The sequence below is a fragment of the Acomys minous genome, assembly GCF_964271855.1.
Source record: "Acomys minous genome assembly, chromosome: 16".
NCBI classification, from domain to species: domain Eukaryota; kingdom Metazoa; phylum Chordata; class Mammalia; order Rodentia; family Muridae; genus Acomys; species Acomys minous.
The window spans coordinates 16,053,336-16,196,762 of NC_140498.1; the positions used below are offsets into that span (position 1 = coordinate 16,053,336).

At 47.3% G+C, this 143,427-nt stretch overlaps 4 protein-coding genes across 7 annotated transcripts in view; 3 read left to right on the top strand and 1 right to left on the bottom strand.

Moving 5' to 3' along the window:
• The window catches only part of GLRA1 (glycine receptor alpha 1), a 90,466-nt gene extending 42,872 nt beyond the window's left edge, over positions 1-47,594 (top strand). Inside the window, exons 3-9 of one of the 2 annotated variants that reach the window (XM_084761187.1) lie at positions 1,692-1,759; positions 25,743-25,966; positions 28,360-28,442; positions 30,139-30,276; positions 34,463-34,677; positions 40,689-40,835; positions 47,242-47,594. In XM_084761187.1, the coding sequence (XP_084617313.1) occupies positions 1,692-1,759; positions 25,743-25,966; positions 28,360-28,442; positions 30,139-30,276; positions 34,463-34,677; positions 40,689-40,835; positions 47,242-47,556 (1,190 nt within the window). In that variant the 3' untranslated portion in view covers positions 47,557-47,594. The remainder of the gene's footprint in view (positions 1-1,691; positions 1,760-25,742; positions 25,967-28,359; positions 28,443-30,138; positions 30,277-34,462; positions 34,678-40,688; positions 40,836-47,241) is intronic. The other variant, XM_084761188.1, reaches the window with a different exon arrangement.
• A 14,160-nt stretch (positions 47,595-61,754) lies between these two features.
• Positions 61,755-93,899, bottom strand: G3BP1 (G3BP stress granule assembly factor 1). The gene is made up of 12 exons (XM_084763270.1): positions 93,749-93,899; positions 78,812-78,924; positions 77,240-77,321; positions 75,544-75,717; positions 72,574-72,667; positions 70,950-71,043; positions 68,310-68,508; positions 67,350-67,451; positions 65,736-65,847; positions 65,461-65,589; positions 64,758-64,867; positions 61,755-63,246 (listed from the first exon to the last, which is right to left on the bottom strand). Exons 2-12 carry the CDS (start codon positions 78,904-78,906, stop codon positions 63,037-63,039), a joined length of 1,401 nt encoding a protein of 466 aa, XP_084619396.1. The 5' UTR covers positions 78,907-78,924; positions 93,749-93,899; the 3' UTR covers positions 61,755-63,036.
• Positions 93,900-101,140: 7,241 nt separating this feature from the next.
• ATOX1 (antioxidant 1 copper chaperone) lies at positions 101,141-115,682 on the top strand. 2 transcript variants are annotated; one of them, XM_084763799.1, is made up of 4 exons: positions 101,141-101,298; positions 108,733-108,808; positions 112,172-112,338; positions 115,544-115,682. In XM_084763799.1, exons 1-3 carry the CDS (start codon positions 101,293-101,295, stop codon positions 112,294-112,296), a joined length of 207 nt encoding a protein of 68 aa, XP_084619925.1. In that variant the 5' UTR covers positions 101,141-101,292; the 3' UTR covers positions 112,297-112,338; positions 115,544-115,682. The 2 variants fall into 2 exon arrangements, with proteins under 2 accessions (XP_084619925.1, XP_084619924.1); XM_084763798.1 differs by having other exon boundaries at positions 112,172-112,334.
• Positions 115,683-139,272: 23,590 nt separating this feature from the next.
• Positions 139,273-143,427, top strand: part of SPARC (secreted protein acidic and cysteine rich) — a 23,061-nt gene continuing 18,906 nt past the window's right edge. For both annotated transcript variants that reach the window (XM_084761568.1, XM_084761569.1), the window contains exon 1: positions 139,273-139,429. The gene's annotated coding sequence lies outside the window, so the exon portion shown is untranslated. The remainder of the gene's footprint in view (positions 139,430-143,427) is intronic.

Below are 143,427 nucleotides of genomic sequence, written 5' to 3' on the forward strand. Positions count from 1 at the left end.
GCATACTTCTGGAAATCCCAGCCTCAGAAGGCTGAGGGGGAGAATCACTATAGTGAGTTCCATACCAACCAGTCTCATAAAATGGGGGTGGGGAAAGCAAGGTAGATAGATAACTCAATTGGTAAAGTAACAGCCTTACAAGCATAAGGACCTGAGTTCAATCCCCAGCGCCCAAGTAAAAAACAGTTGTATAATTCTAGTGCTAGGAGATAAAGATTGGTGATCCTTGCAACTTCCTGGCCAGCTAGCCTAGCCTACTGTAGTGGTTTGAATGACAAATGCCCCAATAGGCTTTGGCATGGTTGGTGGCGCTGCTTGGGGGGATATAGGAGGCGGAGCCTTGCTAGAGGGGGCTGGGGCTGTCTTTGAGAATATATAGCCGCGCCCTACTTCTAGTGCTCTCTCTCTCTCTCTCTCTCTCTCTCTCTCTCTCTCTCTCTCTCTCTCTCTCTCGTGTGTGTGTGTGTGTGTGTGTGTGTGTCTATTTCTGCTTCATGCCTGAGGCTAAAGATGTGATTTCTTGGCTTCCTGCTCCTGCCTTGATGCCACGCCCATCTGCCATAATCTACTTATCCGTCTGGAACCATAAGCCTAAATAAACTCTTTCATCCAAAAGTTGGTTTTTGGTTATGGTGTTTCATCAAAGCAACAGAGAAGTAACTAATACAGTGAGGAAGCCTGTCTGAGAAAAGCAAGGTGGGTGGTACCTAAGAAATAACGACAATGCGCTCACAGGCATGTGCATACTCGCGCGTACACGCACACACGCACACACTGATTCTGGGTTCTGCCCCTGGCTGCATAGGCCTGCTTCTTCCTTCCTCTCAACCTGTCTCCGATGGTACAGCCATCAAGACTCAGGCCAGTCAGAACTGGAACCCTGGCTCCACCATTCTCCAGCAGTGAGGCCAGAGATGAGTAATTTGGCATCTCTGACCCTCAGCTTCCTAACTCTGCACAGTGCTGCGGGTGACAGGCAGCCTTCTCACAGAGCTGTTGGGAGGTTACGGTGAGATCCGTGCTATTCAAGGTCTCACTGGGGCGGCTCCGAGGCGGGCAACTGCTGCGCTCACAGTGTGAGACGAAGGTTCCCAGCTTCAGAAACCTTCCAAAACAAGTACCAAGGCAGTTGCATTCCTTTCCTTTCTTCTAGGGCATAACAGGGCTTGGGGGGGAGGGGGGGCGGGGTGGAAACTTGTTCACAAAGTATTTAACAAAGGCATGTGGACTGTCCATCAGGCTTCCCCCCCTCCCCCCCCCCTCCCCCACCTGGTAATTCCCACCATCACCCCTTCATTTTCAGTTCATAAGTTCAAGGCAAAGAACTTGCTGTTCCTTGCAATTCCCGAGATGGCCTCCAAATGTTGTAGCCATAAATATATCTCAGACACAAATTAGAAGGCACCAATGGGGCTTGGGGAAGGGATTTCAGCCAGATGGCAGGATGATGCATCACCCTGTGTTAATGAAGGTACAGCTTGGCTCAGCCTCCGGTGAGGTGTACCTGCCCCTTCCCTGGGATCTGGGGAGCCAAGCCTGGCAGAGATGCTAAATGCAAGCTGGGGATCCCAGGCACTTAGGGGTGGGGTGGATAACAAGCAGGGGGCTCCTTGGCCCTCTGGGGAGCTCTGTCCTTGACCTTAGTATCTCTCCAGCCTGAGACTCAGTGGGGACTCTCTCTTGATTGACAGGTCCTCCTGTGAACGTGAGTTGCAACATCTTTATCAACAGCTTCGGATCCATCGCTGAGACAACCATGGTGAGTCCCTTACAGCAACCTCTGTTTCTGCAGTGGATGTCTCTGCCCTGGGACTGTGTCTCCCCTGCCCCATGTTTCCTCCCAAGGAGCCACAGAATCAGGTGTTTTTTGTTGGGTCTCCTGGAGGCTCTCATTTTGTTTTGTTTTGTTTTGTTTCCTGTCGAATTCAATGCTTCAGGTAAAAGTTTAACATCTGAAGAGGGTTAAGCTGCTAGCAAGGTGAGTACAGGACAAACCTTCAGAATTATAGAGTACAATAAGGGTAATTACAATTAAAAGTCCATTATATCTGTGTGTGTGAAAATGTCACAATAGAGGCTGTGTGTGGCGGCTCATGCCTTTCATCCTAGGCTCAGGAGACAGAAGCAGGAGGATCTCTGTGAGTTTGAGGCTAGCCTGGCCTACACAGTGAGTTCCAGCTAGACCTTGTCTCAAAACAGAAGCAAAAACAAAGTCACCAAAAAAAGTTTTAAAAATTAAACAGCAAGACTGAGGAGATGAATCAGTCAGTAAAGTGTCACTCAAGGATGAAGACCTGAGTCTAACCCCAGAATCCATATTAAAAAAAATATTTTAAAAAATTTAAAAATTTTAATATGTTGTGGTGGCATAAGCTTCTAATCCCAGCACTGGCAGGTGGATCACTGTAAGTTCAAGGCCAACCTGGTCTCCAAAGTGAGTCCAGGACAACAAAGACTACACAGAGAAATCCCGTCTTGAGAAACAAACCAAATAAGATGGATGGCTCCTAAGGGACAACACCAGGGTTGACTTCCGGTCTCCGCACATGCATACATGTACACCTACCTGAATACACACACACATACACACACACACACACACACACACACACACACACACACACACACATACACACACATATACACAGCCATACACACACACATATACACACATGCACACACATACATACACACACACACACACACACCAAACAGGGTAAGCATTTAGATTAAAAGAAAATGTGGCGTGCCAGGCTGTGGAGGTGCACACCTGTAATGACAGCAGGCTGTAATTCTCAGGAAACAGAAGCAGGGAATAATGGCTTAAAGGCCGTGTAGGTGTCTTAGTTAGCGCTTCTGTTGCTATGAAGAGACACTGTGACCATGGTAACTCTTCGGTTATTTTTAGATTTATTTATTTTATGTATACGAGTGCTCTATCTACATGTACATCCCCATGCCAGAAGAGGGCATCAGATCATATTACAGATAGTTGTGAGCCACCGTGTGGTTGCTGGGAATTGAACTCTGGACCTCTGGAAGAGCAGCCAGTGCTTTTAACTGCTGAGCCATCTCTCCAGCCGGGACCACGGGGACTCTTATAAAGAAAACATTTAACTGGGGCTGACTCACAGTTTCAGAGGTTTAGTTCATTATCGTCATGGCCGGAGCCATAGCAACATGCAGGCCAACAGGAGGAGCCGAGAGTTCTCCATGCAGATGGGCAGGCAGGAGGAAGAGAATGGTACGCTGGGCCTGGCTTGAGCTTCTGAGACCCCAGAGCTCACCCCAGTGACACACTTCCTCCAACAATGCCACATCTACCCCAACAAGACAACCCCCTTTAGTAGTGCCACTCCCTCTGAGCCTATGGGGACCATACTCTTTCAAAACCACCACACTGGGCTACACAGGATGACCTGGTCTCAAAAATAAATCCATAAAAGTGAAAAGCTACTAATGACTTTCAAATTGATGGAGAAGATGCTGGGTATAGGTGCTGAAGTGATGTACGGGGCCAGTTGTGTTATTTGCCCTCTGTTTAATGTTTTTAAAGTTCTATAGGATAGGGTTTTAAATAAATCAATTGTTCTGGGCTGGGGAAACACAAGACAAAGATTAGCAAATGTTAATAGTAATCATCTCTGACTCACAGACTTAGGGATAATCTTATTCTGCCAGCATTATTTCATTTTTTTCCCCATTTCTGTGAGGAGTAGATATAATATTAGCAGTCCCAAATGTGTGAAATGACAGTTTAAAAGTTTTTCTCAGTCACACGAAACAAAACGTAAATCAGCTCTACTCATATGGAGGGAGTGATCCAGCCTGTGAGAAAAATAAATAAATAAAACAGCCTGAGGTCAAGTTGTAGTAGAGTGAGATTCAGGGAGCCCCTCCCCCAACATACACTGCCACCTCATATCCCCAACACACTGTCACCCACCTCTGCATCTTTTCTATCAAAGCTTCCTACATTTTTCTCTACTCAGAATCCTTTTGTGTCCAATAAATTTTTACATCATCTCAAGTATATAAATATATAAAATAGGGCTGGAGAGATGGCTTAGAGGTTAAGAGCACTGACTGCTCTTCCAGAGATCCTGAGTTCAATTCCCAGCAGCCACGTGGTGGCTCACAACCATCTATAATGAGATCTGTTGCACTCTTCTGGCAGGCAGGCACACATGCAGGCAGAACATTGCATACATAATAAATAAATAAATCTTCTTTAAAATACATAAAATAAATACACAAATATTTATTGAAAATCAAGGAAATTTATTTTAAGACAATTCTTTAATATATATATATAATTTTACTATTTATTAACTAAAGCAATAGATATGCTTAGTTTGCTTTTACATAAGTAAATTAAAATGCCTGTGTGTGTGTGTGTGTGCACACACACACGAGCGCATGTGTGCCATGTGTGCCTGTGCCTGTGTCTGCATGTGTATGTGTGTGTGTGTATATATGTGTGTGCCTCTGTGTATTTGTGTGTGTGTGTATGTGTGTGTGTGTGTGTGTGTGTGTGCACGTGTGTGTGCCTGTGAGTGCCTGTATGTGTTTAGGTATGTGCCTGTGTGTGTTTGTGTATATGTGTGTGCCTCTGTGTGTAGGGGTGAGCACCATCATGAGACCAAAAAAGGACATTGAGAATATCTCTCTCATCTCTCTCTCTGCTTTACTGCCTTGAGATGGGGTCTTTAGCTTGCCATTTGGGCAGGCTGCCTGGCCATCAAATTCCTGGCATTTTCATGTCTCTGGCCCACTGATGCTAAGGGTTCAATTGTTCATAGCCTTGCTCAGCTTAAAAAAACAAAAAACAGGGTCTTACTGTGCATCTCTAGCTGGCCTGGAATGTCTTATGCTGGGCCTTCCTATGTAGTCCAGGCTGGCCTTGAACCCATCAATAGCTGTCTGCTTCTGCCTTTGTGTGCACGGATTAAAGGTGTATACTACCACACCAGCCTTTCACAATTTTTTTTAATGTAAATGCTGGGCAGTTCTAACTTAGTTCCTCACGTTCACAAAGAAATCACTCTCTCCCAGACCCATGAATGTAATCCTGACCAGATACTTCTTGACACAGAGTCGGTCAATATTTTGATTCAGAATCATCAGTGCCAAAAGCATCTACACACATCACATCGATACAGTCAAAACTGGCAGGTGTGTGTTTAAAGACATTTTCAGAAATTGCTGGAAATTCTGTCCAAATCCCAAGCCAAAACACATTCAATTATTTTTTTTTTTTTATGAAACTCAGCTCAGCAGTCTAAACAGCAATTTGCAAAATCAAACATTCCAACAGAGTGCAACACAAAGATACCGAGTTGAAATATGCCGGCTCAGAAATGATAGTAGGAAATACTGTTTCTCCTTTCTACAGTTACATCGTGACTGTCTATGGAGCAGAAAGCTTTGTATGTGGGGCTGGAGATATGATGTAATTGGCACAGTGCCCATGTAGCATGCAGAAGGCCCTGGATTTTACCCCCCTTTACCACATAAACTGTGTGCTAGAGCATGCCTCTAATGTCAACACTCAGGAGATGGAGGCAGGAAGATTATTAAATTCAAGGTCATCCTTGGCTACATAGCAAGTTCAAAGCCAGCTGAGCACCTCCAGGAGGCCCCCCTCCCTGGAGTCAAGTCTCTACTCTGCTACAGTTCCCACAGCCACACTTAGGGCTACACCACTCTGTTTGCTTGTCCCTCCCCGGACTGTAATGGAAGTTCACAGCTGGCTGAAGTCCGGTCTTGTTTCCTGAAGTGACCAACCTCCGGAGCCAACACAGCAACGCAGCTGCAGAAACTCAGTCATTCTGTTAAATGAATAAGCCAAAGCAGATGCACTGTCCACCAAGCCCAGCTGTTGCTGCATCCTCAACATTCACAAATCCTGATCTGTCCCTCCCACTGTAGACTTGGAAAACCCCTGAGCTCTTCATGGGGCAAAAGGACCTGAATCTGTTCCTTTGCAAAGAAACTTGTCCTTACGGGGTCAAGGAGGTATGGCATACATTCAAAAGACTACTGGGCTAGGGAGAATCTGGCTCAGTTGATAAAAAGTGTTTGCCACACCACATGAGGACCTGAAATCAGTCCCCAAAGCCCACTTTAAAGTCTGGCCATGTTAGTAGCACACACTTGTAATGGCAATGCAGTGGAGGTGGAGACAGGCAGGTCCCTGGAGCTTGTTGACAGCCAGCAAGACCTAATCAGTGGGCCCTGAGCCATTAGACAAAAAAAAAAAAAAAATGTAGATTGAGTCTGGGGAACAACACCTGAGGTTAACAGCCTCTACGTTTACATATTAATTGATTAATTGATTGATTAATTAAATCAGGGGCTGGACCACCAGTTTATGGAAATGAGCCAGCTCTGTAAGAAAGGGCATAATTACACACACACACATATATACATACATAAATGTGTAAATAGATGGATGCAAAGTGGAAACCCAGCCGCAGCACACCAAGCCCAGCGTACCTAAGGGAAAAACAGATGATGACTCTGGGGACAACCCACTGAAGAAGCCCAAGGAAATATTCTGTTCAGAGCAGAACCAAGGGCAGGCTGATGCACTTCTCTCAGGGTGACCCACAGGACACAGACCATGTTTGTCAAGGAGGGCAGAGGCAACCCCCTTCCAGCCCACACACTCCAGAATACTATGACATTTTTACTTTCAGTTCTTGGCAAGTGTGAGGCTCATTATGTATATTGATTGGGCGTTTTGAATACTACACAGGTGTGTGTGTGTGTGTGTGTGTGTGTGTGTGTGTGTGTGTGTGTGTTCATGCATACATTCCCAAAGACCAGAGGGTGACATTGGGTGCCCTCATCTCTCACTCTCTATCTTATACTTTTGAGATAAGGTCTCTCACTGAACTGGAGCTCACCATTTTTTCAACAAGGCTGGCCAGTAAGCCCCAGGGAGTTTCTTGATTCCACCGGCAAGAGGACCAGGGTCACAGAAGTACATGGCCACACCTGGCTTCTGATGCAGGTGTTGGGGACTCAAAATCAGGTCCTCACGCTTGCGCAGTATTGAATGCTGTTACTAACAAGAGCCTTAGAGTCCTTTCTTGGATTTTTTGTTTTGGTTTGTTTTGTTTTGGTTAGGTTTGAGTTTTTGGTTTTTGGGGATTTTTTGTTTTTTGTTTTTGTTTTTGTTTTGTTTTGTTTTGTTTTTGACATCTGCAACTCTCTAATCCACTTTGTCTATTTTTCTGTGAAGTTTTTTGTTTTTTGTTGTTGTTGTTTTTTTTTTTTTTTTGGTTGTTTAACTCTTGTCTTTCTATGGTTGAGTAGCAAGTACTTCTACACCTCAGGTGTTTGTTTTGTGCTGTGGTTCTTTTTTTTTTTTTTTTTTTTTTTTTTTTTTTTTTTGAAACAGGAAACAGGGTCTCGGGTATCTTTGGCTGCTCTCTAACTCCTTACGTAACTGGGATGGCCTTAAGCCCCTGTTCTCCCCCCACCGCCACCTCAGGATTACAGGTGTGGGCTACAACTTGTTCTAACTCCATTTTTAAAGTAGCCACTGGTTTGCTTTGGTTTGGTTTTAGTTTTCATTTGGACCCAGGGTCTCACTATGCAGCCATGACTGGCCTGGAACTCACTACGTAAGCCCAGCCTGGCTTTGAACTCAGATAGACCCGCCCCTCCCTCTACCTTCCCCGCTGCTGAGATCAAAGCTGTGTGCTACCACACCCGGCACCGTTTCTTCTCACTATTTCGAAATACTGTCTTTCTCCTAAATTGAATTCTATCTACACAATTTCTAGCCTCACATCTCTGTCCATTTCCTTCTCCTGTCCTGTCCCCTACACCAATGCCACACCTCGGTCACCGTAAAACCCTTTGTCATGTCTGGCAGGGTCCCTCTGTTGTTCTCTTACAAGGTTTTCTTGATTCTGCCAGCCATTTTCGCTTCCATATGCACTGTATTGTTTTGTTTTGTTTTTTTAAGCAGTCCATTCATTATGGCAATACAAATGACCCAGATACAAATATCTAGGAAAAGGAATTAAAGTAAGAGGAAGGGCGGTCAAAGCTCACAAAGTGACAAAATAGGGTAAAGCATAAAGTCAGGCGCAAAATGCAAGTTGGAGGCAAGACCTCTAGAGTGCTTTAGAGGCTCTACAGAGAGGATGTAACTATGGTCCCTAGGGCACTTACTTACTCAGTCAGTGAGAGACAGTGGAAAGGAAGGGCTATGCGATTCTAAGGCGTTCAACCTCTTTACTGTTGGGGAAGGGGTTGGAAGAGGCGGTCAACAGGTAGATGTTCTGGGAAATCCTGCAGGCCTTGTAGTTCTGCAAGTACCTCTGGCATATGGGAGATATGGGCCGTGGTAGTCATGGAGTCCTTAGTGAGGCTGTCACTGAGCTCTTTTAGTCAATGAACTTGAGACCTTCACCCAGTGCCAACTCCAGGGGGAAGAAAACCATATCCCAGGGCCACGTAGATGCACAAAGTATCTCGGACCACTGGGTCAATGGAGAAGTTACAACACAAATCCACCTGTATGTGTAACTCCAAGTGATTCGCTTCCCGGAGTCACTCAATGACACTTCTCAGTTAAAGGTATAAAGACATCCGCTCGAGCCAGGTGTGGTGGCGCACGCCTGTAATCCCAGCACTTGGGAAACAGAGGCAGGTGGATCACTGTGAGTTCGAGGCCAGCCTGGTCTACAAGTGAGTCCAGGACAGCCAAGACTACACAAAGAAACCTTGTCTCAAAAACAAAACAAAACAAAACAAAAAGACATCTGCTCACGTACCTTGTCTCAATGGTCCAGAACCTTTTGAAAGTCTTGCTACAACACATCACTGATAAAGGCCTTATACCACTGCAATTTCTCCTTCAAAGTATCCAAGGCCCATCATCTGGGGTGCATTGCCATGGTGGAGTCCAACACACAAGCATGGTGCTTTGCACTGTGTTGTCTTGCTCTATAGTGAAAGTTATTGCTACATGTTGATTGTATATATATTGGATTTCGCTGTGATATCCTTCAACACTCCCATAACACATTTTGATGGAGTCCATCCTTCCTCCCAATGAACCTCAATCCACATTTGAAGCCTATAAAAATCCCTTCCACTTCTAACTAGGATGACATGGAGTTTGTGAAAACTCACATGGAAACAAGTAACATCTTTCCAATGTTTTCCAAATACAGTGCATCCTTTGCATTTACAGAGGCTCTCAACACTCCAGCGATGACTAAGAGAAGGCAGAGCAAATTAGATTCTGCAACAGGGGGCAAAAATGAGTCTGTGGGCAGTCTTGGGAGCATTTCCTCATAGTTGTCCTTCCATTCACCACTGAGGAGGATGCCACAGCCAGGAGTTTGTGACAGCCCAGAGTACAATCCTCTCTGTCTGACTAGATTCAGATAGCATTGGATCAACCATAATTTAAAATAGAAGTGGAGAGACTATATTGCCAAGCCATTCCAGTTTACAATGGAGGTTGCTTGTATTCTCACAAAGGCAGTGGGCTTGCTCACATGCTCACGCAGGAACTCTCTTGCCACTGCCTGCACACTAATGCTTAAGCAACTGTTACTTCTGGCAATCACAAAACCAGGATAAAGAGAAATAAACTGTCTTAGAAATCCTATCCAGCCAGGCGTGGTGGAGCACTCAGGAGGCAGAGGCAGGCTGATCTCTGTGAGTTCTAGACCAGCCTGGTCTACAAAGTAGTAAGTCCAGGGCAGCCAGGGTGACACAGAGAAATGCGTCTCAAAAAAGAAGAAGAAAGAAAGAAAGGAAGAAAGGAAGGAAGAAAGGAAGGAAGAAAAGCTGGGCATGGTGGTGCACGCCTTTAATCCCAGCACTCAGGAGGCAGAGGTAGACAGATCCCTGTGAGTTCCAGGCCACCCTGGTCTACAAAGCAAGTCTAGGACAGCCAAGGCTGTTACATAGAGAAACCTTGTCTCAAAAAAAAGAAACAAAGAAAGAAACAAAGAGGAATCCCATCCAAGCTAGAAAGAGATCTAAAATACATCTTCCCTGACCACCTAGTAGCCCTTTTCCAGTGACAAGGAGAGTTGACTAAATGGTTAACGACACAGACTACTCTTCCAAAGGACTCATGTTCAATTCCCAATGCCCACATGGCATCTCACAGCTGCCCGCAACTCCAGTTCCAGGGGATCCTATGCCCTTTTCTGGGCTCAGTGAACACGAGGGTACACATGTGATGCACATGAACTTATGCAAAGCACACACACATACACATGGAAATAAGTAAATAGATTCTTAAAACTAAAGACAGTAGGTAAGATGCTCGTGGTGCTGACTTGAATTCCAATCCCCAGCACCCACATAAAAAGATGAGCAGGCCTCACCTATTATCCCAGTGCTGTGTGGGTGGAGACAGGAGGATCCCTGGGCTTTCTTAGCCAGCTAGTTGGGAAGTTCTGAGTCCCAGTAAGAGACCTTGTCTCAAAATAAATAAATAAATAAAAATAAGGTGAAGAGCAACCAAAGAAGACACAAGATGCCAACCTCAGGCACAGGCACATATGTGTATATGTACATGCATCCACACACATGAACATGTACACACTCACTGTGAACATTCAAAAGTCAGTACCCATCGGGGCATGGAGATCCTGACGCTCAGATGACACCACATCACTAACTGCCAAATCCCTGCTCCATGACCTTCCTTTTCTTGTACTACAGAATTATTCCAACATATCTACAAAAGCATCCTGTAAATGAGGTGCTCTACAATACAACCGGGTTCTACTTATTAAATTAAAACACATGCCTAAGGGGCTGAGGGAGCAGCTCCCTTGGTAAAGTGCTCGTCTAGTGTGCACGAAGCCTTGGATTCAATCCCCTGCCCCACATAAAATCAGATGCAGCAGCTGATTGCACATAAGGCCTGCACTCTGGGAGTGGAGGCAGGAGCATCAATAGCTCAAGGTCATCATCAGCTACACAGTGAGCTTGAGGCCAGTCTGGGCTACATGAGACCCTTTCTAGAGAAAAAAAATTATGTATACAATCATTAAGAGTACCCACGATGGCTATGGATGGCTGAGGCTGGGTCTCACCAAGTCTGCTCAGTTATTATTCTGACTCGAAGAGAGTGGCTTTCTTTTCTATTCTGAACACATCATCCCATTCTCTTCCAACTTTCAAAGAAATGTATGTTTAGTCTAATGGGGATTTCCTGACACTTGATGCTGCTCTTTTACTACTTATAGAATTCTTTATCTGAATTTTTGAGACAGAGCCTCACCAGGTAGGCAACAGAACTGTAAAATATGTAGACCAGATTGGTCTGCCTCCCGAGGGTTGGGACTATAGGTGTGTGCCGCCACATCCGGCTTTGTCTGACATGTTGACAGTCTTTGCTAGAGTAGCCCAGAAAGAGCATTTGGTCGGGGGGGGGGGCAGGGGGGGGGGGTTGTGTCTAGTTTCATTCGTTTGTTTGTTGTTTGTGGGAAAGGGCAGAGCCCCACCACATTCCTGTGATGGTCAGATGACAACTTGCAGCAGTCAATTTTTCCTTCCACTGTGTGGCTCCTAGAATCAAACTCTGGTGTCAGGCTTGGCTTTAAGTACCTTTATTCTCAGTGCCATCTCATCTGGAGACTTTTAAAGCTTCTTTTTCACTTTATCTTCTGTGCATTGTGTTTTGCCTGCGGGTACATCTGTGCACAATGCGCATGCCTGACTCTCACAGAGCAGGGGTTCTCAACCTGTGCCTTGTGACCCCCTTTTGATACTGAATGACCTTTTCACAAGGGTCATCCAAGACCATTGGGAAACACAGGCATTTACATTATGATTTATAATAGTAGCAATATCACAGTTAATAAGTAGGAACCAAAATAATTTTATGGTTGGGAGTAACCACAACATGAGGAACAGTGTTAAAGGACTGGAGCATTAGGAAGGTTGAGAACCACTGTGGTAGAAACTAGAAAAAATTGTAAGATCCCCTCTGACTGGAGTTACTAAAGATGGTGAGCTGCCATTTTGGTGCTGGGAATTAAGCCCAAGTCCTCTGGAGGAACAGCCAATGCTCTCAGCCTCTTATCCGTCTCCCTACATATTCCCCCCAAGTTTTTTTTATTATTTTAATTACATGTATGTGTGCCTGTCCTTGTGTGGGTCTGTGCATATGAGCACAAATAACCTTCAGAGGCCAGAGGCATTGGAGCCCCTGGAACTTGAGTTACAGTCAGTAGCAAGCCAACTGACATTGGGGCTATGAACTGTACTCTGGTCCTCTGGGAGAACAGCATGCACTCAACCTTTAACCCGTATCTCCAGCCCCTTATATATAGACTTTCGAGCTTCGTGGATCTAGAAGTCCACCCACCCGTCTCCCAAGATCTGGCCAGCTTCAGCCGGTCTTGCATTAAACAGCCTTCTTATGCCGGAATGTCCATGATGCAAATTTCTGTTTGCTAATTTTTGTCTCATAAGTCCTGTCTTTTCTTTTTTTTTTTTCTCTTTTCTTGGTTCTGATATGTTGGGTCTGCTGTGTGTTCAGTCACATTTTCATCTTACTGATGGAATCTCTCAGAGCGCAGATTGCGCCCAGTTCTTTTCTTCACAATCACTTCCTCTTTGCTGGCTTTCTCTTACCGTCTCCCAGACGCTGAATTAGCTTCCTGGGTTGGTCACATCACCTATCTCTGTTCCCTCTCACACCACTGCATTTCCCTGAGATCGTCATTTTGAATCCCATTCCGGGCATTCCAGTGACGCCCTTTCCTTTCACGGCACTAACTAGATCCTGTGTTTGGCGGCGGTCACTAGATCTTCCTTGCGTTCGGGTAGTACCTCCCTGTTTCCAGGCTCAGCGTGTTTTTTCAGTCTTTGCATCAATAGCTGAGCATTTGTGGGACAGCCATACCTCCTAGCTCTATGAAGAAGCTTCTCTAGAGATTCTGTCCTAGGGAGGGTACTGCGGTACTCAGGCTTTGGTTGTGGGTCACCTCACTAATGAGATTCCCCCAAGAGTAACTCAGCTAGAGCTCAGTTGATGAAGTGTCTGAAGGCCCAGCTTCCATCTCCAGCACCACATAAGCCAGCGATGGTGGTGCATAACTGCAGTCCCAGGGCTCAGGGGCAGAGGCAGAAGGACAGAAGCCCACGGTTATCCTCAACTACACAGCCAGTTAGAGACAAGCCTGAGCTACATTATTTTGTCTCGTAACAATACAAAGAATTACTGAGATCGGCGAGTTCTACAAGGGCCTGGGCTCCAAGTGACTGAGAGCATCGTTTTTTGCAACTCTGCTGGGGATGACGGTGGCTAGCTGAGTCAGATGTCAAAGCCTGGATACGCATGCGCTCTACCGTCTCGGGCTGGTGTTAGTGCTGGGCTCCACCACCTGTCCATGGGAACGCACAGCAGCATGTAAGCTTAGCTTCAGGGTTACAATTAGCCTCTTGAGCCTGGCTGGCATGGTCTGTGAGCATGGTGGGATGCTGGTGGAGCCGTGGGAATGGAGTGATGCTACCACAGTGGAGTGCGCACTGAAGTAGTGACTCCACTTTTAAAGATGAACATAGCAGATTAAGCCCAAGGGAGAGAGGCGAGACACTATAGGAGCCCATGCCCTGAGGCTATGCTGCTGCGTGGTCTCCAGAAGCTCGCTAAACCTGCCTCAATGCTGAAGACTGTGGGACTCCCCCCTATGGCTAGGAGCCGCTTCCGGAGACCTTCTGACTTCTGCCCTGAGCCGTGGCTTCCTCCTGATTCCAAGTTCCTTGCTGGGAAGCCACGGGTCACAGATCAGGGTGTTGCTGCCTCTCTACACTGCCATCCTCTCCCTGGCTAAATTTAAGTGTCAGCCCTTACAAAAGCAAATATGGTTTTGGTCTTGGTCCTTCTTCCTGAAAGAGAAGAATGCTGAGTACCTCCATTCTGCCATTGGGGAGTGGGCAGCGTCCATCCATGGGCGCACATGCGGATGGGTGTGTGCTCACAGGTGTGAGTGTCTGTGCAATCCAGAAGTCAAGAACCAGGTGTCCTCCTCCAGTCCTCTCCTACTTTTTTTTTTTTTTTAAATCTGAGACAGGGTCTCTCCCTGACTCCAGGCTTGCTGTCTCAAATAGACTTGCTGGCCAGTGAGTCCCCAGAATCCTCCTGTTTCCACTCCGCCAGCCTTGGGGTTGTAGATGTATAACTCAATGCCAGGCTTTTACATGGATGTTGGGGACCCAAGTCTCCATTTGTGTGAAGCACCCTACCTACTGCACAACCTCCTCGGCCTCCATTCAGCCTCCTTAGGGATTTCCTTTCCAAGTACACCAGTGGCACCTCTCGACACTGTGGGTCACAGATTGTCTTTCAAGGTTAATACCCACCTTTTGGCTTGCACCCTTCAACAGCCAGGTACAAATCCACCAACATTTTCTTTTTCTTTTCTTTCTTTCTTTTTCTTTTTCTTTTTTTTTTTTTGCTTTTGTTTTATTTTGTTGTTTTTGTTTGTTTGTTTGTTTGTTTGTTTGTTTCAAGACATGGTTTCTCTGTAGCCCTGTCTGTCCTGGATCTAGCTTTGTAGACTAGGCAGGCCTAAAACTCAGCGATTCACCTACCTCTGCCTCCCTAGTGCTGGGATTAAAGGCGTGCACCACCACACCTGGCATTCTGCACATATTTTCAATCTCCTAAACCAGAGTCCTCCTGACAAGGATGACCACACACTGTGACACAGCTCAGCAGGGTCCTGATGGACTCTATTTACTCCACTCCTTCCTTCATTTCTGACATAGAATTTTTTTAATTTACACCCATTTTATATTGAGTAACATTCTAAAATATTGAACAGAGCATTTAATATTTAAACAGCAAACATTTAATTTTAAAACACTTTAAATGTTTTACTATAATAATCAATATTGAAAATAGATTTAATATAAAGTAGATGGAGGTTGGCTTTTTTTTTTTAAAAAATGCTTTGGAGAGAAGGTCTTACTGTGTAGCCCAAATGCTGGGTTTAAAGGTGTGTGCCACCACACCTGGCATTTTTTTCTTTTATGAAAAAGAGATCAAAGTATATTATACAATTATCAGAATAGTGTGAAACTGAAATCCAAACATCCTGGGCTTCATATATACAGCCTAGTGCTTACCACTTGTGTGGCTTCGGATGAGAGCCTGACCTGGAGACGGTGAGCTGGCTCAGTAGGTCAAGGCACCCACAGATAAGCCTGATGACCTGAGTTCAATCCCCTGGGCCCAAGTGGTAGAGAGATTCAACTCCCAAGTGGTCCTCTTCCATCTGCATGTGTGCTCTGGCACACATATGCTCACACACATGTAAACACATACACACAGACAAGTATGTTTTTAAAAGAAAATTGATCTCTTCTTTAAGCCAGCGAATTTGTGTCCTTCCTGTGAAATGGGTATCATGGGGTCCCATATGCTTGGATGATAAAATATTTGGAGACCCGACTCACACAAAGTTCTAAAGGTTCAACATCAATCAAAGTAGATGCTGTCAGGCATTACTGTATGATTTTTGGAGTCATGCTGGGGGGTTTTCTTCCATCCACAAAGACAAGTGAGGACCCTATCCAAACCACCCTGTTGGCTCCTGTCAGCAAAGCTAACTCGGAGCGTGTGATACCCAACTGGGGAAGTGTCCAGCAGTGAGTGTGATGTCCTAGGGGAGGTTAAGGTTCAGATAGGGCATCTGGAAAAGGGTCAGCACAGGGTGCAACAGTGAGATGGGCCTCTAACACTCTTGAATGGAAGCTAGGAAGAACAATGAAGGGATCTCAGGAAAGGGTAGGGGCACCACAAGCTCTGGACTTGAGGAAGGGCACACAGTGGGCGAGGTCCTGCAGCCAAATCAGAGAGTGGGCACTGAGAGAGCTGGGACAGAAGCTTCCTGTCCTTTGCCCTCCATGACACTTCCTTGCCATACCCGACAGCACTGAGGGGTCATGACCTCAGAGAAAGCTTGGTTAAATGCTCGGGTGGCACCAATTTACTGAGTTCAAATCCCAGCTTTGCCAAGTTCTCCTGACCATGAGACAACTTCCAAAGTTACACGAAACAAAGTAGGAAAAGAAGTGAGGTGAAAGTGAAAATGACCATGTGTCTTAGTTACTTTCTCGTTGCTATGATAAAAAAAATACTCTGACAGAAACAACTTAAGGAAGAAAGGGTCTATTCTGGCTCCCAATTGCAAAATGCACTCTGCCACAGTGGGAGGATAAAGACATTCAGAGCCTGAAGTAGCTAGTTACAAATACAGCCACAGTCAAGAAACAGAAAGGGGGCTGCAGAAATGGCTCAGTGGCTAAGAGAACTTAACTGGTCTTACGGAGACCCCAGGATTAGTTCTCAGCACCCACGTGGCAGCTCACAACTACCTGTAACTCCAGTACCATGTGATCTGGCGCCCTCTCCTGGCCTCCATGGGAACTGCACATACACGGTACAGATACAGATACACAGGCACACACATTTACACATAATTAAAAATAACTTTAAACAGAGGAAGAAGTAGAGAGCAGTGAATGCATGCTGTTGTCCAACTCCTTTTCTTCATCTATATGGTCCAGGATCCCCTTCCCAGAAAATGGTGTCACCCACAGTGGGCAGGCCTTCCCAACTCAACACAATCAGGATGATGCCCCCACAGGCACATCCAAAGGCCCATCTCTCAAATGATGCTAGACGCTATCCAGCTGACAGCCACCACTAACCGTCACATCATGTAAGCCTTGCCCCAGTCTGGAATTGCTAGGCATCCTGAGAAATCCATTTAGCTTCCCTAGACCGTGTGTAATATGTAGTTGAGACTGAAGTCTCCACAGCTCTTTCTAGCAGTAACATGTGTGCAAATGATGGGATGGTTTTTTTTTAATTAATTAATGTATTTATTTACTTAACCTCCAACGGAAGTTTCCCCCTCCTTCCTCTCCTCTGAGTCTCCCCTCCCTGCCACCTCCCCCTGCCTATCCATTCTTCTTCTGTTTCTCTTCAGAAAGGGGTAGGCCTCCCGTGGATACCAGCCAGCCTTGGCATATAAAGTTGCAATAAGACTAGGCACAGCCTTTCCTATCGAGTCTAGATGAGGCAGCCCGGTAGGAGGAAAGGGTCTGAAAAGCAGGCAACAGAGACAGAGACAGCCTTGCTCCTGTTGTTAGGAGTAATGGTGATGATTTTTAAAGATCTTGGGGGCTGGAGAGATTTCTCAGTGGTTAAGAGCACTTCCCAGACTCTGGCTGTCTCCTCATTCTGTTGACAGTTTTTCTTGGCTGTGCAGAAGCTTTTTAATTTAAATTTGCCGATTCTTGCTCTTAATTCCTGTGCTTTTGGAGTTGTCCAGAAAACCAAAGCCCGTGCCACCATCTCAACATATTTTTCCAACGTTTTCCTCAAGTAGTTTCAAAAGCTTTATGGTTTACATTAAGGTCTCTTGTCTACTTTGAGATGATTTTTTTAAGAGAATGAGCAACAGACAGTGAGATTTCAGTTTTCTACAGCAGGATGTCCAGTTCTTCCCTGCACTATTTGTCAGCGAAGTTGTCTTTTCTTCAGTGTATGTTTTTGGCACCTTCATTAAAAAGCAGTTGTCTGAAGATGCTGAGTTTATTTCAGGTACTCTATTCTACCTCCTGGATCTAAGCATCTGCTCTTGTGCCAATATCACACCATTTTTAACTATCGCTCGGCAGGATGTCTGAAATCAGGCTCCGTTCCTTTCCAGCTTTCTCCTTTCCACTCAAGATTGTTTGGGCTTTTGTGCTTCCGTATAAATTTTAGGATTTTTTTTTTAAAGCTCTGTGAAGCATGTCTCTGTTGTTCCAGTGGAGGTTGCATTTCATGTGTGAACGCTCGGTGTGTTAGGAGTCTTTTAACAATGGTTCCTTCAATCTGTGAACGTGGAATGGCCTTCCTCCGCCTTTCAGTGTCCTCAGATTGGTTTAAGTTGGGTAATTTTCACTGAAGAGTTCTTTCACTTTAGCTAAGTTTATTCCTGGAACTGGAATAGGGGCAGGTGTTATATTTAAGACAAAGTCTCATGTAGCCTAGACAGTCCTCACACTCCATACATAGCCAAAAATGACCTTGGCATTCTTTGGGGTTTTATTTATTTATTTATTTTATGTGTATGAGCATTTGTACAGGTGTGTCTATGTACTGCATGCATGCAGTGCCCTAGGAAGTCAGAAGAGGGCATCAGTTCCCCTGTAACTGGAGTCACAGTCGCACCCACCATGCAGGCTTGGGGAAGCCTCTACATGGGCAGCCAGTGGTCTGAACTGCTGAGCCATTTCTCCAACCCTAAGCTTGATCTGTCTCCAGCTCCTCAGTGTTGGAGTTACAGGTGTGCCCCACCACAGCTGGTTTATATGGTACTGAAAATGGAACCCAGAGCTGGGTGTGTGCTAGGCAAGCTATCTGCTGAGTTATTTCCCCAGCTCCCAAGGGGGGTTGTTTTTTATTCATTTTGTAGCTATTTTGAATAGGATGCTGTCCTGATTTTTTTTTCTTAGCAAATTCATTATTAGCGCATAGAGAAGCTACTGACTTTGGTATGTTGATTTTGTGTCATGGTACTTGACTGAACTAATTTATCACTTCCAATAGCCTTTGTTGGAGTCTTGGGTTTTTCATGTATAGAGTCATATCAACTGCAAACAGGAACAATCGAACTTCCTACTTCATATACCTTGCACTTTTTCTCTTGTCTAATAAAAGAGCGACTTTTATATCATCAGACAAGTTAGGTTCAAACTCCAGCCACTTCCTCCCCTCAACCTTTCTTCATCAACCCTCTGATCTGAGCATCCTTATCCTTGAAAGTGCTTTGTCTTTGAAATCAGGTTGAGGGCTGGGGAGATGGCTAAGTCAACACAGTGCTTGCCTTGCAAGCCTGGTCCTGAGTGCAGTCCCTAGAACACACATTTTAAAAGCCAGAGCCAGTGCCAGAGCCAGGTGGATCCCTAGGACTCACTGGTAAGCCAGCCTAGCCTACTTGGTAAGTTCCAGACCAATGAGGGACCCCGACTCAAAGACTGAAAGAAAGACAGAGGGACAGAGGAGAGAGAGAAAAACAGACAGGCAGACAGACAGAGGGAGAGAATACAAAAGGTGAATAACACCTGAGGATCCTCACAGTATTGCCCTCTGACTTCCACACCCAGTTGCTGGACACACACACTATATTGTTTCCACACATAGTTGCACTGGCACATACACTTTATTACTCCCACGCACAGCTGCACTTTCACACACACAGTGTTATTCCACACACAATTGCACTTTCACACACACTGTTATTTCCACACACAACTGTACTTGCACACACACTGTATTACTTTCTTTTCTGTCACTGTGATAAAATAGCCTGACAAGAAGCAGCTTATGGGAGAAAATGTTATCTTGGCTCACAGCTCTAGAGCTAAAGGACTCTGTCACAGTGGGGAAGGCATGGTGGCAAGAGCAGGAAGCTGGCTGGTAACATGACATCCACATTCAGCATAGAAATTAGGAAGTGAAGCCAGGCTATAAACCCTCAAAGCCCAGTGACGCACTTCCTCCAGAAGAGCCCCACTTCCTAAAGGTCCCATAATCTTCCCAGAAAGCACCAAGCGCTGGGGAGCAGGTGTTCAAACACTTGAGCCTGTGGGGGATGTTTGCCATTCAAACCACCACGCATATGCAGCCATAAACACATACACCATTACATACACACACTTTTCTTTAAATCATGTTGAAAATACTTATCCCACAGGGTTCTTCTCGGGATTTAAAAAAAAAGTCAAGTTGTGCAGCATGCTGACACAATGCCTGTAACACAGGAGGTCCTCGGTAGGGGGCGCTGTTCTTATGCTGGCTTGAGTAAGCACAAATGCCCCTGCCTACAGGCCTCTGTGCTGGGTTGTTTCTATGTGAGATTCCTTTTACCCCTGACTCTCCCGCATTCTAATCTTAAACACCCTGAAGCTGTGGCCCCATTCTCATGGCTGCTCTATGCGTTCACACCTCTTTTCCTCACGCACCGTTGGCTCCTTTCCCAGCTAAGCAGATACCATGCGCAGTTACTATCCTTATCTGGGTACAAGAGCTGCTTCAGGAGGAAAGACAAGCGGAAATGGACGTCTCAGGTGCCACCTTCTCATCTCACCTTGCCGGAAGCAAGCCTTACTGTTTGGGAGAATGCGGCTGAAAATAGTTTGTTAGGACATCCTAAGAGCCATCATACCCTGAGCTCCCTATAGTCAATATTTGTGACCATGTTTTGCCTTGTGCACTGGATGATCTGAGTTATCCAAGTGCAGAAAGCAAAATGCTTCTGCTTCTGCTTCCGCTTCTCCTTCCGCTTCTGCTTCAGCTTCTCCTTCTGCTTCCGCTTCTCCTGCTGTCTGCCTGCCTGCCTGTATCCAACTCAGCCCAATCCATAATAAAAGTCAATTTGAGTTTAGCAAAGGAAAACTCAGCTCTGTCCTTGAGAGCTAAAAGCTGACTTTAAAATGTGCCCAAGGGCCTGGAAGATGGCTCCGCTAGTAAAGGCAAATGCCACGAAGCCTCACAAACTGAGTTAGAGTCCCAGAACTTATGTAAGAGGAGAGGTCCAACTCTCAAAAGTTGATGTCTGACCTCCACACCTATGCCGTAGGATATAAACACATAAACACATACATACCCCCCAAAAGTAACAACATATTGTTTTTCAAAAGGTGCATGTGTCAAGTACAGTGGCATACACTTACAATCCAGCATTCAAGAGGCTGGAGCAAGAGAATGGAAAGTTTGAGGACAACCTGACCTACACATAAAAAATGAAAATAAAAAGGAACATGAGGGCTGGAGAGATGGCTCAGCGGTTAAGAGCACTGACTGTTCTTCCAAAGGACCCGGGTTCAATTCCCAGCACCCACATGGCAGCTCACAACTGTCTGTAACTCCAAAGTCTGACACCCTTACACAGACATACATGCAGGCAAAACACCAATGCACATACAATAAAAATAAATATTTTTTAAAGGACCATGAGTTTGCTTCTTCCATCCATCCTTACTGCTATGTCTCTTGCTTCTGATAACACTGAGCAAGTCCCTTGCCTTCCACATTTCTTTTCCAATAACATACTCTCTTGAGCTCTGAGATCATTCCTGTTCAAACATTTTGAACTTCATATTTCACCACAATTCTGAATTTATAGGAGCTTATTAGATGCTAGAAGGTTAAATTAGACATCATAAAGGAAAGGGGGGAATCCAACTATAAAGGACACATAGGAAACCTTCAAATGTTCAGAGTATATTGAATGAATGCAAGCATGGATGGATGGATGGATGGATGGAGGGATGGACGGATGGATGAAGGATAAATTGGTGAGTTAGTGTCTTTCCATGACCTTATAAACAAAGCAACTGGTTGCCCAGTCATCAGAGATCAGAACGTCAGAGAATCTCAAGTCTTGCAAGACGAGTGAGCTGATGCTGAAGGTAGTTGGACTACACCTCCGAATGCCCCCGCCTCGGAGATTGGAAACTAGTCCTGGGTTGGAGAATTCCACTGCCGCCTCTCTGACCACCGACCTTGAACACGGACTCCACATGTGTCAGACACAAAGCGAGCAAAGTGCAGCCCTTGGCTTTCAGCCCATCACACCATTATTTTGATCTCTTCTGAGCTGCACTCCCCCACAGCTGTTTACCAGCCCCAGGAGGAAAACCCCAGGTTGAGAAAGTGTCTGGGAACCTGTCTGCCAGAGAAGCTAGGCATCGGGGACCCTACATTATGCTGTCCACGTCTCTTTTTCTGACTCTCGATAGTCATTTTATAATGAGATCCTATGGGGCCTGTTTCCTCCTTTCAAATGATGCACCTTTCTATTTGTTTACATGCACTATTTCTGCAGAAGGAAAACAATACGACATGAAAGTAAGAGAGGACTAATAGGGGTAGCAGAGATGATGTAGGAAAAACTCGAGTTTACCGTCATCCTTTCCAATTGCTGCCAGTCATCCTTGGGAGAGGAGTCACTCTCAGGAAGGAAGCACTCAGATGGGTGTTTCTGAGGATTTCATTCTTCTGGGAACTTAACAAGAAAGCCAGGGGTACCTAGAGCACCCAGTTCCTAAAGGAGGCAGGGCTTTAGTTATGTTCACAGAATTTGCCAGGCAACAAGGGCCAGAGCATCCAAAGCAAGAACGGACTTCCTCCGTCTAAGTCAGCTGTTTGCTAGAAGGCTGGGTCAATGTGATGCCAGCCTTACATTTCCCCAACCCATGAGCCCTGTTCTTGAACACATCCCTCAGCCTTTCCAAGGCCGTTTCTCACCCCACCCCACCTTGCTGTGCAAATCTGAGTGTTTGCTTTCAGAGCTTTTGTGAGAATTAAATGTGTATGACAGTATGGAAAACATTTTAAGAAATGTCACTTCCTTTTCTTCCTCGAAGCTACATGAACAGTCTTGACATGTCACCAGCAGGAACGTCAAAAGTACGGCTGGGGCTTGGGGACTGGAGGCTTTTTATGCCCAAGCATTCATAGACTGTTCACTCACTCCCAGATGACTTTTCCAGAATCCATCCTAACATGCTCTCTGTGCAAACTCCAAGGGAGAAGGAGAGGAGGGGGCCAGCCTTAGAGATGCCACTACCAATGCAAGAAAAGCAAAACCCAACCTCCAGGATTGGTGAGATGGCTCGGCGGGTAAAGGCACTTACCACTAAGCCTTACAACCTGGAGTTCGAGTCCAGAGTCCTACACTGTAGAAGGGAAGAATCACCCCCTGAAAGTTGTCCTCTGACCTTCACATCTTTACTCACATGCTTGTGCATGCCACACATCACATGCAACACATGCAAGAGTGAGACAGAGACGGGGAGAGACTAAAAAACTAGACAAATGTTCATTTGAATTTTGTTGAATGTTTTTCTTTGATATGTATGGGTATCTCACCTCATGTGGGTCTGTGCATGTATGTGGTGCCGGTGGGGGCTAGAAGAGGGTGTCAGGTTCTCTGGAACTGGAGTTAAAGATGGTTGTGAGCTTCCACATCGGTGCTGAGAACCGAACCTGAGTCCTCTGGAAGAGCGGCAATCTCTGGTGAGAGAGATGGCTCGGCATCCAGCTTAAAGGGCCTGAGTTCAATGCCCAGGACCCACATGGTGGAAGGAGATGATAACGCCACAAGTTGTCCTCTGACCACACCATGTCTGTGCTGCACATACACACAAAGAGAGAAAGAAAGAAAGAGAGAGAGAGAGAGAGAGAGGGGGGGGGGGTAGGGAGGGAGGGAGGAAAGAAATGCTTGTATTTTTTTTCTTAAATAATCTTAGCTGCTTGAGACATATTTTAAAACAACAATATCCAGGCCTAGCCTCCATCATGGGACTCATAAGGCCTGAGATTATGAGACCAAATGTCACTTTCTATGGGGCTTGAGGGACAGGCTGCAATTAAATTACAGGAAAATCCTATAAAATGCTTAGGAACGTTTTATGACACTATCGATATTTCCACCAGAATGAAGCACACGGGAGGTGGGGGGGGCAGGAGGGCAGGGGGTGCAGTTTGAGCATGGGGAGATCATTTGTTTTCGTTCATCCCTGCCAGTGACTGGTCAAGACTAATGAGGACTGAGAAACAGCACCCCCCCCTCAAAAAAAGAAAATACAGTGTGGCCTCGTTCTTATGGCACCCACAGGGAAAGAGTAATATCTCAAGTGCGTGTGGAGGTGTATGTGGGTGGGTACATGTTGAGGGTGTATGCCTGGCTATAGGTATGTGTGTGTGTGTGTGTGTGTGTGTGTGTGTGTGTGTGTGTGTGTGTGTGTGTGTGTTTTATTGCTTGAAGGTTGGCACCGTAAGTCAGACTTGAAGTCATTAATCTTTGGGAGAGTGATGATGCCCTTTAGGGAGTCCAACACCGATGCTCTGCCCTTCTGCCTTGGGAAAGAGAAACGCACCTCAAATTCTATCCCTGGTGCTACAGCAAAATTAAAACACTTTTCTTTTTTTAAGTCTTATTTTGTTTTTATAATGTGTTTTTGTGGGGTGCGGGGGTATGTGCAGTGGGTAGAAGCCAGAAGAGGCTGTCAAACTGCCCTGAAGCTGGAGCTACAGATGGCTGTGAGGAATTGAACCTGGGTCCTCTGGATGAGCAGCAAATGCTCTCAACCTCTGAGCCATCTCTCCAGCCCTTTATGGAATATTCTTCAGCCTCATCTGCCCAGCTTCCTGACAGCTTTCCTGGGTGTGGTTGGAAATAAAAAGGCCTTTCAGTAATTCTATGAGAGAAGAGCCACTGGCCAAGGCTCAGTGGGGGATGCATTGCTCCTGCATAAGCCTCCCGTATCCCAACGTGACCTCAACTGTGAAGCTATGAATGACCCTGAACTTCTTTTTTTCTCACTGATTTACTTACAGCTGAACCTGTCAGTACACATCTTTAATCCCAAAACTCTGGAGGCAGAGGCAAGTGGATATCTGTGGGTTCGAGGCCCGCCTGGTCTACAGAGTGAGTTCCAGACCAGCCAAGACTACACAAGAGAGATCCTGTCTTTTTTTTTTAAAAAAGGAAAGGAAGGGGCTAGAAAGATGGCTCATTGGTTGAGAGCACTGGCTGCTCTTCCACAGGACCTGAGTTTGAATCCCAGCACCAACGTGGCAGCCCACAGCTCTCTGTAACTCCAGTTCCAGGACTCTGGACACCCTCACACATGCAGGAAAAACACCAATGAACATAAACTACAAGTATATATTTAAGAAAAAGGTAGAAGAGTTGAGGGGGTGCAACAATATTCTTCTGGTCTCTTCAGATACCAGGCATACACATGGTACACACATGCACATGTATACGCACATCCAAACACATAAAATAAAAATCCCCTCACCTAAAAGTAGCAAGTAAATATAACAGAATGTTAACAGGAAGATTAAGAACTACAGACTAGAGAGATGGCTCGGCAGGTATAGGTGCTTGCCGTGCAACATAAAGGACTGAGTTCAATCCCCAGGCCCCGTCCGTGGTGGAAGGAGATGTTACCTCCACAAATTGTCCTCTGACCACCATGTCTGTGTCGCATACACAGAGAGAAAAAAGAACGAGGGAAAGAAGGAAATGGTTTTTTACCATTAATCTTTCACATGTTTGAAATTTATTTTTAATCTGGTTTTGGTTTGGGTTTGTCTGTTGTTTTAGGTCAGAGCCATGCTCTGCAGTCTTGATCTGGTATTTGCTGTGGAACCCAGGCTGGCCTCAAATTCATGGCAGTGCTGCTGCCACAACTGCCTGTGCTGGAATTACAGGCATGAGCCACCATGCCAAGCTAAAACTCCTTCAAAGTAAAACATTTCTTCTTCTTCTTCTTCTTCTTCTTCTTCTTCTTCTTCTTCTTCTTCTTCTTCTTCTTCTTCTTCTTCTTCTTCTTTTTGTTTGTTTGCTTGATACAGGGTTTCTCTGTGTAGCCTTGACTGTCCTGGACTTGCTTTGTAGACCAGGTTGGCCTCGAACTCACAGCAATCCGCCTGCCTCTGCCTCCCAAGTGCTGGGATTAAAGGCATGTGCCACCACCGCCCTGCAAAACATTTCTTCTTAAGTTCAGATTTGTGTATACTTAGCTGCAGATGGGGAGACTTGTCCAGATATGCAGCCACACTCAGCCTTTTCCAGGATAGGCTTTGGGCCCCATGAGCCCTGAGAGCGGGAACCCGGGGCCTGACCCCCTGACCCGCCGACCCCCACTGCTGTCTCGGGCTGCAGGACTATAGGGTCAACATCTTCCTGAGGCAGCAGTGGAATGACCCCCGTCTGGCCTACAATGAATACCCTGACGACTCTCTGGACCTCGACCCGTCCATGCTGGATTCCATCTGGAAACCTGACCTGTTCTTTGCCAACGAGAAGGGGGCCCACTTCCACGAGATCACCACCGACAACAAACTGCTGAGAATCTCCCGCAACGGCAACGTCCTCTACAGCATCAGGTGAGTCCCGGAGCCAACAACGTGGCCAGGAGATCCTAGGACTGTGCTTCATCGAAAGCCAGGAGAGAGGATGGGAAGGGCTCCTGAGGGTAAGTGCTCTCTAAGTCGCCCTATGTTTCAACAACAGACACCATCAGTATCAAGTGCAGAGGAGCAAAGCTTGAGAGGACACAGCAGCTTGGTGGTAAATGAAACCACCGTGTAAATGGGCACAGGATAAGCCACAGCTGACACACACACACACACACACACACACACACACACACACACACACACCCCGCTTTGAACCCCATTTCCCTTGCATTAAGCCTTGGGAATCAAGACCTCCCTCTCCCTGGCTGTATCCTGTAGACAGCGGTTAGGTGCTAAGCTTTCAGAATGTCCTGTGACTCCCACTCCTAATGCGCACACACACACACACACACACACACACACACACACACACACACACACACACCTAGTCCCTAATCTTCCCCGGAGCACAAGGACAACGGATCATGGGAATAAAGAAATGGGCTAACACTCGAACCAATGGTAGCTTGGAAAACAGACTGTACAAAACACTTTCCTTTATTATATATCATTATATAACTCATGAGCTGAGTTTGACAATCCCCGTTATGTACATCAGAAAACTGAGGGTGTGGAAATTTAGGACACTTGCCCAATCTTGTCAGTGAGTAGGTTCTGATGGGGTACTAGTATGAGTCCCCTGACTTGGGGAGGGTCAGAAGAGCCATAGCTTTCCCAGGATTTCCAGAGCATCAAAATGGCCACCGCTACTGCTTCCCGTGTGCACATCAATACATGAAAATGGATGGGTGGGTTCTGATTTAGAAGAGCTACAGGGTACTAAATGGCCACCCCTCACACCTTCAGTTCCTCACTGAGGGAGAAGTCTTACCTCCCATTCAGAAAAGAACTTTAAATATCCAGGATGTGGCAAGGTGGAAAAGGAGGAGACTGGCCTGATTCTGACCCTCAGAGATGCCTAGGCTCAGTTCCTCACAGGCTATGGGGAAGGGACTTGGAACCCTCACACGGAGGGGCAGCTCTGTTGATTGAGTCTGCCCTGCCGGACACATCTAGATGAAAAAAAGTGACATGGGCCTGGGAGTCAGCCACCAAGGCCCTGCTGGGCTGCTAGAGGGAGGGTCACCTCTGCCTAGAATTCACTGCTGCCAGGACAGTTTCATGTCTCCTGAAAACCAAGTCCCAGTGCAACCTGACAGAAGGACAGGTCAGCAGAAAGTGATGGTCCCAAGGTCATTCAACATCTGGAAATTAACCCAGCCTGACAGCTGCCCCACTTCAGAGCTTTTATCCTCAGAAATGGGCCTGGCTCGTTTTTTCCAGTCACTCCTCCCGCTCCTTCTCTGCCTCTCTCCACTTCCCTCTTTCTCTCCATCCCACTCCTGAGTTTGTTCTGTCCTTAAAGAAGAATGAGTCCACACACCTGAGGCATGAGCTGGAAAGGGAGCTTCACAAAGGGCCAGGTGTGTGGCTGAGGTGACAGTAGCTATGTTCTACGGAGACATCTCCCACTGGGTACCTCAAGGAAGTGGGGGGTTGGCCTGGGGACAGCAGGGATGGGGAGCAGCATATCAGCCCACCCCAGAGCCAAGAGATTCAGCATGCAAAAGCTAGACCCATGTGATTTTAACACAGTTGCAGCCTAGCCTTTCTTACACGTGTGTCCCCAGCCTGTGGGTGAGGGAGCTTCATTGGGTAAAGAACACTCCTCTCTCCTGTGCAGCCAGTGCTCTGATGTGAGCAAAGGCTTTCAAGGTTGTATCACAGCCTGAGCTACCAGGCCTGGCATGTTACAAAAGGGCTCCCTCTGCCTCTGGGAGTGCAGTCCTTTTAAGGATGAACACCCCCAAAATAAATAACTGGCCCACTGTTTTCCTCCTGTCGATGACTGAACTAACAAATGTGAGTCAGTTGTATGGAAACAGCCAGCATGTGGGGATGAGGGGGTGGGGTCTGAACTCACTTCTGACAGGCCCAGTGTGTAACTGGAAGCAGCCAGGAGCCATGTGGAAGACTGGGGACTCGGTGGAAAACCTGGGATCTACCTGAGAGAAAAGCTGTTGGGGGGGGCAGCACCTGGCACCCCAGTAACCTGCTAAAAATAAGTCTCTAGCATCCAAGAAGACTCCAGAGAAACCCAGAAGTCCCTCTGACTGGTGACTTTGGGCCACCTCCTTCCTATCACTGACCCTCCTCTTCCATCCCAGGAGTTTGGATGCGCACACACACTTTATTCTCTAAGCACTGGTCCCCTGGTCACTGGTCCCCACCCTGGAACAATGATTTCAACTGTTGAAAGCATGAAGGCACAGACTCCCTGATTGTAGTCCCAACATCAGCCACGTCCCTTCTCTTCCCAGAATCACCCTGACGCTGGCCTGCCCCATGGACCTGAAGAATTTTCCGATGGACGTACAGACATGTATCATGCAACTGGAAAGCTGTGAGTCTGAATCATGTTGCTTTTTTTTAAGGACCCAGACTCCTATTTACCCATTGCCAGGCAGGAACCCCCTAACCATTGGACCCCAGGAGAGTACTTTCATAACTCAAAGTGCCAAGTGAGGGACTTGCATTGAGAAAAATACATTAGAAATATCTCCCCCTGCTCTGTCTCGTTGGGGCACGGGCTTTGCCATCCGCTGCATCCTCCCAGGAGGAGGCACTGTGCCAAGTCCCTTGTGAATGTGCCTGCCAGGGATGAAGAGAAATGCCCTAGGGAAATCATGGTCTGACGATGCTCAGGGGAAGCAGGCAACTGACTGCACACATCACTCTAGCACAGGGGAACTAGTGGGGTGTATTGTTGGAAGCAAGAAACGGGGTGAGGGAAAAAGGCTCTACCAGGAAAGTGACCGCCACAAAAGCATCAGAACATGACTTTGGATCCCCAGCACCTTTGTAAAAGCCAGGCACAGCTAGAGGTGGAGAGATGGGCAGATCTCAGGATCTCACTTGCCTTCCAACTTAACTGAACCAATGAGCTCCATGTTCAGTGAGAGAGACTTTGTTCTAAAACAGTACGGTGGGCGCTGGAGAGGTTGCTCAGTAGTTAGGAGCACTGGCTGTTCTTCCAGAGGACCCAGGTTCGATTCCCAGCCCCCACATGGCAGCTCACAGCTGTCTGTGACTCCAGTTCCTGGAGATTCAACACCCTCACATAGACATACATGAAAACAAAACACCAATGCACACAAAATAAAAACAATTAAAACTCTTTTTTAAAAGTTTTTTTTTTTAAGGAACTCACGCCACTCTTGCAGAGGACCCAAGTTCAGTTCTCAGCATTAACATTGGTCAGCTCACAACCACCTGAAAATCCAGCTCCAAGAAAATCTGACACCTCTGGTCTCTGATTTGCATGTGCCTGGTCTGCATGCACAGGCACACTAGCATGCATACATACACACACACACACGCACGCACGCACGCACGCACACACACGCATGCAAAAATAAATGAGGTGGAGAGCAATTGAGGAAGACATCCGATGTCAGCTTCTGACCTACACACACATGTTCGCATGACCACATAAACACATACACACATGTTACACCACACATACACACACACACACACACATGGTAGGAAATAGCTAGGTACTATACACCACAGAAGGCTGAGGCACAAAGATTGTGGGTTTGAGGACAAATGAAGCTACATGGTGAGTTTGAAGCTGGCCTGGGCTACATGAGACCACGTCCTCAAAAAATTAAAAAGAGTTGGTCCTGGGGCAAAAATCTGATTGCCTTGATTGGGCCACCATTTCCTCCTGCCTACTGTTCTCATCAAGAGCACAGGTGGTCGACCCACTCCCCAGAGGAAAACCTGTAGAGAGCAAAAAAGGAAGCTTTGTGGGATGGTGGCACGTACACGAATTGCTGGCATCAGTTACCCTTCATCATGGGCTGAGGGGCAGGATTCCAGGACAAACCTAGATGGGAGGGCTGGGGAAGGAATTTAGACACTTCACAAATTTCATCTCCTTTATGAGGGAGTGGAGAAGAAAAGGCAATGGGGTCCCCTGACTTCCACTACTATCTGGGGCTCTGCCCAGACTCCAACCCTAAGTGGAAGGCAGAGAGACCTTGCTGACTGTTCCCTCTTCCGATCTGCTTCCCCCCCTCCCCCACTCCCAGTTGGATACACCATGAATGACCTCATCTTTGAGTGGCAGGAGCAGGGAGCTGTGCAGGTGGCAGACGGACTGACCCTGCCTCAGTTTATCCTGAAGGAAGAGAAGGACCTGAGATACTGCACCAAGCACTACAACACAGGTGGGTGCAAGTGGCCATGATGCTACCCAGGACCCCAGGGCATTTCTATGGTTTTTAAATTACATGTATTATCTGTAGGCCTGGCTAGCAATTAATCAAGACACAGACACTTGTTATATTTTAAAATAGCCTTCGTTAACCTGGGGCAGGGCAGATATCAATCCTCTAAACTGCCTCCCATGGGGGGTGGGGGGGCAGGCATGAGATCCCTGCCTCAATCCCATGCCATCTGCTTCTAATAACTTCTATCAAGCTACCTCCCATCCATAATCCCAAATACTTGCTAATGTTGTTCATCTGGGCCGGATTCTCCATCCACACCATCAGCCATGTGCTTCTCCTCCAGCTAACCCATGGCAGCCTTCCTCTCTTCCCTTCAGGTCTCTCTCCTTTCTCCTCATGGCAGTCTTTCTTTTTCCCAGAATTCCTCTCTCTCCTAGCCTCACCTATCTCCTGCCCTGAACAGGTGGGATGGCTTTTTATTAAGCAAAAGGCGGGTCAGACAGTAAGCAATAGTTAGCATCAAAATACACCAGACCATCCCCCCTCCCCAACACATTTCAGATGCTCAGTCAGCCACAGAATGGTGTGGGTCTGTGCTTGTTACTCAGTGGGTACTGGGATAGATTTGGAATGAACCAAAAAAAACCAACAACAACAAAACAAACAAAGTGTCACTGAGATGCTCTTTCTGCAAGCCCTGGGGATAACTTAAACTCGGGCCACACCTAATGACAGGAGAAGCTGTCGAAAGCTGTCTTTATTCCGGGTAGGGGTCCTACTGCTGAAGCAAGTAGGGGAGTTGGAAGAAGCAAATAGAGTGCTTGTCTTGGACCCAGGCAAGAGGGAGTTGGGAGGCCATGGTTCTGATTGGTCATCAGTAACCATGGGCTACCATGGGCTCACTCTCTACGAGCCATGGGAGGTGGAGAAGTGGGAACCACAAATGGTGGGTCCAACTCTCTGTCATCCATGACTAGCCTATCCTTTGATGGGAGAGGCTGAATCCAGGAAGGAACTGGGGTTAGATCAGGGAAAACCGCACATGCCCCCATCTCAGAAGGGAAGCCAGCTCATGCGAGCACTGCGGGAGGGGGCGAGAGAGCTCGCAGGCTGGCTAGCATAATGGTAAGAGGTTGTGTCTGGCCCCAGCTGAGCAGAGGTAAGGCCTGTTGGCTATAGGACAATGACAGGTCCAAGAAGGAAGACATGGAGGAGAAAAGCCAGGGGTAGCCACGGTAAGTAGAAATCCCTGTGAGAGACAGGTAGCCTGGGCTCTAGTCTGCCTGAGACAGCTATACCTTTCTGGGTCACATCTCTGAATTGTCTGAAGACGCACTTCACCCCTGAGCATGCTGACTCAGATATACCAGTTCTCCCAATAGCCTCCACGAGCAACCACTGACCATGGGTCCGAAAACCACAGCAGCTATCCCAAACCACAGCCGTTACCAGCATGCGGCATTTTCCTTTTTATTCCACTCTTTCCTAGGGTATAATTGACTAATAAAATTTAATAGTGTATAAGCTGAAGATGCACCAAGAGGTTACCTTGATGTGGGTTGCTATCTATTATAAGATAAATACCACAATCAAGCTAATGAAATATACAAAGCACCTCCCACACAGGTGGGTACACACCATGCACCTAGGAGCTACCCTCTTGGCAGAGGGCTGAAGAACTCTGTAGATGGATCAGGACCAGAATCACAATACCAGATTGCTGGGTTTGGGGTGGTAATTTAAAAATGAAAGCATCATTTTCTGTGCATGCAAGGAGGAGGCCAGTTCGGGGGTCTGAACCGTGACCCGGAAGTGAAACTGTACAACCTCTTTAAAGGCTGGGAGCACAAAGCAAGGCAAATGGTGTGGGTTGTTACATTGACCAATCATATTTTGACCAAAGGAGGTGAGCCAGGAAGTAAACTTGGATGACTGGGCCTTATCCAGGTCACCTGGTTTGGGGACCCTTGGCTCAGATTTTTGCAGTCAGGTCCCCTCTTGGAGTTCGGCTCAGAATTTAGAATAAGGGAAGAAGGGCTGAGCAAGTTTTAAATCAAGAAAGGCAACACATTTATGACCTGTGCGCCTCACTTAATGGGGTACCAGCAACTTCTCTCTTTACATCTTTACTGTCTAACAGACAAACATGAAACATCTGAAGAAGGACAAGCCTTGTCCATTCTGGAGCCCTGTCCCTGTGTCAGTAAGACAGAGATGTTCCTGAGACGGCTGGGCTCGGGTCAGCTGTCTCCTAACAAGTTCTCCAAAGCTTAGTAATCTTGCACAACTGAGTCTGCACCCTTTGCCCAACCCCTCTCTTAAGCCCTACCCTCCCACCGGCTGTGAGTTTGATTGCCACAGACCGTATGTAAAAATGAGATGGAAAAGTACTTGTCTGTGTCAGGCCCACCATGGCTAAAAAGCAGGTTGGGAGGAAAGGGTTTCTATTTGGCTTACATTCCGCAGCACTGCTCATCCTTGAAGGAAGTAAGGACGGGAACTCAAACAGGGCAGGAACCTGGAGACAGAAGCTGATGCAGAGACCATGAAGGGGTGCTGCTTCCTGGCTTGCTCAGCCTGCTCTCTTATAGAACCCAGGATCACCAGCCCAGGGATGGCCCCACCCACAATGGGCTAGGCCCGCCCCCATCAATCACTAATTAAAGAAAATGCCTTACAGCTGGATCTCATGGAGGCCTCAACTGAGGTTTCCTCTTCTCAGATAACTCTAGTTTGTGTGTCAAGTTGACATAAGACTAGCCAGCACAGATTCGTATATTTTTGGTTGTGAGCCTAGCCTTTGACGGCTGAGCCATCTCTCCAACCCCAGCACAGAATCTTAAGTAGAGTTGGGGTTAATTCAGCCGTTTTTAAGCCTAAGAGCTAAGAGAAAGAGAAATGCTTAGGAAGGAAGGAAGGTCCATCCAAGAGTATGGATTTGGACATCATAAGTCATCAAACAGAAGGTTTACAAGACGTGAAAGAGTCAAGACACATTTGAGGACACCAGAGCAGAAGGGTCTGGAAACTCCACTTAACTCTCTTTTAGCAAACAAATAGTGATGATGGTGATGGTGATGATGGTGATGGTGATGATAATGATGATGTTGACAGCAATGATGGTGGTCGTGGTGGTGGTGATGATGGTGATGATGATGCTGGTAATGGTGGTGGTAGAGTGATAGTGATGGTGCAGATAATTAAAATGATGGTGATGGTGGTGATGATGAAGATCGTAACAATGCTGATGCCAGTATGATGTTGGAAATTATAATGGTGATGCTAGTGATAATGAAGTTAGTTATGGTGATAATTACGATGACACAAGTGGTGATAACGGTGATGATGGTGGTGGGAAATGATGTTACTGAGTATTCACAATGTGGGAAAATTGCTATAGTTCTTCATGAGCATCATCTCATTTCCCCCTACAAAAACCATTAGAGTTACTATATGAGGCCTGGCAAGAGGACTCAGAGGGCAAAGGTGCTTGTCACCACGTCTGACAACCATGGGTTCATCTTCAGGACCCAAATGGTAGGATAATCTCACTCTCAAAAGTTCTTCTCTGACCTCCACACAAGGTCCACTTGTGTGCGCACACACACACACACACACACACACACACACCAACACACACCACAAATGAATAAATAAATGTAATTTTTTAAAAGAGTAGCTACATTCAGTATGTATTTTTATCTGTCATCTTTTAGTATTCCCAGGAGGTTGTTTCCAGGAACCCCCTCAGATACCTAGATCCAAAGATGTTCACATTCCCTTGATATAGAGAAACAGTGTTTGCATATGACCTGAGCACATCCTTCTGCATGCGCTATCTCAGGAAGACTGACGGACGATGCCTAACTCAATGTAAATGCTGTGTAGACAGATGTTCACCTGTTGTCTGGGGTGTGGTAACAGGAACAGAGCCTGTACGTGTTCAGGGAAGATGGACTTCTTCTGGAAATTTCTACTTGTACTTGCCTAAAATCATGGCTGTGGCTGGCCCACTGGGCTAACCTATTTACCCTACATGAGGAAACTGAGGCACAGGACAACCGAAGCACTTGCCTGTGAGCCCAGACAGCACGGGTCTGGACCAGCACTCCAGCCAAGCTGACCCTAATACCCCCTGCTCCTCCCTCACATGCTCCACACCTCCCTTTCTGTCTTCTTGCAGGTAAATTCACCTGCATCGAGGCCCGGTTCCACCTGGAGCGGCAGATGGGCTACTACCTGATCCAGATGTACATCCCCAGCCTCCTCATTGTCATCCTGTCCTGGATCTCCTTCTGGATCAACATGGATGCTGCACCAGCTCGTGTGGGCCTGGGCATCACCACCGTGCTCACCATGACCACACAGAGCTCTGGCTCCCGAGCCTCCCTACCCAAGGTGAGTGGCAGCATTGGGGAGCACTGAACCCCAGAGTGGAGAAGTCTCTGCCACCCCTCATCCCTGCCTCACGCATGGAGAACATACAGAGTGTATCACCATGCATATACATGCAGTGTGTGGCATTGTTGCCAGAAGTTGTGGTCTGGACCACAGTATCTAGGTTCTTGGCATCTCCTTCAAAGAATTGGCAGGAAATAGAATGTGCATGCAGTTTGTAAAATATAAAAAAACAAAAAACAAAAAACAAAAACAAGACTTTTTCATGCACTGTTTCCAGTCAGGGACACACACATTACTCTGTTCTAACACAGGGACACTGAAGGAATATCCAACACATACTCCATAACCTTCACCTACATTCTCCAGTTTTCAGTACTTTGCTACATTTGTTCTGTTTATCTATATACAGAGATAAATAGGTAGATACATAGATACATAGGTAGAAACATAGCATAGATCAATGACATATGTAGGCAAGATATACATACATACATACATACATACATACATACATACATACATACTCCTAGCTACCATTAACTGTCAACTTGATGCAACCTAGAGTCATCTAAGGGAGTCTCAGCTGAAGGATTGCACAGATCACATTGGCCTGTGTGTGTGTCAGTGGAGAGATTGCCTCAATTGATAGAAGATATAAGTTGACATAAGAAGGCCCAGCCCACTGTGGGCAGCACCATCTCTAGGTGAGTGGTCCTGGGCTATGTAAGAAAGCTGGCTGAGCACAAGTGGTAGAGAGCAAGCTAGCAAGCAGCACGGTTTCTACTTCAAGAACCTGAATCCCTCCCCTGATTTCCCTCAATAATGAAATGTGTTCTCGAGGCATCAGCCAAATAAATCCTTTTCCTCTTCTAGCTGCTTTTGGTCAGAGCATTTGTCACATAAACAAAAAAAGAAATTAAAACCAATGAGCACGTGGTAGATGGATAGACTGACTGACAGAAAGATAGCGATGATGAATAGATAAATTAGATATAGATAGATAGATAGATAGATAGATAGATAGATAGATGACAGATAAGTAGACAGTTGGAAGGAGTTATAGAAGAACAATTATATATACATAGATATGTTATTAATAGATTGATAAATATATGGATGATAGGACCAGGGTAGGTAGATGATCAAATATTCTGCCTCTTTTTGTCTCTTCTGAGGGTCTGGTCCTCATGTGTTGGTGGCTTTGGTAGTTTCCCATGAGTCTCTGCGGCTCTGCTCCTCTTCCCTCATTCCGCCCCTCAGACTCATGATCTCAAGGCTGCTGGTCCCTCTCTAGCCTCACATTCACCGCTGTCGGTGAAATCCTCATCTCGATTATTTACTTTCAACTTCAGAGTTTTCATTTGGTTTCCTTATAGTTTTCATCTTCTTATTAATGTGTTCTGTTTAGTGAGTGAGTACTCTCAACTTTTCCTTTAGTTTCTTTTTGTTGTTTTATTTTGCTTGAGACAGAGTCCACTCTGTAGCTCAGGCTGTCCTTGAATACGTGGTGACCCTACACCCACAGTCTCCTTAGTTCTGGGACTACAGTTGTGTGCTGCCATGCTCGGTTTCCCATACACGGTTTCTTTCAGTCACTTGAATATGTTTAAGATAATTTAACATCTTTGTCTACCCAGCATGGTAGTGACACACATGCCTTTAGGAGACAGAGGCAGCACCGTCAGAAGTACAAAGTCATCCTCAGCTACACAGCAAATTCAAGGCCACCTGTGGTATCCTGTCTTAAAAAATAAAATAAAATAAAATAAAAGGATAGAGGATGGCTTAAAGATTAAGAGTACTCACTGCTCTTGCTGATGACTTGCATTAAATTCCTTCTCCTTTGAGGTCACCCCCAGGGGATCCATTGCCTCTGGCCCCTTTTGCACATATCCATACACAGACATAACACATATATAAGTAAAAATAAAATAAAATAATTAACTCCCTGTTAAGTCTGCTATCTGGATTCTTCAGGTGCCATTTTTTTTTTCCTGCTCCCAAATCAGGGTTTCTCTGTGTAGCCTTGGCTGTCCCAGACTCACTTTGTAGACCAGGCTACCCTCGAACTTACTTTAATCCACCTGCCTCTGCCTCCCACCTTTTTTTCCTTTAACAGGGTCATATTTTTCTGGTGGGAGAGTTATTTTCTATTTTGGGGACTTGGGGGAGGGGTTGGGATTTTGGGGGGTTTTGTTTGTTTGTTTGTTTTTCTCTCTAATTGCACATTTCACACACGACAGCAGGGCAAGCTTTGGAATTCATATTCCACCCCAAGAACCTGTTGTCATTTGTTCTTAACTTGGTCTGAACTGGGTCTATGAGCCTTGGATTCTCTGTTAAGTCAACCACTGAAGACCGGGCTCCCTGAGCCTGGTGGCAATGCCAAAACCAGACAGAGATTTGTATGGACTGTGCAGATCCTATAAGTGTCCTCATCTCCTCCTGAGAGAGTCTGTTAGGATGCAGGTATCTTCCAATATCATCCAGGCAGTGGATAGGTTGGCCTTGGCCTTCATTTCCCGCTTGGGGGTTAGGGGGCAGTCCTGGGTTTTCCCTGGGCACTCACAGATTAGCCTGCTGTGGCATCTCATCACACAGCTCCCTTTCCTGAACTCTTCACTTACCATGGCGAAGGCTAGAACCCAGGCCCTTGAGCTCCCCACACAGGGGCCCCACTACCGAGCTCTGTCCCCAGTGGCCTTTTCAGTGTTTTTGATTAACCTGTTGTTTTGCCTCGGTGCCTCCGACAGCAATCTCCACTAATTGTTTTCGACAAATGTCCCCCAGATTAAAACGATACAAATGAAAACTTTTCCCACTGGACCCTCTCTGCAAACCAGGTCAAATAAAGGCAGGCTGCTGCAAATAGGAGCACTAAGCAAACAGCCAGTGAGGTCAAAGGAGGAAGGCGGGGCATGGCTTGAAGCAGCGCAGACTCCTCTGCCCACTCCAGTGGCTGCCTGATGGATGGTTATTACTATGCTTTTCCAGATGTTGATTTTCAAGGCTACTGTGGCGGGAGTGGGGGGTGGGGGGAGATGGGGGGGTACAGGGGGGGTGGAGGTAGGGTAGGAGCAGAGCAAGTTAAATCACCCAAAGCCGCAGGGGAATTAAAACCCGAGCACACAGCAACTCTGCATAGAGGTTCATGGCATCGCTCTTCTTTCTACCAAAAGGCCAAAATGATTGATAATCCGCCATCCAATGGACAGACAGAGACAGCGCTGTGTATCCACACAATGGAATATTATTAAGACATAAAAATAAACTGCTGGGGCTAGAGAGACAGCTCGGTGGCTAAGAGCACTTGCTTCTCTTGCCAAGGATGGGCCTTGAGTTCCCAGCACCCATGTAGGGCAGTGCACAGCCACCTGTAACTCCAGCTGTAGGCGGAACTGATGCCTTCTTCTGGCCTCCACAGGCCGGAACATCTCTACACACAAACACACTCACGTAAATAAATGTAAGATAAATCTTTAAAACTAAATACAAATAAATGCTGCTGCTGCATACAACAGTAAGATGAACCTCAAAAATATTATAGGTAGGAGAAGCCAGCCATGGAAGGACACGTGTTGTATTGTTATTCCAGAGTGGAATTCTGGAATGTTCAGAACAGAGATGCCACAGGAACAGGAAGTGGATCACTTGATCTTCAGGGTTGGGGAAGTTGAGACATGAGGAAGTAATAGCCACCAGCTTTCAACAGGCATGGTGACACATGACCTTAACCCCAGCACTAGAGAGCCAGAGGCAGGGTCTCTGTGAACTCCAGACCAGCCTAGTCTACGTAGCAAGATCCTATTTTAAAAAGAAAAAAAATACAAGCTTTCTTTTTGAGGTAGCAAAAGTCTCCTAAAATTGTCTGTGAGGGGCTAGAGGGGTTGCTCAGTGGTTAAGACTCCCGAGTGCTCTTGGAGAGGACCAGGGCTCAGTACCCAGTACCCACATAGTAGCTCACAACCAGTTCCAGGGAATCCAGGCACTTACATATGTGCAGGTAAAACATTAATACACATGAAATAAACATAAACAAATGCCTGAAACTGTACAGATGTTATGAACGTCATTGAATTGTACACCTGAGTGTGAACTGAATACCATTCAAACCTAGATGATACTGGTTTTTGGTTGGTCAGTTGATTTGGTTTTCTGAGACAGGGTTTTTCTATTAAAACCTAGCTATCCTGGAAGACCAGGCACTGTAGTCGAGGCTGGCCTCCAACTCAGAGAGATCCACCTGCCTCTACATCTCAAGCGCCTGGATTACAGGTTTGCACCACCACTGCCCAGCTGTTACAAACTTGCTATTCTCTCTGAAATCCAGCTGTTGTTGTTGTTACTGCTGCTGCTGCTGTTGTTGTTGTTGGTGGTGGTGGTGGTTGTTGTTACTACTTTTTTGTTTGTTTGGTGGGGGGCGGGCTCGTGTAAGCAACAGGGCGCATGTGAAGGTCAGAGAACAAGCTAAGGAAGCTGGTTCTCTCCTTCCACCATAGGAGGCCTGGGGTTTGAACTCAGGTCATCGGGCTTGACGGCAAGTGCCCTTTCCCACCGAGTCATCTCTCAGCCATCAACCGCTTTCCTTGAATGAACTCTCACAGGATTGCTACAAGCCTTTGGTCGCTAATCAACAGAGTTCTAGACAATGTGGCTGTAGCGATTTCTGCCAGTGCGCTCACTGGTTACGTTAAGGGACAGTTTCCACGGGTCCTGGCAGTGCTGTTTGCTAAGAGCAAACACTAGTTTCACGCCAATGCTCAGTCCAGCATCCTCTCAGGCTTAGATACGATGCTCCACTCCACAAACTGAAGGCGACAGAGCTGCATCCTCCTCCTCTCATTGCTTCTCTTGTGAGCATCCTATCTTCTCCCTGACATCCTTCCCAGTGTTCAGTGTGCTCCTCTGTCCTCCTCTGCTCTGTCCATTCAAACATCCCAGGTGAGGACCAGTGGGCAGTGGAGAAAGTTACTGTGTCCCCACTCAACACAGCAATGTCCTCTTATCCACAGGGAGCAGAATCTAGGGACATGCCACTACTATACTCTTTCTCTGGAGAGTGCATAAGTGACAGATGGTACCAAATGTCCTGGTTTTTTTTCCCCCCTATACACAGCATAATCTTGTAAACGCTGTGTTCTGCTGCAGGGCTGGACAGATTGCTCAGTGGGTAAGGATGCTTGCTGTTCTTGCAGAGGACCCAAGGTCATTTCCCAGCACCACTCTGAGCAGCTCATAACTCTCTGTAACTCCAGCTCCATAGGATCTGATGGCCTCATCTACCCTCTGCAGATACTACACTCACTTGCAAATACACACAGACACATATAACTCAAAAATAAATCTTTTTAAATTTTATTCTTAGGCTGGAGAGATAGCTCGGTGGTTAGGAGCACTGTCTGCTTTTCTACAGGATCCAGGTTCAATTCCCAACATCCACAAGGTAGCTTATATAACTATCTGTAACTCCAGTCCCAAGGAATCCTGCACTGCCTTCTGGCCTTTTCAGGAACTGCATTTATGTAGTGCACAGACATACACACAGGCAAGATACCCATCTATGTATCATTAAAAAAAAATAAGATCAAATTTTTCTTTAAATAAAAACTTGCTATTGATGTAGACCTTAGCAATGTCAGCAAAGGATTTTTTTTCCTTCTGTATTAAATTGAGAGCTTTGCGTTTTTGCTTTAAAAAAGCTTTAAGTGGCTTTTCTTTTCATGTCTATATTAGCAACATCACTGTTTTTGTACTTTGGGGTCATTATGGAGTAAATTGAGCTTTGGCTGCAATAGTGCACATAGCTACTAAATGACTGATAGAAGGGCAGTGTACATACACTGTATACAGTTGAGAAAGAATGACATCATTAGCAGGGTGGATGCAAAGGCCATCACACTGTTAAGATTAGTGCACAGCCTAAAACTCATTTCTGGAATCTACCATGCAACGTTTCAGGAAATCTTCCTCTCCTCATCTCGCTGTGCTTTCCCCCACCCTCACGCCAGGTGTCCTACGTGAAAGCCATTGACATCTGGATGGCCGTGTGCCTGCTCTTCGTGTTCTCCGCCCTGCTGGAATATGCCGCTGTCAACTTCGTGTCTCGGCAACACAAGGAACTGCTCCGATTTAGGAGGAAGCGGAGGCATCACAAGGTAGGCCTCTGGGAGGAACCCTAGGGATGGGCAGCAGGTGGACGGCGGGCGAGCTCAGGGGCAGCAGGTGCACAGTGGACGCGCTCGAAACAGTCTGCTTATCCCTGCTTCACTGGGCTGTCCCCGGGGGCAACAGAGTCCTGAAAAGCTTCATTTACACACACACACACACACACACACACACACACACACACACACACACACCGTGAACAATGACCTAGTTGGGTTACAAGGAACCTCCTGTAAACAACGGTGCTGTAAGGATTGTCGTGTGACACAAGAAGCAAATGCCCATGATGACAACCAGCTTCACCCCACAGACATGACAGCCTAGGACAGGCCTGCTACTTGTTTTCTGCAATGCGATGTCAAGCTGACCTGTCTCTGGCCTCTGTTTCTTCATCATCTACAAAAAAAACTGCCTTGATGGGGGGACTGTACTGAGGACAAAGCCAGAGGTTCCAAGGGAGCTTTAAATTTTGTCCGTGACATAAAGGATGAAAACTATTACACACACACACACACACACACACACACACACACACACACAGCTCCCTATTACTATGTTATTTAAACACTGGCAACATGATTCGATTAACCTCTTGGCAATCTACCAGAGGCTACTCTTCTGAGACAGGGGATGCCCTTGTGGGGGTCCAGACAGCAAGGTCCTTCTATGGCTGCACTGGGAAAATTTTGGCAGGCAAGATGGGACTTCTTAGAAGGCTTCCTACTGCCCTTTAGGACACCAAGCCCCTCCTTTGAAGTAGTAATCATCTGTAGGCACTGGAGTGCACACTTGTAATCCCAGCACTCGGGGGAGATGAGCAGAGACAGAGGATTGGGGGGTTCAAGGTCAGCCTGGGCTACAGCACAAGACCCTGGAGACAGACAGACAGACAGACAGACACAGACAGAGAGACAGACACAGACAGACAGACAGACAGACAGACAGACACAGACAGAGAGACAGACACAGACAGACAGACAGACAGACAGACAGACAGACAGACAGAGACAGATCAGGACTGGAGATGTGTCTCTGTTGGTAGAATTTCCTCCTAGCATTCATGAAGCTCCCAGTTCTGTGCCTCGCGCTGCATCAATCCAGACCTGCGCACACATCTCTAACCCCAGCCCTTGGAGGCGGAGGTTGGAGAATCAGAAGTTCAAAATCATCCTCTGCTATATCAAGTTCAAGGGAAGCTTGAGCTACATTAAAACTTTTCTTCAAAAATAAAAATAAAATAAAATGAGGTAAAGAGTCTCCATTGGAATCCCAGCCCTCTGAAAGCTGGAGCAGGAGAACGTTCAGTGTGAAAAGCTAGGAAAGGTTAGGTGAAGAAGGGAAGACCCTCTGGGAAGTTACGGAGATGCTGTCTTCTAGGCTGGGTGAAGACTTCCCAGTGTGTCTGCTTTGTGGTCCCCCACGCTCCTGTGAGTGACCGCTCACCCAGCTCTGTAAGTAAATCCAATAAAAATCACTGTTGCGAGGGAGATTTCAAGGCTAGCCTTGGCTATCGAAAAAGAAAGGAAAGGAGGGGAGGAAAGGAGAGAGAGGCAGAGAGGAAAAAAGAAAGAGGGGGAGGAAGTGGCAAGAAGGAGCAGCTTCAGAGCTGGCTCGGTGGTTAAGAGCACGGGTTGCGCTTGCAGACGGCAGGCGTGGATTGTGAGAATTCACATGTCAGCTCACAACCACTGGTAACTCCAGTATGAGATTTGATGTTTTCTTCTCATCTTAGAGGACACTAGGTACATATATACATGCAGGCATTCTCACATACTTGTAAAATACATATTTTTTTAAAGAAAGAACAGTACATTTAAAGTCACCTTGAGCCATAAACTTCCGGCTTCACCTGAAGCACTTGCTAAGGACCCATTCCCCCTGCACAGTCTGCACAACGGAGCTGCCCTTGGGCAGAGCACACACTCTCCAGCTCAGCACAGTCAGCAGCTCACTCCATCACTCCCCCTGTGCACAGCTGAATTAACATGACCTCGCTCACAAGCGCTCTACACTTGGCCCCAGTATCAGAAGCCAAAGAGGGTTCCTCAGGCCCACAATATGGAAGACCTTCCCTTGGCATCTGGGTTTGGCTTGCCCTGGAGACCTGCAGATTTGCAGAAACCTCCCTTGAGTAAGAAGCTCCTGGTGGGAAATGGTGGGGAACTAGCTCTGGCCTGGATTTCTCTCGGCCAATGAGTTGGGCCAGGCTCCCCAACTCCCACTGTTTTTCCATGTTTTCAAATATTGCCTCATTTGCTGGGCAGAAAACATCCAGCCTTCCAAGTCCCTGGCCCGCCTTGTTAGAAGGATCATTAGGAAGCGTCTGTGGGGCCTAGACTCGGCAGGAACTTCATCTCCCTTGGGTGGACAGGCGGATTGCACAGTCTTATGTCCCAATTTCCTGCTCTCTCCCCAAGCATCTCTTGGCAGATGAGCATGCATGTCCTGCCACCTGCTGGCTGTAATAGGAATAGCAAGGCCTTTCCCATCATTCCTCTAGCGTTTTCTTTTCTCCAGGATACAAGGGGCCGCTGTCTAGCTAGAAGGGCCCAAACCTTCTTCCCTGCCAGTGTGTAACAGATTCAGAAGGTAGAGCATAACTCTCCAAAAATGTCTAGGAACGCTAATTTGGTGTTTCCCATGCCAATAGCGCCCGTTATATATAGTGGGGATGAGTGTTGTGGTGGTGCTCCTGTTTGTGTACAGACAGTTAGTTATGTACAAGAGACACTGCTCATCTATTGCAGTGCTCGTTCTGAGTTTTTCCTCTTATTTATTTGCTTTTTGAGACAGTCTCTTGCCTAGGCTGGCCTTGAACACTGTGTGGGTGTGTGTGCTCGTGTGCACTCTGCATGTGCAGAAATATGGAGATCAGAGGACAACTCACAGGAATCTGTTCTGTCCTATTGTGTGCATCCAGCAGCTCAAACTCAGGCTTTCAGGCTTAGGAGAAAGCACCTTTACCCCCTGAGACAATCTCATCAGCCTATACCTGCCTTATTCTTTTTTACATTTTTTCAAAGTTTATTTATTTTTATTTTATACCTATGAGTATTTTGTCTATGTGTGTGTGTGTGTGTGTGCCTGGTGCCAGAGGAGAAGACCAAAAAATGGGGGAGGGCACTGAATCCTCTAGAAGTGGAGTTAGAGACGGTTGTGAGCCACTAGGTAGGTACAGGGAATCGAACCCAGGTCCTCCGCAAGAACAGCCAGTGCGCTTAACTACTAAGCCACCTCTCCAGCCTAGCTCCTTCTTAGAGCACTGAGCGTTGCTCTTGGTTTTACATGCCATAGTTCTGAGTTAGAGCTGCAGATGCTCAGAGACCATTTACACACCTGTGTCCTACATCACCAATGCTGTCAGAACTGAAGTGTTATGCTGTATAGTGATAAAGGTCATACAAAAAGAAAAAAGAAAACATCCACTTGTATTCTCTACCCCCTAAGAGGAAGGGCAAGTTTATGTTGAGATGTCATAAAGACCCAGGTCCCCTGCCAGGCACTAGGTGCTGAAATGTGTTGGCTTCCCCCACTCCACCCCTTGGCCTTGGTCTGGAGCCTCCACCGCCTTCCAGGCCACAGACAGTGTTTGCTTTGCGCTGTCTGCCCTCGTCATATGGCCCACATTCTCCTTCTTCCATCCTGAACGCTGAACCAGGTGCAGTCATCGATCGTGAACTTCCTGGTCATTAGCCATGTGTCCAGTGCAGACTGCAACCCCACTTAGACAAACTAACGGAATGCAAAGAAGAAAAACGTAAAAGGAGCCTGGGTGGGATCAGACATCAGGGGCACTTGTGGGGGACCCAGGACTTGTAAAGGGCCTGGGTTTCATTCTCAGCACCCACAAATGGTAGCACCCACAACTGTCTATAACTCAAAGTTCAGGATACCTGACACTCTTTTCTGGCCTCTGAAGGGACTGTATGCACTTGGAACACAGACATACATGCAGGGAAAACATCCATGGAGCTGGGCAGTAGTGGCTCACATCTTTAATCCCAGCACTTGGGAAGCAGAGGCAGGAGGATCTCTGTGAGTTCCAGGCCAGCCTGGTCTACAAAGTGAGTCAAAGGATAGCCAAGGCTAACACAGACCCTGTCTCAAAAAGCCAAAAGGATAGAGAGAAAGACAGAGAAAGAGAGAGAAAGACAGAGACAGAGAGAGGGGGGCGGGGAACATGCATGCACAGAAAATAAATATATGTAAGAAAAATATTTAAGGAGGCTGGAACTGGTGAAGATCTTAATTATTGAAGAAATAACTTTACTAGGAGAAATAATTTGATTAGGTTTTGTGCTTCTACACCAAAAACTCTTGTCTGTATGCCCAGGGTTTGTTTCATTTGCAGTTTTGTATGTTGGAGTGCTGCTGGGTTTAGGGAATAGGCCCTCATATGCTTCAAGCTGCCCTCCGTCTGTGTCGCTAAGCTGTCTAGAACTCTTGAGCCCATTGCTTCTGCTCCCAAACACCGGGATGACAGGCTGCACCATGGATGCCCTCACAAACCTTACTCTCTGACACAGTGAGTCTCAACCTTCCTAACGCTGCAGCCCTTTATACTGTCCCTCGTGTTGTGGTGACCTCCAGCCATAAAAGTATTTTCATTGCTAATTCATAGCTGTAATTTTGCAACGGCTATGAATCATGTTATAAAAATCTGTGTTTTCCAATAGTCTTAGGTGACCCCTGTGGAAGGGTCGGTCATTCAACGCCACCCCCTAAGGGGGTCACAACCTACAGGTTGAAAGCTGCTGCTTTAATAAGAGAGGTAACATCCGCAAAAGAACTAGACCCCCAGTGGGGTGAGAGCTTTCCTGGGGGGGGCGGGCAGATAGCCGAGAGAATGACTAGAATTAAACCAAAAGGAAACGCTCCAACATCCTCAAGCATAAGGGAACGTTTCAGGGTGACTGAAGAATAATGTCACCTAGAGAATGGCGGAAATAAGATGGAGCAGGTGTGCATACTCCAGGGAATCCGAGGCCTTCTTTAGCACTGGAAAAATTTAATTATCCTGAGGTCAGTGGCAGCCTACTAGAAAGTTCTGAGATACTGGGGCAGGAAGAGTGAGAGTCTGGGTCGTCCAGTCTGGCACGTCCTATGGCGGCGGAGGCATGGGAAGATTAGCGTGTCACTTTCTGCGCAGAACTTATTATTCTTGTCAGCAGAATTCCTCTCCTGGAAGCTCTCAGTGTCCAGGAGGGCAATTCCGAGCTGGTAAACCTTGCCGGCACTACGAACTGAATTAATTGTTAGCTCAGCTGCAGCCAAAACGCTGGCCTTGGCCTGCAGAGCTGGCTCAGCCACTAAAGTGGTTGTGGTTTGAGGGTTAGGACCAGAATCCTACCAACCTCCTAAGTGCCAGGCAGGTTCCATAACCTTCCTGTGACCCCCAGCTCAAGGGAGGCAGACACAGGGGACACCTGGAGCAAGCTGGCCTGCTGAACTGGTGAGCTCAGGGTTCAACTGGGAGACAAGGAACCGGGAAGATACTTAACATCAACCTCTGACCCTCACAAGTCCACACACACGCACACATGCACACACGCACACACATGAGCATACATATATGTCACACACATACACACACAAAACAAACCAAACACATTGGCCTTTCAGTCCTTTCTGGAACTACAGGTGTATATAGGGGACTGAGCAGGGCAAGATGGAGCTGACTGGAAAAGGGAGGGACCGCCAGGATTGGGGTTCCAGCATTTTACATAGGAGAAGTCCAACAAAGCTGGCAGGGATGCTGGGCTGGGGCTGGAAAGGTAAGTTGAAGCCAAATGATAAAGGGCCTTTGACAAGCCTATGGAAACTGGAAGGCTGTTGGAAGTGATGGTGTGGGAACAAGAGGCAAGAAGAAGCCGTGGTTTCCCTGGCTTGTAACACAGGAAAGCCAGGGGCTCTCTGCTCCTTCCCACGCCATCACGGGGTGGGGATGATGGGAAGGACCACAACAGAGGCAAAGCAGGGGATGTCGCCACACCATCCTCCAAAACTCTAACAAAAATCCGGGCCAGCCTTCAGTCACCTTCTCAATGCAACCTCCAAAGGTCAAAAAGCCTCGAGAAGAAACCTTGAAATAATTCTCAGGCACGAGGAAGGAAGTTTCCTGTCTGAGGTCACTTGGTCAGTAAATGACAGAGAGCCACAACCTGGCACAGGGCTCAGGCCTCAGACCCCGTGACCACTCCCATCCCCTGGCTTGCATCTGTTTCAGCGCGTGAGCGGCGCCCCTCTATAAGGCTCAACTCCCCAGCCAGCCAGACTGCCTCCAGAAACTGGGGATGCAAAGCCTGAGAGACAGGGAGGATCAGCTGGCATGGCCTGGCCTCCCAGGGGGGAGTGCCTTGCAGGGAGGGTGCCCAGCCCTTGTCTTATTTTAAGTAGAGCCCCATGCTTAATCTGTTTCAGGATGATGAGGGTGGGGAAGGCCGCTTCAACTTCTCTGCCTATGGGATGGGCCCAGCCTGTCTGCAGGCCAAGGATGGCATCTCCGTCAAGGGCGCCAACAACAACAACACTACCAATCCCCCTCCTGCACCATCCAAGTCCCCAGAGGAGATGCGGAAACTCTTCATCCAGAGAGCCAAGAAGATTGACAAGATATCGCGCATTGGCTTCCCCATGGCCTTCCTGATCTTCAACATGTTCTACTGGATCATCTACAAGATTGTCCGAAGAGAGGACGTCCACAACAAGTGAAGGCTCTTGGGTGGGGGCTGGGGGGAGGGGCTTGGGAGAGGGTGGTGGGAGGAGCACAGAGGCTGGAAGCCAGGGGAAGAAGGGGAGAGAGAGAGGGAGAGCGCACACCCATCTCCCTCCACCAAGTGCAATAGCAACTATAGAGATAGATGCTTTCAGGGTGTGGCAGTATCCATCTGGCCTCCGAGGGCATAGAGGTGGGAGGGCCTTTTTGAATACAGCAACTGAGGACCATGAGGGGGGAGGGCGGGGCTTGGGGAGGGGGGGATCGGGAAATCACAGCTTTCAAAATTCAAGTCCATTGGGTTGAACGGGAGGTTTCCTGTTTGGAGGTCAGTGCTGCCTGCTCCAGAGCGGGAAAGCAGTGTAATATATGACATCTAGCCATGCTTAACATTAATGCCGAACCCACAAGAGCAAAAGATGCATCTCTTAAATCAGCCTAGTAACTGCTTAAACTTTCAAAGTCCCCAAAGTAATGGACAATTTTTTTTCCCCAGAGTAGAAATGGTCACAAATCAGCTTGCTGTGGTATGTGTGCCCCGCCCCATCACACCCTTACCAATGTCTATCTTCAAACTGACACACACACACACACACACACCCGTGGACACATGCCAAAAAAGCCATTCTGCCTCTGCTTTGAGAGGGTCATGTGACACAGGCAGGAGTTGTGGAGGTGGATAAAGGTGAGAAAGTGACTAAAGAGGAGGACCACAGAAGAAGCCCGCAGATGGAGAATCCAGGAAACTCACTGGGTACCAAGCTTGCTTCCTCTTGCTTCTGCGCTTCAACGCTGGCCCAACTTGGCGCCCAGCCCTATGGCCGCCATGGTCTTCTCGTTGTATTACCAATATGCAATCTTTTTTATTGTTTAAAAAAAAAGTAATAATCTCAACAGATAATATGGGAAGAGACTGAGTGTAAACCCATGAACTTTTTTCCAAATGTCTATTTTTTTGGAGAATCTGTTTGGAACTGCAAGTAGGTGTGCTATGGGGAAGGTGAACAGGGCAACGGGTCCCGTTGCCAGGCGGGAGTCGAGGTCAAAGATGTGAAAGGGTGAAAGGGACGGTGCCAATGCTGCTGAGCATTCTGGGGTTTTTTTTGGGGGGTGGGGGGAAGAGACGGTGATATTTAGAAAGCCCAGTCATTATATTTTGACATTTCATATATCATAACATGGAAAGTTTAGGGGGATGACCCCCATTATATTTTTATAAGTCTTTTTATTTTAAAGATGCTTTGCACAGCTTTAACACATAGGAAAGGGAGACAAACGTTTCTCTTTCCTTCTAACTCTGAAGTGCCGGAATAATCCCACACTTGCCAGAGCACTCCAGGGAAGAGCGACAGGGACTGAGATGCGCTGAGTTGGGAAAAGGGACCCTGCTGGCAGATCTGGATAGGACCTGCGAAGGCAGGAAGCCTGGAGCAAAGGCACTGCTGCACACCATGGCGAGTACACTGGCATTTTCTGTCCTAGCACTTTACTGTCTTGGCCTTGGGTCGGGGTTATAGGTAGAACGGGGGTTTGATCACTGACAATCAGCCTGGAGTTTGGTTTGTATCCTTCGGGCTAGAGAGCTCAGGGGCAGGATGGAGGAGTGGACTGAAGAGATGGTGCCTGCCTGAGCCTCACCATGCACTTTCCCTGGGGAGTTTTCCTTCCTTCCCTGTGGCATCCGGGCCAAGGCCTACATGGGTCTACTACAGAGAAAGCCAAGACAAAGAGCAGGGGATCTGAGTGATGAAAATGCACTGTGCAGCCATGGGATGAGACTGAAACATCGAGGATTCCACCAGGTCCAAGGTCAACTGGCCCATGCCTTCCCTCTTCTTGGGACTGTACAAACCAAAAAGACAATGCCCTTTTGGGCTCTGGGTGAGGGAGGCCCAGGACCTTTGTTCATGGGAAATCTTGAGCCCTGGGAGTCCTGTGACTGGGTGACTCTCATCTGAGGTGGCCTTTTCCCACCACAAACATGTTCAAAGCAGAAAAAGTAAGAGTGGCCTTGAATAATCAGGGTCCGAGATGAAGGTGCCAGTGTGCACAGCTGAGAGCATCTTCCTCAGCACAAGGAATCTTGCCACTCGAGTTCTCTGCATCTCAGGAGAGGCCACAATTAGTCCTTTCCAGTGGCACTTTATTCTCTGTATTTAGGTAATAAATACTCGTAACAGAAAATAATCAACAGAACCCTCTCCTTGCCGTACTTAGAGCGACTCAAGCCTAGGTGAGCGGAGGGCCACAGGAGACTCCAAAAGGCACCAGGAGACACCAGAAGCTGTGCTGAGTCCTGGCTCTCACTCACACAAAACCATCCAGCACCTTCCAAAGTGGCCTCCGGAGGAATCGTCTGGAATCACCCTGAGGCAGAGAAACCAATGAAACATTTACCCAACCTCACTTGGGCGCCCAGGCCCTCCATGTCACCATTTTGGAATGGACCATTATGAGCTGCCTGGCCTAGGTGACAAATCCAGCAAGCAATGGACTCATGTCTTTGTGATCCAGGGAGGAGTGTTACTGAAGTCCTTCTGACCACAAGCAAAAATAGAACCTGAATCAAGCCTGCAGTAATACACAGAATGGTGTTGGGCAAATGTCCGAGCTTTGGTGTCTCTGAACATATAGTGGGGAGCATTTGAACTCTCCCTGGCTCTACCTGCTACGAGTCTATGCTTACACTGAGGAACTCTGCACCACTAAAAGCTTACCATCGCTTTGATTTCTCAGGGCTCCAGGCACACCTGTAGACCTATGCGCAGGTACACGCACTGACCCACACGCCTGTAGACCTATGCGCAGGTACACACACTGACCCACACGCCTGTAGACCTATGCACAGGTACACGCACTGATCCACACCCCTGTAGACCCATGCGCAGGTACATGCACTGACCCACATGCCTGTAGACCTATGCGCAGGTACACGCACTGACCCACACGCCTGTAGATCTATGCGCAGGTACACGCACTGACCCACACGCCTGTAGACCTATGCGCAGGTACACGCACTGACCCACATGAGTCCTGTTGCTTCTCTTCCTCAGAAAATGTGCCATTTTGCTTTTCCTTTTGTACCACTTTTAATTAAAACCCAAAAAGAGAGGAAGAAAGAGATAGGAGAAGGAAAAGAGGAGAAAGGGAGGGGGAGGGGAGAAAGAGGGAGGTAGGAAGGAAAGAAGGAAGGAATTTGGACTAGATCATTTAAGCCAAGGATTTCAGGTGACCCCGATGAACAGGGCAAGGCTTTCTTAATTTCCCCTTTAGGTTGAGCACAAAGGGCTCTATGCCCTGGGGTTGACTACAGGTGTAAGACGGATGGTTCAGTATGTGGAAATAGGATGTCGGTGCAGAGAATGGCTACTGCTTTGCAAGCCCTTCACCAGTACAGACCGGTGTTCGTGGATAGTGTGAGACTTGGGAAGGGGCACGGAGGAGTGGATGACTTCAACTCCCTCCCGAAGCTGCAGGCTTATCCCAGGAGCCAGGAGGAGACACCAACTGCTTCCTACACTGCTGGCTTGCAGGATCCCACTAGTATCAGAAAGAAATGGCTCTATTATGCCCTCTGCTAGGATTTCCTAACACCTGCAAATCCCTTCTTGGCAAAGGCTCCAGTGGAGAATGGGGTTTGCGGGGTGGGGGGTTTTCTAATAACTCCAGAAAAAGAGGAAAGTTTATCATTTTACCCCAATTATTTCCTTTCCTAAACCATCAATTAATAGGAAAGTAACCCCTTTCAGAAGTGCACCAAGAGGGCTGGTTCATTTCCTCAGCGCGGGTATCTTTAAGGGCATCATAAAAAAGACATGGTGTCTTGCGAGGTGCCATGATGTTAGAAAGCAGGGCAGGCTGGCACAGCAGTCAAGATGGTACTGCCACTGATAACTGTCTTCTGTGCAAGTTAGGCTATTTACTTAATTGCAGCATGCTGAAACCAAAGAGGCTAACACAAGCCGGACAGCGGCTGCATCCTCTGGAGAAGCTGACAAGCAGAGTGTCTCCTCTTCAGGGTTCTGAGAGTCACATCCATTTCCCAGCCAAGCTGGAAGCCCAGTCCAGAACAATGAACATCACACTGGAAGCTATCCATGTCTATTTCAGGAACATTTTCAGCACTTTGTACCCACTCCCCCCCCTTAGCTCTGCCCAGACAGACGAGGCTGGGCTTTCTCAGGATGTTTCTTGGATTGATACGTGGCCAATAAGCCTGTGAATAGATGACTCGACTTTTACCCATTGAATCAACCAGGCCAAAATGTCTCCACCCAAGCAACAAGGAAGCACATTCTTTAAATAGAGTACAGATTCTGTTTTTCTACTTCAGACGTCTGAAGCAAAGGCCTTCTTATTTTCCTCCAGTTCTAAGAAACCAGTAACAAGTCTATGACAAGAGAAAAATGAATGTGCCTGGCTTTAAGGGCTCAACCATGAGAACTCTGTGCTAAGAAAACATACAACCTGGCAAAGGTTTGGTCTGCTGTACTCCAACATCCCAGTGACAGAGAGGACACCCTCAAGTAGGCCCAAATCCCAAGAGCAATAAGGAACTCCCTGTTGGAAGACACGTGGCTGCTTAATGAAAAGGAGAGGTAGACAAGGGAATGAGTGACTGACAACAGGGTAAGCCTTTGTTAATAAGAAAAGCCTGTGAAGGAAGGGTCTAATGTAGCAGGCTGGGGTACTTATAGGACAGAAGAATGAAATGGGGCAGCCAGGCGTGGTGGTGCACGTCTTTAATCCCAGCACTCGGGAGGCAGAGGCAAGCAGATCGCTGTGAGTTCGAGGCCAGCCTGGTCTACAAAGTGAGTCCAGGAGAGCCAAGGCTAAAGGGGCCCCATTCTTCACCCTATGGAAGCTCTCTAAACCCACCCATGGTTTTCCTAAGCAATAGAACTCCAGAGGCTAGAGTTCCTTTAACGTCCACTAAAGACGAAGAGCCCAAAGGATACAGTGAAAGTCATGGTGGCTAAATTTAACTAGACAAAACCTGGTCACACAGAGGAGGGAGAACTGAGTGTTTAGACTGGCTTGTGTCCATTTTAGACTGGCTGGTCTTCAATGTATGTGGGTTTTTTTTTAAAAATAATGATTTATTTCTTTATATTTCATGTGCATTGGTGTTTTATCTGCATGTATGTCTGTGTGAGGATGTTGAATCCTCTGGAACTGGAGTTACAGGCAGTTGTGAGCCACCATGCAAGTGCTGGAAATTGAACCCAAGTCCTCTGAAAGAGCAGCCAGTCCTCTTAACCACTGGGCCATCTCTCTAGCTCCCATATATGGGTTTTTTAACCTTCAACAAATTATTTCATTTTCCATGATCTTGGAGGAAATCTTATTTCCCAAATTGTTGACAAGCATAAAATTGACAAAATGAAATAACCATGTATTTGCCAGTAAAATGCAGACTACAGATGAGATATTGCACTAAAATGAATCTGATAGCTGCACGTCAAGAGTGCATCCCTGAATATTAACTTTTAGCATCCCAGGTATCTCAAATGCTGCTGAGTAACATCTTTTACTAGATTTGAGATCAAAGATCTTGATCAAAAGCCAATATTCACTTTCCCTTGTCTCAAAATATAGTCATAAGCAATATAAACCCACGAACCCATCTCAACAGTTAATAATAATAAGACCTTTCCTGGGGCTTTTCAAAGTCTGAGAATGCCTTTGCTGTCTCCTCAAGATGAAGACCAATGAAAGGCACAGGAGCCAAAGATAAGCATCATCTTCTCACTTGCAATTGAGCAGGGTGAGACCTGGTGTGGCTGTGAATAATTCAGGGGGAGATGAGGTGATGAAAGGCAGAGATGGTGCTGAGAGCATCTCAGGGACACCTCAAGGGGTTGGGGGGCATAGGATGTTCGGGCTCAAATTCCAAAGACAATGACCATGGCAACCCCTTAGTATTTGGTAGTCTCATCTGCCTGTTAAGCAGTTAAGTGGTTTGTCCCCTGTGGGGCGGTTAGCCAGCTACTTCTCTCAAGCAGGAGATAAGAGCTGACTGGAATGGAAATACTGACGAAGGTTCCAGTAAAGAAATGGTGTCCTGTAGCTCTTCAGTCTCACCCACGATCTAGAAATCAGAGGGAGAAATGGAATTACAAGAGAAAACATGTGGATGGTCACCTCCCCCTCACCACACAAGGAGAACCCTACGAACTAAATAGATGCTTGTCTCTGGGTCCTATTATTCCTGATCCTGACTCGATGTGCACAACACCCCAAGCAGCCCATCTCCCCGACTCAAGGCCTCTTCTGCTATTTCCCAGGACTCACCTGGCCTTGGCTGTGGCTCTTCAGCCCACAAACTACAGAAATTATTTACCCAGGGACATATTATCTTCTGTCCTGAGGGCCCCCAGATCACCCCTTCTGGGTAGCGAGGACTCTAGTGAAGGACAAGTCTCAGTGGGTCTCCAAATGAAAATTACATACTTGCCCTTGAATGTTTCAGTCTGGGCAAAGCAACTTGGCCGAACCGGACCAAAGAATATTCTAATATTATCATGTTCCACAACGAAGACTAGAATGCAACCACATACGACACTATAAAGAGAAGTATTCCCAGTTTTTCTATGACTTTCTTTTTACCCTCCCTGCATGTGTTAAGTCTGGAAGTGGCATGCTATGAAAGCTGAGCATCCAAATAAAACAATGTAGGAGGCCATGTTGGAGCTCTTCCAAAATAAGAGCGTGGGAGATGGAGGATGCCACACAGACCATGGAGTATTGGAAATCCAGCTGGGTAGTCACATAAGAAACAGGTGAGGTTCTGACAGATGGGCCAGGGCAGTGTCGGGCAGCCTGAGCAAGATCTGAGATCCAGACGGGCTCATGTAAGCACTGCTTGCTCTTTCAGATGAAGGGTAGCAAGTGGGAGGCAGGTGAGGAGAAGTGGGTCTGTGCCTATCAGGCACACTAAAGGACACGTTACAGATCAGGTCTCATTAGGCAGTTGGTCAGGACAAGGCAAGAAGATTCCATCTCCTCTCTGACTCCCAGTGTCCCTCAGCCTGCTCAGCTTCTCCCGCACTTCTCAAGGAAGAACCCACTTTTCCTTGATCTTGAGAGCGTATAAAGTAGTCATTGGGAACTCACATCTTAAAGGGCATTGATTAACACCATTAGTGCTAAGAGTTTATGCTAGACATGAGCACATCAGGCTTCTTTGTTTATTTATGTAAGTGTGATGTATGTGTGTGCATGCACATGTATGTGTACAGAGGTGAGAGGTTGTTGTGCCTGGCTTTTACGTGGGTCTGGGAGTCCAAACTCAGGTCCTCCCACTTCTGCAGCAAGCCCTTTACTGACCAAGCCATCTCTCTGGCCATGAAAGCTGTGGTTCGGCAAAAAGCCTGCTATGGAGAGTGACTGAAAAAGGTCTTCCTCAACCAGTTAGCTAATGGGAGTGCATGCTGTAGACAGTGAAGGCCTAGGTTTCTTTCTGTCTTCCCTGTGTGGTGCTGGGGATTGAACCCATAGTCCTTGGCATGCAAGGCTAGTGCTCTACCACTGAATCACATCTCTAGCAGTATACTGAAGGTGTTCCTAGAGCCAAGTTTGTGGTCCAGACATCACTTTGTTGTTGATCTAACTGAAAGACAAATGTGGAGGAAAAGAAGTCCAGCATGCTGTTTTCATTCTTAGCTGCATCTAAAAATCACCTCCCAACCTAGAGATGATCTATTCCAGGCACAAAACCAGACAAGGAAAAAATGCCACGGAGGGGAAGATACAAACAGAAACCAGATAGTGTCACTGTCACACCATCACAGGTGCAAATACGCAGAAAAGCAGCGTGTTGTTGTTGTTGTTGTTTCTCAAAAGCTTACCTTCCTTCCTGTGGCAAATTTACAACGGGTGTTTTGGGGGAGTAGTTCATAGTATCTCCCTTCACCAACGACTGTCCCCAAGTCTTGCAAGTGAAAGGGGAAGGGCATTACACAAGCTGCTGAGTATGTTAATGCTCCCTGGGTTAGATGCATTTCTACCTCATACTAAAAGACACCGCGCTTTCAGCACACCAGTTTAGCCAGAAGGGTTATCAATGAAGCCAAGTGTTGGACGAGCTAAATTGCACAGCATTTAGAACCCATCCAATTTCATGTCATGATGAGTCCATCTTCTAGTGCTGGAGCCACGACACGATTATCACCACTAACAAGTTAAAATGAGATAAATAAGATGGACTCCAAAGGGGCTCACCTTGGCTTCTTCCTCATACTGGACACACATACAACGCCTACTGCATGCTGACAGGCACACTCCCAACAACGAAGGGGTGGGGGGGGCATGCCTTCTTTTCTTTTTTTCTTTTTTAAATAAACAGAGTTCTCCTTACAAAAGACTGGCATAGCCGAGGCCTCGGTGGCCTCCAAAAACATAAAATGAAAACTTGAAAAACTGGACAAAAACACACGTCTTCAGTTGCCATAAGGCTTGGAATAGACAAAGCGAATCACAAAGTGACCAAGACAGCCAGCCAGCTGTGGTGGTGCATGCCTCCTGTCATCACAGCACATGGAGGCTGAGGCAGAAAGATCTAACCCTGAGCTACATAGCCTGAGTTGAAGAACGGGACCCTCTCAAAAGCCAAGTCATCAAGACAAAACCATAAGTACTTTGAAGCCCTCTTGTTTTGTCAGGATCAACATCATGAGAGCCCGGATGGGATCCATGCAAGTACTTGACAGTGCTATTCAAAGAGTGGCACTAATAAAACTAAAGTGACTGTTCAGTCAAGCCATGGGGCTTCCAAACCAGATTGGACTGGCTTTCAACATGCCTGGGTGGTTGCAACGCTCAAGAGCAATGCTGCGCTTGCCTTGTTTATCTCAGACTGGGTAAGTTCTCGCTCCTCGTCTGGACTTGAGATACATTCACTAACTTGAGATGGGCTAGCTTCTGCCCCTGGGAGCAGTGTGCCACTTCAGTCACATCCAAACCTTGCCAAAGCAAATGACTTCCTGTGGGCCTGGGAGTCACCTCCAAATGACTTGCCCTCTACCATCTCAGTTCATCCTCTAGTGTCTGCACAGAGCTCTAACCTGTCGTACAAGGTCCCCGGCTTGGTTTTTAGACAGTACAAACTCCAGATGACTTGGATAACTTTACAGTACCTTTTCTCCTCCCCCTAAAAAGTTAGCTTCCAACTGAAATGTGTCATGATGCACAAGGGGGAAAAAAAAAGTCAGCGTCTTACAACAGGTAGGAAATGCTCCCTGGACATGAACACTGGCTCCCCAGACACTGCAACCCTAGAACAGAAGGGCATTGTGCCATCCTTCCTATCACAGTGCCAGTGTGGGTGTGGGGTCCACTCCAGGTAAGATACCTACACTGTCTAAGCCCAAAGCATACAAGAGCTGTGCTTAGCTGGGCACTGCGGTCTAAGCTGTAACGCACCTGGTCATCCATGATGGGAGGTTTCCACAAGCCACATAGCCAAAGCAGGTTGTATCCGGGGCCAGCTCTAATTAACTGACCTGGGAACTTGGGTCCGAATTACTCTAGCAGAAGTTCCTCATCCTTTCCCAGAAAAGAGTGCAACTGTGTGTTTTCTATGGAAACTTCTTTGTATATATGTATAAACTAGGTATGGCCTTAAAGCTGCAGTTAAGGATCTGTCTGGCTCTCACCTTAAGCAGCGTGCTAAGCAACCGCTTCCTTAATGTACTATTTTTACTTCTCATTGGACATTCAACCTTGAACAAACAATTCCCTCTGGCCCCTTCTCTTTTGTGCATGAAGTCATTAAAGTTAATGACAGGGTTTGTTTTGTTATTTTTGATTTGGTTTGGTTTTGGCTTGAAAAAAAAAAAACTATTTCTGCAGTTTAAAGATGGAATGTAAAATTTCTGTGCTGTATATAAAATATATATTTATTGAGCCATCCATAGACTCATATCCATGCCAATTCTAATGGAAAAAAAAATAAAGTTTTCTGAAATTTTCTGTGGTTAACTCCTAATTGTTAGACTTAGCCGATTTTATGAGAACTTCGGAAATCCTACATTTACCCCAGAAAAAAAAAATCTGTTTATAACCTGAGAAACACTTCACATTGAGAAGTGAGAAGTCAAGTCAAGAATATTTATTGGTAGATACCAGTGGAGGTTAACAGAGGTGACTCAGTCACAGGTCCTGCCACACAGGGCTTACAGCCTATGGGAGTGGCAAGAGAAAACGCATGTGTGGGATACAAGGCCGAGGCTGTTTCAGGAAGATGGATTTAATAATGAGGCAAAGACCAGAGGAAATGATGGAGGTGGGAGGAGTGAGATGTGAAGTCTGTTGAGGTAGCATGGTGAGACTTAACTGAATAGTGGATGCAGGGAAGCAGGAAAACCGAGTACTCGTAGCAGGGTGGAGCAGCCTGAGCAGTAGCGAGCTCATGAGAAACCATTTGTTCTGCAGAAACCATGACTAAAACAGACTAGGGACAACCAGGAAGAAATACTTAGCCCAGGGACTTCCTCCTCACACATGCCCCGCCCCCACAGCTTCCCAAGAATTCCCTCTACTGAAATGTCACACAACCTGAAATTGATTGAAGGCTACCTCCAGTCACTGACTCAGCCATCACGGGGGCTTCAAGGATACAGGAATTAAGTGTCAGTTCTCAGTTCCCTAAGAAGTCACAACCTAGGCCAGGCGTTAATCCCAACACTTTGGGAGGCAGACAGAGGCAGGCAGATCGCTCTGAGTTAGAGGCCAGCCTGGTCTACAAAGAGAGTTCCAGGACAGCCAGGGCTATTATATAGAGAAACGCTGTCTCAAAAAACAAAACAAACAAAAAACAAAAGAAGATGATAATGATGAAGAAGTTACAACCTAACACAGTGGTAAACAGGTAATTCCAACTCCAGGCTGAACCTAACACAGTGGTAAACAGGTAATTCCAACTCCAGGCTGAATCATGAGAAAGACAGAGACCTTCCGGAAGACCCTGCTTATTAAGATGGTGAACGGGGCTGGGGAGATGGCTCATCGGTTATAAACATGGCTTGTTCTAGCAGAGACCCAGACAACACGAGTTCGGTTCCCAGTGCCCCCATGGCTCCTCACAAGGATCTCTACGCCCGGATTCAATGCATGCAATCTCTCAGAAATCCAGGGAGAAAAAAAAATACAAAAGGACAGAAAAGGTACAACAACAAAAGATGGTGACCCGGACAGAACCACGAAGAGGGACAAAACAGAATGAAAGAGGGATGAATTTGTTCACTTACAGTGCTGAACGGTGAACTAGGTCTTGATGAACACTGGCCGAGACAGAGAGGTGGGGCTGGGGGACAGGGGCGCAAATTCGGGGAGAAGGCACATGAAGCTAAGGGCTCAGCACACCCAGGAGCATTATGGGGAGTCATCACTCCACGTGCTGAAGACTCACCCAAGTGAGTCAAGCGAAGCAGAGGCAGATGGATCTGAGTTTGAAGCTAGCCTGGCCTAGAGTTAATTCCAGGACACAGAGAAACCCTGTCTCTGGAGAAATTGCTCACTGTGTAAAGTGCTTGCCACACAAGCCTGAGGACCTAAGTTCAAATCTGCAGACCATAAAAGCTGGGTGTCATGGGGAGACAGGTAGGTAGAACCCTGGCGCTCACTGACCTACCTTAGTCAGGCCAACAAGCCCCAGTGAGTTTTATTTCAAAAACCAAGGTAGAGCCTGGCTCTGTGTTAAAGAGGAAGCCAATCTACGTGGCAAATTCAGAACAGCTGGCTTTAGTGTTCAGCATACAACCAGCCCCAAAAAGGGGGGGGGGGCTTGCAAAGAAAAATCCACAGTGGGTGAGAGGGGCTTGCAAAGAAAAACCCACAGTGGGTGACTTCCCAGACCACACATCTCCCCACCCTCACAAAATGCAGCTTGCTGGGAGAAAATAAGTGCACCTCTAAAAAAGGGGGGAGGGACAGTTCTGTAGAGGGCAACTAATGCTCTCACTCAACAGGGGCGCTATTGTGCTCTGAATGTCACCTTAACTCAGGTCTGTGCAGCAGCAATTCCAGTTTAGGAATACCCAGCGGGAGATGGGCTCCTGGTTCCACACAGCAGACCCTGGCCAGAAGCACTGCTGTTCCTGGAAGTCCTGCTCACTCTGGCTTCAGCCATCCCTTCAACTTGTTATTGGACCATAATCCACAAGGCATGAAAACTAAGTGGCCTCACCTGGTTTTGCTGTATTATTCTTGAGCCAGGCTTTTTGCTTTGTACCCAAGGTTGGTTTTGAACTCACAGCTGTCTCACCTTGGCCTCCTGAGCACCAGGATTAGTGTGCCACATGCCCTTATTTTAACTATCCAATTCCTACTGCTCCATGGCAGCCGTTGAGACTGGAGAACATAGGAATACCACCTCACCATGAAAGCAAACGCTCCTCCAGGATAAAAGTTCAATTCCCAGCAGCTACATAGGAGGGCTCACTCACCTGTAACTCCAGCTCCAAGGGGCTAATGGCACCTCTGTCCTCAGGCACCCACACACACGACAAATGTTCACACAAATATGCACACACGTACACATAAATAAAAACCCACTTGGCTAAAATATTCACCACAGATCCTGGATCTTAAGCTCAATAACAGTGAACTAAGTCATCCCTACAAACCAAATCTTAATTTTATCTGAGAAGGCTGAGGGGTTAGCCACTTCTGGAAAAAAAAGTCTGTGCTTCTGTGACCACAAACACCTCTAAGCTGAGCTTTAGGCTTCACGTGGTGTCACTGACATCCGCATGCTGCCATCCAAAGGCCCATGCTGTTCCAAAGCACACCCCACCCCAATCCCAGTGGGCCTGAAGCAGAACCAGCCACAAGCAATAGGGGTGTACTGTAACACCCCTATATGCACAAGTGCACACCCCTACACACACACACACACACACACACACACACACACACACACGGAGTAGGGGAGACATAAGAGAATGGGGCTCCCTTTTGTATCCCAACCCTGCCTCTGGGCCCTGCACCCCCCCCCCACAGGCTGCAGCCCAGATCATTCTGCTACTGTAGGTCGCCAGAGAACAAGAGAGGCAGCGCCATGCTCCCGTGACACTTCCTCACCTCATCAGGTTAGCACTAAGCATGACTTAGCACTTAATTGTGAAAACCATTTCTCACTGAAAGGCCTGAAGTTACTGAAACTTAAAGAGTACTACATAGGCCAGGCTAGCCTTGAACTTGAAATGTGCCTGAGGCCTCTATACAGGCCTATGCCAACATGTACTGCTTCAAGTTTTCTCAGAAGTAATCTGGCTGCCCTCTGGCTCTGTTTTTTGGTTTGTTTTGTTGTTGTTGTTGTTTTTTGAGAGTCACACCGTGCAACCTTGTCTGGACTGGAACTTGCATTGTAGAGCAGGTTAGCCTCATACATTCATGTGCTTCTGCCTCCTAAATGTTGGGATAGAAATTTATGAGTTCGAGGCCAGCCTCTATAAAGCAAGTCCACAACAGCCAAGGCTACACAGAGAAACCCTGTCTGGGTGTGCCACCAAGCCTTGCTCAGTTGTCTTTTTTGTCACCATGAGCTTAACATAAACTACAGAAGTACATGCTGTACAGTCTTCTGAAACAAATGAAGTACTCAAACTGACCTAAAACAGTCATGTGACTTGGCTACCTCGGTTCATGTGTAGCTGCTGCCATATTTAGATCTGTGAGGCACTGATAACCTCATACCATTTTAATCCCAACTACCCTTTCTGAAACCAAAACCAGAACATGTATCTTGACAGTTCTAAAAACAGACACGTTAGGGGGCTGGGGGGACAGTTCTGTGGCTAAGAGCTGACTCTAATCCCCAGAGCACACAGGAGAGCCAGGCATGGCAGCACGTCTGTAAGCCCTGTGCTCTTACAGCAGGATGCAAGGCAGAAACAGGAATCCACGGAAACTTGTGGTTTACGGGCCAGTTAGCCTGGGCCTATATAGAGACTTGTCTTCAGCACGGCGGGACATAAGGACTGGCAGCAAGCATGCTGCGGTTCACCCCTGTGTGATTATGTGCATGTATACACACAAATGAACATTAGGAAGTTAAATGTGGCAATCTGGTCGTCTATAGATGAGTAACAACTTGTCCACGGAGGCTTGTGTAAACAAAACCTTCACCATCTCACACACAGCACTCAACACACAACACTGTGAAGTGAGTTGTAGCAGTCTACTTGCCAGATGAAGTTTTCTTCCAGAAATATTTTAATAAAAATTGGCCTTTTCCAAGAAACACCCACCGCATGTCCATCAGTAAAAGAGAACCGTAACAAAATAGAAAATCTACCATATGGCTATGATTTAAAGAAAAAAACAAAAACAAAAACAAAAAACAAAAATGCAGAGCCTGGAGCACATTAGCCAAGTCCAATATTCAAGCCAAATCCTTCTTAGGGCCCCGTCAGGAGCCCAGACAGACAGCAGAGTAGAGTGTGGCACACAGCCACGGAGGTCAGAGGCCCCACAGAAGCACCTTCCTCAAAAGCCTTCCAGTCTGAGGCGTGATTTTAGGATAAGGCAGAACAATGTCAACACAACATACACGTGATCAAAAAAAATTCTACAGTTCCCCCACATACTCTGAATCTGAAAACAAATCTAGAATCTTTATTACTTTCTTTAAACAATCGCCAGGACCGGAATCACAGATAAATAGAAGGCACAGTTTTGCTTGGTTTTGTTATCAGATTTGGGGGGTTGTTTTCTTGTGGGGATTTTTGTCCTTTTGTCCTTTTTTCCTTTTTTCTTTTTTTCTTTTTTCTTTTTCTTTTTTCTTTTTTTTTCTTTTTTTTACAAATACAAATAAAACATGAAAAACTCTACCTCAAAAAACTCTAACAGTTCAACACAAGTCCTTAGCTGTGTCCTGGACACTGACAGGCTACATCACAAGTTAAAATCCAATGGTAAAAACGGAGGTTTAGAACTGTTTGGTAATCACATGTCAAAAGAACAAAGTTCTGGAAATGCATTTTATTCAGCTAGCCACACCAGCAGGGACCCAGCGGCAGTTGCCAAAAAGGCAATTTCTTCACACCAGAAAGAAGTCGTGACTCTTGATGGACAATATGGATTTTTCCTGCTTTCAAAATGTTTATCAAATCCTGTGTCTCCCAACAAACGAACATCCATTGTCAGTGAAAACCGAGACACGCTCCTTTGGGGAATGGCTGTTAGACCTCCAGTCAGTAGATGCAGCGTGAGCAGGAAGGTCAGTCTCTCCTCTTCTTTAAAAATCTACTCCTCCTAAAGTATCATTCCGGAAAACTGGAAGTGAAGGACTAAAAGGTCAGGGGAGGAGAAAGGGGTGGGGAGCACACACCATGAACACAAGCGAAATTAAAATTGTACAAACTCAAGCAGTTTATAATAGACTACTCCGAGACACCAAAGGCTGGTTGAAGGAATTCACCATTCTGCAGGAGTCGGGGCTGTGTGCTGTGTGGACATCTGGGCCGAGCAATTCACTGCCTTGAAGTTGTAATTCCCCTGCCCACGCCAAAGCCTGGTTTCTGCACCATGCCTCCCCGCGGAGGGCCTCGCATCCCACCACTTGGCCCACCACGGGGGCCTCCTGGTCCCCGAAGGCGATTATCCCTGCGGTCGCCTTCCCTGGCAGCTCGAGTCTTCTTCTCCTCCACATTCAGACGGACCGCTCCTCGGAACATGATGGGCTGTGTGAGGACCAAGGAAAGCAGACACCAGATTGGCCCCCGACAATGATTATCAAAACTGAGCGAAGCCTGACGCTATCAACAATGCTCTGCTATGCTTGCAGACAGGAGCCTAGCTGTGTTGTCCTCTGAGAGGCTTCTAAACAGATGCTGAGACTCACCGCCAATCATTGGGCGAAGGGTAGGGAGTCTTGTGGAAAAGTGGGGGGGAAAGGGGGGAAGAAAAGGACCTGGAGGGGGCAGGAGCTCCACAAGAAGACAAACAGAGCCAACTAACCAGGGCTCAGAGGGGCGTGCTGAGACTGAGGCAACCAAGCAAGGACCATGCATGGATTGGACCTAGGCCCCCTACACAGATGTAGCTGATGGGCAGCTCAGGCTTCAGGTGCCTCCTCTAGCAAGGGGAGCAGGGCTGTCTCTGATGTGGACCCGGTTGCCTGCTATCTGATCACTCCCCCCATGGGACTGCCTTGCCAGGCCCCAGGGAAAGAGGAAACCCTCAGTCCTGACATAACTTGATGAGCTGCGGGGAGGGGGAGGGGGATGGGGACCCACTCCCCTCTTCTGAGGAATAGAGACGGGGGAGTGCGGGAAGAAGAAGGCAGGGTGGAACTGGGAGGAAGGAGGGAAGGGGCTCCGATCAGGGATGCAAAGTGAATAAATAAAAGATTTGTTTTTGTTTTTTTTAAGTGAGCAAAGCCACCCTGTGGAGCAGGCAGCTTCCCACCGACTAGTTCTCAGCATATGTGGGTAACTGCGCAGGAAGTAGGAAAAAGCCAATTAAAACAACCCTGAAGCATGTAACGCAGTGCACTAATAGCTAAAGCAAATTTTAGGTAAACAAAATGACATAAAGGTGCCTTCACAGGGAGCTGGCTCAGCAGTGAGGGGCACAGACTGTTCTTCAGGCAGACCAGGATTCAAACCCCAGCACCCACCGGCAGCTCCTGTCTATGACTCCAAGATCTGACACTCACATAGACATACTTGCAGGCAAAACACCAACGAACATAAAAAAAGGTTAAAAAGGGGGAAAAAAAACCTTCACAGCTTTGGGGATAAAACCTTCTCACATACTTCTCACTCAGGCAAAATACCTGGTATCTCTCAAGTAAACACTTCATGAAACTAAATTAAATAAAACTCTAGAGACAAGCAGATAGAGACTGAATAGGGCTTCCTGAATGGAAAGTGACACTTGGTGAGCTAGTGCTGAACCACATACGCATACACACAAAAGACTGCAGGGAGTGCAGCAAAGTTTTCTCAGCACAGCAAGTTGAAGAGAAGCAGAGAGCACCCCAAGTGTCACCTGCAAGCACAGCTTCAAGCAGCCTTGGAGTTACCAACATAGCTAACTGCAGTTCCAGGGGGTGTTTCCTGCTCTTCTCACCTCTGAAGGTACTGCACACACCTGGCACGCATACTCACATGTAGGCTAACAGCACGCACATAAAATAAAAATAAATCTTAAAGCACACACACAAAGAAAGAAATGCAAATTTACTTACCCTGTTGTTAAGGACTTTCTGAACAGGCTCAGAATCATCAAACACAACAAAACCGAAGTTGGGTAACTTCCCGCCACTGTTGATGCGCAGCTCTACCACGTTCCCATAATCTGCAAGAGCAAAGGGCGCATAATTTCTTTGCTGAAACTCAGCTTGCCCAACACTCAGTTTTACACCAAGCAAAGATGGGCCATAAATTTAAAATGCACACTTTATTTCAAAGATGTCATATTAAAATGCAAAATATGGCTGGAAAGATGGCTCAGAGGTTAAAAGCACCACCAAGCCATCTCTGCCGTCACTCAAATGCTACTTAGATGCACTACGTGCTATGTAGTTTTTGGCTTTCGGAACTTAGAGAAAGGACTCAAGTCTAAAAGACAATGCATTATGTCTTACATGCTCCTTATACACCACCGTAAAGGAATTTTATACAACACTGCAGAATGCCTACAACTCATGACAATGAGGTCAAGGTGGAATTTTCTACTTGGCGTCACGCTCAGAGGAAGTGCCAATCATGTCAATCGTTATTTTGGAGTGAATGCTCAGCCCAGAACTCCCTATTTGTGGAAGCAAAGGTTCAGTCATGCACTGGACTAAACAGACCATTAAGTTACTGGAAGACCTGACACTACACTTGTGCCTCCAGTAGGTGGCGCTGCCTAGGAACTCAGGGCCACATTAGACTCACAGCACCTACTTTGGAAAAAATCCTTCAGTTCAGACTTGTCAACCTCATGTGGCAAGTTCCCGATGAAGAGCTGGTGACTGTCAGGGTGCCTCACCATCCGCCGAGGTTCCACATCTCCTGGCTCACCAGCTTCACGGACTGCAGAGACAAAACAGACTCTCAGGGACCCCTCTTCACAAACCAGTTTCCCTCCACAAAACCAAGTCCTTCCACCGCGCCAACCCGCCCAGAGTAAGTTCTCACTCAGAACCACCCAGTGCTAGAGAAGTCACCAGAATGCTTACTTGGCCGGGGTCCCCTCTGCGGAGGGATATTGATCCGTTGCTCTCGAACTCGCTGATCCCTCTGAGGCCTTTGCGGTGGAATCTGAGAATCAGGCTTCGATTCTGGACGGGGCTAAAAAAGGTTGCAAATTAATTACCCTTTGTGAGAAACCAAAGTAGCTCATCTGATGTTAATTTTCTTTTAAATTTTTAAAAATTAGCCAGGCGGTGGTAGCCCATACCTTTAATCCCAGCACTCGGGAGGCAGAGGCAGGTGGATCACTGTGAGTTCGAGGCCAGCCTGGTCTACAAAGCAAGTCCAGGACAGCCAAGGCTACATAAAGAAAACCTGTCTTGAAAAACCAAAAAAATAAATAAAAATTTAAATTACATTCTGTGTATATGAGTGTGCATGTGTGTGTGCGCATGTGCACACGTGCTTGTCACTGACACACACACACACACACACACACACACACACACACGGACACAGGGTTCCCACATAACTACCCCAGGTTGTCAGGCTTGGTAGCAGGTGCCATCCCACCAGCTCACCAGTTATTTTTCACCCTATGTGTGTAAGTGGTTTGCTCGCATGCATCAGTACACCACGTGTAGCCTTTGTTATAAAGCATTGGATCCCCTGGAACTGGAGTAGTTATACGGTTGTAAGCCACGGTGTAGGTTCTGGATGCTCTGTAAGAGCAGTAGAGTTCTTAACACCGAACCATTCATTAATCCAGCCATACCCCCTCACACACATTTTTTTAAAACTTAAAAATGTGAGTGTGTGTATGTGTGTGTGTTTGTGTAGGGCAGGAGAAATGGTACAGTGGTAAGAGCACACTGGTAGCTCTTCCTGAGGACCCAAGTTTGATTCCCAGCATCCACATGGTGGGTGCTCATAGCTGTTAGCTAGTCAGACAGGCACATGATGCACAAACAAACTTGCAGGCAAAAATATCTATACCGATACAATAAAAATAAAATATTTTAAAATTATACGTTCCTGTGTGAGTGTCTGTGTACCAAATGCATGCATCCTCTGTGCGGCCAGAAAAGGACACTGGATCACCTAGGAGTTCACAGACAGTTGTGAGCTACCAGGTGGAAGCTGGGAATGGAATCCCAGCCCCGTGCAAGAGCAGCAAATGCTCTTAACTGCTGAGCTCTCTCTCCCACCTCCTGTTAATTTTCTTAAACAAAATCATTAAGCTAGAAAATAGCAATTCTGGCTCCGAGGAGGTGAAGACAGGCAGCCTCCTAAGGCTTACTGGCGAGCCAATCACACTTAATCTGCAAGCTCCAAATCAACGGAGACCTTGTCTCAAAAGAGCAAAGTGCACAGCTCCCAAGGAACAAGGCCTGAAGTTGGCCTCTGGCTTCTACATACACACAGTGACCTGCATGCACACCTCATAGAAAGAAAACCTCACACATACCAAAACGCCCCTGCTTTCTGGCAAGTGCTACTCTATTAGCAGTCTGCAGAGTCCTCGAGGAGGCCGCTCCAGTGAACAGCTTCTAGTCTCTCCTCCTCCAGGCTGGCTCCCCCCACCCCAATCCCTAACCCTGCTGGGTGTCACTTCCAAAGCATAGCTAAATCTGCTCCAAGTCCTAGACTGAGATCCTTACCTGTGAAGGTGGCACTTTGACCACATGAGGTGGTGTCCCCGTCACTGGAACAGCCCCACTGGGAGGAAGGTTCTTACTAGTCACAGATGCCCAAGAAAATGTCTAGGGAAGAGCAGGACACATCAGAGGTCTTAACATAGAGCCATTCACTTCTGCCTCCCACACACCTCTGCATTGCTCACAGGCAGGAGAGTCGACTAGCATCTGCTAGATCACAAACTGAGTACTAAAAATGTCTTGGAGGCAGCCAACCATATAAGCACAATAGGCCAGCCTGGTCTACACAGTGAGACCATCTCAAAGAAAACCAAGTAATTATAATGGAGAAAACAGATTTTAAAAATATAAACTAGTGGGCTGGAGAGATGGCTCAGAAGTTAAGAGCACTGGCTGCTCTTCCAAAGGTCATGAGTTCAATTCCAAGCAACCACATGATGGCTCATAATCATCTATAACAAGATCTGGTCCCTTCTTCTGGCAGGAAGGCACACATGCAGGCAGAACATTTATACGTAATAAAAATATAAGTCCTAAAATAACATAAAATAAAAATAAACTAGCAAAAGACCAAGTGGTGGTGGCATATGCCTTTAATTCCAGCCCTTGGAAGGCATAAACAGGTGGATTCCTGAGTTCAAGGCCAGCCTCGTCTACAGAGCAGTTCTAGAATAGCCAACACTACACAGAGAAGCAAGGAATCAAGTAACAAAAACAATAAATAAATGAACAAACAAACCACCAGAGAGTGGGAATGTGGCTCTATTAGCAGCTTCACACAAAGTCCTGGGTTTAGTCCCCAGTGCCTTATAAATCAGGCATGACAACAAGTGAATCAGTCTCAAAGCAGAAAGAGCCCTGTAGCAGCCAACGCCTGGCACATGCACACCCACTCATGGCCTGGGACTAATCGTTAGCACCGCATCAAGAAACAGAAATATAGTGCTAAGCCACAAGCCATACCCTCAAGTCCTCCTGTGCTGGGGCTACGTCTGCCGGGGCGGGGGAAGCGCTCTTCTGCACGTCCTCAGGAGCAGCTTCCTCCAGTGCAGGCTCAGGCTTGTCCTCCTGGATGTCGGGCACAGGTTCCAGCTCCTGCTCCGGCTCTGGTTCCGGCTCCGGCTCTACAACAGGCTCCTCTAAATGTTCCTCCAAGTCATTGCTGTCACAGAATTCAAGAAATGGTTGACTGTTTCTAGGAATCACCCAGACACTTTGAGCTATCCAATGACTCCAGAGACAGCTCTCAGGACAAGAGCTTGTTTGCTAAATTCTGATGAACGTAAGGGTCAAAACAGAATCCAGTGGTTCTCGTTCAGTTACTACTGCGCAGTTTATGTATATGTATCACAGCACCCTTGTATTGAACAGGCAGGAGAAAGATGCTCTCTGAGCTCTCAGGGCTAGCACAGGCCCAGCAAGGCTAGTGGGGCCAGCCAATCTCAAAATACCCAAGATAACAGATGTTATATCTGTGGCTTTAGCCACACAAACAGTCCCCATGAAAATACAGAATGTTGCCAGGTGGTAGTGGCAGACTCTGAGCACTCAGGAGGCAGAGGCAGATGGATGGCTGTGAGTTTAAGGCCAGCCTGGCTAAAAACAGAGAAACCCACACAACAGGGCTGGAGGTGGCTCAGTGGTTAAGAGCACTGACTGCTCTTCCTGAGGTACTGAGTTCAATTCTCACAACCACATGAGAGCTAACTATCAAGTGATCCAATGTCCTCCCGTGATGTGTAGAAGTACATGTAGACAAAACACCTAAATACGTATAATACATAGATTAAATAAACTTTTATTTAACAAAAATCACACACAAGTAGTTCTGGGAGAGAAGACATCAGTTACAACTAACTCAGAACAACGGTTCTGTTTCCACACAAGCTGCGGGCGCACTGTCCCTGGCCATGTTTTCCTCCTGGTACCTGACCTGTAGTAGGTCTGTAGGTCTGTAGGTCTGTAGGTCTGTAGTAAAACACTTTCTTCACTCGAGCACAGAGTGAACAGGTATGAGCACACCTTGATAACATTTGAAAGGAGCTTTAAGCACTGAGTAGTGACACATGGAACATCCATGTCAACAGTGCATATTTCTGGCCCATCAAAAACATTTAAAAAAAAAAAAAAAACCTAAGACAACACCATATTCATTGTTTGAGGTCATGAAAAAATACTTTTACACATCGGGTTTTTTTTTTCATGTAACCCAAAACCGTCCTTTTAAAAATATGTGTGTGTGTGTGTGTGTGTGTGTGTGTGTGTGTGTGTGTGTGTGTGTGTTCATTCCTAAGTGTACACAGGTGCACCAAAAGAATGCCAAAGCCTTCAGAGGCCAGAAAACCACATCCTATTCCTACAACTCAAGTTAAAAAGAAGTTCTAGGCCACCACGCAGGTAGTGAAAATTAAACTCAAGTTTTCTGCAAGAGCAACCAGTGCCCTTATACCAGCTGAGTGGTCACCCCCTTCCCTAGGACAGCCTTAAAATGTATTGCATTTAGCCGGGCGTGGTGGCGCACGCCTTTAATCCCAGCACTCGGGAGGCAGAGGTGGGCGGATCGCTGTGAGTTCGAGGCCACCAGGTTGTAGCCAGCCTGGTCTACAAATTGAGTCAAGGACAGCCAAGGCTAACACAGAGAGACCCTGTCTTGAAAAACCAAAAAAAAAAAAAAAAGTATTGCATTTACTTATTGTGGGGAGGAGGGCACACATGTAACGGTCAGAGGAGGACTTGAAGGAATCAATTCTCTCCTTCCATCTCGGAGTCCCAGGGATAGTCTCAGGTCAGCCTCTGCCACTCAGCTTTCTCTGAGTCTCATGCTGTACTGGGCTAAGAAATTTTTCATTATTACTTAGCTTATGGGTCTGAATATACATATATCAGAAGAGTTTATTTATGTGTCTATAATCCCAACATGTGGAAGAGCTGGAACACAGGTAGATCTAGGCTAGCCTCAGCTACACAGTTGAGAGCCTTTCTCCAAAATAATTGACTTGAATCAGAAAAGTAACTCATAAACATTAGGTTTTTTTTTTTTTAAATATTCATTATTATGTATACACTGCTATGCCTGCATGTACACTTGCAGTCTGGAAGAGGGCATCAGATCACATTACAGATGGTTGTGAGCCACCATGTGGTTGCTGGGAATTGAACTCAGGACCTCTGGAAGAGCAGACAGGGTTAGGCTCTTAACTACTGAGCCATCTCTCCAGTCCCCATTAAATAGTTTTTATAGTACATCCTATAAAAGCAAACAAGTTGCATATTGCTACTTAGTCGGAAATAACACATTAAAATATTTTCCTAGAAAATTAGCATTGTTTTGCCTCTTTGGAGACAGTCCCATTCTAGAGCACACACACACCATGCTCAAACTCACAACAGTCCTCTCCTCCTGGCTTCTGGGACACTGGGCTACAGGCTTGTCCCCACACCTGCCTTACGCAGCACTGCAGATCAAACCCGGAACCTGGTGGACACTTGCCAAGGCCCTATCCACTGGACAGAGAACCAGACCTCGCTCACCTCCTCAAATTAGTCTCTCTCCAGCACAATCCAAGTATTTGTTGAAAGCCTGAACATGTGAAGTTTCCTTACCTGACAGTCTGATCATAGAAAGTTCCAGAATCATCAGGCACCACCTCTGGTGTCTGCTGTCTCTCTTCAGGTTCTTCTACTTCTTCCTCAGATTCTGAGAGGAAGAGGTGTAAAATAACTATAATTGCTCTACATCCACAAGTTCTTTAAATTACAGGTTCTATTACAGATACAAAGAAAATCACAGAAAAGAAAACAGGGCAATTTGGTAAAGTCATGGCACATAGCACAGACTTTGAGGGAAAAATTAAACATTTTAACTAAGAACACAGAGTCCTTAAAAACGAAAAGGCTCTCTGCTTTCTGTTCCTGCTACCATGCCTTGCCTGCCTGTCATCATGCCTCCCCACCATGGCAGACTTCATCCCCTTAAACTGTGAGCAAAAACAAAACCTTCCTTCCTAAAGTTGGGCTACTTCATCACAGCAACAGAGAGAAAAACCGGGATGTCTGCCACAGGATTCGTAATTGCTCTGACTCTGGGGTGGGACTGCGGGGCTACACGCTGCTCTGGGCTCACCAGCCTCACATCTGTCTTCGCTGAGAAAAACCACATATACAGAGTGGAGAGAGAACAGAACACCTATGTTATTACAAAGGCCAGCCTGGAAAGCACTCACACAGCCAAGTGAACTTGCGGCAGGCTAGAGCACAGGCTGGCTTGTGACTTCAGTCCCGGCCACACTACTGTGGTCACAGGGTTCTCATTAGAATACTCCTCCCTGGGCCTACAACCCAGAGAAAAGCTGGGACTCCCTCAAAAGTGACTCCCAGCCAGGTGTGGTGGTGCACGCCTTTAACCTCAGCACCCCGGAGGCAGAGGCAGGTGGATCTCTGTAAGTTAGAAGCTAGCCTGATATACAAATCAAGTCCAGGATAGCCAAGGCTACACAGAGAGAAACACTGGCTCAAAAAAACAAAACAACAAAACAAAACTGACTCCTCTCTCCTAGGGAGGCAGCTAACTATAAAAGGCTGATGCAAAATTCCTTCTCATGAAGAAAACATCAGACTTTGTGAGGAACACTGCAGAGCAAAGCCAATAGACAAAAAAAAAAAGCAAAACCCACGTGGAGACTACTCTCCACAGGTCTGACTCTGCACTCCAGTCTGCCCTTTCTTCTAGCCGTCCTCTACCCTTTCAGCAGCACAAAGCTTTAGAACAGCATTCCCTGCAGAGCAAAGACAGGCACTTCTAATGTCCATCCTACAGAACTGGGGTTCCCTAGAGGAAGGACTGCCTGGCATTCACCACCCCTCACAGGCACGCCAGTGCCCGACCATTCACATTACCTAGGGGAATCCCTGCAGACCTTTCATGCACTGATAATTCATAAAATACAGTGTAACAAGAAACATTCTTGGGGGCTGGAGAGATGGCTCAGTGGTTAAGAGTGCCACCTGCTCTTCCAGAGGTCCTGAGTTCAATTCCCAGCAACCACATGGTGGCTTACAACCATCTATAATGTAATCTGATACCCTCTTCTGCAGATAAAGCACTCATATGCAATAAATAAAATAAATAAATCAAAAAAAAAAAGAAAGAAAGAAACATTCTCCTAAGTCAGTCTGATACCGCTTTCAAATCCCACAAAAGTAGCCATGTCTACAGTTTCACACTTACCACCCTCCTGCGGCTCCGTGACAAAGCCACCAAAGACCTCATCTTGGTATCTGAAGATGTCGTTATGAACATAAAATTTGTTGGCAACAGAGCCCTGCAAAGTCAGCAACAAGTTTTCAGTTATTCAGACTTAAAAACAACGAATCACAAGCATTCCTCTCTCTGGGTCCTGGTTCCTGCTGCCTCACGTGCTCACCGCCTGTTCTGGTGGACTGTACCCTCAAAACAAAGGAAAGCAAGCCCTTCCTTCCTGTAGAAAAAAAAGGTCACTACACCAAGAGTTATCAGCTATGGGAGATTTTGCCCCCAGCAAGACATCCGGCAAGGTCTAGAAAGACTTCTGTCTCTCAACAGGGCTTGGCTTCTGATAACCACTAAGGGAAGAGCAAAGTGCTAACCGCCAACAGCACTCATGACAGCCGATGTCATCCATGCAAGACTGGACACCCTACTGTGTGAAATCCTGCTTGTACAGTTGTGAAGAACCAAGGAGATACAGTTAAAATAATCATCCTTACCACCAGATGGGCATCAGATAGACAAAAGGAAGGAAGGGAAGGTGGGTAGACAGACGGACAAAAGAAAGAACAACAAAAATAGGTAAAACTCTTTCACAGGATGCCAAAGACAACTATTTAAAGGCATTATATGCAGTTTCATCTCCAAGCAGAGGTTTTGGTTTTAAGGTTTTGTTTGTTTGTTTGTTTGTTTGTTTGTTTTGGTTTTTTTTGGTTTTTCAAGACAGGGTTTCTCTGTGTAGCCTTGCCTGTCCTGGACTCTCTTTGTAGACCAGGCTGACCTGGAATTCACAGAGATCCACCTGCCTCTGCCTCTCAAATGCTGGGATTAAAGGCTCTAGCGGGTCTTTAAAAATGCCCTAACTCTTATGTAAGAATGTGACTCAAGGTCTGGAGAGATGGCTCAGAGGTTAAGAGCACTGGCTATTCTTCCAAAGGTCCTGAGCTCAATTCCCAGCAACTGCATGATGGTTCACAACCATCTATAATGAGATCTGGTGCCCTCTTCTGGCCTGTAGGTGTTACATGCAGACAGAACATTGTATACTAAATAAATAAATAAAACCATTTTTTTAAATCTCTTAAAAAATAATATGAATCCAAGTGCTCATGGTGGCATAACTAAAAGATTTCTCTTGTGGTTTACACATGCGTGAGCCCAAATACTATCATCTCACTTATGGCTGTTCAATTTTTAAACCTGTTCCCTCATCCACAAAAAATGGGAAACCAAAGCATACTGTAATGCTTTCTATATTGAAATGGTTTATGCAACAATACATTTTCTCTCTTTTTAAAGTTTATTTATTATGTATACCATGCTCTGTCTCCATGTACACCTGCACAACAGAGGAGGGACCAGATCTCATAGATGGTCCTAGCCACTGTGTGGTTGCTGAGAATTGAACTCAGTACCTCAAGAAGAGCAGCCAGTGCTCTTAACAATAAATTTTCTTAAGGGAGATAAATGCTTCCCTTGAAAGACAAAAGGGAACTGTGATAAGCCTGTTATTAGCAATATAGGCTGTAAAATCCTCCCCACATGGAAAAGTCATCAAGCCATTTCTTTTCTTCTTCCTCTTCCTCTTTTAAGTCATCAAGTCTTTCTTCTTCCTTCTTTGAGTCATCATCTCTTGGTTTACTGTGGGCTGGCCTCAAGCCCGCAAACCTTCTGATAAGCTCCTCAAAAGATGCAATTACTGGGCTCCGTGGTTTAGAGTACTGGCTACTTTTGCAGGGTACCCATGCTCAATTCCCAGCACCCACATGGCAGCTTACAACCACCTGTAACTCCAGTTCCAGGGAACCCACTGCCCTCTAAGGACACTATGTGCATGCAAACAAAACACGGACACACATAAAACAAAAATATATATATGAAAGTTGGAATTACATGTATACACCATCATGGCTGGCAAGTATTTTATAGTCTAATGTAAATCTTCCTTCAAAAATCTTGACTTTGATCCCTGCAATCCTTGCATCTGGGAAGCTGAGACAGGAGGATCACTGTGATGTCCAGGACAACCTGAGCCACATAATGAGGTCCTATCTCAAAACAAAAACATCCAAAGGGATTATTTTTTTAAAATAGGGATAGTAATTTTACTATCCTAAGTAGTATTTTTCAGATGAATGCTACAGAAAACACTCATTCAGCACGAAAAGTTCCCACTGACTAAGTCCGGGACATAAGGGTTATGCTAAGCAGTTATTAGCGAATCATAACTCATTAAATATACTAGAAATGAATGAATGATGGGGTGGAGGATGAGATCAGACATTCCCACCTGCCACCCTTCCATTCAGCCAAGATCCTCAAATGACAGCATACAAAACTCTGGTAAACAGTAGCACATCCATACAGAATCCAAAGACTGGTCACAATTTACAAACCAGATATAAAAACAACCTGACTACGCAATGGCAAGACCTGTACATACACATTACCTAGGGAAACCAGAGTCACTAAGTGGCATCATGGCCACTAAATGATGAGTAGAAGAAAAACACATGAAGTGTGAACATGTGACTGTGCTCTTCAGAACTGCCAATGCCAACCAGGACACAATGGATAGTTACACACAGAATCTTGCATCAGGAAAACAAACTACTATGCATACACAATACTGGCATATTTTCTGAAACTTAAATATGGATTATTGAGTGAGTTATACTGAAAGGTATTCCCTGAATGTGATAACAACAGGATGATTATGAGACAAAAGTCCCCATCCTTAGGAGATGCCAGCTGAATGGGTTAGATGGAGACACCTCCCAAAAACGTCTCCCTGGGCCAGGGAAGACACCACAGCTCCAGCACAGGACAAAGCAGCTCTGGCCCTGTAGACATTCCTACAACCACTGGCTGCCAGGAATGTAGAGACTACACACAGCTTTTAGTCTGTAAGGGCTCCCTCACTACAGAGCCGACAGCCATGATGCAACATACCTCAGGAGCAAGGACGAAGGTCTGCATGAACCTCCGCAGAGCCTGGTTGTTGTTGGACAGCAGCCCCATCACTTGGACCACCACCCCATCATTCAGAGTGGCATGAGCATCCACGTGGCGGATCTTGGTGTGGCAGTTGGTGAAGTTTTGTGACATCACTTTTCTGTGGATTTCCTGAGAAATGGAGGCAAGAGTCAATCCCCTGGGAACTCACCAGTTCAGAAACTGAAACAGCAGGTGCCAGCACCAAGAACAGACCCTGGCAGATCCTCTGGCTCCTCCTGCAAGCAGTCACTGAGCAGTCTCAAAGCAATCTGAAGCACAATACAACAAGCACACCGAAGAGCAGAAACCTGTTAGGTCCACGCCAGCTCATCTCCCGTCAGCCTGACAGGACCAAGAGTCACCTAGGCAGCCATGGGCATGCCTGAGAGCGGGGTTCTAGACCTAGAAACTGTGGTATTAAGACCCATCCATTCCCCAGGCTAGGGGCCTGTACAGCAGAAAGCAGGGACTGAGCACCAGCACTCGCTTCATGCTCCTGCCACCACACCTTTCCACCATGGACTACATACACCCTCAAACCGTGGCCCTGAATGCCCCTTCCTGCCTTAGTTGCTTTTCTTAGGTATTTGTCTCAGCAATGAGAAAATTATGTAACACAAAACCTACACAACATCGAGTTAGAAAAGAAATCAATCCAAGGCCAGTGAGGTGGCTCAGCAGGTCAGGGCACTTTGCTGCGGGGCCTGAAGATGCAAGTGTGACCTCTAGGACCTACAGGGTGGAAGCCAGAGTTCCTGACAAGGTGTTCCTTGACCTCCACATGCATACCATGACAGTCACACTCACCCAAAAACCAATAAATGTAAACACTTCCAAGCTGGAGAGACAGAAGGCTCCAACTTAAGAGCTCTTGCGGCTCTTGCAGGACCTGTGCTCAGCTCCCAGAATCCACACAGCAGTGTAAGCACTGTAAGTCCAGTCCTGGGACTCCAAAGCACCCTTCTGGCCTCCTCAGACACTAGGCATGCACATGACCCACAGACATACGTGGCCGCAATACATAAAAAATAAGTATATCTTTGAAAGAATTAAAAAATAAATTCCCAACAACAGATAAAGAGAATGCATACATTACTATTATAATATAGCCCAGCTAACTGTGTGTGCTCTAGTTATGAGTACTGGCTGCTCTTCCGGAGGACCCAAATTCAATCTCAGCACCCACCCACATGGCAGCTCACAAGTATCTATTACTCCAGTTCCAGGGGATCTACCTCTCTCACACAGACATACATAGAGACAAAACACCAATGCACATAAAATAAATAAACCATTTTTAAAAAAGAAAAGCTAACTATAAAACAAGAAATAAACAAAACTGTCGTGCCACATGTATGTGCAGTCCATGCACTTGAGAAACCGAAGCAGGAGGATGGCCAGAGACACAGCAAGTTCCACAACAGCGAGAACACATCAAAGTCATGCCTCAAACAACACAATAATCAAATAATTGTCTTGAATTTTAACTTAGAAATGACATTCTTATGCTGAAGCCAGCTATCTAACACAGAAAATATAATGTGGCAACATACAGGCATTTCAGCAAACCAAGGAATTACACAGGACTCGGCCCCAGGCACCGGTAGGCAGGAAGCTACCTCCTTTGCTGCTGCGGGCCCACAGCACCTACCTTCTGCCCGTAGACTGCATCTGCTGGCTTCCCGTTGGAATCCAAGCCCCCGTGGGCATAGGAAGAATTCTTTCCATAAAATCTGTACAAGAGAAGGCAATTTACTTCTCATCTTCAAGGACCCGAAGAGCAGGTACTTAGTGTTCAGGCTTGGTACCTATCCACCTCACTGGCAGACTCACAGCAGGGACTCTGCTTGTGCTTGTGCACGACAAGTCCATTGCACACGCCCGAGTGGGAACAGTCTCAGTCAATGAGGCATGACCATGTGTGTGGTTGTCAAGTCCCGACTTCCAGGTTTCAGGGTAGGATGATCGTGTTGGGAAGGACCTTGGAGTTTGGCAGCAAAGCCAGGCACTTAAAATCAAAGTCAAGCTCCTGTTTCCGCTGAGGACAGCTGCCCTGTCATGGACCTGGAGAGTCTGTGCCTTCCACCTAGAAGGCAGTGGGCAGTTGTCCTGTGCACAGCTGCTACGAACCTCAATCCCTCCAGCTCTCCCTCTCTGTACCCTCTTCTCATTAAAAGGACAGAGAGATGTACAGCAAAATACTAACCACAGATCACTGAAGACATCTGAAGCCATCCCAATAAACCCTAAAATAAATGAGTCCATACTGCTGCTGCTGTGTGTGTCCTGCTTCCATCTACCTGAGCCCCAAAGGACACTAACTTGCTACCTTTTTCTGTTTTTGGAGACACGGCTTCTCTATGTAGCTCTGGCTGCCCTGGAACTCTGTAGAGCAGGCTGGCCTCAAACTCTGAGATATGCTTGCCTCTGCCTCCTGAGTGCTGGGATTAAAGGCGTGCGCCAATGCGAGTGGCACCTTGTACTTTTCAAGCTATTAAAGGGACTCGCTTCAGCAGCTCTGCTCTCTCCTCCACACCCTTGACAGGAATGGAAATGCAGGAAAAGAAAGTGTTAGGCTGTAACAGCACCAGCGAGACAGGCGCGTGGGGTCTCACAGCTCCAGCTTCGGTCTGTGCTGATGCAGATTCTGACACCATAAACTTAACTAGCTTCCAAGGCAGGAGAAAAAACTGACATAAAACCCAGCAAAAACGAAGAAAAAGGAAGAAGAGTTAAAACGTGCAGAGACCCTTCCTTTCTGCTGCTCAGAATGACTCCGCTGAGTTTTAAACCCTCTGAGCATCAACTTCTACCAGACGAAGGCAGCTCTGGGAGGCTTCACCATGAAGTTGTCAAGAGAAGCAGAAACTGCTCTGGAAACATAAACCTCAAAAAAATAAAAAAATAAAGGCAACATAGTGCTTTGGCCCAGCAAATACACCTTATAACTTCTGTGCAAAATTATCCTAAGGCCTGATAGTTTTATATACTGCAACATTGTAAGAATGCCAGATTCAAGCCACCTCACTAACAAAGTCAATCTGTGAGAGCTGGGCACGATGGACACCTTTATCCCAGCAAGGCGGAGGTAGCAGATCTCTGAGTTCCAGGCCAGGCCAGGCCAGAGCTACATAACATGGTCCATCCATTTCTAACCCTCTAGTTATAGGTGCTTATGTGCAGAGCACCCCACAACACCCCTCCTTGGCACACAAGAGCACACCTGTGCAGCATGTCTGGGGCCTGGTTCAGCAGGGTGTAGTACTGTCGCACAAACTCCCGCCCGACCAGCAGGGGACTAGGCTTCTCCATAACCATCGCTTTGGTCGATTCAACCTGTAAAACAATACCACAAGTCAGTCAACCAATCACAAGAGCTTGAAAGACATTGACTCACTTTGCTAAGCAACTAACCACAACATCACTTCAGCATCCCTAAGAGTCTCACTGCCAAATGCTGAACTCAGAAATTTGCCAACCTCAGCCTCCTAAATGCTGAAATGAAACAACCACAGCCATCATCAGTCTTAAAGTTTAAAAAGGAATAAACATTATAAGAAAAAACTAAATCTAGTTTTTACATCCCTATGTATTGTAATCAGATGAATACATGAAAACTCAATATCCCAAAATACCTAGTTTTCTTAAACTAGAGATAAAACCCCAACAGTATACATTTCTTTCCATCATGAGCCAGCCCAGTTACTAACCTAAGCAGCGTACGCAAAGGACTTCCACCTTTTTTTTTGGTGGTGGTGCAGGGGGAGGCCTCAAGACAGAGTTTCTCTGTGTAACCCTGGCTGGGATTAACCGCGTGCGGCACTACCTTGCAGTACTGCTCTGAGCTCACTCTTGCTTTCCCATCTGAGACGCAAGGACAACAGCCTCAGGTGGTATAGTTAATGCCCAGACACCACTCACCACACTCTACTAGTCCACCTGGACAAAAGTTATGCTCTATTTAAAAAAAAAAAAAAAAACTACAGGCCCATGGTGGTGGCAGCACATGCCTTTAATCCCAGTATCTGGGAGAGAGGCAGGCAGAGTGAGTTCTACAGGGACTGGAAAGAAGGTTCAGCAGTTAACAGTACTGGGTGTTCTCCAGAGGATGAAGGTTCAGTTCATAGCACCCACATGGTGGCTAACAACTATCTTTAACTCCAGCACCTACTTCCGGTCTCCACAGGCACAGGGCACACATGTGTTCCACATACATACATATTAGCAAATATACATAAAAGAAAATTTCAACTGGGTATGGTGATGCAGACCTTTAATCCTAGCTCTCAGAAGGCAGTGGCAAGCAGATCTCTGAGTTCAAAACCAGCCTTGTCTACATTTCTACCTCCACGCTAGCCAAGGCCATGTAGTAAGACCCTGTCTCAATAAATAAATAAATAAATAAATAAATACATAAATAAAGCCAAAGCCAGATGAGGTGGCACATGATCTCTGAGTTTGAGGCCAGCCTGGTCTAAAGAGCAAGCCCAGGACAGCCAAGGCTACACAGAGAAACCCTGTCTCAAAAAAACAAAAGCAAAACCAAAAGAAAAACAGTTTAACCCGTGTGGTGGTGCAAACCTGTAATCGCAGCACTCTGGGAGGCAGAAGCAGGTGGATCTTTGAGTGCAAGGCCAGCCAGGCCTACAACGCAAGGCCAGGACAGAGAAGGCTACATTGAGAAACCCTATCTCGAGGGAGAAAAAAAAAATTTAACTTCTACAAATAATTCTTAATATATTTAACATACTCATTGGTTTATTGTAAAATAAAGATAAAGGAATATCAAAATCAAATAGCATATAAAATTAACATGATACTTTTTTACTAAAACTAACAGTCCAAAAAATTATGGAGATTGACAGTTAATACATCTGTTTACGAAGACATTGGTAGGGGCTGGAGAGATGGTTTAGCAGTTAAGAACACTGGCTGGGTTCAATTCCCAGCACCCACATGGCAGCTACAACTGTCTATAACTCCAATTCCAGGGGATTTGACACCCTCACACCAATGGATATAAAATAAAATTTAAAAGAAATAAAAAAAAAAACAAAGACACTGGTAAATCCTGACAGTATACGGTGAATGTAGCATCTCCTTCTAAGTTGACACATACCATCCTGCCCATTTTCTCAACTACAGTTCCTACATCAGGTGATGACAGTGCTACCAACAAGTTCACCGGGGCAGACGTCTGCTCACAACAGAGTCTATCTCATGGAAGATAAAACTACTCAAACAAACATGCAAGTAAAGCAGAATGTAATAAATTTAGTTTACACTATAAAAGGGTAGTTTTATTTTAAAGTATAATATATGTTATCAGTGTTTTCTCTGCATGTATGCCTAGGTAACACATGAGTGTCTGGTGCCCTTGACCAGGAAAACTGGAGTTATGAATGACTGTGAGCTGCCATGTGGGTGCTGGGACTCAACCCCCAGGCCTGTGGAAAACCGCGTTCTTAACCTCTGAACCATCTGTCCACCCCATTCAGCTTTAATCTGTATTGTAGAGCAGTGCACCATCTACTAAAGAAGAAACCACCATTTAGTCCACTAATTCAGGAAAGCATGGGTACTTTAGCAGAATTATCAATTTCTCTCAAGAACATCTCTGTTGACATGTGGACTTTCACTGATACAGCACATTGCTTTCCTGTTTAAAATATGGGAGGGAGCCAGGCAGCAGTGGTGCACGCCTTTAGTTCAGCACTCCGGAGGCAGAGGCAGGCAGAAACTGTGAGTTCCACCAGCCTGGTCTACAGAGTAAGTTTCAGGACAGCCAGGGCTACATGTGAGGGAAAATTCCTTCCAAGTTTATTACTCAAACTTCTATGTTTTACTACATATAACAGTGCTACCTGTCGTAAGCAGTGGTTTATTGTCCAGCCATTTCATATAGAGGGAGGACACTGAAAAGCCCTCTCTCTTCAGATCATGGCACCTTTAATCTATCCCATAAGCATAGCCACCAAAATCTACTGTCAGGAGAAAATGTGGTAGTCAAATGGGATGACATCAAGGGTTTTTGAGTGCCGTGAGTAACATGGACTGGTCCGGTCAGGTTCTCATAATAGTTTGTACCCTCTTCTGGCTCACGCCTGTTTTTTGTTTGTCTGTTTGTTTGTTTTGGGTTTTTTTTTTTTTTTTAGCTAGGATCTTGGTGTGTTGGCTCCAGCCACCTTCAAACTTCTTGGCTTGGATGATCCCCTAATAAAATCTTCATTGCTCTGACTACTGGTGTTTATACCACACATGGCTGCTGTGCTGTTCTTTGTGTGTGTGGTGTGTGTGTGTGTGTGTGTGTGTGTGTGCATGTGTGTGCATGTGTGTATGTGTATAGTTTTATGAGGCAGTCTCACACCATGAACCACGCTGGCCTGGAACTCAATTCCCTGCCTCAGCCTCCCAGGGCTAAGTTACAGCATGGCCCCATTTCTTGTACTATTCTTGAATATCTGACCCACTTATTTTATTTCACTGAAACTTAAATTATTCCAAAGGTTGTTCATTTTCCAACTACAGCTGTGAGATCAGAGGTGTCGAATCAGTCAGGGCAGTTCTAAATGAGACCCGACAGTTTGTAAGTCAAGATGTGGGTGACAGGAACTGAACAGAGGTCTTCTGCAGGAACACCAAGTGTTCTTTCTTAAGCATCTTAATCAAGCATCTCTCAAGTCTTGTTACTTTGTTCTTGTTAATTCAACTATGTGGGTCTCCAACATGAACTTGGTAGGTGACGTGGCCAGAAGCCCTGCCCTACTATGGAAAAGCTCCGAGTGGCACCCGGAGCACTCTACTTCATGAAGGCTCAGCTATGAAAGAAGCAGTAACAGAAACTCTAAGTCCACAAACATCACAAAGGTGGACCGCAGACCTCACATGTGCCCATCTGTCTAGGTTCAGAATCTGAGTCCAGTCTTCAGAGTTAAGGTAACAACTGTAAAATTCTCCACTTCCTCCTTTGTCTCCACACCACCATGAACCTGCTGAGACACGGAGGGATGATCTGGAGACCCCTGCAACCTCAGCCGAGATTCTTCTCTCCTCCAAGCGACCCCAGCAGCCCTTGTACTGCACTGGACCACCACGCCAAACAACTCTGAGCAAACATCTAGCTCCTGCTGAGTTCCTGCCCTGACTTACCTCGATGGTAAGTGACCTACAAAGTTAGTAAAGCAAATGAACTCTTCCTTAAAAAAAAAAATCAATAACTGAACATCAGGGATTCTCAGACATCACAGAAGGCCATGGTGGCTCACACTTGTCATCTCAGCACTTGAGAGGCTGAGGCAGAACAACCATTGAGTTTAAGGTAATCTACATTTGTTTTCCTTTTTTGTTTTCTCGAGACAGGGTTTCTCTGTGTAGTCTTGGCTTCCCTAGACTCAGTTTGTAGACCAGGCTGGCCTCGAACTCAGAGATCCGCCTGTCTTTGCCTCCCTGAGGTAATCTACATTTTAAATTACTGTCCAACTAACCCATCCTCTTTCCTGGCTCAAAGGTGAACCATGGATAACACAGCGACCCTTGAGAATATTTCTTTTTAAAAGATTTATTTATTTATTAAGTACACAGTGTTTTGCCTTCATGTATGCCTACACACCAGAAGAGGGCACGAGATCTCATTATAGATGGTTGTGAGCAACCATGTGGTTGCTGGGAATTCAACTCAGGACTTTTGGAAGAACAGGCAGTGATCTTAACCTCTGAGCCATCTCTCTGGCCCTCCCGCTCCCAGAATATTTTTATCTCACTCGAAAACTAGTCAACTCTCCATTCTTTGAAGCAGATTAATTCTATATAGCCCAGTCCTGCCCAGAACTCATCTCCCTCCAGCCTTGGCCTCAAAGGCTGGACCTCAATAGGCTATCAACACTCATTTCTCTCCAACCTAAAATAATTTAAAAACAAAAACAATTCAAACAGATTCTTTCAGAAACACATCTGCTCCATGGTAACGAATGGAGACTGAATGCAAACCTGTGAAAATGGTCAAGTTCTATGAAAACACAAGCTGTGGAGGCTCCAATGTTCCTCCTCACTCAGCCAGAGCTTCTGACGATTATAACTTTGTCCTCTCCAAAGAGCTTTTAGAAATAGCTACAAATATGGACACACACACCTCCCCCATTCCCAGTGTAACTGACAGGCTAGCGATAAAGCTTGCACATGCTCAGCACCAGGAAGCAGGCCAGCTGGATGACTTTAACTGGAAACAGCAAGTCTCCCACACCCTGGGCGGCCCAGAGAGTCTGAAAGCACAGACCATGTCCTAAGACAGTCAAGCTCACAGGCACTCCAAACGGCCTCCTGCGCTCACTCCTACTTCTTACACTGTTTCCCAGGAGGGTAACCGCTGGGGTAGGATATACGTCCTACCCTTAAATCATTATGATTTTGGGAAATCAGAAATGAAAGAAAATTAACCTAGGAAAAGTGAAGGGTTGGTTAAATAAGCCATTTTCACTTAAGTTTAACATTCCAATAATGTTTACAACTTGTTTCTTTTAATTACTGTGTGTGTGTGTGTGTGTGTGTGTGTGTGTGTGTGTATACACACATCATATGTGTGCAGGTGCCCTAGGAGGCCAAAATCCCCCTGTGTTGTGAACCACCCGACACAGTGCTCGGAATCAAACTCAGATAGGTCTTCCACAGTAACAACACACACTGTGAAACACTGGGCCACTCCTACCAGCCTTCAATGTCACATTTTTATTACGCAATCTGCAAGTGCTTCAATAAACTCAATCACTGGAATTAAGGCCCACTCCATGAGATGGAATGGGAGGTGCCTGACATGGCTCAGGAGGCCAAGAACTTGAGACTAAATAAGCCATGAACAGAGAAAAATAAAATACTGCTAGAGGAACACAGCAATAAAATGACTCCTAACTTTGGCATTCTGCTATGCTCACACACCAGTGTTTTACTCAGCCTTCACTAGAGAAGCTTCTTCCCGAGGTCGACGGGCACAAATAGAGGCCCATGTGCAGAGGCAATGTGCAGAGAGCGAGTAAGAGCCCTTGGAACACTCAGTCCTAAATGTCATGTCTCCATCAAATCCCTCCCTTCAGGGCTGGGGATCCCTGCAGAAGAGGAGATGGAAAGACTGTACAAGCCAGTGGAGACAGGAGACACCAAGGAAACACGGCCTTCTAGACACAACAAAGCTGACGCGTACATGAATCAAGGGGACTGTGACAGCACGCACAGGGCCAGCTGGGGACCCAGCGCTGAGAAAGAGGACACAAACCCAACCCTAACCCAGAAGCTATCTCTTGCTGATAATCACGCACACGGGAAGAATCCTGACAGAGTCTCACTCAATCACACTATGCCCAGCGGTAGATGGCGAACACAAAACAAACTCCATGGTATTCTTGGAGTTTCTTTATTTCACATTGCTTTGTCTGGGCCATTTTTTTTTAACCTAACAGATCTTGTGCTTATGATTTCCGACTTTGTTTTCATGGGTCTTCTGTGTGTGTAAATGTATGTCTCAGTATCTGTGTTTCTTGTGCTTTTGGGGGTTTTTTCCCCTTCAGTTTTTTGTCCTATTCTGGTTTGTCTGATTTTATTTTACCTTATCTTATTTGTATGATATTGTTGTTTTAGATGCCTGTTTGTATTCTAATGAAAGAGAAAGAAAGGATGTGGATTGGGTTGAGTGGGTGGGAAAGTGAAGAGGATCTGGGAGGAATTGGGAGAGGGGAAACTGTAATCAAAACATACTGTATACGCCAGGCATGGTGGCGCACCCCTTTAATCCTAGCACTTGGGAGGCAGAGGCAGGCAGATCAATGTGAGTTCAAGGCCAGCCTGGTCTACAAAGTGAGTCCAGGACAGCCAAGGCTACACCGAGAAACCCTGTCTCAAAATATATATATACACATATACTGCATAAAAATTATATTTTCAATAAAAGAAACTCAATCGTAAACTATGCAGGGCTGCAGGGGTGGGAATCAGCAGTAGAGTGCTCCCCTGGCATAGACCTGGAGTCAGCCTCAGAGCCACAAAAAGAAAAAGCAGTTAATACACACACATACACAAAATACCATTGGCTGGACTAACTGGCTTGCAAGCTTCTACATACATTTTCAAAACTTCTCACCTGACCTCATGTTGCTAGATGTCACATCTTTGCTGAAATGGACAATGCCACTTGGGTCCTCCCCTAAGTCCAGAAAACTACCAGTGTGCACTCCAGTTGCTGACAAAAGGAGCAGGCATGATGAAAGCCAGCCATCTCACTGCCAAAGTTTCAATAGCTCTGCTTACTGTTTCCAACAAAATCAAAAACAGGATGTCAACAGCTCACTTTGAGTAGTAGTTTTAAGGTCTTTTAAAGCAACATGATATAAGTTACTATCCAGAATATTACAGTGGTAAGGGAACAGGCCTCTAGTTCAGTCTCCAGCACCAAAGACAGAAAAGTAAAAGACAAAACAGGACCAACTCTCAAATCAGAAAAGCAGGGCACATAATCACAGCAGAACTGGCACATCCCAGGAAGGTGCAGATGGACCACAAACAAAACACAGAAAACCTAGGCAGGCTCTCCAATCAAGCCACCTAGTTGGTCACAAGTAGCATGAGTGGGTTCTGGACTAAGACGGGGCCTCAAAAGAATAACCTAGAATTCTTTTCCTGGGCCCATCGACCAAGACCTCACCCATGAGCATAAGACAAAAACACACATAAATGCTGCCCTGTCTATAAATTGTAAGATTGATAACATCAGAGAGACTGGCTGAGCTCTTGCTTATGCCACAGGTGACCACATGCACATTTACATGACGAAAACCAACAATGACTGCACCACATTAGCTGAGTCTAAGGGCCAATCTGATCATCCAAGTCAGTCTGTGTAATAATCAGGAAGTCAGCACAGAAGTCCAGGCATAGAAGGGCACACCTGTAATGATGCCAGTGCTGAGTAAACCTCAGCAGGAAGATTATGAGTTTAAGGCCAGCCTGGACTACATTGTGAATTTGAAACCAGGTAGGAAGAGATCTAGGGAAAAAAAAAAAACAGTTTAAATAAAACAGGTCAACTGTCAAAAAGGCACCACATTGTAGTAAGTAAGGAAAATGTCTCTACACATTTTCAATACCTGCAAAGTAAAGTCAGGTAGATAGTCTTAACACAAATGTAAATGGATTCTTTTCACAGGTTAGCTATGATATAAGACAAATGGACCAATGTAACTGATAAGACTGTTTGAACTGAGAGTGTGGCTCAGTGGGTTCAATTCCCCATATTACAAAAACAAAAACAAAAGAGTTCAACAGACTGGAGAGATAGCTCAGCAGTTAAGAGCACTGACTGTTCTTTCAGGACTCAGGTTCAATACCCAGCACCCACATGGCTGTTTACAACTGTCTGTAACTCCAAGATCTGACACCCTCACACTGACCTATATACAGGCAAAACACATAAAAATTTTTACAATAATCTGAAAAGTACACACACACACACGACTAAGAACAGTACAAATGCAATTAAATATATCTCATTCTCGACGGGCATGGTGGCGCACCCCTTTAATCCCAGCACTGCAGAGGCAAAGGCAGGCAGATCATTGTGAATTCAAGGCCAGCATGATCTACAAAGCCTGGTGTAGGACAGCAAAGGCTACACAGAGAAGCCCTATCTGGGTGGCAGGGGGAGTAGGGTGGGGGGTGAGGAATATATATATATTTCTTTAAGAGAGGGTAGTAATACAATTCAATACACATACTCAACAGCAAACCCAAGGGGCTGGTTGAGAGGTGTCTCTATGATCAAAAACACTGCTCAGTCAGATCCCAGCACCAGCACTGAGTGGCTCACAACTGCCTGTAACTCCAGCACCAAGGGTTCTGATGGTCCGGTTTGGCCTCTATGGGTATGCACAAGCTCACCACACACACCCAATCTTAAAATGGGTCAAACCAAATCTACAAACAGTGGCCAACCTTCCAGAGACAAAGTACTTGAAACGAAGTTAATGAGGGATTCTGCCCCCAGTGCTTGGTTTGAATTTGGTGCATGCAAGGCGGGCATTCTCCCCTGGAGTTGTACACTCAGCCCTCTTTTTATTTTGGAGCAGCATCTCACTAAGTTGCCCAGGCTAAACTTGAGCCTGCTGCCTTAGCTAAGAGAAAACACACAGAGGAACAGGGAATACTTTTGGAGGGTAAACTGTTCACCGTCTTGTGATAACTACACAATCATAAACTTCAGACTACTCCCTTTAAGTGTATGTGCTCTACTGTCCAATAAATCCTGATTAAGCCATCCTTAATTTTCCCCCTGCACTAATAGCCTGAAAAGACATTTAAAAGGTTTCTGGGAAAGACAGAAGGGAATGGGAATCTACACTGGAAAAGGAATAGACCTGGCTTAATTAAATTTACCACAGAGAACAGGCTGGTCTAAAACTCAAGAGATCTACCTGCCTCTTTCTCCTGAATGCTAGGATTAAAGGTGTGCACCACCATGGCAGGTTTATGATTTTAAAAAATATTTAGTGTGCATGCATGTACAGAGGGGGGGGGAGAGGGAGGGAGAGAACGAACATGGAGCTCAGAGGACAACTTGCTGGAGTCAGCTCTCCTCAGAAAGGAATTCTTTAAAAAACAATGCAAGATACACAGTGGGACCCTGTCTCAAAAAAACAAAAACTATTCCTGAATAGTGTCAAAGTGTCATTTTGACCTTTTACAAATGTATCAAAGCCCCTAACACTGAGAATGTAAAACTTGTTATCTGTTTGAAGGTTACTCTTTGTACTTCAATGTTTGAAATCAGGCTCTGGAAACTGAAACAATGTCTTCCCAGGACCAGAGTAACTTTGTTGCCAAACTCTTCCACAGCAGGTGTAGCCCCAGCACCAGCTGGGACAGTCTGTCAATCAGTGTCCTAAGTCCTTTAGACTACCTACCCGTGACAATCCCTCCAAAACTCTCCCTGGTGAAAGGCTAATTTTAAGCTGGACCAGACAAAATAGTCCATTAACAAATGCAAGGAATTAATGCAGCCAGGCCTCAGGGAACATGGAAGACAGCAAGTTCAAAGCTTGCCTCGGCTCCAGAGTTCAAGACCACCCAGGGCAAGCAACTCAAATAAAAAGAGGACTAGGAACATAGCTCAGTCAACGCAGGCCTATCATCTCCAAGACCTTAGAAGTGATGCTAATATCAGAAAAAGAGAAATATCAAAAAAGGGGAGGGCAGAATTATTATACCAACTAAGCACTAATATACACATAATAAAAACTAATTAAGATAATACTGGGCACAAGTCAAAGAATAAAAATCAATGCCACTGCAAGTTCCCATTAAACAAGAGGAGCTGGGTCTGCTGGAATTCCAGCATTTCAGACAGATCTGAGTTCAAGGACAGCCTGGTCTACATAGTGAGAGTTTCTCACAAAAATCTATCAATCTTAGCAGCCTTGGTATACTAACTAGCCTACAGACTCAGAGTCTCTCCTAAAGGAAGGAGTTGCATTTCCCTTCCCTTGGCTATGAGCTGGATTAATAAAGAGTGGAAAACTAAACACAGCTACCTCACCCTCCCCACACCATCGAGGTACCATGAGATACACAACTATGGATGCCGTGGGAGATTGTGGTACAGACCTCTGTGGTCCTCTCTCAGAGCCATAAACCCAACCTAGTCAGAAGACAAACCCAAATGAGATCCTAAGTGTCAAGGTCATAAAGGACAAAGAACAGAAACTCACAGGAGAGGTGACTAAGAAGGCATGACAACTAAAGGATAGGCGTTCATTTGGAGTAGATCCCGAAACAGAAAAAGGCCATTTGCAGAAGGACCTGAGGAAGCCAAAGTAAAGCCTGCCCCCCTGTTCATTTGCTTTGGTAAATACACATAGACTGCACCGGATGAGGTAGACAGACTGTGCTGCAATCCTATACAGCTAAAACTATCTCAAATACTAAGTTTCCCAGGAAGAAACACTCAGTAAGCTGGACAATTTTCTCCCTGAGTAGGCTCTGGCTATTCCAAAGTTAGCAGAGAATTAGTTAACCCACGTGTAACAGCACACACCTTAATCCCAGCCTCAGGAGCCCAGGCAGCCTGTGCTAGACAGCAATAGCCCAAAGTTTAGGGATGTAGCTCAAGGGCAGAACAGCCCAGCACGCACAGGGTCCTGATCCTGGTTGGATTTCAAGCACCACAAAAAAAGAAAATGTAACTAGATGAAAAGGTACATTACACTCAATCCTGAACAATAGCTCCTACTCCTTGGATCCCATGATGCAGAGGGACATGCCAAGATTTTTTTTTTTAAAGATGGAGTTTCAGGCTCCCTTTGTAGCTGAGAATAGTCCTAAAACCATTTTTAAAACACTAGAAGTGTCTGGGGTTGGGTGCCAATTTCAGGGTGCCCCACCAAAAGTAACCACTCAGTGACCAGCCACCAGAAATGGGTGCCTGCAATGATGTGCCCTAACCAAGACACATTTCTCTCTTTGCCTTTTACACCTTAAATGCAGCACAAGCTCAAGAGCAGCACTACAAAGCTAAACATCCCTTTCTAGGATGCAGCTTTCTGCTTTATAATGCAAACCATGCATTACAAGTACTCCTAGCTCTTAACCCTATCCTCTGGCTAGCAGATAGTCTTCCCAGATAAAGACACACTTAAAAAACAAAACAAAACAACTAACTAGAGAATAGTAAATATTTCTAGCTAACAGTCACTAGTCACTAGCTGCAAATGGGGTGACAGCTGCTCAATCTAAATTTAACTCCTGAGCTTGAACAAAGGTTCCCCCACTAACTAATGAAGGGGACATGACAATTTTTTTTCTTTTGAGATAGGGTCTTACTGTGGAGCTCTGGCTGACCTGGAACTTACTGTATTGACAAGGCTTGCCTGGAACCCAGAGTGCCTCTGCCTCACAGTGCTGGAGTTCAAGGTGTGCACCACATACCTAGCTTGATCTATTTATTTGACAATTACCCCCTCTGTAAGTCAGCAATTTAATATCAATCCTAAAGCATACAACTTTGTAACTTAAAAAAAAAAAAAGGTAGTTTTATTACACTGACAAAAAAAACGGAGGAAAAAACACGTGGTTTGTGTCAAGTTCTCAGCTTTCTATATTAAATTTGTTAGCATTGGACTCATTCATTAAAAAACATATGCAGCCAGGTGTTAGTGGCACACACCTTTAGTTCCAATGTGGAGGCAGAGGCAGGCAGATCTGAGTTCAAAGCCAGCCTAGTCTACAGAGAGCTCCAGGACAGCCAGAGCTACAGAGAAACTCTAAAAAAAAAAAAGAAAGAAAGAAAGAAAGAAAAACTATACAATCATCAACCCATTAAAAAACATAAAGTCAACCTGTGCCTTGTGCTTTCTACAGAGTTCAGAAATGTAAGAAAATTCATTATAAAAATGATGATGCCGGGCATGGTGGCGCATGCCTTTAATCCCAGCACTCCGGAGACAGAAGCAGGTGGATCTCTCTAAGTTCAAGACCAGCCTGGTCTACAAAGAGAGTCCAGATAGCCCAGGCTACATAGAGAGACTCTGTCTCGAAAAACCAAAAAAAAAAAAAAAAAAAAAAAAAAAGATAACAACCAAAAACAAATAAACCTGCTTTCAAACGGGTCAAGAACACACATTTCCAAAATCTAAAGTTCAGGTTCTAGACTGACAGCTGAGAACTGAAAACTACAGTGTGAGTTACAGAACAAAGAAACTGCCCAGTTTTCTACCTGTTAACTCCAACAACAGTAACCTCTGACCAGCTTGGGAGGGAGAGCCCAGTGCTTCTGTGCTTCAACTCACTTCTGACATTAAGCTAGGGAGTCACTTTCCTATTCCTGCCCTAGTAACCACCTGCCTGAGGCCAAGAGCACAGCTCTTTTGAACATGTGAGGAGGAAATTAACAAAAACTTCCCTCAATTAGATAATTTCACCTTGATATATGTGACCTCAAGCAGTTAATAAAATTAACCTAGACTCAAACTTCCCAGATTAAATGCAGGTCAGTCCCTTATTTTAAAATATGATGAACAGAACAGAACCCCTACCAAGTGCCAAGGAAACAATGTTACATTCACAAGCAAGCCAACAAGTCCAGCACACGTTCTCCAGGTGTTGGGTTCTTATTGCCACTTTGTATTTATTTGAAAACACAAACACAACATTAAACTTCTTTGGTCTTCAACTTTTTGCAAGGCTGTGCACCTTGAGAGTTTGGGAGTCTTGTTTCAATCGGAAACATCTGATTACATGGTTCTACGAATAACCTGTTTTATAAGGCTGGGAGCAAAGGCTATCCTAAACATTCAAGAACAGTCAGCATGCCAGGCTTGGTGGCGCAGCCTTTAATCCCAGCACTCGGGAGGGCTGAGGCAAGTGGATCGCTGGGACTGGTCTACAAAGGGAGTCTAGAACAGCCAGGGTTGTTCCGCAGAGAACCCTGTCTCACCCTCCCACCACCACCCCCAAAAAAGTCAGCACACAGAAAGAAAAGTTGATCACAAATCCTTGAAGACATCTTTGCAAACCCTAGAAGTCCAGCTAAGAAAGGTCTAAAACATATGAGTTGAGCTGGTCTTGGTGGGATACATCTTAACTCCTGGCACTCAGGATCCAGAGAGCCTCCTGTGAGCCACGCCAACATGTCTACAGTGAGTACCAGGCCAGTCAGGGCTCCTTGGTGAGAATTAAAAATAAGCTGGGCGGTGGTGGTGCTCGCCTTTTGCCTCAGCACTCGGGAGGCAGAGGCAAGCGATCTCTGTGAGTTCGAGGCCAGGCTGTTCTACAAAGTGACTCCAGGACAGCCAAGGCTACACAGAGAAACCCTGTCTCGAAAAACCAAAATAAATAAATAAATAAATAAATAAATAAATAAAAAGTTGATCATAATATAGTTTAGCAGGAGACATAACTGTTGTGTTTGCCAGCAAACCCAATCAGTGATTGTGATCCAAATTCACAAAACTGGACACTGGACACCATCCTTTCCCCAGCAATTTCAGATGTGATTTACTTTTTTTGGCTCTGATGTTTGGACCTGGAGCTTCCTGTATTCCACGCCAAGGGCTCCACCTCTGAGCTAGATCTCAGGTCCTATCCAATTTCAAACTTTAACCTCAACGCCGGTGAGAATTTCAACTCTTTGTTTCCTTGAACTTTAAAATCTTTTCAAAAGTTTTTATCTAAGTTTGTTCTGTTCAAAACTAAAACATTAAAAGTTAGAAGGGGCCTGGAAGTGATCTAGTGTCACAGCGCTTGACGACTTCCTGCTGGCGGGAATTTCCCATTACCTCTCGGTGCGTTTCGGACCTGCTGAGGTGCACACTCGTTAGTTACATTCCACTGGCTGTATTTTCTTTTCTATTTTTCCCAGAAGCTAAACTAGAGGCGCATCTATCTATTCACGTAGTTATCTGTGTCGTTTCAAAGAAAGCCAAGTCCTCCTTTGTCATTCAAAACCCCACTTGGAACCTCCGTTCTCTGGGGCTCACAGATGCCCATGCTGAGGTTTGAACCCAGGTTCAAGAGCTCATTGGTCAAGGGTGTCCCGCAGCCAAGCAGCCTGCACAGATACCTGTCTCTTCCCGACTGAGGAAAGCGGTCCAAGCTACCCACCGCTGTCTCCAGGTCACTGTACCTACCAGATCGCACCCAGGTGACCGGGAAGGGCGGGAAAGGAGGAAACTCTCGGCATAGTGCAGGAGCACACAGTGGAGTTTAGGGAGATCACTTCTTGGCGTGGCTGACTGTCCCTGCACCAGTGAGCCCTGGATCCCGGGGTCGCGCGCCTCCGCTCTGCAGCCTTGGGAGGCGCGATCGCGCTCTCGGCGTGGGCTTCCCCACCCCCATCCCCGAAGGCTTCCTTAAAGTCCAGGCCCAGCTAAATCATCCCGGGGAGCCGGCACGCGCCGGGAGATGCGCGTGGAGCCCGCGGGCCAGGTGGCCGCGTGACGCCCACCGGGGGCCCCATAAGGCCGTTGGCGCGGCGGACCATGCGCGGGGCCCAGGGAGCAGGCAGGAGGCCGCGCCGGCCGTTGGTGGGGGTGGGGACGCGCCGCGCGGCCTCCCGGGGCGCCCTGCTCGCGGGCCCGGCTCCGCTCCCGCCCCGCCGGCATCCGCCCAGCCCCACCCGCGGCCCAAGTACCTGCGCGGCTGAGCGGGAGGACAGGGCTACTGCGTAGGAGGAGGTGGCGGCGTCCCTCGCGCGATGCCGCGGCACGCGTGCCCGCCGCCCGCTATATAGTCGCGCTCAGCCCAACATGCTGCTCCCGGCCGCGCGCAACGACCAATGGCCGCCCCGCCGCCGCGGCCCTTGGCCGCGATTGGACATCGCCTCCGTCCAGAGGCCGGGCTCCTGAGTGGCGGCCGCATCTACCTATGACTGCAGGAGCTAGAGCCCAGATGGACACAAAGCCTCACCAATACTTGGGTGGACTGTCAATACGAGGGCGGGATGCACTCTGAGCGACACTCAGACAGGCCAATAGCTGTATGGACTCGCTCCCATTGGCTTACATATCTTTTTCTGGGCGGAAACCCACTGTCCCGGCAGGAGCGGTTGATCCACAAGGTGGGGCCCTTGTACTTTGGGGAAGTAAACCCCATGTAACTGGGAGGTAGGCGCCGGGGCAAGAAAGCCACCAGCCAATCGCAACACCGGGTGGAGCTGATTGACAGGGAGGGATGAACCTCTCCAAAGACAGCCTCGGGGCCATCATACCCTCTGGGGCGGTTAAGAGGATGTGCTAGCTGCGCCTTCCGTTCCCTTTCCTTTCTCTTCCTCTTAAGCCGAATGCTGTCCTCAAGGATCCCTCTCCCGCCTTCCCTAGCGACTTTGGTACCCGGGATCTAAGTGACAAAGTTTCCCGACTTGTTTCCCCCCTTCCCTCTTCACATCAAAACTGTGTTTTGTTGCACGCGCTTTGGAAGAGCACTCATTGCTTTACTCAGTATGAATGCAGTGGTCACAGAGAACAGCAAAACTGGCTTGGGCAGGGAACCCAGAGCATCCCGTGGGGCAGCCTAGCTGGCGTTTGGGAATGCGCGTGTCCCCCCAGTGGCTTCCAAACAGGTGGTGCCCGCGTGGTTCGTTTTCAGAAGGTTTTTTGTGATTGCAGAGGCAAGATCCCCACTTTGATCACCCTCTGACCTGCCTGCCCCACAGGGTGCGTCACTTACCAGCTACTGTCACATGCTTTTCAAGTTGAAATGGGAACTTACCAACTCCTAGGCAGACAAGCCTAAGGTTCCCCCCATAAACGCTCCAGGGACCAAGTAGCACCTCAGCCTGCTGCTGTCCGAAACTTGGGGTTTTGTGAGCCCTCTGTTTGGCCACCATCGGCATTTTATATTAAAGAGCTGTGGTCCGAATGCTAGACACACAGAGGACTCTCGTCTGTATTTCTTGGGATCCCTGAAGGTGGATACATAGCAAGTCCAAGGCTATCCTGAGTGACATGAGACCCTGAAAACAAGCTAAACTCTCATTACTTCGGTTTTTTCTTGATGGAAGGTACTTTTTGAGACAGGGTCGTTTCCCCCCCTCCCCTTGTAGCCGATGCTGACCTGGATTTACCATGTAGCCTAGGCTGACCTCAAACTCGTGAGTCTCCTGCCGTAACCTCCGTAATACTGGGAACACCTACAGGCGTTAAAGTATTACAGCAAGTTTCTGAAAGGGAACACGTGCAAAAGAAAGACTCAGAGCTTGTCCAGCCCGGGTTGGAAGGAAAGGGAAACCACGCAGAACCTGGAACTCGGGAGCCAGGAACCAAGTGAAAAGTCTGTGGTCTGTAGTTCTCCGGCAGAACGGCCTCTTCTGCCTTGACGCAGCCAGAGCCGCCGGGGTGCCTGTCAGCAGGCAGTCAGCACCCAGCCCTGAAGCCAGGCAAACCTTCCTGCATTGGGAACCCTCTAGAATTCTTTAGTAGGACCAAAACCATAGAAGGCTTTCCTTCCTTCCTTCCTTCCTTTCTTCTTTCCTTTCCTTTCAAGACAGGGTCTCTCTAGATAGCCCTAGCTGTCCCGGAACTCACTATGCAAACCAGACTGGCCTCAAACTCACAGAGATTCCCCTGTCTCTGCCTCCACCTCCGGAATGCTGGCATTAAAGGGATGCGCCCTCATGCCCCTCTCAGAGGCTTTCTTGTTGTTGTTGTTGTTGTTGTTGTTGTTGTTGTTGTTGTCGTCGTTGTTTTTGGGTTTTTGTTGGTGGTTTGTTTTTTGGATTTTTTTTTTTCGAGACAGGAGTTCTCTGTGTAGCCTAGGCTATCCTGAACTCACTTTGTAGACCAAGCTAGCCTCTAACTTGAACTCAGAGATCTCTCTGCCTCCCGAGTGCTAGGATTAAAGGCATGTGTCACAATGCCTGGCTTGGGAGGCTTTCTTCTTTGGGGGGGGGGGGGGGAGGGGGAAAGGGGTGGGGGAGGGAAGGGGGAAGGCTTTCTTAAAGGGTAAACCAGGATTTTGCAGAAACATGTAATACTTTATTCAGAGAACTTTAAATTTTTTTCACTTTTTTATTGCAATCTTCATGTTCCTGACTGCTTTGCTTATCTATCTATCTATATTTTAAAGTTTTATTTATTTATTATGTATACAATGCTCTGCCTGCATGTAAGTCTGGACGCCAGAAGAGGGCACCAGATAACGTTACAGATTGTTGTGAGGCACCATGTGGTTGTCAGGAATTGAATTCAGTTCCTTTGGTTTGATTGTTTGTTTTTGTTTTTGTTTTTGTTTTTGAGACAGGGTTTCTCTGCGTAGCCTTGGCTGTCCTGGACTCACTTTGCAGACCAGGCTGGCCTCGAACTCACAGTGATCCGCCTGCCTCTGCCTCCCGAGTGCTGGGATTACAGGCGTGCGCCACGACCCGGCTGAACTCAGTTCCTTTGAAAGAGCAGTCAGTGTTCTTAACCTCTGAGCTATCTCTCCAGCCAATATATATATACATATATATACATATGTCTGTCACTATGGGTTCTGTGTGCAGATGGCATTTTGTGTCCTGAATCGTCCACTGTCTTTGCCCCTCACAGTCCTTCTGCCCCCTGTTCTACAGAGAACCGTGAGCCTTGGAGGTCAATGGGCAGTATTGACATCCCATTTAGGGCTGAGAAAGCCACAGCCTCTTATTCTACTATGTTGATCAAATTAGGAGTCTCTGTATTAATTTCCATCAACCGCAAAAAGAAGCTTTGCTGTGAGAGTGAAAAGATGTGCCCATCTGAGGGTGGCACACAGACACGAAGGTCCTCAGGTCATGGAGCTGGCATTGGGGAGAGGGGGGCACAGTCCTCTATAGACCTCATGAAACTCTGCACACACACAAACAAAAAGGCTTACTACAGTAGTCCTCTTCAGGGCAGCACTGACGGCCACAGAGATAGAAAGCATCTATCTCTATCTCGGAGCAGGCCTAGACTGCTGAAGGAGGACTCCCACCTTCAGTGGACTCCTGTGTAGGAAGACTGTCTCTGAAGAAGACAACAGTCCCACCCAGACATCTGGCTGCAGAGAAGAATCGGACATAATAACACTGTAACAAACACAATAACACAGTCTCCACTTCCAAGGGACAGTCACCAAACCATCCAGAAGAGGAGGGCAGCTCTGCGGGGACCAGTATAGAGCTGTTCAGAAGGTAGTGAGCAGAGAACAGGAACATGCTGCTGGGCATAAGGTAGGACAATGTGGCAGAGGCTCCCATGGAAACACTGAGCACCCTGGGTTGTCCAGGACCATCCATTTCTGTGTCTTTTCACCAGGCTTGCACTGGTAAGATTGAATTTGAGTCACAAAAAACAGTTAATGATTACTGATAGTGAGATGAACTTTGTCCCAGTGGAGAGGACAGGCTCATTTTTCATTCTGCACCCTTTGTTATGGTAGGAGTTTTTCCCCCCTCTGTTTAATTTTCATTGTTGTTGTTGTTGTTATTGTTTTGTTTGGGTCAGGGCAAACAGTCTGGCATTTAGCTTCTGATCCTCCTGCCTCCACCTTCCAACTGCTAAGATGACAGGCGTGAAAAACCTTGCTCAGTTTGTGGGTGCACACACATCATGATCGGCCTTTGGAGGTCAGAGGACAACATGACAGTAAACAGTGGTTTTTTTTCTTCCACCATTTGGGGCTTAGAGATCAAACTCAGGTTGTTGACATCACCTGGGCCCATGATATAAAGATGTTTTGTTGTTGTTTTGAAACAAGATCTCAGGGCTGGAGAGATGGCTCAGAGGTTAAGGGCGCTGACTGCTCTTCCAGAGGTCCTCAGTTCAATTCCTGGCAACCACATAGTGGCTCACAACCATCTATAATGTGATCCGATGCCGCCTTCTGGCATGCAGATGGAGCACTCATGAAAAAAAAATCTTATAAAACAAAAAACAAAAAAACCAAGATCTCACCATGTAGCTTTGTCTGGCTTGGAACTTGTTGGGTAGCTCATGATAGTGTTGAACTCATGGCTACTTCCCTGCCTCTGCCTCCTCAGTGAGGGGATTACAAGTGTGTGTCTTCACTTTGGGTCTGGGATTAAGAGTTTGAGCTCGTCGTCAGCTACATAGTAACATCTTGTCGAAGAAGAAGAAGAAGAAGAAGAAGAAGAAGAAGAAGAGGAGGAGGAGGAGGAGGAAGAGGAGAAGGAGGAGGAGGTGGGTGCGATGGCACACACCTTTCATCCATTCACTCAGGGAGACAAAGGCAGTCAGATCTCTGAGTTTGAGGCCAGCCTGGTCTACAAAGAGAGTCCAGGGACATCGAGGTCTACACAGAGAAACCGTGTCTTAAAAAAAAAAAAAAAAAAAAAAAAAAAAAAAAAAAAAAAACTTTAAATGACAGACAATTCCTCACATACACATTTATTCTACTTGGACTTTTAGGGAATTATGTGTGGTGTCATTGCATTAAGGCTGGAAGCAGCCTGTACGCCCATCAGGTGGGGACTAGCACTGAGGGGCAAGTATAGGAAATCTGAGAACAGGAGGTCAAATAAAGAGTCTGGGGCCATCGGTGCTTGGCACTGGCTCCATGGCTTCTGCATCAGCCTTTGTGGCATTCCTGTCATAAACAGATAAATGGGAGGTCTTTATTCTCTAGAAGTCTCTAGTAGAGTAGGGGCGAGGAAGGCAGAAAGTGGTATCAGTTCCATTGGTGAGGGATGCAGATGCTTTCTCAAGAACTTGCTGCCTTTGGCAGACTATGAGCTCAGTTTGGGGCTGGAGTACAGAGGGAGGGACCTGTTTCTTGGACACCCACGTCTTCTGGACAGTGGGGACTTCTTACAGCCACCACACTTTTGTATAGGTGAAGGGTTGTTCCTGCTTGGGACATGATGTTAAGTAGTCCAGGCTGGCCTTGAACTTTCAGCAATCCACCTGCTTCCAATCCCCAAGTCATGAGATTGCCAGTGTCTGCTACCATGTCCAACCTATTGTAATCTTACATTTACTTTATTTTAGTTCACTTAAGACAGGTTCTCGTGTATCTCAGACTGGCCTCCAATTCAGACTTCCCCTGCTTCAGTCGCCCAAGTGTAGGACAAGGGGTTGCTTATAGGCACCTGTGTTCCGCCCCATCCAATTACTCTTAGATTCTTAGGCTTTTTCCAGTTAGCCAACTTCTCATAACGTCTATATTCAAATTATAGCGTAGTTTCTAACTGAACCTGCTATACCCGGATCACGAGAATCCCAAAAAAAGACCACCAGGACTTGATACCGATGCAATACACACAAGGACCTTTACTTTTTCGACTTGAGTTGGGCTCTGATGGTCACCAACCCAGTGGTATCCAGAAAGAGCCTCAATCTCTGAGCTGAGGGTAAATTTATAGGTTTCTATCCCTTCCAGTGCCCTAAAGCGGGGGAGTTCCAGCCTGGCAAGGCTTATGGGTTGAGTAACATGAGGAAGCCTAATGTCTAAAGGTTACAGGCTACAGAAAAAGGCACCAAGATCGCCTATGGCTTAGCTTTCTTTGTTCTCTTTGTTCACTACTTTGTCCAGGGAAGTGTCTGGGTTTTTTTGTGTTTTTTTTGGGGGGGGGGGAGGTTGATTTTTTTTTTTTAAAGACAGGGTTTTTCTGGGCACCCTTAGCTGTCCTGGAGTCCCTTTGTAGACCAGGCTTATATATTTGAACCTTTGCCCTGGTAACCCTGAAATCCGATTTTAGTTTTTTCTGGTATCTCAAACCCACCCTGACACACAGAATGACAAGTTGCCTGTTTAGTTTAGGGCTCTTCTCTTAGCCGTCAGCTTAAGGACACAAATGGCTCACGGCGGAGATAAACCTAAGGCTCCTCCTGGCACTGTTGAGGAACCCCATCTTCTTCATGGGTAGCAGAGTAACCCATGACGTAGCTCAGCTTACTGGGGCTGCTATAGTTGGGTGGGAACAGCACTTATATTCCCACAGGTCTTGTTGTTGTTGTTGTTGCTGCTGCTGCTCTTCTTCTTCTTCTTCTTCTTCTTCTTCTTCTTCTTCTTCTTCTTCTTCTTCTTCAGATGAGAGTTCTGGTTAGAGTTTGCAAACTTGACACAAGCTAGAGTCATCTTGGAAAAAAAAGACTGTAATTGAAAAGCTGGTTCCATCCAATTGGCCTGTAGGCAGGTCTGTGGGGCTATTTCTCCCTCCTGAGCGCTGAGATTAAATGCCCCAGCCACCTCTGGATCCTTCTGCCTCAGCTGTTTTGTTTTGTTTTGTTTGGCGGGGTTCCTTTGTGTAGCCCTGGCTGTCCTGGAACTTCCTCTGTAGACCAGTCTGGCTTCCTTCGAGATCAACCTGCCTCTGGGTTTGAAGGTGTGGGCCACCACCTGGCCCAGCTCTGCCTCTGCTTTTCTTTTTCTTTTCTTTTCTTTTTTTTAAAACAGGATTTCGTAGCCCTAGCTGTCCTGGAACTCACTTCGTAGACCAGGCTAGCCTGGAACTCACAGAGATTCACCTGCCTCTGCCCCCCAAGTGCTGGGATTAAAGGCGTGGGACACCACTCCAAGCTCTGCCTCAACTTTTCAAATGCTGAGATTACAAGTGTGTACTGCTGTGCTCTGTGCTTTTAAATTTGGACTTTAAGCGTGTGTGTGTGTGTGTGTGTGTGTGTGTGTGTGTGTGTGTGTTTGAGGACAGAGTCTCAAGAAGTCTCGAATAGCCTTGAACTCTGAAGCCCAGGCAAGCCCTGAACCCAGTACTTGGGACAACAGGCCTGCAGCCCGAGGCGTGGCCACTCTAGTTCAGAGGCTGAACGGCAAACAAAGGAGATGGTCCCTTTAAGGAAATGCCAGGAACTGTCCTTCCCAGGACCGTGGGCCTTGCATCCCCCAGCCCCACACTGAAAAAGACCGACCCAGTGGAGAACACAACCGGGATCCCACAAGATAGACTCCAACAGAGCCTGGGCTGTCGGAGCCTGGAGAGGGTGTGACCTGGCGCCAAAGAGGCAGAGCCGAGTGAAATAGCCAGGTCAGAAAGAGGCGGGAACCAAGCGGAGGCCAGCCCAAAGGAGGAGCCTGGCTCTAACTGGGCCGGAAGGGGCGGGGACTAAGCGGAGCCCAGCCCCAGGGCGGGGCCTGGCCGAAGGTTGGGTTAGCCTGAGGGTGGGGCTTCCAGGAGCTCACTCCGGAAGCGCCGTGTTGGTGTCCGGGAGACGCGTTCCAGTCGCCGCCGCTGCTGCCGCTGCTCCCTGTGCCTCTTCAGTCATGCCGGTAAGTGGCTGCGTCGCTCCGCCGGCGCGAACTGCTGCCTCCAGCCAGATACACCGTTTTCCGGCCAGATGCTGCTGTCCCGGCTCAGGCCGTGGCCAGAGCTGCAGTCGTTTCTCAGTTTACCCTCCTCAATGGCCCTCCAGCTTCGCGACCCTCGGGAAAGCTGCAGAGAGCGCTGTGATGCAGAACACAGGCCTCAGGATCGCAATGGAGTCTTCCCGGGGCAGTTTCATCCTTCCTGAGTGGTAGAGAAAGGGAGGCCAGGAGGGAGGCCAGAGAACCCACATAGGGACCCCGGGACCTGCCCTTTCCACGTGCTTGCCTCCCTGCATAGGGGCTGGCAGGTTTTAAGAGAAGCATGTTTCTCCACCTTTCCCGTCCACTCCGGCCGGCATTTACTGCTGGGAGCTAGCTAGGTAGGATGAAGCCAGACCACTTGGGAAGTGCTGGGCAAAACCAGTTGTACTTGCCTGGAGGCAAGCTCTGATCCCAGTTGAGTTCCTGAAATACTGGCTAAAGCCATGCATGGAGTGGGGAGCATTTTCCTCCTGGTAGCTCTGAAGCCAGAAGTTTCCCGCGGGTATTCTGTGTTCTAGCAGCTTATTTTCTGGGAACAAACCTGGGATTTCCTCCTGGTACAAAGCCTTAAAGCTCAGGTGTCATTTTTCGTGGCTTTTGCCCTTTGTCTGGAGACCTGTCCTCTGATCACACAAAGACTAGACAAAGAACTTGATAAAAATCTATCCTACCAGTCAAGCTAGTCAGCCCTGCCCTGTGAGAGACTCTGGGATTCCGGAGTGGATGCTGCCAAGCTCTTGAGGGAACAGCAGTGAAGAAAAAACAAACAAACAGCATGAGGAGCCCTTTATTCTGTGTCTGCCTCTGCCGGCATTGAGCAGAACTTCGATGGAAGCGAGGCATACAGTAGGCACCTTATCAAGACCAACAGCTAAAGGCAGGGAGGTATTGGTCAAGTGCTGCCTCCAGTCTAGCCAGGAAAATGAGTCTTAACCCAAGATGCTTTGTTGACCAAAGCTTATCCCAGAAACTTGAAAGTTTGTGCCCTTCGCTTGCCAGCTGGGGAGATCTCAGACAAGCTGTTCTGCCTTCATTAACTTGTCCATAAAATGGGGAGTAAAAATAGACCTAGCAGAGCTGTGGTTGGAATCATGTCACCAAATATATAACACAGCCTGTTAATGTATCTTTTGTTTGTCAGATGTAACTGTCATCTTACTGCCTCCATCTGCTAACCTAGCCCCAGCCCTAGAAGCTTCTAGGCTCCATACAGTCTTATCTAGGCCTAGAACATTTTGAGCCTCTGCTGAATAAGCTCACCCTTCCTACTTCTTTCTGAACTCTGGCTGGCTGGTTCACCTCAGCTGTTCTGGCTCAGACTCTTCTCCAAACTGACTGATGCCATCTGGCTTTTCTGACTTTTCCCTCGGTGTCTGACTGAATTGCTCCACTTGGCCTCAAACTAATGTTGGCAATGGTGTTCTAATCTTCTGGCTCACTCTGTCATCGGCTGAGTCTAGCTTGTTCTGTCTTCAACCTGTCTCTGTAATACTGTCGTGGTAAAACTGCCTCTAAACTCCACGAACTGACCTGCCACAAACTCATCTCTACTGCACTGCCTCCCAACTCACTGAACTGATTCAGCTAACCGAGATCTGCATGCCTCTGTCTCCTGGGATTAAAGGCGTGTACTACAATGCCTGGACCTAAGCTTTTCTTGAAACTTTCTCTACAGCAGGCTGGCCTTGAATTCAGAGATCTGCTTGCCTCTGTCTCCTGTGTTTTTTTAATTTTTATTTATTTATTTATTTTTGGTTTTTCAAGACAGGGATTCTCTGTATAGCCTTGGCTGTCCTGGACTCCCTTTGTAGACCAGGCTGGCCTCGAATGTCTCAGAGATCCACCTGCCTCTGCCTCCGAGTGCTGGGACTAAAGACATGCACCACCACACCCAGCGTGTCTCCTGTAATTTAAGGTGTGCTTGCATTCCAACCCTACCTTCTAGGTTTGTGATCTCTTGCCAAAGCAGGCATGTCTGAATTAAAATTCCTCTACACCCATCTGTCCTCAAGGACATTTTAGGATGATGTAGGTCAGTTTGGGTAGAAGTGGCTTCTACCCCATTTTAACATGGACCTCACTGTTTAAAAGATGCCTTTAGGGGTGGAGAGATGGCTCAATAGTTAAGGGCACTGTTTGCTCTTCCAGAGGTCCTGAGTTCAAGTCCCAGCAGCCCTCTTCTGATGTGCAGGCCTACATGTAGGCATAACACTCTATATATAATAAATACATAAATCTTAAAAAAAAAAAAGCCTTTAATCCCAGCACCCAGGGAGGCAAAGACAGGGCTGTGAAGTCAAGGCCAGCCGGATCTACAAAGCAAGTCCAGGATAGCCAAGGCTACACAGAGAAACCCTGTCTCAAAAAACAAACAAAAGTTCAAGTGAGCTGTGTCTCCCTGAGTCAGTTCCTAACGTCAGAGCTTCTGCTTTCTCACCTCTCAGAAGGAGTAGTAAGTTTCCCAGTTACGGAATCACTGTAGTGACTAAAGGAGACAGAGTAACAAGGCATTTAGAAAAAGGCCCAGCACATCACAGATACCATAGCTATTAATAACTGGGAATCCAGACAGCAGTGTTCAAAGAACCAGTGTCCTCTAGAAGAGCAAAGTGCCTCCTCCTCCTCCTCCATCCCTACTCTTCCAGCTCTAGAGAGCCCGTTACAGAATCGTACCACTTGCTGGCTTTCCGAAGTAAAAGAGTTACAGACAGTTGTGAGCTGCGGTGCGGGTGCTGGGAGTTGAACCCGTGTCCTTTGGAAGAACAGCCAGTGCTCTTAACTGCCGAGCCATCTCTCCAGCCCCTCAAAGAAGTAAATGTATTATGACACTCCAGACTTTGACATCTGATAATAGTGTGTGTGTACATATATATATATATATATCATATAACAACACAACAATATGTTGCCGTACAACAATATTATATACATTATACTTAAGAGGATTCATTTTGCTTGTTTGTTGTCATTGCAGAGTCTCCCACTGTAGCCCAGGTTGGCCTATAAATGAATATATATATATATATATATATATATATATATATATATATATATATATATATATATGGGCCAGGCTGATCCTTAAATTTATAGCAATCCTCCTGCCTCAGCTTCTCAAGTGTTGAGATTACAGAGCTGCTGCACCTGGCTTAAAGCTTTTGTTTTGTTTAGTTTTGTAGTGTTAGATGTCGCTCTGTATTCTGTGTCTATGCTCTGCCCCTGAGCAGCAACTCAAGACCTAAAGGACCGTCTTAAACGACACAAAGCAGAGGCGCAGAGGAGCTGGGGAGACAGCCAGGGTGAAGCGGTCCAGGGATGCCCTTGTGAAGGCTGGATCACTCTTAGGCAGACTTTGTGTCACCCTCGTGTTTAGTTGTGCAATTTGTAGGTGGAGGTACAGGGCTCTGAGTTGGAATGCTGGCTTCCTGTGGGCGGAGCCCTGGCCTCTGATCTCTGTATTGTGAAAGAAAGACTTCCTTGCTGTGGTCCTCAGTTTGGAGTTCAGATAACTGTTGACTTAACTCCTTGGGCAGCAGAAATTGTCCCATGAAACCCCATTTCTGAGCATCTGCTCAGAGTCAGGTTGTGGGGGTTGGGCGCTCAAGCTACGCTAAGATTTCCCTGGAGCAAAGAAAGCCTCTCCCCTCAGGGCTTTTCCACCCATGACCTCACACCTTAGTGAATCGAGAGCAAGAGTAGATGAATGCTTCTCTTTTCAAGCTAGAAAATACGGCAGAAAGGGAAATGAGGGTCGCAGGATGGGTCAGCTGGTAAGGATGTGCACGGGAGTGGAGCTGCATGTGGCGTCCAGATGATCGCAGTGGAGTCAGATGAACCCCCTGAAGCTAGAGTCACAGGCTGTTGTGAGCCTGCCATTATGTGTGCTGGGATTCAAACTCGCGTGCTTTGGAAGAACAGTATGTGTCCTTAGCTGCTAAGCTGTCTCTCCAGCCCCCAAATGTAATTTTCAAAAAGGAATTTGCGATACCATGTGCTTGCAGCGGGTTTAGCCTGATTTATTGATTTGGTAGTGCTGGAGATTGAACCTAGGGCATTAGGGCATCATGGCAGGCAAGCTCTCAACCACTGAGCTCCAACCCTTAGCAGGCAAGAGTGCTATCTCGCAGAGGACCCAAGTCCAATTTCTATCACCACATAGCAGCTCATAGCTACTACCTATAACTCCATTTCCAGGGGATGCTACACCCTCTTTTGAGTTATGTGAAGTCCTCTACATACCTGGTGTGTATAACTCATGAAGCCACACCCATATACACATAAAAACACTGTATTTTTACAAAAAAATATTGTAGACATGGTGGTGCATGACTTTAATCCCAGCCCTTAAGAGGAAGAGGCAAGGAGATCTCTGTGAGTTTGTGGTCAGCCTGGTCTGTATAGGACGTTTCAGACCACCCAGGGGCCTTGATGCCACAAGTGGTGTGATAGGTGCCCAAACATGGCTCATTAAAGACATTACATGAAATTATCTTTAGTTGTGTACTACATGTGATTCATGATTAGACTCGTCCTGTCCCCAAGATACCTCATTATGTGTATGCAAACATTCCCTAATCAGGGCCACTCCTACTCCCAAGCACTCAGATAAGGCACTCACCTGTGTTAGAAATATTTTGATGAGCTTCATGACGAAGGTAAAGATTGAATTTAGGTATGCTGTTGGGTGCCTGTTTATAGAGTACTTGGGTTTCTGATAATGTGTGAGAAGTCCCAGGCTAGCCTGGCCTATATAATGAAACTCTGTTGTCAAAGTAGCAACACTAACAATAACAAATCAAGCACCAAAAATCAAGAAGTAGCCACTGTTTCAGTATTGTTTGTAGTAACATTCCTGGTGGTTGGGGTCTGGGCTAGGTGATCCTATGCTCTGGGCATCTTATTCAAAGAGTTAAAGATGCACATAGACTACAAAGTAGCAAGGAAACTATTCAAAACAAAGCAACACACAAAACAGATCAGAATATACTGCAGCAGAGCAGCCTGCCATTTGAGTGAGGGTACTCAAGGGCCCTACTTACTGTTTGGGGCTTCTTTTTATAGGGTTCAAGAGAAGGATTTTGGTTGCTAGGAGTGTGTAATTTGGGTACTTATCTATATTGACTGATGGGCTTGGGTTAAGTAAAGCTTTGTTCACTGTATATGCCCCTTCCCTTGAGCCATCTGATTTTAATCATATACATATGCATAGGCATAAAATGGAAATAAGGAATTCTAACTAAAATTGCACCTTGAAAACAGTTTGCCTCATTGTGCTTGAGCAGCCCATTCCCAGTGGTTCCTAGATTGTGTTTTAGGATGTTTGAATAGAAATGGGGAAATCAGGCATTGCTGAGGGGTAACTTATTTCCAATGCTTGAAGCAAGGGGGGGCAGGGGGTACCATCTTGGGTTGCTAACAGGGTGCTAGGTTCATTGTCAAGAGATAGATGTGTAGCCCAAGCCATTCCTTATGCTTGGCTGTCTCAGTACTGGGAAGTAAACCCAAGGCCTTGCACATGCTAGGCAAGCAATGTGTGGAGCTACATTCCCAGGACTGAGACATTGTTTTTCAAAAGGAAGAGAGAAATGGAAGAAAACTATCAGAATCTAGTAACTTTGGTTTAGAGGTATCCAGTCCATGGTCTAATCTTATTAACATATTAGCTATCTGTTGCCCTTTAATACTTATCCCCAAACCTGGGGTCAGGACCTGGGAGTGGCTGAGTAGAGTGACTAGGCTTGGCTCGGGACCTAAGGGAACAACAGTGCAGGCCAGAGGTTTGCCCAGGCTGGGGCGCTCCTTGGTTTTAACCTTGAAGACTGTTTCTCGCCAGGTAGACCTCTGGGTGGATACAAAAGTGTCCTTTTGAGACAGGGTTTCTCTGTATAGCCCTGGCTGTCCTGGACTCACTTTGTAGACCAGGCTGGCCTCTAACTCACAGAGACCTCCTGCCTCTGCCTCCCAAGTGCTGGGATTACAGGCGTTCACCACACACCTGGCTATCAAAGGTGTCCTTTAACATGGCAGCCAGCTTCTTCTAGAGCAACGGTTCTCAACCTGCGGGTCAAACCCCTTTTAATGGTTGAACCCCCTTTAGTGGTCAAATATCAGATATCTTGCAGATTGGGTATTTGCGTTATGGTTCATAACACTAGGAAAAATAGAGTTATAAAGTAGCAACAGAACAGTTTTATGGTTGGATGGGGTCAACAGGACATCAGGAACTGGATTAAAGAGTGGCAGAATTAGGAAGGTTGAGCTCTAGACTGACCCCAGAAGGAAACAGGGCAGAAGCCAGCAAGCATTGTGACCAGCTCAGTCACCTAACAGTGCGTCAGCCTTCAGTTGAAGGCACACAGGCTTACCAGTGCCATGTTATGGAAAGACCTCTCAAGGGCAGAAATACCAGGAGGCGAGGAAGTAGAGGGCACAGTGGAGGCTGACTGTCAAGCCCTGTGTTTGTCTCATTCATGAGCCCGGAGAAGGGACTGGTACCCCAGGAGTTGAGCTACTTAGAACATACAGTTTGCAAGTGTTGGAGCCCAGATGTGCTCATTTTCAGATGGTGAAGGAAGGGAAGGTTGGCATGGTCCCTTTCTGAAAACAGCCGAAGACCCAGAAGTTGTCTAGCAGTGATGTCATCATCAGCTCACTAGTGGGTTAGGTACCTTTTTTGTGCCTCTTCCTGTTCCCAGTATTTTGGGTGCAGCAGTGATGTGAACAGAAGCCCAGGCTCATAAGCACTTGCCTGCCTTGGCTTGTTAGATATCTTGGAGGTTGCGGGACCTCAGGAACCTGGGGTCCCTTCCCATCTGCCTGCAGTGCACTGGGGAGCCCCAGAAGTTTCTCCCCTTCCTGGAACTCAGGTGCTGCCTTTGACCATGAAGTACTTGAATCAGAGCAGTGGTGACCACATACCTGCGTCACCTGCCTATTGATATAATTGATATCCCTGTCCAGGCTGCTAGGCAGACCTGCAGCCTGTGGAGAGTCCCTGGGGACACCAGTGTACAAAATAATGTTCTGGTGATGAATCAGGTCCCAGATCAGCTCTGCTAGGAGTGCAGCCCGTGGCTGAGTCCCCTAAAGCCTCACGAAGCAGTAACCTCAAGGGAGGACTGGAGAAGAGCATCTCACACAGCCCTGCAGGTGATCCTGTTCACCGAGTGAAAGACCTTTCAGAAGACATCATGGAGATTGCCTCTGTTGGTACCGCCTGTGATGCACAGAAGCCCTGCATCCTCCTCTTACCCGTTGACTGGGCTCACAGACTGGCTTCCAGTGAGATTGTGTCCACTCTCTCTGCCCCTTGTCAACTCCAGACAGCATACGATTCATAATCTCCCTTTCTTGCAGAAACACGAGTTCTCCGTGGACATGACCTGTGAAGGCTGCGCTGATGCCGTCTCCCGAGTCCTCAACAAGCTGGGAGGTGAGTGGCTCTCCATCAGAGATGGATGGGAGACAGTTACCCGGGAGTCATGTTCAGTCATGAAGCCTGGAAGGATCGGCTCCATTTTGTTGATTCTTTCACCCCTGCCTCTTGCTCCCTCTCCCCATCTCCCTCTTCAGGGTCCCAATGTGTAGCCCAGGCTGGTGGTCACGGACTCCATCCAGCCTCCACTTGGATTATAGGCACATGCCACCAATGCCCAGCAACTGTCTTCATTTTGTGAAGGCGGGACCTATTTGGAGTTCAGTGACTTGGCTGGATTCACAGAGCCAGCAGGACAGAGCTGCTGTTTGGCCACACGGCCCAGTTCTGGAGCCCTGGAGTTGGTGGGTAGAATGCTGGTGGTCTCCAGTGTAACACATTCAGAGTAACAACAGCCAGGCCTGGTGGTGCATGCCTGTGAACCCAGAAGCCCAGGAGAATCGAAAGTTCAAGGCCAGCCCAATTAATTTAAGGAGACCTTGTCTCTAAATAAAAATGACCACAGAGGCTGGGGTATAGCCCAGCAACAGAGTGCTTGCATTGCATGTATGACATTCTAGATCCAATCTGCAGTACTGCAATAAAATAAAAATGAAAAACGAGTTCACAGAAGCAAAGCAAAGCTGGGTGAGGCAGCTCACAGCTATAGTCCCAGTACTTGAGGGGCTGAGACAAACAAGGCATTGCCATGGACTCGAGGCTAGCCTGAACTACAGAGTGGGACCCTATCTCTACAGATTGTAAATCAATAAAAGCCAGAGTAACAGTGCCGCTGGGTGCTGAGACAGCCTACACAGTCTCAGTCCACAGGATGGGACTTTCCAAGGTGGAACGGGACTGATGACACCAGTGCCTGAGGGGAAGTGCCTTGCCCAAATCCCAAGTCACAGGGTGAGTCAGTGACTTGCTTCTGAGCCCTGTGAGCTGGGATATTTTTATTTTATTTCTTTTTAAGACAGGGTTTCAGCCGGGCGTGGTGGCGCACGCCTTTAATCCCAGCACTCGGGAGGCAGAGGCAGGCACATCACTGAGTTCGAGGCCAGCCTGGTCTACAAAGCTAATCTAGGACAGCCAAGGCTACACAGAGAAACCCTGTCTCAAAAAACAACAACAACAACAACAACAACAAAAAAAAACCCATAGGGTCTCCCATTATCGTCCTGGCTGGCCAGGAACTCACCATGGGTAGCCCAGGATAGACTTGAAACTTTGAATAGTCGCCCTGCCTCAGTTGCCTGCTTTCTGGAATTACAGGCGTGAGTCACCACGCCCTGCTACACCGAGATGTCTACTCACAATAATCTGAAACACAGGAGAGAACCTGGCTGCTGACTTCCCACAAGGCCAGGGACTTTCCTCCCCAGGGCTTAGACCTCCCCATATAGGATCTGAGCGTGTCAGTCCACGTCAGCATGTGCCCAAGACACCTGAGAAATGAAATAGTGAAGAGATGGCTCAGTGTTAGGGGCACTGGCTGCTCTTACAAAGGCCTTGGGTTCAATTCCCAGCACCTACTTGACAGTTCTGTAACTTTCAATTATATGTAGATCCAGAGGTCGCAGCCATACCCTGCACTGTGTGCTGAATGGCCTGCTGGTGCTGAGGGGCCTTTGCCTTTGATAAGTTTCTCCCTGCTCTGGCTAGTTTTTGTCAACTTCACACAGGTGAGAGCCATTTGGCAGAGTGAGCCCCAACTCAGAAAACACCCCACCAGATTGGCCTGTTAGCTAGCCTGCGGTGGATTTCCTTGATTGATGATTGATGTGGGAGGGCCTAGCCCATAGTGGGTGGCACCACTCCTTTTTTTGTGGTTCTGGGAGCTATAAGAAAGCAAAGTGAGCCTGTGAGGTGGTGCGCGCCTGCAATCCTAGCACTTGGGAAGCAGAGGTGGGCGGATTGCTGTGAGTTCAAGGCAAGCCTGGTCTACCCAGGACAGCTAGGATAGCCAAGGTTACACAGATAAACCCTGTCTCAAAACAAAGAAAGAAAGAAAAAGGAAGACGAAGGAGGGAAAGGAAGGAAGGAAGAAAGAAAAAGCAATTGTTAGGAGCCAAGCGTGATGGCGCACACCTGTAATCCCAGCACTCAGGGAGGCAGAGGCAGGTGGGTCTCTGAGTTTGAAGCCAGCCTGGTCTACAAAGAGAGTCCAGGACACCTAAGGCTACACAGAGAAGCCCTGTCTTGAAAAAAACAACAAAAAGAAAAAAGAAAGAAAGAAAAGCAAGGGTCACCCTGGCGTGGTGGCGCACACCTTTAATCCCAGCACTCAGGAGGCAGAGGCAGGCAGATCGCTGTGAGTTCGAGACTGGCCTGGTCTACAAAGTAAGTCCCTGTCTCGAAAAACAAAAACAAAAACAAAACAAAACAAAAAGGCAATGGTCAAAGCCAGGCCTGTCATCACATTAAGCTGGAAGCTAAGGCAGGAAAATCACAAGCTCAGGCCTCCCTGAACTATAGAGTGATTCAAAGAGTTCATGGCTACACTGGGTAATTTAGTGAGACTGCCTCGAATTAAAAAGTATGAGCCAGGTGCAATGGTGGTAAAAGAAGGGGGCTGGAGAAATAGTTAAGAGCACTTGCTGCTCTTGCAGAGGATCCAGGCTCAATTCTCAGCACCATATGATGGTTTACAGGCATCTGCAACTCCAGTTCCAGGGGATCCCATACCCTCTTGTGACCTCCATGCATACTGCACACATGTGCTACACAGATATGCATGCAAGGAAACTACTCAGATACATAAAAATAAGTAAATCAGGGGCTGGAGAGATGGCCCAGTGGTTAAATGTGTGTGCTTCTTTTACAGAGGACCTAGCACCCACATCTGGTGGTTCACAACCACTTAAAACTCCAGGCCCTACACCTCTGCCCTACAGGGGCACCTCCACTCATATGAACATACCCCACACAGACCCACACATACACATAATTTTAAATATATATTAAATAAAGTTGTAAAGAAAGAGAAGGAAGGAGAAGAGCTCTGTGTTGCTAGAGTGGAAACTTAGCTTGGGCCTAGAAAAGGGAGGTGGTGGTGACAGGATTTGTGGGGAAGGGAGCTGGATGGAAGGAAGAAAAGAGAAAAGAAAGACGCTCACAGGGAGGGCTGAGGAAATCGCTTAGTAGCAGAGTACTTGAGTCCAGGGTTTCAACCACCAACACTCCTTTCTTACAGAGAAGAGCGTGCCACAGAGCCTGCCATGCTCACTGTGCCTAAAACAGAAAGCTTGCTGCTCCCTGGCCTCAGGGGAGAGACCTGGTGTTACGGGAACAATTAAGGAAGCCAACCTCTTTGTTCCAGTGGGTGGAAAGATCCTGCTTCCCTCCTCCCACATCCCAGTTTCCTCCTTCTTCCTGCAGGAGTGGAGTTCAACATTGATCTGCCCAACAAGAAAGTCTGCATTGAGTCTGAGCACAGCACAGACACCCTGCTGGCAACCCTGAACAAAACAGGAAAGGCTGTTTCCTACCTTGGCCCCAAGTAACCAGGACTGGGGCGAGTCCCTCCAAATGTACTGAAGAGGTAGGTGGGTGAGGCCCCAGCCTTTGTCGCACAAGCCTGTTGCTTCTCCACGGTCCTATGGGATGCAGGTTCCTCGTCTGAAAGGCTTGAGCCCAGATGCAGTTCAAATTGCAGTGTCTCTGGGGTTTGGAATCTTTGTCCAAATTCACCCAGAGGACATCCATAATAGGAAACCCCCAAGCCTTTTCACCATGGAGTTGGCACTCGGAAGTTCTCACTTTGGAGCCTGCTGCAACTGGGCTTCCTGGATTTGAGGTGCTCAGCCTGAACTTGGGCTTCTTGAGTGAGGTAGGAGGGTACCCTAGTGTATTTAGCCCACTGGCACCCCTCTGGAAGGGTCACGTCATCATTGTCTAGAACAAACCAGAAGCTTGGGGGTCTTGATGGCCTCCTGTGAGCAGGTAGAACTCCGTGTTATGTCCCCAGAGCCCCATGGCACTTGAAGGTCGCCTTGCCTGTCAGCAGGATCTAGGTTGGTAGTGTCTGGCCCTCCTGGAATAGTGAGCCTCTTGCTTTGGTGAAGTGACTGGCCCTTCACAGTTGATGCCTGTGCCCTAGGCCTCGCACTCCTGTGCATGGCTTCATGCTCACCCTGCCCTTCCTTGTACTTGGAGCCGGATGCGCCTCTAGCCCAGCCTGGTGCAGAGTCAGTGACCCCTCTAAGCTCTCTTCCTTCTATTTTACGGGTTCCAGAGAGGCAGGAAGTGGCCCTGTGCCAGCGCCCTTCCCTCAGAAAGCAGGACTGTCCTCACCTGTCCACCCAGCAGTCCTTCCCACTATGCCCAGCAGTCTCCTTTCCTCTGCACTGCATGTGACCCACGAATTACAATGGTCAGGGTTTTATTGTTGTTTTGGTTTGGTTTTGGTTTTTGTTGTTGGTGGTGGTGGTGGTGGGGGGGGGGGTTTTGGTTTTTTGCTTTTTTTTTTTAATGGTTTGTGTCTTCTCTAGAGCTGAATAAAATGAGGCCTAGTAAGGGCAAGTGACCTAGCTGACCTGAGACCCACACCGGTGGGTGGCAGGGGAGGGAAGGAGCCAGGCATCCCGTGTGAACATGCGGGTGTGTGAGTGTGTAAGGGGTAGTCACAGTAGGTAGCACTGGCCCTGCCAGTGACCCATGAGAGCCCCTGGCAAAAGGCAGCTGTAATCAAGAGGGGGTAGGGGGTCCCCTCTGAGTAGAGCCTCTTCTTTACTCATTGTGATCATATGGAACCCAAGCCATGTGTTCCACATATGTGGTGACAGCACAGCACACTAAAAGGCAAAGACAAGCCAGTTGTCAGGAGGCTAAGGCAGGAGAGGAAGAGCAGGAAGTCAAGGATAACCTGGCTTACATAGAAGAGACCCTGTCTCAAAAAAATAAATAAAAGTCATCGCTCCCCATGCCTTTTCTGGCTCTCCATGGCTAGGAATGGGCCAGCATGGAGTCTGGGGCGCAGGGGCCAGCTCTGCCCTCTTTCCAGACTATGACTTGGACATGTTATATGTGCCTGAGATTTGACTTATGAAGTGGGCAGACCCCTCCACCATGCCCGCTGCCTTTCCTGGTCCCTGGTGCAGCCCCCTAAAGGTTTGTCCTCCACAAGGTAACAGCACCAGCAGGTTCTGTGGTGCTTCGGACCTGGGCATCCAGCACAGTCCCTCACCTCGGGGCTGGATGAGTGGGCGGGCCGCTGGCCTCCATCCCTTCCAGACAACCCTGTTGTGCATTGCACCGCCATGTAAACAGTTTTCTTTGTTGGCTTTATTTTTTAATTTTTTACAAGTAATTTTTGAAATAGGCCCTCACCCTGTTGCGCAGGCCATCTGGAATTGGCAGCGATTCTGCCATAGGCCCTCAAATGCTATGATTACAGCTATGAGCCCCCTGTGCAGCTTTTCCGTGTAAGGTCATATTTGAGGGCCAGGAAGATGGCTCAGTGGGTAAGGACACCTGTGTGACAGCCTGGGGACCTGCGTTTGCTTTCCAGAACCCACATAAAGGTAGAAGAAGAGAACACACCAGTCCTCTGACCTCCATACACATATGATGATACACACACCATACTAATCAAAATGTTTTATTTGACCAGGTGGTGGCGGCACACACCTCGTCTTTAGTCCTAGCACTCAGGATGCAGACGCAGGTAGATCTCTTGAGTTCGAGGCCAGCCTGGTCTATAGAGTGAGTTCCAGGAGAGCCAGGCATACACAGAGAAACCCTGTCTTCAAAAAGAAAACAATGTAAACGAAAGGTTTAATTTTGAAAAAAGATTGTATTTAATAAGCATAATCTCTATGGAGATCTGGAAGAGTGGCTCTTGTAACTAAATCAGCACCTGCTGATGGCCAGTAGTGTGACACTTCGAGCTTTGCTTCTTGTGGCTTTTTTTTTTTAATCAAGTTGAAAATGAAGTTGATGGGATGTAGTTAGCCGTGTTCATGGGCGCCATTCATAAGCACTGTTGGCGTTTGCGGTGGAGCACAGCCACACCGGTACCTACTAGAGAACATTTTCATTATCTGAGAAAAATACCCCATGTCCATCAAGCAGTGGTTGCCCAGGCACCCCCACTGCTTCCTGCTACTGTGGCCTAGCCTGGGTACCATCTATAAAGGGAGTGATACTGTATGTTTATTTGCTTGCTTGTTCATTTGGGAGTGTCTCATGTACCCCAGGCTAGCCCTGAACTCAGGATTTAGTGTCAATGATCTTGAATTTCTGATCATCCTATCTCCACTTCCCCAGGCTAGAATACAGGCATGCATCACCATCGTGCCTGTTTTGTTTTGTTATTTTTGTTTTTCGAGACACAGTTTCTTTGTTGTAGCCTCAGCAATCCTGGAATTTACTCTGTAGACCTCAAACTCAAAGAGATCTGCCTGCCTCTGCCTCCTGAGTGCTGGGATTAAAGGCGTGCGCCACCCCCCCCCCCCAACACATATGTCTTATATCAGGGTAGTCTTGAACTCCTCCTCCTCCTCCTCCCACCTGTGTCGGTATTGCAACAGTCTGCCAAGCCCAGTTCTCTGACTTTCTATTCTGGGAGTCAGAGATGTATAAACGCTGTATGGAAGGAGTCAGCTCCCGCCGCTCACCTAGACCTAGAGTTGGCAGGTCTGGTTGGTTACTTTGTAGCATCTGTGCAGACACCAGCCACCATAGGCCGCAATATTTCCCATCCACAGTAGGTGGCGCCATTGATCCGTCTAATTTTTCCTTCTCTCCTAGGCTGTTGATCTGGTCGCCTGGCAGATCTGGAACACCAACTGCTCAGTCCAGCTCAGCCATGGAATTCCTGCCCAGACAGGCCTTCCCCTGCCGGCTCCCTGCCAGCTTCTCCACAATAAAGCCAGGCTGCATTTGTTGAGGGAGTGTCTGTTGTGTTCTTGGTACTGCTCGCTCACCCACAAGCTGCTGTCGTGTTTGCTTGTGTTTCTAGAGCCCCCCCCCCACTTGAGGTCAGGTGCCCGTCACATGGCCGTTCTCTGCTGGTGATCTTGAGAAGCCCACTGCCCTCTCTCGGCTTCTCTCTGTAGTGGGAAGTATTGGGCCAGATCAGTTTTTTGGTTTTTTGTGTTTTTTTTTCCCCTTCTCACTAAGAGATGAGGCTCTGAAACAATTACAAAGACGGGAAGCCATTGTGAAGGCTGCCCCAGGAGGGTCTGAGCTTTAGCACGTCCTCCTACATGGTCTACTTAACCTCGGTGTTCAATGCCTGAGAGAGAACAGCGTCTTCAACAAATGATTGTGATAGTTATAAAGAAAGAAAGAAAGAAAAAAAAAGAACCAATGAGTGAGAGCTGTTTGCAGTAGAGCCATCCCCCAGTGTCTACCACTCACTAAGTTTTACATATTTCACAGATCACAGACAGAGGACTGGCCAGTCCTTCCCTTCAAAGAACAACACTACCTTCACGGAGCTGCTGAGCTAGGCAAGGCAGTGGGTTTTTGTTTGTTTGTTTGTTTTGTTTTGTTTTGTTTTTGTTTTTTTCAAGACAAGGTTTCTCTTGTAGTCCTGGCTGTCTTGGACTTGCTTTGTAGATCAGGCTGACCTTGAACTCACAGAGACCCACCTGCCTCTCTGCCTCCCGAGTGCTGGGATTAAAGGCATGCCCCACCACTGCCTGGCTTAAGTTTGTATAGCTTAAAAAGAAAAAAAGAAAAGAAAACGTGTGTGTGAGGTGTTACATTGCTGCCAGTCTGGGAACCAGAGAGATGGCCCGGATGAACCACAGACCATGCAGGACACACGTGGTGTCTGAGATGCTTTTGAACAGATTTCAGACCATCTTCACCAGATCATGGGGAAAGTTGATCTGGACAAAGTCATTGACTCATGACCCAGGCTGGGGTGGGGGAGCTGGAAAGAGGAAACCGGTCCCACCTCACAAAAGACATGGAGTTTTCTGCCCACCTACACTGAAAGCCAGAGTTCCATTTCCCCAAGCCAGGAGCAAGGCAAGTGGCTTTCTGCAACTGTCTGCTGTGCATAGGCAGGTTTATACAGCGGTGGTTCGTTCTCCTGTTTTGTGAGGTAGGGCATCACAAGGTTGCCCTGTAGAACTCATAGAGGAGCACCTATCTCTGCCTCCTGAAAGCTTGAATTGATAGCATGCGCCGCTATGTCCAACCTTAAGATGTATTTATGAGTATAAATAAATGTGTATCTGTGAGTGTGGGTACCCGAGGAGACCAGAAGAGGACGCTAGAGCTCATGGAGTTGGAATTATAGGCAGTTCTGAGATCCCTAAGGTGGGGAAAGGGGACTGAATGTGGATCCTCTGCCATTTACTGGGTGCTCAACACTGCTGGACATGGGACAAGATCAGTTCTGCCCTTAACCAGCATGACCTTGGACTAGCCAGCACAGCTTCATCTGGACAATCACAGTTCCTTCACTCCAGGGAACCTGGTACCCAGAACTGAGACATCCTTTCACAGTGGCACCAAGAGGGACCAGAGCTCAAGGCTAGCCTCAGCTGTATAGAGAGTTTAAGGCTAGCTTGAGCTGCATAAGATCCCCCAGTCAATCACCTGCCTACCAACAAAGTCTAGGGCTAATTCTGCCCTTGTGGTCCCTTAGGGGCACAGGGCTTCTTCCCAAGCCTCCTGGTAGGTTGGGTTTTTTTTTTTTTACCACTAGATGGCAGTGTGCTTTGGATTTAGTTATCCTAAAGGACAGAGCTAAGGGCCTCAGCTGAGTGCACTGATCCCAACTAGAGCAGAAGAGGCACTGGTCCCTCTGAGGAGTCCCTGGCCCTAAAGGCACCACTATCTCAAGCCTTGGGTGTTTCCAACAGACGAGGCAGCCTGGACCAGAGTTCCACTTTCCCAGGCCAGGAGCAAACCAAGTGGCATTCTGCAACTGTCTACCGTGCATATGCAGGTTTATACAGTGTTTGTTTGTTCACCTGGAGGAAGCCATCCCCAGGCTTCGTGTCTGGTGTCTAACTCTGTTCATCCTCATTTGAGACAGGGTCTCTCACTAACCCTGGAGCTGGATGACTCCAGCTAGAGTGTCTAGCCAGTGATCCCCCCTTACTCCCCACCTCTTTTTTTTTTTTTTTTTTTTTTTTTTGAGACAGAGTGTTGCTATGCAGATGGTCTCAAAAACTTCTCCAGTTGCTGTTATTTAAGGTTTATTTTATAGCTGGCTGGTGATGACTCACACTTTTAATCCTAGCACTTGAGAGGCAGAGTCAAGACCAACCTGATCCAGAGGACAGCCAGGGATGCACACACAGGGAAACTTTGTATTGAAAAACAAACAAACAGAGCTGGGTGTGGTGGCACATGCCTTTAATCCCAGCACTCAGGAGGCAGAGGCAGGTGGATTGCTGTGAGTTCAAGGCCAGTCTGGTCCACAAAGTGAGTCCAGGACAGCTAAGGCTACACAGAGAAACCCTGTCTCAAAAAACCACTGATTGTAGAGCGAGGCCATAGCCAGCAAGCTTACACCACCCTGTCTGCACCTCGCATAGCACTAAGGTTACAGATGCATGCCTGCCTTCTTATGTAGGTACTGGAATCCGAACTCAGGTCCTGTGCTTGTGCAGCAGCAAGCACTCTTATCCATGGAACTGTCTCTCCAGATTGTTTGCCTTTTAAGGAAGACTCTCACTCTGTAATCCAGGCTGGCCTCTCAAGAACCTCCAGCTTCATCCTCCCCAGTGCTGGGATTAAGGATGTGTGCCATTGCACCCAGCGTTGATTCGTTTTATGGACTGGGCTTCCACCTGCAGCCAGCCAAGGTTCTGGACTTTATAACCAGCATTTGCGACTTTGTGGGTTCTTCTTTCTTCCACCCCCTTGCTTCTTCCCTTTCAACCCCCTAATACTAGGTAAGAGAAAAAAGGATACAGAGGAAAGGAATGGGGTCCCTGAATAAAGTCAGGGATTGGAAAGAGGGTAACTTTAAAGTAAAGACCACTTCCTGCTGACTAGGGACATTGAACTCCTTTGGGCAAATTTGAGCTTCGCCCTCAGGATATCTAATTTCTCCTCCTCCTCCTCCTCCTCCTCCTCCTCCTCCTCCTCCTCCTCCTGCTTCTCCTCCTTAATAGTCCTTTGCAAACCACTTAACAAACCACAACCAACAGCAGCCAACCAATAACTCACCTATTGGGGCGCTAGCATTTAAATACCCTCTGAAAAGTCCCCAGAATTCCAACCACCACACAATTGCAGAAACTCACTGCAGCTGCAAAATCACACTCTCACCAGGGCGTTAAGCAAATCATAGCTACTGCAAAGCAGCACCATATCCCTATACCTGGGATTAAAATGAAAACTTTTTCTTGGGGGGGGCATTGAGGTTCAAGACAGGGTTTCTCTGTGTAGCCTTGGCTGTCCTGGACTTGCTTTGTAGACCATGCTGGCCTCGAGCTCACAGTGATCTGCCTGCCTTTGCCTCCCAAGTGCTGGGGAAAACATACATACATACATACATACATACATACATACATACATACATATTTTTTAAAGACTTTATTTATGTATACAGTATTCTGCCTACACACCAGAAGAGGGCATCAGATCACAAAGTAGATGGTTGTGAGCCACCATGTTGTTGCTTGGAATTGAACTCACGACCTTTGGAAGAGCAGCCAGTGCTCTTTACCTCTGAGCTATCTCTCCAGCCCAAAAACATATTTCTGTTTTACCAACACTCCAAATTCTCACTCCAGGACTTTAGCATTCATGTTCTATCCCTGCTACTGGGTAGTTGTGGCCTATGGAAGGTGATGGTTTCTTTTGTGAAACTCAGTTTCCTCATCTATATCGTAAGGCTCATCACGGTAGTCCTTGTGACAGTGATGATTACCCATGATTCCCCAGGATGCCAGTTTGACAAAGGAGAACACTGTCTTTCAGTTGGAAGACTGAAGGTTGATAATAAGAGAGAAAGAGATTATGAAAAAGGAACAACAGAGCCTGGAGGGTTGTGACTGTGCCGTGTGGGAGGGGATCAGTTTCTTGGGCCACCACCCTCTTTGTGGCATCTCCTTTAATTACTTACTGCCCATCCCTTATACAGCCCAGGTCTGTTATTTCTTGGGTGTGTCCATCTGGGCTGCTTTTAGAATTCTGTGTTTTCGGTGGCTGTGTCCACTTAACTTAAGTAAATCATTCAGGTCTTCTTAATCTGCTGCTTTAAATTTTGTCGTGTGTGTGTGTGTGTGTGTGTGTGTGTGTGTGTGTGTGTGTGAGAGAGAGAGAGAGAGAGAGAGAGAGAGAGAGAGAGAGAGAGAGAGAGTCTATGAGAGTTGCTTACACTAGCACAGGTAAGGGTTGTTTACAGGAGGATGGGCACTTTACTTGTGGCTACCCCACTGAAGAAAGTACTCCTCCCTCCCCGGCCACCATTAGCTGCCTTTTGGACCAAGTCTCCACTACTGTGCTACCCCCAGCCCTGCACTCCCTCCCTGCTTTGTTTGAGTGAAGTGGGTAAGGATAACTTGCCTAAAAGGTGTTCCATGAGGCTGTTATTGCTGCAGGGTGCCAGAAATGGGGACAGTGGGGATGGCTGTGTATCCCCGCTTCTGCTGAGTGGTCCCCCAACCTTGGCTGGTACAGCGTCCCTGAGAAGCCTTGCTTCTCACCCTTGCACTGGACAGCTTTGGGGTGGGTCTTATATGAACTCCACCCTTACCTTCAGCCTTCCTCATGCCTGGGGTATGAGTTGTGGTGCCACAGGGAGAGTTCCTTCTTGTCCCCTCTCTGCCACCCTCTCCATCTCCTATGAATACTGTCTCCGTAAATATCCTAAATCAGAAAACCTTGAGTTAATAGGCTCCTCGGTACAATATCATCTTCCTCAGTGCTGTTGTTTGGGACGAGAGCTCAGGTACTCCAGGCTGGCCTTGAATTCACTTTGTAGCTAAGGATAACCGTGAAGTTTTGATCCTCCTGCCTCACCTTCTGAGTCCTGGAATTATGTGTGTGGAGCACCATGCCCAGCCCTCTGGATGCCTTTTTGATAAGGGAAGCTGAGAAAAGTGGGAGGGGCCAAGGGGAAGTAGGCCACATCCATCCTACCCTAGCTTGCAAGGTCTGGCTGTGGCCGGGTGAGAACGCACGGATCCCAGAGGACTGGAGGACACTCCAGAAGGGGCTGTAGTGGGGGTCCCCTGTGTAGCCTCAGCCTGGCACTATGGCTCCAGGCAGAGCAGATAACTCCAGCCTCCAGCCTGGTAAGTGCTGCACAAAAGCCAGCTTGTAGGCCCCACACTTGAGAACACATCCCCACCTCTTTCCACTGTGCAAGATCACTGATACCCTGACCCTGGGCCTGCCTCCTCCTCTGCCCCTCAGTCCAGGCTCAATTTGGAAATTGCCCTCCCAGAGGCAGCTGTTTGTGGCCACATGGCTCCCGTCTTACCTAAACAGAAGCTGTGGTCCCTATGCACGCCCCGTAATTAGAGGGCCGGAAAGCCAGAGATGACAAGGGAGGAGAGGCCAGAGGACCAGAAGATGAGCAGCCTGGAGCCCTCAGAGTGCCACATCTCCGTGTAAGGCTACAGCCACCTCAGCTTCTGCTTTTGCTGCAGACCGAACCTCTCTTGGTATCAGGTGCCTTGGACATTCTGGACCTGGACAGAGCTGAGCTGAGCCCAGTAGCTTCCATAGTCTGCCTTCTCGCTCTCCCAGCTCCAACGGGGCACATGCTGCCTCTCTCCACATTAGTCCTCTGGTCGTTTGCCATGGGATCTCACGTAGCTCAGGTTAGCCTGACCCCCCTCCCCCCTCCAGCATTCGGATCACAGGTATGCACCATCATGCCCAGTTTGTACGGTACTGGAGGGGAAACCCAGGGCTTCAGGCATGCGGGGCAAGCCCTCTTCCAGCTGAGCCACACCCCCAGCCCCCACTCCCCACAGTGCATGTTTCAGGCTGGGCCTGAACTCCAATCCTCCTGCTCTCACCACCCTCACCTGGGGTCACAGGCGCTCACCACATGGTCGGCTTGCCTTCTCAGGATTCACTTTTGAAGAATACTGGCCAAGTATTTTATAAGCTGCCTCGCCAGTGGGGTTGTCTAACAATTTTCCCTGGATTAGCTGGATCTGGGCGAGGTCAGACATCTTTTTTTTTTTTAATACAATCTTTTTTTTTTTTTTTTAAGATTTATTTATTTATTATGTATAGAGCATTCTGCCTGCAGGCCAGAAGAGATGGTTGTGAGCCACCATGTGATTGCTGGGAATTGAACTCATGATCTTTGGAAGAGCAGTCAGTGCTCTTAACCTCTGAACCATCTCTCTAGCCCCAAGGTCAGACATCTTTACTGTATTGTCTCAGAGGAGCCTTTTGTATCCTGTGTCCTGGCACTGCCAGATTACCTGAGGGCATTGAGATCACTGCACAGCTTTCCTCCCCGTAAATTATTGTTTTTCCTCTTTTCTTTCTCGCTTTCTTTTTTTGTTTGTTTTTTTAAGACAAGGTTTCTCTGTGTAGCCTTGGCTGTCCTGGACTAACTTTGTAGACCAGGCTGGCCATGAATTTACAGCAATCCGCCTGCCTCTGCCTTCCGAGTGCTGGGATTAAAGGCATGCGCCACCACCGCCCGGCTTGTTTGGTTTTTTTGTTTCATTTTTTGAGACAGGATCTCTCTGTGTAGCCTTGGATGTCCTGGACTCTCTGTGTAGACCAGGCTGGCCTCAAACTCACAAAGACATGCCTGTCTCTGCCTCCCAAGTGCTGGGATTAAAGGCATGTGCCACCACATTTGGCTTGTTTTTCTGTTTCTCTTTTTTTTCTTTGTTTCTTTCCTTCCTTCCTTTCTTTCTTGTTGTTGTTTTCTTCTTTTTTAAAGATTTATTAATTTATTATGTATAAAATGCTCTGCCTGAATGTACACCTGCAGGCCAGAAGAGGGCACCAGATCTCATTATAGATGGTTGTAAACCACCATGTGGTTGCTGGGACTTGAACTCAGAACCTGTGGAAGAGCAGTCAGTGCTCTTAACCTCTGAGCCATCTCTCCAGCCTAAATGTTTTGTTTTGATTTTGATTTTTTGAGACAGGGTTTATCTATGTTATCTTGGCTGCCCTGGACTCGCTTTATAGACCAGGCTGGCCTCAAACTCACAGCAATCTACCTACCTCTGCCTCCCGAGTGCTGGGATTAATCTTTTTCTTTTTCAAGACAGGGTTTCTCTGTGTAGCTATGGCTGGCCTGAAACGCACTCTATAGACTAGCTCGGCCTTGAACTCACAAAGGTCTGCCAGCCTCTGCCTCCCAGAGTGCTGCGGTTGAAGGCCTGCTTTTCTCTTCCAAGAAAACAGGGAGAGTCACCTGTCCAGCTACACTCAAGGGGATTGAATTTCCCTTCCCCAGGGTGGGGGCTGGGCATCCTACACATGTTTCTTAAAATATGTTCCTGTCTGTTTGAATGGCTGGATGATGATGTCTCACCAGCCAGCGTGTCCAGCACAGTCAGTGAACTCCAGTGTCAGTGGGAGACCAGGTCTCAAAAACTAAGTGGGACACTGACCACGGTGGTCATGCCTTAACCCCAGCACTCAGGAGGCTGAGGCAGAGGATCGAGAGTTTGAGGTTGGGCCGGGAGCGGTAACACACATATTTTGGGAGGCAAAGGCAGGTGGATCTCTAAGTTCGAGGCCAACCTGATCTACAGAGTAAGTTCCAGGAAAGCCAGGGCTACACAGAGAAACTCTGTCTTGAAAAGTCAAATCAAACAGCTGGAGAGATGGCTCAGTGGTTGAGACTGCACTTCCAGAGGACCCAGGTTCAATTTCCAGCACCCACATGGCAGCTCACAACTGTCTATAACTCCAAGATCTGACACCCGCATACCAACATACATGCAGGCAAAAACACCAATGCACATAAAATAAAAATTAATTAATTTTTTAAAAAAAGAAAGAAAAAGAAAAGTCAAATCAAACCAAAACCCAAACCAAAAAAAAAAAAAAAAGTTAAATTAAAATATAAAGTTCTGTGCCTGGAGAGATGGGTCAGAGGTTAAGAGCACTGACTGCTCTTCCAAAGGTCATGAGTTCAATTCCCAGCACCCACATAGTGGCTCACAACCATCTATAATGAGATCTGATGCCACCTTCTGGCGTGCAGACAGACTACTGTATATGTAATAAATCTCTTTTTAACATTTAATGTCCCAAGACTTTATATCCCAAGAAATCTTTTTTTTTAAGATTTATTTATTTATTATTATGTATACAGCACTCTGCTTGCATGTACTCCTGCAGGCCAGAACAGGGTACCATATCACAATACAGATGGTTGTGAGCCACCATGTGGTTGCTGGGAATTGAACTCAGGACCTCTGGAAAAGCAGTCAGTGCTTTTAACTGCTGAGCCATCTCTCCAGGCCCCAAGAAATCTTTACGTTTGGAATAAAACAAGTTGTTTGGTCGCCAGATTTAAATGTGGAATAAACATTTGAGGAGTGTAAATAAAAGATGGTCAGATTTAACAGAACAAGCAGTCATCTTGGCCTTTGCAGGAAAGTGAAACTGTGAGGCAAACCTAGTCTGTAGAAAAGGAAGACTTTCCCCTCAGAACACTCACTGTTCTCGGGATGTGACTTGGGCTTTTAGGTGACTGAATAGCATTCAGTCCTGTAACTTTACCGTCATTTTATCTAACCTGGTCCCCACAGATGGAAATTTACTTTCTTTCCAATATTTGGCCATAATTAACAAGTCTGCCATAAATATCCCGTATTTATCTGTTCTGTAAACCTGGCAAACTCTGGGTGGTAATTTGTTTTGAAAACAGGGTTTTCCTGCTAAAAACAAAACTTTTGGGAGTCTCTTTTCCTTCAGGTGGACCAAGGATGAGTTAACATAGGGTCCCAGCCAAGGCCCTGGGAAGGCAGCCCAGATGGAGAGAGGGAGGCATCCTGGGATGCATTAGGGAAAAAACAGCCTCCTGCTGTGCTTCCCAGCTGGGAGAGGGTTGTTTATCAAGGCGGGTGGGAGAGGAGCTGGCCAGACCTGGAGGGGTCCAGAGCTGGCTGGAGCAGGACAGAGACTGAGGCCATTCAGCGGGCCTCCAAAAGGAGCAGAAAAGGGCAGGAAAAACAAGTCCAGACACACACTGGGTGGCTGCTGGCTCGCCCAGCCTCTTGGTACACCAAGTCCGACCGATGCCAGGGGATGGGACCCAGCCAGCTCTTCCGAGGGGAACCCACCCCTGACTGGACCGGTCTCAGTCAGCTCCTCAGTTGCTTCCTTGAGCTACAAGGAATGGATTCTTACAGTTGGGGATAGCTCAGTACTTTTCCAGAAAGGTGGACATCCTGAGCCTGGAAGGTGATTTTCCAGCCACTTGTGCACTGTGCCTGTGTGGATACATCTTTGCCGGCTTAGGGAGTGGCAGGAACACTATCTGTCTGTTCTGTGCAGAGTGAGGTTGGTGTGACACAAGGCCTCAGTGTCAAAAAGGGAAAAAAAAAAGTTTGAGAAATGACATGCCTATAATCCCAGCACTTCAGAGACAGAGGCAGGAAGACCAGAAGTTCAAAATTATCTTCAGCTCCATAGCAAGTTCACGGCCAGCTTGGACCAGGAGATCCTGCTCTGCCACCCCCACCCCAAAGTTTAGAATTGTGGGAGATTTTTTTAAAGCTCCTTCCTCTCTCTCTCTGAGACAGGGTTTCTCTGGGTATCCTTGGCTGTCTTGAACTTACTTTGTAGACCAGGCTGACCTCCAAGTCACAGAGGTCCGCCTGCCTTTGAATCCCTGAGTGAAGAGATTACAGGAGTAGGCCACCATGACCAGCTTTCTTCCCTTTTTTTCTTTCTTTCTTTTTTTTTTTTAATATATATGTATGGGTGTTTTGCCTTCATGTATGTCTGTGCAGCATGTTCATGCAGGACCTACAGAATCCAAAAGAAGGTATCAGATTCCCTGAAACTGGAGTTACAGTTGTGAGGGTGCTGGGAATCCAACCAGGGTCCTATTGGAGGAGCAAACAATTCTCTTAACCCCTGAGCTATCCACCCAGCCCTTCTTATAAGGCTTCTAAATGGAAGCCCAAGGGGGAAACTGAGGCAGACTAAGACAATTACTAGGACAGTTGCTAGCACCATAGGCAATATGGCTGAGATTTGAAAGCAAGTTCAAGCCCACAAGGCTAGGCACTGGCGGGGGTAGGGGATGGCCTTGAACTCACAGAGATTCACCTGCCCTGCTGGGATTAAAGAGTACACCAGCCGGGTGTGGTGGCGCATTCCTTTAATCCCAGCACTCGGGAGGCAGAGGCAGGCAGAGGCAGGCAGATCACTGTGAGTTCAAGGCCAGCCTGGTCTACAAAGTGAGTCCAGGACAGCCAAGGCTACACAGAGAAACCCTGTCTCAAAAAGCCAAAACACAGCCGGGCGGTGGTGGTGCATGCCTTTAATCCCAGCACTTGAGAGGCAGAGGCAGGCGGATCGCTGTGAGTTCAAGGCCAGCCTGGTCTACAAAGTGAGTCTAGGACAGCCAAGGCTACACAGAGAGACCCTGCCTTGAAAAACCAAAAAAAAAAAAAAAAAAAAAAAGCCAAAAAATAAAAATAAAAAAGTGTACACTACCATGCCCAGCTCTACTTTATTTTTTAAGATGGGTCTCTTAACCTCTGAACCTCTAGCTCCCTTATCCAACTAGACTGGCTGGCATCAAGCCCCAGGGGTCTTCTTGTCTCCGTCTGCCCAGAGCTGGGATTATAGCCTTTCACTGCCGTGCCTGGCTTTTTACATGGGTGCTGGGATCTGGACTCAGGTCCTTACACATGTGTGGCAGCTCTTTACCCACTGAGCTGTCACCCAGGCCAGATAGAGCATTCTTTCTTTCTTTCTTTCTTTCTTTCTTTCTTTCTTTCCTTGCTTTTCCCAGACAGGGTTTCTCTGTGTAGCCTTGGCTGTCCTGGACTTGCTTTGAAGACCAGGCTGGCCTCGAACTCACAGAAATCCACCTGCTTCTGCCTCCCGAGTGCTAAAATTAGCATGCGCCAGTTTACCCAACTCGCACCTTTTTTCTAGCAAATTTTAGTAGCTCATGTATGGAATCCTCACAACAGCCCTAGAAAAATACTATTATTGTATGTTTATGTTGCAAGGAATTGCTGCAGAATCAAGACTGACGTTTAGATCTTGTTTACTCCCCTAATACCTCCCTGGCCCTCTCGGGGAAAGAAGACTGGAGAGAGGCTGAGCCTCAAAACAATGTCATTCCTCACATGCCTGGGAAGAGGCAGAAGCAAGCAGAGCTGCTGAATAAAGAAAGGCCTCCCCTGCCCCGAGTGGCTGAACAGTCAGTGACATCATTTTTGTGACCCAGACAGCACCCCAGACACAACTGCAGTCTTATCAGGATCCAGAACAAGCTTTCTGTCCCACCAAGTCTCCTCTGTGTCCCCTTTCACAGCTGTCTTTCCCCTTTCCACTTCCTGGTCTGAAGTTCCTCTTCACTCCTGGGGTGGATCTTCCCTCCACACACAAAGCACACTCACTTGGTTGCACAGAGCCAGAAAGTAAATATTTAGTCAGATGTGCTAGAACATGTCTGCACTCCCTGCGCTTGCGAGTTGGAGGCTAGAAATCAGGTTCAAAGTCATCTTTAGTGGCATGGGGCCCAGGGAAGGGTCATAAAGTGGAGAGAGGGAGAGAGACAGACAAATAGAGAGGTTGACTGAATATCTTAAAAACATAACCCAGACAGGCGTGGTGGCACACGTGTTTAGTCCCAGCACTCGGGAGGCAGAGGCAGGCTGATCTCTGAGTTCAAGGTCTTCCCCACCCCAACACATATTGCATTTACAGGCATGGCCACTGAGCCGGTTAGTTTTTTGTCAACTTGAAACAAACTAGAACCACCTGACAAGAAAGAACAATCAACTGACGGATTGGCTCCATTTGTTTGGCCTGTGGGACGTTTTCTTGATCAATGATTGATGTGGGAGGGGCTAGCTTGCCATGAGCAGAGTCACACAAAGGCAGACAGTTGGGCGTGTATAAGAAGACAGGCTGAGCCGGGCGGTGGTGGTGCACGCCTTTGATCCCAGTACTCAGGAGGCAGAGACAGGCGGATCGCTGTGAGTTCGAGGCCAGCCTGGTCTACAAAGCGAGTCCAGGACAGCCAAGGCTACACAGAGAAACCCTGTCTCAAAAAAAGAAGAAGAAAAAGAAGAAGAAGAAGAAGAAGAAGAAGAAGAAGAAGAAGAAGAAGAAGAGGAAGGCAGCAGGTTGGATAAGCCAGTAAGCAGGATCCTCCACAGTCTCTGTTTTAGGTCCATTCTCTAGGTTCTGGCCTTGCCTTCCCTCGACAACAGACCATTACTTGGAAGCGTAAGATGAAATAAACCCTTTTCTCCCAGTTGCATTTGGCCACTGTTTTATCACAGTAACAGAAAAGCAAACTAGAGTAGCTACCATGCCCAGCCCCACCAAATACATTATCCTGATCAGAGAACAGTCCCAGTCAAATAAGGCCACAGCAGTTCCTAAGGCAGACAATGGCCCTGACTCTGGAAGAGGGCAACAGAGAAAAGTCAGTCAATATTAAAAGATAATTGTCCCTTTGTGACAGGTGCTACCAAGACAATAGCTCAGATTAGAAGACTAGAGAAGATATGGTGGCGGGTGGGGCCTGGCTACTGATGACTCTTTCCAAGATTGGGAGGATTAAAAGACAGAGGGTATTCGGGCTACAGGTTGAAACCCTGTCTCAACAACACAATGCGTCAGCAGAGCTGGGATGACGGGAGGAGGGAGGGGGTGGCTTGTCTGTGAAGACCTAGTCAGAGTGGAACCAAGCTGATGGGTCTTTGAGTAAAGCTTGTAGGCTGTACTGGGCCAAGAGAGAGAAGCTTAAGTTCTATCTATGAAGAAGAGACACAGCAGCCTGCCTCTTGGCTGCTTCCGGGGTTATTCCGGAGGCTCTCCATCCTTACTCTCTGACTTTCTGTCTCTCTCGTCTCAGACACCAGTCCCCAAGGTTCAGAGGATCTGTCCCTGCTGTGTGTCTGTCTGGCCATCTCTGTGTTTGCCTCTTCTCTGTCCCCTCCAACTTCCTTTCTGCCTCCTACATAAATGCGCAGCACCTCTGGGTGTCAGGGTCAGATATAGAGTGCCCTGGAGGCTCGGATGTCTCGGCACTCAATGACCTTCCTCTGCAGCAGGAGACTGAATTCCCAGCTACACTCACACTGCATCACTGAGCCGCATGCCCTGCTCTTGTCTATTTATATTGTATTGCTTTTCGTTTTGTTGTTTTCAAGACAGGGTTTCTTTGTGTAGCCTTGTCTCTCCTGAACTCTTCGGTTGACCAGGCTGGCCTTGAACTCACAGAGATCCACCCATCAGCTTGGTACCACAGATAAGCTACCCCCTCCTTCTGTCATCCCAGCTCTGCCTCCCAGAGTGCTGGGATTACAGGCATGTGCCACTGTGCCCGGCATTATTACATTTTTAAGTGTGTGTGTGTGTGTGTGTGTGTGTGTATGTGTGTGTGTGTGTGTGTGTGTGTGTGTGTGACTAGCTTTCTGTTTAGGACTGCTGAGGCCTCAATCCCTCTGCCTTTACTTCTGTTTCTCTGTGTCTCTCTCCTTTTTTTTTTTTTTTTTTTTTTGGCTTTTCAATCCCTGTCCCTGTCTTTCTCTGTGTGTCTCCATCTCCCCCCCCCCCCCCCCCGGCCCTTTCTTCTCTCTTTCTCCCTTTCATTCTCTTCACTTCTGCTTCATGTTAATTCTGCCTCTCACCAAAATAAACGATTTTTTTTGTGGCAGTCTTAACCATGCTGCCCAGACTGGCCTTGAACTTCCAGTCTCCTGCCTCAGGCTTTCACGTGGTAGGAGTGTAAGTGTGGACCACCAGAGATGGACACGTGTCTTAATAGGCTTGTTTGTTTGTTTGTTTCCATTTTTTTGGAGCAGGGTGTTCTGTAGGGATGCTGGCCAAGGCTGAGGGCAGTGATGCACACGTTTAATTGTAGCACTTGGGAGGTGGCAGCAGGAGAGCCAGGAGATCAAAATCATCCTTGGCTACAAAAAGAGCTCAAGCCTAAAAAACAAACAAACAAAACAACAAACAAAAAGAACTCAAGAGTAGCCTAGACCACATCAGATCCCATCTCAAAATTATTTATTATTATTATTTCTTCACAAAGAAGAAGAAGAAGAAGCCAACAGGTAATATATTTAGTTCAAAGAAAATTCAAAGAAATATGTGCAGACAGGCAGTGAATGAATGAACGAATTCTGGGAAAGGCTTCTAGGCCATATGAAATACTGGTTAGTGTCTTACGGGAAAATCAGATTATAATCTCTGATGGCCTTTTGTGTCACTGGACAGAAATCAATGGGTTAACATATAATTTTAGAATCGGAGCCTTAATCAAGAGTAAACAACAAATCCAGCGAAGATATCTCCTAAGCTAAGACAGTGCCTGGAAGGGTCAGGAACCATGCTCCCATCCAGGTTAGGGGTCACCGGATTGACCTTTGGCCACTGTCACACTCCGTCTCTTTGTCTGTGATGTAGGTCAAGCCTCTTTCTGTCTCTCGGCCAGGCTGAATGTCTGCCTTTGTCTTTTCACCTTCTGGGACTTTTCACTCTGCCTCTGCTTTGATTGAACAAATCCTACTGATGGCCTCGCTCAGGGGTGGACTAGGCCCAGGATCTGTAGCGGGAGCTATGGGAAAATAACAAGGCTCCATCCCACTTGCCGTGGCTGCTCTGTCTGTCTGTCTGTGATTCTCTGCAAAGCTGGAAGAAATCACAGGGAAATTCTGAGGGCCTGGAGGAGAGAACAGTGTGGGGACGTGGCAGAGGAGGGGAGGGAGGGCCTGGAGCCACTGCAGTGAGCCGAGGCACACTCCCAGCTTCAGCTGGCTGGAGCGGAGGTGATTTCACCCTGAAAAAATGTCTGAATCAGGAGAATAGCTCAACTGGGGATGGGGCTAGGGAGGCAGCTACTCAGTGGGGGAGGGGAAGGGGGAGGGGCTGGAGACCGCAGCCTGGGACCAGATGGGATATCTGGCTAGGATCTGGCCCAGCTCTGGTTCATTGTACTGGAATCTTAGGCGGTGTTGCAAGCAAAAGGTCACACAGGAGATCAGGATCTAGCTCTGTGAGAGCTCTGGGGTGGAGAGAGAGAGAGAGGCGGAATCCCTTAGCTCTGCTGGTAGAGACAATTGTTGAGTGAGGAATTCAGGGAGAGAGAGAAACAGAGACATAAAAGGAAGAAAGGCAGACACTGAGTTTAAAGTCTAAACAGCACTGAGAGTCTAGTTTGGTGGTGGATGACTCAGCATGCTTAAAGCTCTGGGTTCAACCCTCAGTTCTTTGATAGCCGAACATCTCTGGTATGGTGGGGTGGCGCACACCTTTGGTCCCATCACTGAGGAGGCAGAGGCAGGCGGATCTCTGAGTTTGTGGCCAAACTTCTCTCCACAGCAAGTTTCAGGTTGGTCAAGGCTACATACACAGTGAGACCCTACCTAAAAGAACGTAGTTTCAGGGCTGGAGAGATGGCTCAGCGGTTAAGAGCACTTGCTGCTCTTCCAGAGGTCCTGAATTCAATTCCCAGCCACCACATGGTGGCTTATAACCATCTGTAATGTGATCTAATACCCTTTTCTGGCATATATAGGTATTCATGCAAATAGAGCATCATATACAATAAATAAAAAAATCTTTATTAAAAAAAAAAAAAAGGAGTGCCGGGTGTGGTGGCACATGCCTTTAATCCCAGCACTCGGGAGGCAGAAACAAGCAGATTGCTGTGAGTTCGAGGCCAGCCTGGTCTACAAAGCGAGTCTAGGACAGCCAAGGCTGCACAAAGAAACCCTGTCTCGAAAAACCAAAAAAGGGCTGGAGAGATGGCTCAGAGGTTAAGAGCATTGACCGCTCCTCCAGAGGTCCTGAGTAACCAAAAAAATTAAAATAACAGTAGTTTCTAAGAGGTAAAGGTCTTTCTAAAGGTTTTGCTTGTTTTCAGATAGCGTATTGGCTATAGAACCCTTGTTTTTACAATTAAAATAGCAAATGGCTACCACTGGGGACACAAGAGAAAACCCAGAGCTCCTGGAACCATCGTCACCTGGGCCCTTGTTTCCTGCTGTTGAGAAAACCTGAATGAAGCCGACACTCACATCTTCAATATGAGCAAACTAAGCCCAGAGGTTGGAAGGTCGGAACTGACTTGTGCATGTCATTGTATGACTAGTGTGGAGCTTGAGTCTCTCACCTTCTCATCTAGTGCTTTTTTTTTTTTAAGACAGGGTTTTCCTGTGTAGTCTTGGCTGTCCTGGACTCACTTTGTAGGCCAGGCTGGCCTCGAACTCACAGAGATCCACCTGCCTCTGCTTCTTAAGTTCTGAGATTAAAGTCGTGCGCCACCATGCCCAGCTGTCTAGTGCTCTTCATGAAAGGTTGAGAAAATGGTCAGTCATATGGCTGAGCAGGGGAAGGTGCTTGCCACCAAGGCTGACAACCTGAGTTCGATTCCTGGGACCCACATGGTGGAAGGAGAGAACCAACTCTCACTAGTTATCCTTTAAACGAGTACGGTAGTCCTCCACCCACCCCTCCAAAGAAATGTAAGAGAGGAGGAGAGATAAGGACCAGACTTGGAGTGCAAAGACAGCAGGAGGCCGTTTCCAAGCCCGAGCTACAGGGCTGGTGGTGTCAGTCTGTGATCCCAACACTCTGGAGGCTGAGCAGCACTGCAAAATGAGAGCCTCTGTCCCAATCAAAAAAGCAAAGCCTGGATACCCAGATTAGATGCTCTCTCTTCTCTCTGAAGACAATGAAAGGGGAGGAGGCAGCAGGCATCGGTGTGGAGGGGGCTGGGAGACACTGGGCTCTCTTAATGAAAGGCGACTCCTCCAGTTTCTCAACGGGGGCCCCAAGGGAGCTTTCTCCTACAGGTGGGTTTTGTTTGAAAAGAAAGCCTTTTGAGAGGGGAGGAAGGCCTGGTCTCTGGGTGGGGACGCTAGGTTGAAAGCACACATTTATTACTCCTCACCTCGGTTTCAGCCTGCGTGCTCCGAAGGTGCTGCCTCCTAGGCTTCCAGAAGAGCTAAACTGCAGGCTTGCAAAACGTGTCTTTTGTGGTCCCCGCTCACCTCTCAGAACTTTCATATACGTAGAGAACCAGTGGGCGCAAACGTAAATGAGCACGCGTAAAATGTTTTCGGTTTTGTCGCTTATTTCTTTGTCAGGGTGGAATTTTGTTCTGTAGAAGAGAGGCTTGGAACTATTATATAAGCCAAGGTGCTGCCAAAGTTGCAATCCTCCTGCCTCAGCCTTCCAAGTGCTGGGATTGTAGGCCTAAACTACCGTGTCGGGCCTCAATTTCTTATAACAGTAAGATTTTTTTTGTTATTGTTGTTGTTTTGTTTTTTAAGACAGGGTTTCTCTGTGTAGCCTTGGCTGTCCTGGCCTAACTTTGTAGACCAGGCTGGCCTCGAACTCACAGAGATCCACCTGTCTCTGCCTCCCGAGTGCTGGGATTAAAGGTGTGCGCCACCATGCCCGGCTTATTTTTTAATCTATATATTTAGTGTGTGTGTGTGTGTGTGTGTGTGTGTGTGTGTGTGTGTGTGTGTGTCCATGTGTGTGTGTGTCCATGCATGCATACGAGTGCCCTCAGAAGCCATAAGAGCTTTGGGTCTCTTGGAATTAGAGTTACAAGTGTTTGTAAATCTCCTAATCTGGGTGCTGGGAACTGACCTTGGGTCCTCTGCAAGAACAGCGGCTGCAAGCTGGGCACAGCCTTTAATGCCAGCACTCAGGGATGCAGAGGCAGGGAGATCTCTGTGAGTTCGAGGCCAGCCTGGTCTACAGAGTTAGGCAGAACAGCCTGGAGGGAGGGAAGAGTAGCAGCTGCTCTTAACCATGGAGCTGGCTCTTCAGCACCCTCAATTGTTTGTTTGTTTGTTTGTTTATTTTGAGACAGGGTATCTCCATATAGCCTTAGCTGTCCTGGGCTCGCTTTGTAGACCAGGCTGGCCTTGAACTTACAGCGATCCGCCTGCCTCTGCCTCCCGAGTGCTGGGGTTAAAGGCGTGTGCCACTACGCCCAGCTCAAATTTTGTTTTCAAGTAGTAAAATCACCTTCAGATGTGAAATCTTAGGCAAAAATCTAATTTGTTAACCAGGACATAGCAGTTCTCAGGTAGAAACAGGGGTGAGGGGATTAGAGACCTGGAAAACTGTTCCCCTTCTCTCAGGCCCTGGAGGTTTCTGTGTGGGATTCCTAGGACTTCATAGACCCTGAGCAAGCCACTAATAAGGAATTTTAGAGCCTGTGAGGAGGGTCCAGGAGTGGGGACTGTGGCACATGAGTGTCAGCAGACACTGCCTTTCTCTGGGGTCAGCCTCTCTAAGGAAGCAGAGCAGAGCCTTCTTTCTGTTCACCTGAGATCCCCAGGAGATGTGTGGAATCTCCAGGCTGCATCTGGACCAAAAAGCTGAGTCATGGGCTGGGTTGCCACGTCCTGGCCTGACGAGCCCTCATCATTCCTGGCTTCCCACACAGCCACTGAAACTGACAAAGGCTCCGTTGGAAGGCCACGTCCCGGGCTGTGTAAAGCTGCCACGTCTTAGGGCAGGGCTGCCCAGCTTTCCTCCTCTTCCCTCCAGAAAGGAGTTCCAGGACTGTGGGGTTCAGAAAATTGGTGCCTGCTTTTGAATGTTCCTGGCCTTTGGCCAGCAGCTAGACTATTACAGACCAGGATTAGGAAAGGCAGAACCAATCTACCACCTAGCTTCTCCATTCAGGCCCGGAGCAGCCGGAGACAGGGCAGGCCAGAGCAGAGCCTGCATCTCAAAGGCATGGGCACAAGGCTCTGAAGGAAAACGGAAGTGCTACAGAAGCAGAACATGGACCTCTGGCATTCGCATCTTGAGCTCGTGTTTTTCTTTACCTTCCAAGTGATGGAAAGACAGGCTTGTACCACCATGCCGAGCTCTATGCAATGCTGGAGACCTTGTGACTGCTGGGCAGCCACTCTACCACGTGATCCGCCCCTATGAAGCCCTAGCATTTCGGAGTGCTTGTCCATATCCACAGCAGGACCCAGATTTGGATCCCACATCAGGTGGCTTACAATCACCTACAGCTCCAGCTCTAGAGGATCCAGAACCTTCTTTTGGCCTCCAAGGGCATCTATACCCATGTACACATAATTACAAATGAGATAAATCTTTTTTTTTTAAGGTTATTAACATGTATGGAGTGCTTATGGCATTTGACAGTGAGCCAAGGGGCCTGGAGAGATGGCTCAGCGGTTAAGAGCGCTGACAGCCAGATGCATCTCGTGTCACCTAAATTAATAGTCACAAGAATTTCATAACAAGTTAGGGATACAGCTTACACTAGGGAAACTGAGGCTGGAGGGTTAGTAACATGCCTCAACTTGCACGGAACTAAACAATGCATCCCACACTCAAGCTCAGAGCTCTGATTGCAAAACCAGTGCCAATGCCACTCTTTTGTTTGGTCCTCTGTCTGCCTCGGCCAAGGCAGTTCTAGAGTACCCCGTTTCTCTGCTTACAGATCAGATCAGTGTGCCACTCAGCAAGGCCAAAAGATAAAAGTTCTTTGTGGGGTTGCACAGCATTGAGGGAGAGTTCCCAGCTGCCTGGGGGAGTCCAGTGAGAGGACCGAAGCGTTGAAGTCCGATTTTATCCTCCAATGTGTTTGGCCTTGCCCTCATCAGCAGCCCATGTGCCCAGGCGACCAAGGCCTGGATGCCAATGAGATCTTTGTGTTCTCTAGCCAATGGGAAGACCTGACTGGAGAAAGATGCAGTAACAAGGAATGGGCTGAGTCAGTCTCTGGTGTGCCTGGCCTTGTGAGCCTGGCAGCCTTGGCTCTGAGCCAGATGCACAGAGGGCACAGCCATGAAGGCTGTGATACATGATCCCGCCCCCTGGATCCAGAGCAGGCTGAGCTGGCACCAGCTCAGGTTGGCTTAGGATATCAAGGCCTCAGGCTTTGTCATCCACACTCTCCCGTTGGCCTTATAAACCTGTATTTCTTAGCCGTTCAGTGAGAACGGGGCTGGGTTGAACTTAGTAGATTAAGAATTTTGAGGTGGTGTAACATCCTCCTCACCTGCCCTTACAAAATGGGGGCAGGAAGATCAAAGCCAAAGAAAGAAACGGAAGCAGAAAGTAGAAATGAGTGTGAGGCCCTTAGAAGGCAGAGGAAAACAGGTTGGGATGTAGCTCACTAGGCAGGATGCTCACTTAGCTTGCAGAAAGCCCTGGTTTCCAACCTCAGCATCACATAAGATGGGCATGGGGAGCTGGAAGTCGTGTGCCAAGGCAGAGCGTAAGAAGGTCACAACTGGAGCAAGATGGCGAGAGTTGGAGGAGGTGCTGGCTGCGAGCAAAGACCTCAAGGCCCTGACTTGTCATTTTGCAGGATGAAAAACAGGTCCAGAGGTTTGGAGAAGTGGCTCAGTAGTTAAGACTGCTTGCTGATTTTTGCAAAGGACCCAAGTTTGATTTCCAGCACCCATGTTGGGAAGCTCACCAAGCACTAGTAACTACACGCGCGCGCGCACACACACACACACACACACACACACACACTCAGAGAGAGAAAAAGAGAGAGAACTGCCATTTTGTAAAGGTCATCAGAAAAATCTATGCAAAAAACCTGATTCATTCTTTGGTCCAAAGCATGCATTTAAAAGAAATATTGCTGGGTGGTGGTGACACCCACACTTATGGTCCCAGCACTTGGGGAGGTAGAGGCAGGCAGATCTCTGTGAGTTCGAGGCCAGCCTGGTCTACAGAGTAAGTTCCAGGTCAGCCAGGGCTAAAACAGAGAAACTCTGTCTCGGAAAACCTAAATAAATAAATAAATAAATAAATAAATAAATAAATGCTATTCAACTGTCTATTCCAGTTCACTGGTGAAAAATAAAGATGTTGTTCAGACAGGGCTTGAAATTAGCACAATTTTGCTTTTTAGACGAAGGGCTTTGGTGTGTTGTAACATTAGTGGCAGAGGAGGCACTCAACCAAGCCTCCTACGCTGCTTCCTTCGCTTCCTGTGAAGGTCTGGGTGAGGCAGGAGGCCCAGCCCTGGACTCTGAAATCCTCTGTCTTCACCAGGGTCACCCTTGCTGCAGGATTCCTGTGCACCGGTGTGCTTTAATGCTAAATTCAAACCCTCCCACGAATTCAGCCACTCTCCTTTTTTTTTTTTTTGGTTTTTTGAGTCAGGGTCTCTTTGTAGCCTTGGCTGTCCTGGACTCACTTTGTAGACCAGGCTGGCCTCGAACTCACAGCGATCCGCCCGCCTCTGCCTCCCGAGTGCTGGGATTAAAGGCATGCGCCACCATGCCCCGGCCACTCTCCTTTTTTATTTCTCGTTTATTTATTTATTTATCCATTCGTTTGCTTGCTTGTTTGAGTGGCAGCGGTGGGGGTGGGGTGAACGCACCACAGTGAGTGAGTGAGTGAGTGAGTGAGTGAAGGATAGAAACAACTTTCAGGCATAGGGTCTGTCCTTCCACTATGTGGGTTCTGGGGATGGGGCTCAGGTTCTTGGGCTTGGGGGCAAGTGGCTGTACCCGCTGAGCCACCTGGCCGTCCCCTGAGGGTCCAGTTCTCTGCACTCCCAGAGCCCTTCAGTAGCATCCCCACAACACTCCAGCCCAAGCCCTGGCTCCAAACAGGTTTCCCACTCTTGCACCCAAGGCTAGCTGGGAACCCAAAGGCGACACCAGGTGTAGTTCCTTCTGCTTAGATTTATCAAACTAAGACACAAGGCTGCGGTTAATTTTAGTCTATAATTTCAGTTGCTATAGCAACCAGCCCCATGAAAATAGACATCTGTCCCTGTGGACAAGTCAGATGTCTAGGGAGTCTATTGGAATCCTAAGTTTGACGGCCTAAAGCTCCTGGCTGTTGGGTCAAGTAGAGGACTCAGGAGCCTTATAGGTGAAAAGGTCTTAGGATTCCTCACAGGCCCTTTGGGGATCCTGAAGGAAGCCATGCCTCTTCTCTGCAGAAAACTGCCCAAGTACCCAGGAGGTCTGAGAGTCTCTGTCCCAGACTAGAACCCTAAGAAAAGATTCTCTTCCGTTTTTTTTTGTTTTGTTTTGTTTTGTTTTTTCAAGCAGGATAGTGGAAGGCCTTTCATGGATAAAAAAACAAAACAAAGCCGGGCGTGGTGGAACACGCCTTTAATCCCAGCACTCGGGAGGCAAAGGCAGGCGGATCGCTGTGAGTTCGAGGCCAGCCTAGTCTACAAAGTGAGTCCAGGATGGCCAAGGCTACACAGAGAAACCCTGTCTCGAACCCCCCCCCCCAAAAAACAAAAACAAAACCAGAATGAACTAGCTAAAGCCCTTTCGACTGAAAGATGCATGAGGACCCTGTTTTTCTGGCCTGCTGTCATGGGAGGCAGATGATGGCAGATGGCAACGAGACCTCTAAGTGGACCGCCCAGGAGGGCCTCTCTAAGGAGGTGACATTAGAATAGAGTTCTGAACACTGGGGAAGGTCCGAGTTCAATCCCCAGCACCGTATTAACTAGTCATGGGCAGGGCACACACGTAATCCTAGCACCTAGGAAGTAAAGGGAGGGAGATCAGAAGTTCAAGGTCATCCTCACTACTTAGTGAGTGGTCAACCTAGACTGCATGCAATCTTGTCCAAAAACAAACAACACCTAAATGGAAGCCCGCTATGTCAACAATGGCTTCCCCCACCAACCCTGGGCTATTGTTTCTGATCTACCAACATATGATGCAAAACTTCCAGCTAAGTTCTTTTTATTTTTTATGGAACGCCTCATGAATTTGCGTGTTAATCTCGGCATGCTAATCTTCTCTGTATCATTCCAATTTTAGTATATGTGCTGCCAAAGCGAGCACCCCATTTAAGTTCTAATCCCTCATTAAGCTCTGGTCGGTGCCACTAGAGTTCTGGAGGACTTTTTAGACCAAGGAGGCCTCACCTCATCATCAAGGATGATGCCACCATTATCACCAGTGACAACTTGTTTTGTTGGCACTGAGAAAATTGTGTGCTTATTTTTGTCATACACACACACACACACACACACACACACACACACACACACACACACAATTGCTCTGTCCTTCTCCACATCACCTAAGTCCAAGAGAAGACTCGAGTTTGCTAGCTGGGTATAAAGTCAGGACACAGGGCTTCACTGTGTCTCTGCAGCTCTTGGGTAATGCCTTGGACACTTCGAGCCTGGGAGGCGCTCTGAACAAGGCCAGGCCTGTTCTAGCCTTGTGCTGGTCCTGACCCTCATGTCTCTTTAGGCAGCAGCCCCAGAACAGATGAGGCAGGTTAAGGCCAGGGTGGCTGGGTAGCACACAGCCTACCACAAGGCAGGAAAGGAAGAAAGAAAAAAAAAGACAGTTAGCTTTGGTTCTGGGGAGAAGGGGGAGGCAGGCCAGGGGGAAGGAGGAGACAGAGGAGGAGGAGGGCCTTTGAGTGGAGGCGGAGGGTGGGACAGACCCTGCCCAGAGCTCCAAGTGGCTTCCTGCTGCTTGCCTCTAAACCCCGCCACATTCCTGCAGCCCTTCAGACCGCCAGAACTCTTCTGCCGCCGCCACTGCCTGCTGCCTGCCTGCCTGTGCCGAGGTATGCACCACCCTGTGGCCCCTGCCCTTCTGGAAGCTGCACCAGTCCCCTCTGTCCCATCCCCATGACCAGCCTCAGGGGTTTGGAGAGCTCGGGCTTTCCTTCGGGGCACAGGCTCAAAGCCTGTTGCTCACCCACAGGGGAAACTTGCAATCTCTGTAGCTCTGCAGAAAATACCCGCGATTTCCAGGGACCACTTTCTCGCTTTCTCTCTGTGTGTTCTCTAGTGGCAGAGACTGCTGGTCTCGTCCTCTGTCACTCTCGGTGGCAGCTGCCTCCTTTTCTGGGAATCTGTTCCTCATTTGCCCATCACGACTGCCAACCCGGAGAGAGTCTGGCTGGCAGCCTTGCTGGGTCTGGCTTTCTATCCCAGAACAGCCAGACAGTTCTGGATTAGAGCCTTGTTGTCCAATGGGACTTTGCAAGAAGGGTAAACTGATCCATAAACAGCCAGGGCGAGGCATTCCTTGAGTCTCTGTCTCCCCGGCCCCCCCCCCCCCCCCGCCCCATCACCCCATGGTGTCAGTCAGCCTGAAAGGCCATTGCCTCTCCCAGCCTGGGACTCGGACCAGCCTGTTGGATGCTTGTCTGCCCCAAGCTGTTCTGTAAACTTTCTGTGTGTGACATCTAGAGTAAGTCTCACCCAAAGGAAACAGGCATCAGTCATCTGCCTCAGGGACAGACAGCATAGCTGCAGGGGAGGGAGCGGCTCCACTCGCAATTCTCTAGGTGAAGTTTCTTGAGCCATCCGAGTATAGGAATTAAAGTAAGATGCAGACCCTATATGGGGTGGCAAGCTTTAGGCAGTAAGTGGACAGTCTTACATAGGCATTCCCCTTGCTGTAGCCTTCCTGCCCTAAGGAAGAGGTATAGTCTTTAGGGTACCTGAATTCCCCTGAGACTTTCCAAGCAAGGTCACTTAATTGAGCCTATAAAATGGTCTTTGAGCTTCAGGGTGTCTCTGGAAGTTTCTGAAAATCATGTGCAAGAGGTGTAGTGGTGTGGGTACGTGATTGGGACTCTCTGTGTGTGTGTGTGTGTGTGTGTGTGTGCGCGCGCGCGTGTGTGTGTGTGTGTGTGTGTGTGTGTGTGTGTGCGCGCGCGTGTGCGTGTGTGTGTGTGTTTAAGAGAGGATGGCTATCCACTGCTTTTAGGTCTAAGATACCAACCCCCGCCCAGAATGGTGCCAACGGTGCGATGCGAAGAAGAGAGAAACAAGTTTGTATTTGCCGGAAGACTAAACCAGAAAGGAGTGGTTGGGGGGAAGGGAAGAGAGAGTTAACTCAGCCATCAGCTGCCACATCGACAAGGCCGCACAGAGGGAGGGGGAGGGAGGAGGGGGCGGCTCTGAGAAGGAGTCAGTTTTTGAAACTTTCTCCAAGCTCCACCCACCAAGAGGCTCTTCTCCCTAGTGACTCACTCGGGGAGGAATGCGAGTTGCCATGGTAACCTTTTTTTTTCACCCTAGGGTCTCTGCCTACTGGCTGGGAGGGGACTCTGGGAACGTTCAGGGACTGTCAGGTTTCAGTCCCCCCACGCCACCAGCACCCCACCCCACCCCGCCCAAATACAAGGACGGCAGCAAATTCCTGGTTCTGGTCCTGTCCCCACGTCCCAGGGCCCCTAGGACTGCGATAAGCTTCTAGAACTGCCCTTTGTAGGCCAGGATGTGGATCTGTGTGGCGAAGGAGTTTGACCTTGAACTAATCTGTCTTCTTCCTGAGCTCCGGTTTCCTCCCTATTTCTCCTGAGCTCTGGTTTCCTCCCTTGGAGAAGGTGCCACATTGAAAGGGGCTAATGCACACACTGGGAAGCACTTTGCAACCTCACTTCCTTTTAACCCATAGATTTCCCCAAGAGCAATGTGCCCTCCACTACAGAAAGATCAGGGCTGGAACCAAGACTCAGTCTGAAGTGCTTGCTGCATAAGCCTGAGCCCAGACTTGAGGAGCCAGGTGTGCTTACTACGCCTGTCTGTTATTCCAAGGGCAGCTTGCCTCATTAGCTTCAGGTTAGTGAGAGCCCCTGCCTCAAAAAATAAGGTAGATGGACATGGTAGCTGAAGGACACCTGAGGAAGATGCTGACTTTTGGCTCTCTCTCTCTGTCTGTCTCTCTCTCACACACCATATATACATCACACACAGGAAAGGAAGGAAGGAAGGAGAGAAGGAAAGAAGGAAGGAAGGGCCGCACGGGTCAAAAGCATGGTTATAAGCCAATAGTGAGCCGCATGGCGCGCACCCTTAATCCCAGCACTCAGGAGGCTAAGGCAGGCAGATCTCTGTGAGTTCGAGGCCAGCCTGGTCTACAAAGCAAGTCCAGGATGGCCAAGATAACATAGAGAAACCCTGTCTCAAAAACAACAACAACAACAACAAAAAAGCCAATGGTGATGTATAGAAAGACGCTACCTGTTTTAGCCTCAGTTTCCCAGTCTGTCAAGTGGTGATTATCTGAGCTAGATTTCCCAGATCCCAGTCCCAGACACTGATTTCCTTGGAAAGAGCAGCACCCTGCGTGTTTAACAGCAGCCTCCTTTCCTGTCTTAGGAGAGGAAACAGGAAGGAAGGCTTGGGAGGCCCTGGCTTTGGGCGGATTCTCTTCCAGCTGTGGGCTCTGCAGCCCGAAGCAGAGCTGGGCTTGCTATTTCCAGCTGCCGCTTTCCGAGCTGAAAATATGCTTTAAATAGCAGAGGATATGAGGCAAAGCATGTTTGTCTATCGAGGACATCTGGGCCGGCAGATGAGTCTGGGGAGATAAATAGGCAAACACAAACACCAGGGGCACAGAGTTTAAATATGTAGGTACTGATTTTACCCACCAGCATGGCTAAAAATATGTGCAGGATGAGCTACACCCTCACATTCTTCTCCCTGAGTGATGTCCTCGCTTACACACACACATGCACGCACACATACATGCACGCACACCTACACATGGAGAGAGACCCTTGAAGTACATCTTTTTTTTTTTGAAGTACATCTTTGAAAAAAAATTAAAAAAAATTTTTTTGAGAAACCCTGTCTCGAAAAACCAAAACAAAACAAAATATATATATATATATATATATTTTTTTTTTTTAATTCAAGGCAGGGTTTCTCTTATAGTCCTGGCTGTCCTGGACTCACTTTGTAGACCAGGTTGGCCTCAAACTCACACAGATCCACCGCCTCTGCCTCTGCCTCCCGTGTGCTGGGATTAAAGGCATGCGCTGCCACCACCCGGCTCTTTAAATGTTTTTTAAAAAGTATTTGAGCCAGGTTGTGGTAGCACACACCATTATTCCCAGTACTTGAGTTCGAAGCCAGCTTGGTCTACAGAGCAAGCTCCAGGACAGCCACGGCTACACAGAGAAACTGTGTCCGGAAAAACCAAAAACAAAAGGGGAAAAAAGAAACAGAGAAGAAGAAAACCTTGATCCTCACCTATTAGCAGATGCCAAGTGAGGCCATATGTCATCTACACTGACACACCATCAAGGATGCAAACAAACATACTGTCAGTTTGATTCAAACAAACATACTGTCAGTTTGATTCTCTCTCTCTCTCTCTCTCTCTCTCTCTCTCTCTTTCTCTCTCTCTCTCTCTCTCTTCCTCTCTCTCTCTCTCTTACACACACACACACACACACACACACACACACACACACACACACACACACACCCTTCTCTCCCCGAAACACAGGCACATGAGTTACCCGACCCCATTATTTCCAAGGTACAAAAGTTGAAACTCTGAAAGGGAAGGAAACTCCCTGGACGTTATAGAGCAGGCTGATGTCCAAGCCCAGACTCCAGCTGTTGGGGATCTTGTTATGTTCTGGTCAGTTTAGAACTGACCTTGCTTATTAGGCCCTAAATCATGCATAATGCAGAATTAGCAACACTTCTTCCCTCCCTTTCTGGTCTACACAGCCCAAGTAACTTGGCCATGAGGCCCAAGGCCCAGCATACGTGGCTTATAAGTGGTTACTCAGTTGCTTCCCACTGGCCCCTC

What these genes read in the sequence shown, in the direction of transcription:
- G3BP1 (XM_084763270.1), bottom strand. Translation starts at nt 78,906, where the DNA reads ATGGTTATGGAGAAGCCTAGTCCCCTGCTGGTCGGGCGGGAGTTTGTG. An exon ending in GCCCCAGACATGCTGCACAG is followed by an intron (nt 77,322 to 78,811) that starts GTGTGCTCTTGT and finishes TCTCTTGTACAG; the next exon opens with ATTTTATGGAAAGAATTCTT. An exon ending in ACTGAAGGATTTTTTCCAAA is followed by an intron (nt 64,868 to 65,460) that starts GTAGGTGCTGTG and finishes TTGCTCTTGCAG; the next exon opens with ATTATGGGAACGTGGTAGAG.
- ATOX1 (XM_084763799.1), top strand. An exon ending in AGTCCTCAACAAGCTGGGAG is followed by an intron (nt 108,809 to 112,171) that starts GTGAGTGGCTCT and finishes TTCTTCCTGCAG; the next exon opens with GAGTGGAGTTCAACATTGAT.